The sequence below is a fragment of the Odontesthes bonariensis genome, chromosome 2, assembly GCF_027942865.1.
Source record: "Odontesthes bonariensis isolate fOdoBon6 chromosome 2, fOdoBon6.hap1, whole genome shotgun sequence".
Lineage (NCBI taxonomy): Eukaryota > Metazoa > Chordata > Actinopteri > Atheriniformes > Atherinopsidae > Odontesthes > Odontesthes bonariensis.
Window position 1 is genome coordinate 33,444,056 of NC_134507.1, and position 114,349 is coordinate 33,558,404.

Consider the following 114,349-nt stretch of genomic DNA (forward strand, 5'->3'; position numbering starts at 1 on the left):
CATCTCACCTATTTGGTCATGAACCTTTATTCTTTTTCTTTTCTTCTGTCCTGTTATTTTCCACCTAAAAGAGGTCTTCATTGTCCTTGTCTCCTTCCCCTGTCCCCAGGTGCCGCTTCCCTCACTTTTTACATGTTCTGAAATCAGCATGCTTGCATCCACGTACCTGATCATCCCCAGTTGTATTCAAACTTCCAGCTTTCTATCAGTCCTTTGTGCAGTTTCCTCCTGGCTACCCAGTTTTGTATTGAAATGGAATGGAATGCAATAGAATGAAATAGAATAGAATAAAATGATATTTTATCAACACAAGAGTGAAATTGTAATGTTGTTGTTTCATTGCATGGAATTATTGCTGCTGGCAGGAAACACCGCCCTTATCGTTCCATGTTGCAGCAAAGCTGAAGAAGCCTCTGACAGAACGCACGTCACTCTTTAATTACTATGAAGAGAGCGTGTGGCGTTGTTCTTTATGTTGAGCAGCTTTTGCAACATTCTCCTGTGCACAACCAGCTCCAGGGCAGTACCCAGCACAAAGTCAGTCTTATTTATTAGTTAGTTCAGTTTCTTTGAGCCACTGGCTCGGACATTCAAGAGAAACTAATTGTTTCCATGCCATGTATGGGACGACCAGTTCACAGTACTCAGCCTCTTGTCCATCACCAACACATTCCCATGACTGCAACTTTTTTTGGATTAATGAGCCCTTGACATGATTTCAACGATACATCTAGTATCGTACCTCATCCAGGCATAAATATCTGTCCTCATCGAAATTGAGACTACATTTACCCCTAAGCAGTTTACTCATTATTTCTTCTTCATGTTTCAATCATAAAATCTTTTTCATCCACTTTTCAGTCACCAAAATGAGATAAGCAGACAGTGGTAACCAAGCAGCCTGTGGAAGTGAATGAGAGGACGGCAACTCATGCATCTTGGTCATGCTTCTGTAACTAAGACGCAGAAGCAAACTGGAAAAATGTTTCTTTGTCCACGTTTCTGTTTAGAATGTAACTACTGTTCACTTTGTTGTCACTGCAGTCTGTGGCCGCCAGCATGAACTAGAAATTGACCGCTACTAGGTTTTTTTTGGATGGTTATAAACAAAAAACAGAGAGGATATAACTTTATTCTTTCAGTTAGTGTTGTGTGTATCTTGGGCGCATGAAAGAAGTTAAACTCATGTCTTTATTAGCAAAGGTGGAACTGATTGATATGCTCACAATTCTGTAAGTAGGTGACATTCCTTCTTTATCTATTATATTTGGAATTGATATTCTTCAAAGTATATACATATATGTACTGTTTCTGTATGTTTTCAATTTAGTTCCACAGCTCGTCCGAGGTGTCCATAAATGCGATGTGCTGAATTTGAATGAACTGGAATTTTACAGCAGTGCCTTTACTTCTACGCAGGTAAAATATCAGCAAAGAAAGATACTGCAAGCAGATGGTGGTTCCAGGTTTGACTTCATGGTGACACCTCCTGACGGGAACTGCTTTCAAATAATCAAAGCCTAAGCGATTATTTTACAGTATAATAGGGACACACAAAAGAACGTAGATATGTCAATTTTGTTTGCTTATTTCACCAGGAAGCCCAACTAAGATGTAGTTTGTGCCACAGACTGCAGTACTAAGCGCGCAACAGTAGGTGGCGGCAGAGTACCGCACAATCTGCTGATAAAGAGAAAGAAACTAACTACAGTACTTTCTTGTCAGTGGTTGGATCAGGTCCTGCATTTGGCAGGGATATGGGTACTTGGCCTCTGCCAAGTGTTCAGCAGTCTTATACTTGATCCTTTTACTGACCCATCCAAAAAAAGAGATTAAGTTTATTGCTTACTTGCATCTAAAATGAGTTAAACTTATTTTTACAACTGTAAGTTGAACATTAATAAAACAATAACTGATGAATATATAGAAGTCTTTTACATGAGTTGTACACTTAAACGCCTAAAAGTCATACTTAACATTGGGTTTTATTTTGCATCACTTATCCTAATGTAGCTTTCACTGATACACTGATACATGTCTCACATTCACAGCTCACACATTGCGTCAATCAAACAAAGCCGGCGTTTCATCTTCTGTAGAGCAAAGCAATGCTGGTCGGTCAGTGAATATCCAGAATCACTGTCTTATAATATGAAAAGATGGTAATTATGTTAACAATCAAAATTGTAAGTTGTGTCCCGTAATGGCTTCTGTGTAGCACCAGAGGGCATCACAGACTCAATTATCAAAGCTGTGTCTTCTTGCTGAGGGAGAATTAAGTCTTATTTCTTATGTGTGTGTGTGTGTGTGTGTGTGTGTGTGTGTGTGTGTGTGTGTGTGTGTGTGTGTGTGTGTGTGTGTGTGTGTGTGTGTCAACAGGTGCCAGCCTGGATGGGTTAAAAGCGGAGAACAAATTTTGTGTGTATGCATGACCAATAAATCTGATCTTAAATGTGTTCTCTGACTAATGATCAATGTTTCACTTCATTCATGCAGTTTGAGAGGGAAAAGGTCTGCTGGGCACTGACAGGAAGCTCCACTTCATATGACACAGAGCAGGTAGCAGGAACACAACCATCAAGGAAGTAAATGTTGGTCCTCACCAGTCAGAGCAGGAGCAGGGGTCAGAGTTCAGTTAGTCTAAAGAAAGGAGGAAAAGAGAGTAGTCCAGCTGAGGACACAGCAGCTAAATAAAACACCAGGTAATGACACTGCAACTTTGACTGTGTGTCACTGGGACATGGAGCTGCGGTTGTTGTGGGCTTTTCACACTCAGAGCATGTAGAGAGCTCAGCTGTGCTGCCATTTCAGCTTTATTTCCACAGAAAATAACTGATGAGACAAAGTTAGAAGCAGCACAGTCTCATCTTCTGCCAGCTGCCCTGCAGTGGACATCATGTGCTGAGCTGCTGCTATTGGCTGCTTTACCTGTCAATCACTGAGTGGGGTCACATGGCACTGAAAGGCTCGGATCATTGGCTAAATTACAATCAGACTGAGTTAAAGGCCTACAGAAAGCTGACACCACACCCAATACATAATGATAATACATACACAGAGGAACAATAATGATCATTGGACTCTACACCAAAACATTTCATAAACGCATGAAATTTGCGATTTTGAATTTGCCGCTTGGAAATCCTTCCTGGAATTCCAAACTGGGGGCGGGGCTTCCATGTGACGTCACAGGTGCCATGGGTTTTCCTGGCTGCCGCTATTAGTATGCTTGTTGAGTGGTGAATAGAGTAAGGCAGCCCGACCGAAGCCCGACGGGCCCGGTCGGAACCCGACGGGCCGGGCCGGACTCGGACAAAAAATCAGAATGTCTTGTCGGACTCGGGTCGGGCTCGAAAGCAAGCAGACATCGTGAAAATTATAAACAGCCAGAGGACAGGTTTCAGTTCATTGCAAACGTCAGTTTTTGTGATAAACATAAATAATTGAATATGCATAAATGAAAATGTTGGTAGGCTGTTCGTGCCTCATGCCGTGCAGCATGCAGTGTGCATCTGTGGTCTGTGCATGCTCGGTGCGCACGCACGCATATCGAACATTCGAACAGCTTTACATTAAACACGTGTGATCAGTGCAGCCGAGCTCAGTTGGCTGGAAGCGCTATGAAGGACATTAAAAGAAAAAAAGCTTCTGGAGAACTGAAAGTCGTGGAAAATGAGAGGGGGAATCCACTGTGTGCAAACGCTTTAAGCTATAATGGATTATGGTGGATAATGGTGCGCTGTCACCGATGTGTATTCACTGATTAGGGTGCTCTGTCTTGCGTTGGTCACTTGTCTCGGGCATCCGGCGGGCTCGGACACAAATATTTTAATTAATCTCGGGCTCATGTCGGATTTGAGAACTTTTCCGTCGGTTGAGGGCCGGGCTCGGACAGAAAAATCCGGCCCGAGCCAGGCTCTAGTGGTGAAGGCAATAAAACGTTGGGTTCAGTGCAGTTTTTATTGCGAGTAGATGTACGAAGTGCTGTGGGTGCGTGTGTTGCCCTCAGCAGCAGCAGCTCACACCACCGGGGACAGAGGAAGCAGAGAGACCTGCGGTCTTGTGTCTGTGTCTCCCTGTCCGCCGCCTCCTCTCTGGTGAAATCAGCCGGAGCCATCCCGCCGTGTTCAGCTCCCTGCGGTGCGGACGCTCAGGGGGAATCCACCTGGCGGAGAGCGGACACACCGCGGGATGGTTGCCCTGAAATCAGCGATCATCTTGATGATCGCTCTGCCGAGATTTCCACTCTCCACCTGGCGGAGACCTGGCAGTTTGCCAAATTCGAGTCAAATGTGGTGATAGTTTATTGGGCCTAATCAGGACTATGCAGGGGCCTAAAATTATTTTAAAATCATAAAAAAAATCCATGGTATATAAGGAATCGATCTGCTATTTCAGTTTTGTGCAAAAAAAATCACCTTCCTGTAGGCCTTTAAGTGCATGTAGACACCTTAATCTGACTAAGAATTGGATCGGATCGGATTGAGACCCCGAGATAACTGGGTTGAAAGTCACACTAAACCTGCTTGTAGACGCTGAAGCACGTGGTGAATCAGAGCCTTGGATGCATACATGGGTACAGTGTAGTGCACGGATAACATTAGGGAAGCCTGAGGGAGATGATGAACTTAATGCAAATACTTCAGCCAGTGGGTTGTTTTACATTATCGGCTACTGTAAATGTGGAGCAGCAGCCTGAAAGGACAGAGGTCATATTTTTAATATGGTATGATGTTTTAATTCCTGCGTTTTATCTAATATCTTGTTTGTACAGTCCTTGACTAGACAAGACATGAGTTGCGGGAGCGCAGAGTTTGCGTTCTGCGCATGCTCCAGATGTTTTCCCGGGGTCGTGACCCGGAAGTCAAAGGAGACGATATTCCTGTTGTTGTCGCCGTCAGAAAGAAACAAACAACGCGATGGAGAATGCTCCGTTGGGCATCGAGTTTGTGCAACAAGCAGCTCATCACAGACCAAATGTAGAGGGACGTAGCTTCATCTGGCTCTGCGTTCTCCATCTTTCTCCAACGCCTGAGTTTGTTGTTGTTGGTGGTGGTGCAGAGGTCAACAGGAAGTGGCTCTATTAGCAACAGCTGGAATGGGTTCATCGCCACCTATCATACCGGGGTATGACACGCTTGGTGCCTCTGATACGATTCATTCACCGCCACATATCCAAGGAGAATTACCCTCGCCCAAATAAGGAGCAGAACCCAACTATAGCTGTAATGGAGTTCCTCTCATCATGTAGACCCACTGAGTGACACTGCCCACAGGAACAGGACAGTAAAATGGGGATTTGACAGAAATAAGGAAATACTTTCTCCTGACATGGGACACTCGCTTTAACTGGAAACACTTGAGATATTTCAGTCTGAATGGAAGGTTTGGACTAAAACTGTCAGTAAAACATACATTAATGCACACAGTATAATCATCACCAGTCCACACATTCATTCAGTATTTCCAGGTGACAGTATCTGGGGGGGAGGAGGAGACTGAGTCCTCTCCCTAAAAGTCATAGATTCATAAATTCCTCATTTGGGAAAGACAGAGTTAGACAGCGTCAGACTTACCTTTGCAAACGAAGAAGAGTGAGCCGTTTAATGTTCAGAGACGTTCAGGGGCATGACGAGTATTCCAAATACAAAATTTAGATGTTTCTTTTAATGAAATCATGTTACAGTTGTTCACCTTCAAAAATAATTTAGAAAGAATCATATTCTGACAACTCCTATCAGTTTAAACATTGTTACATATCCATTGTACCTGTTGTACTCTATTCTAACATTCTGTGGATTGAATGTTTTTACACTAACACTGCATTTTATTTTCATTCAGTTGCAGTTAAATACAACTTATGTCATTTATGTAAGCAGCTAAACTTTCATAGTTTATCAAATTGATGACAGACCGGGGTGGGGAGCGTCTCACCTTCTGGGAGAACGCGAATGAAAACCAGATGTTCACAGGGCATTCGGAAAGGTCCAAGAAGTGACGACTGTGTGGCGCAAATGTTTGTAAAAATCTTTAAACTGAAGATGTTTCACTAGCTTTAAGTATCATGTACAATTGTTTTAATAAATACATCAATTTGATATTTCATTGAATTAAATCATGTGACTGATGTGTATCACCATGTCCCCATGCACTGTGGAACTGCTCTTTGCTCTCTCTATCATGCTTTACTGGCTCATTTGAACCTTTTAGCAGAGGTATGTGACTATGAGTAAAAAAATAGCTGAATCCAATACTGAATAAACATTTAATGATGAAAAACAAACAAAATACAAACAAATAAACTAGATTCTTTTACATTTAAAGTTTCTAAATTTGAACAAAAAAAAGAACTGATTGAAAACTAAAATACATTTAATTAAGTGGAGCCTCCACTGCTTTTATTTGCTCCCCTCATTTGGAGGTCCACATATAGCCTCCCCTCGGCGAGGAGCTCCTCCATGGGCTCCCAGAGGGCAGCACTGATGTTAACCTGGGAGTCGTCTCCCAGGATGAGGTCCACCACGCCCTCCGTCTCCCCCTCCAGAACCCCGAGCACCTCAATGGCCAAGGCCGAGGTTGGACTGGCACTAAGCATCTGTGAGGGAGACAACAAATTAGTCTCATCAACATGATAATATGTCACATCAACAAAATGGGGGATACAAGCCCTGTTTACATCTGTGATGTATACACGTTAGTGGTCTTTAGCTTTGTAAACATTTAGTTCTCGACTAGTTTTTCTGGGGTGGCACGGTGGTTAGCACTGTCACCTCACAGCAAGAGGGTTCCATGTTCAGTTTCTTTCTGTATGGTTGTATGTATGTGTGGCTTCTCTCCGGGGACTCTGGCTTCCTCCCATCATCCAAAAACATGCATGGCAGGTTAATTGGTGTCTCTAAAATTGTCCTTAGGGGTGAGTGTGTGTGGTTGTTTGTCTGGTGGGTCTCTGTGTGGCCCTGTGATGGACTGGCGACCTGTCCAGAGTGTACCCTGCCTCTCACCCAATGATGACTGGGATTAGGTGCCAAGCCCCCCATGACCATGAGTTGGATTAAACGGGTGTAGAAAATGGATGGATGGATAGTTTTGCCAGGTTACATTATTTTTTTTATCAGAATTATGGCAGCACAAGTCAGTTTTGGGTGAATTATGAAGTGTTTTGGTGGCTGTAGTGCATTTAAAGATGGCATTTTCACCAAAGAATTAGTAATGTATATTTGGTGTTGACAAAAGTGTTAACGAAACACCTTTGATGCCTCATTATTCATGTTATTCATGTTTATTAGAAAATATATACTATTTACTGTGGTGCCTTTATTGTTATAATTGTTTTATGTTCTCATCATTTAAAAATTTACCTCCAGCACCGAATAATTTGTGCTGTTCAGCTGGTCCTGATACGCTGACTTTCCCCTTTTTAAACGTGTGACCTTGAGGGTGGCCCCGACTTCCACCTTAGCGATGGCCACCTCCCTCCAGAGGGCCACATCGACCTTGGCAGCACCCTGTACATAAAATAGATTGTTGTGGTTATAGTCCTCATAGAGTACTGCTCTGTAATTCTAATACAACTGGCTTAAGTAAACATAGGTGTTTTATTTTTAGATATATGAAAAGAACTTTAGCACATGCCACAATTCCAGGCCGACTGTAGAAAATATTAAACTTGAGTGCATTAAAAAGCAGATCTGACACCATCAGTTTGTTCAGTTGTTCAGAAGTCTGCTTCTCCCACCCAATCCTTGTCCTCTTCACAATGTCTCGTCTTACCTCCTGAAGCTGCAGGGTCCTCATTGGGACCGGCTCTCTCCCCATCACGATCTTCTTTATTGCAGATAACTAAAAAACAAAATGGATGAAAGTGTTAATAAAACCATTCATACTCACAGTAGTCAGTCAATTAGATCATTTTAATAATGATGAATAATTACAGAAGTGTTCTAAAAAGTTGATGGTTATGGTAAAATGACAGATTTTCACTGTTATCTTATCAAATACTCTTCTTCCTAAAATTGCAAGAGGATTAGCAAAGTTGGCTGACAGCAGGTGCTGTTAACTTTGTTATGTTGATTTATCTCTGTGCATTATGATGTGATGTTTCATCTTTACATAGAACTAACTTACTTCCATGACCTGCCCCACAACAGTCATGAGGCCCTTTGCCTGTTGGATTTCTCCAACTTGTGTGTCCTTGGACTCAGGGAAAAGCAGAGCCTGGGCCTGGCTCTTGAGCTCTGGGGATATATCTAATGGGGAGCTCCTAAAAAACTGGGTCTACCTGCTCACCCAAATGGTGCGAGGAGGAGAAACCCCTTTCAGGGTGTACCCTCTCATGAGGTACCCCTTCCCATCATCCACTTTGGAGGAAAATTCCTCCAAAAGTGTCAGAGTAGTGACTTGTTCGTCTTAGTACAGCGGGGGGGTTGCTGACACCTCACTGAAGTCCCAAGCAACCACCCTCGCGTGTACTCTGCTGCACAGCAACTGCACTCGCAGCGTAGGGGGCTTGAAATGTGGCCCCAGGGCCTTTTTGCTCAGCAGCTCTTTTAGTGCCATTCTGCAAAGACAAGAGGAACACAGACAAAGGAATGAGTTCAATATTTACAGATATATAAACACACATCCACATATGTATATATATACAATTTTCTGTTTAAAAAATGACAAATACAAACATTCCCTTGGAATTTCCTTGTACCTAGCTTTACCATTATGTTAGTCACATGTTACAGTTGTGTTCATCACCAGAACAATGAACCATCACTCACTTACCTGTACATGTTTGATATATTTAGTAAATTACTACAATAGCATATACAGTTCTATTGGTGAGGAGTTGTGCATTTCCCATGAGCACCTGAATACCTCCTTAAAATTGCATGGTTGTGGTTTACGGAAGGTCCCGCCTCTGTTTCCCATCATACATTGCTTAACTGAGCAGTTCATTATGTCTAAGGTTAATTTCCTGTGCACTCATTTTCATAGTGCCTGAAGTTAGCTGTCCAAAAATGATACCGAACTGGTTTTGTACTGAATCGGCAATTTATGTAAACTCCATCCATCCATCCATTTTCTACACCCGCTTAATCCGTCGGTCGGGTCGGGGGCTGGAGCCTATCCCAGCGGTAATCGGGCGAGAGAGACAAACGAGACGAACAACCACACACACGCTCACACTCACTCCTCGGGCCAATTTGAGACACAGTAATTAACCTAACATGCATGTTTTTGGACAGGGAAGCCGGAGTACCCGGAGAGAACCCACACGACCGCACCACCGTGCAGCCTTATTGAAAATCAATTTATTTAATTTTCCAAAGCAAAAGCGTACCATTACCATTACCCAGTACCATTTAAAATACACGTGTTTACATATATAAACACAGCGCCGTCGAACACCTCTAGTAATTTACACTACATAATTAGTTTCAACAAGAGCATTCACAACTATTATGGGCGGCCATTTTCTTCAAAGCGGTTAACTGTCGAAGAACATTTATGACCATGACGCCCTCTGGTGTCAAAACTCGTTCGTAGCTTGTGAAATATAATTCTTTCTTCCCCTATAGTTTATGAAACACATTATCCAAATAAAGAAATGTTCGTCTTAATGGACAATTCTTTTCAGCATAATTGGGAACCTGCTTAAGCTAGCCCGGGAAAGTGTCTTTGTCTTGTGTCAAGGCAAAGACATTTTTCCCCAAAAAAACGTTTGTAATGAATTATATTTATATTAAATTGACATAATACTTTCTTAAAGAAGGAGACACATATGGCACTAAACATGTTTTTAAAAAACGAACTTAACCACTCACCTTTCTCGCAGACTGTACTCACTCGCAATAGCGCGCCGAGCCGAAGCGAGCTGGTGGAAAAGCGCCATTAATGAAAGAATGAATGCAGGAGAAAATGAGAATGAATGGAGAAGTGAATGCGGAAGGGAGAAAGTAGGAATGCGAGCTTGAATGATGTGAGGAATGCAGGGGAGAATGCGAAAGACGGCGGCTTCAAAAAGGAGCTGACAGTGATTGTGGAGCTAGCAGGGGACGACAAAGTACTGCGGTCACGCGCCATCTGCGCTTTGGAGAGGCACGCTCGCGCTAGCTACACTTGAAAATCGAGTGCCCGTTTACATCGCATCGTACGGTAAAGCGTGTGAGTGGATTTATGGTGCATTCAAGTGCACCCCATAAATTCAGAAATCTATATCGAAGTTGATTTTTCATTTGTTGGAGTATACACCTGTCATTACTTGGTTGTTTTTTTTTTACTACATTCTTTTTAATGATTAAAACAAAATGATAGAACAAAATTATTGAAGCATATTCAGAATCAAACTCATTTCTGCATATTCAGATTTGAAAACTTCATTTAGAACCAAATCAAAATGTTCTTTCCACCAGATTCTTATTCTACATGTCCCCAGCTACCTCTGTGGTGATTTTCAAGTTATTTCACTGCATCTTTTTGTGATTATTTGATGCTGAAATCATCGGTCACATCCCCCCATCTCTTTATATCACTTTTCTTCTTTCCTTTTTCATAATGTGGTTTCATTTCACCATTTGTGCCTTTTACTTGCTTGGTGTCCTTGTGTGTGTATATGTGTGTGTGTGTGACCATATTCCTTATTGGACATCCAGCCCTACCTGCACCAGCCCAAATCAACTGGTCATCTCTACCCTGTCTGCACCTCTCATCAGTGCACTACAGCCAAACAGGGAAGAGACAGAACCAAACTGAAATTATCACCACAACACCTCACAGTGAGCAGTTTAAAAAATAAGCAAGCTAACTCAAAACTGTGTATGAAGGAGGCCCAGGCATGACCTGATTCTTGACTTGAAATGATGTGACGTTGTGGAGCTTTAGCACCATGGACTGGCAATTCCAGAGCTCAGAGCAACAGTGGATGTGACAAATATATATGCAGCATGTAATCTACAACACATCTCCAGATACTCCTATCCTGGCTTTCATGTTGCTTTACTGCTGCATATTCCTAAATATTGAGATTCAAACACAAGGTTCACGGCTACGTCTGACATAGCTTTTGTTCATGTTGGAATTAAAAAATACACTGTTAAATAAACAAAACAAACAATTTGTCCTTTTTTTTCAGCTGTTGCCCAGATGTTCCTGTGTAATACCATGTATTTTATCGAGATGTGGTTTTATGGGGTTAAATATACCATATCTCTCCATTATTTATCTGCACTCCTTCATTTTTTGACTTATTTCCCTTTTTTAAGTTTCACATCTCCATGTTAAACTTAATTTTCCAGCTTTTTAGAAAAAGTTTGCATTCATATGACACAGCAAATAAACTATTTCTTGATAACAATTTTATGTTGTACACAGCTAGATAGATCACCTATACCCTTAAACCTATAGCCACACTATATCGACAGTTCAGTGTAGGCATTAGGATGGAAAAGAAATTATAGTTTTAGTTGTGTAACGGCTTAACTGTAATGTCCTCATTATGTGATCTTCAATATAGTTCTGTTAAATCATTTCTAAATATGTTAAATCTGATTGCTACATCAGATTTATCAATATTAAGTTTCTTTGGGAATCTGAGAAGACATTTTATTCAAATTCTCAACAAAATCTTCCATGCAAGTGGCCACTATGATAGGGTGTATTTATTAAACTGCTCACTGTGAGGTGTTAGTGCACTGATGAGAGGTGCAGACAAGGTAGAGAAGTTGATTTGGATCTGGTGCTGTCACGCCCATGGACTCATGTTTTAAGTTTTTTGTGTTTCGGGTCATGTCTTGGTTTTTGGTTTTGCCATTGCTCGTCTCATCTCGTCTCGTCTCGTCCCGCCCCACCCCGCCCCGCCCCGCCCTGCCGCGCTTTTTGTTTGTACTTTGTTTTTGTTAATAAACCCAGTATTCTATATTGAAGTCCGCATCCGTGTCCTACCTTCACCTCCCCTACACCCCCCTGACAGGTGCAGGTAGGGCTGGATGTCCAATAAGGAATATGGTCTCACACACACACACACACACACACGCACACATACAAGGATATCAAGCAAGTAAAAGGCAAAAATGGTGAAATGAAACCACATTATGCAAAAGGAAAGAAGAAGAGTGATATAAAGAGATGGGGGGATGTGACCGATGATTTCAGCATCAGTAAACAAAGATGCAGTGAAATAACTTGAAAATCACCACAGAGGTACCTGGGGACATGTAGAACAAGAATCTGGTGGAGTTGGCAGAGAACATTTTGATTTGGTTCTAAATGAAATTTTCAAATCTGACAATGCAGAAATGAGTTGATTCTGAATATGCTTCAATAATTTTGTTCTATCATTTTGTTTTAATCATTAAAAAGAATGTAGTAAAAAAAAACAACCAAGTAATGACAGGTGTATGTATTCCAACAAATGAAAAATCAACTTTGATATAGATTTCTGAGTTTACGGGGTGCACTTGAATGCACCATAAATCCACTCACACGCTTTACCGTACGACGCAATGTAAACGGGCACTCGATTTTCAAGTGTAGCTAGCGCGAGCGTGCCTCTCCGAAGCGCAGATGGCGTGACTGCAGTGGCTGAATGAGGGCGGAGACAGAAAGAAACTCGAGGTTTCTTGAATAAAACCTGGTCCCGACCAGGTTAGGTTCAGAGAGTCTGTTACTCCGGTAACTGACCGAGAGGTTAAGTTACCTCTGTGTGAAACAGGCTAGAGTTACCCCTCTTTCTCGGGGTTGAGTTACCTCCAGTTGTGAAACGGAAAACTCAGCGTTTCCCTTATTTCAGGGTTAACCAACTCAGAGTTTTCACTAAACCTGCTTCGTGAAACGGACCTCTGCTCTTTATTCTTTCATCAGTTTTATGAACCATGTGGCGCTGTGGCTTGTTGGTCAAAGTGCCTGTCTAGTAAACAGGAGATCCTGGGTTCAAATCCCAGCTGTGCCTTATGGTGTTATAATGTACGTCAACATGGTGCCATAACGGTTTACAGCAGTGCTTCAGAGGCCCGTTGCACAAAACTAAGATAAGGGATTAAGCCGGGATACGTTGGCTATCCTGGATCAACTTATCCGTGATCCAGTTGCACAAAAGTGGGATGGAAGTGGGATATGTTCAGACCTAAGTTACCATGGAGATTTATTCTGTGAAGCTAGCCTGCTCCAGACCAGGCTAAGTTCCAGGATCTCCTTAGGCCCCATCCACACGTAGCCGGGTATCTGCTAAAACGAATATATTGAGTGAGATTCTCACATCACCACTGACCAGCGACCGCAAATTGAATTTGCTCCCGGGCTAGTCTAGTCACTTGTGGTCCTTTTGCGAGGCTGAAAATCGAAACTTAATCAGGCCAATCAAATCGTGAGGAGCGGGGTCGAGGGGCCGGGCTACCTAGTGACAACAAAGGTGCTACGTTTCAGTGTGTAGTTCCAGAGAGAGGTAAACAGTGGCTGCGCCCAGCCAACAGGCTTTCGAGTTGGCTTTGGCAGCAACTCTAGAAGATTTAAATATAAAATTTTCTTTGCGAGACGAACAGATAACTGCACTTAAGTTTTTCTTGAAAAAAAAGGACGTTTTCGGAGTTTTGCTCACCGGGTACGGTAAAAGTTTAATTTACCAGCTTGCTCTGTTGGTGGGACGACGCTCTGATTGGTTGTTGCGCCATCCTATTGCGTGGCGTTGAGTGCAGACGCAACTTGACAGACAACCGTTTATCCCGCCCACACTGCTATCCAGCGTCAGTAAAAGCTGTACAGGTCTGGCTGCTAGGCCAGTGAGAAGGAGTTTACGATGGCGACTACATGATCAGTGTTGTCGTTCAGTGCAAAACGGTCATTGTACATTCAGCAAGTGAAAAGCAGAAGATTTCAGCACTTCCCCTCTATCTCAAAGATGCTGGTGCAGCAGGTGCAGCCAACGTTTTAAATGTGTCCAAGTATTGTGACTCTTATCAAGGCTTGGACAGGAGTTTGCTGACAGATTCAGTGACTTTGAGAAACTTGAGCCCTGTGTGACATTTATGGCCAACCCTTTCATGAATGTGGGCATAAGTGAGATTTCAGGACAGATGGCTGAACTTTTCTGAGTCGATCCTGTGGAAATGGAAATGGAGGTTATAAACCTTCAAAACAATGTGCAGTTAAAGTCTCAGCAGCATTCACAGCATTTCTGGAGCTTGGTGGAGCCATATGATTATGAAAATCTTCACCAAGCAGCTCTGAAAATGTCTGCTTTGTTTGGGTCTACATACCTCTGTGAGTCAGCTTTTTCTGACATGAATGTCCTGAAATCAAAGCTCAGAACGAGACTGACTGATGAACATTTAAATGACTCCATAAGAGTGAACTTAAGTGGATACACTCCAGCATACACCTCTCTTGTTGACTCCTTGCAGTGTCAGTCATCTCACTGGCTAAAAAGGCTGAACTTCTGAACATATTCTCACACACACACACACACTCACTCACACACACATCTTCACTGCTCAATATTGAACTAAACTAAATGGTTTTTATTGTGAATGCAATTTTTGTTCTTTATTTTTTATGTTTTAATACAGAATGTGAGATGTGGACAGTAACATATTGCAAATGTTCAGGAAAAGAAGGCTTATTGAGTTTGTTTGTTCAAAATGAGCGATGATGATAAATGTTACAAAACACAAGTAGCTCTCAGCCATTTTTATTTTGTGAAAGTAGTTCTCAGAGGGAAAAAGGTTGGAGACCCCTGCTCCAGAGGGTCTGCAAATGGAGTGAGCAGAAAAGGCTGGCAGGCGTACCCTCTGTCACCCAGCAATACACCCAGGAATTCACCTGTGAATACAAAATGTTACCATCACAACCTCATAAGTAGTGACAGTCTTAACACAGCCATGAAGTTAAAAGTGGTTATCAATAGAGGTTCTGTGGCTCACCTTATGATGGGCGCCGATAGATCTCTGAGTTCCGAAACACTCGGGAGTCGTGGACCGAGCCGGGACACTTTGCCACAACATTACTGATCAAATAGTCAGCATTGCAGACCATCTGAAATGATAAGATGTTAAACCAATTAATGCACATCACAGGCAATGTACAGTGTTCATTAATTAACTTTATCAAAAGTCATGTTCACCTGTACATTAATGCTGTGGAAGTTTTTCCTGTTCACAAAATCCCCCTCATGGCCACCTGAGGAAACCTGTAATACGATGCAATGAGTATCTTACTCTGAATGTTAACATTGTAATTGTAACTGTAATTTTTAAAAAAAAATTTCTTACCTGCAATCCTATAAAACTCCTCCTACAAATATGTTTTCAAATATGTTAATTAACATTTGATTTGGATTGTAGCCTAATTGTGATGGTTTCAGTGGAGTGGTGTGTGTATTTGTGCACTACTTACGCATTCAGGCGGTCAGCAATGGTTTGCCACGCTTGCTCCCTTTGTTTTTTAACTGTGGCAGTATTTCCTTTTTGTTTTATTTTCTCCTTCACCTCTTCATATGCTTCCATTAATAATTATTGCTCCGCTGGGGAGAAATACGCCGCCCTTGTTGCCATGGTGAATCAGTGAATCTATGATCGATCGTGGGGTCTGTTTAAGCAAGCCATGTGCAGCACTTATCCAGGATCGCTTTCACCTGGCTTAATGAATCCGTGTCTGCTCATCCTGGCTTGGCCTTTGTGCAACCAACTAAGCCTGGGCGCCCATGTTTTAGATTCCTTGAACCTGGCTAAGTAACTCATCCTGGATGTCTAAATCCTACTTTTGTGCAACGGGCCCTCGGTTCGGTTCCACATGAACCCAAAACATTTCATCCGGAGCCAAAAGCTTCCATCCAATTTCAATTCAAATTCAAAAATACTTTATTTATCCCAGAGGGATATTAAATGTTGATGTAACTCAATTAAATCAAGGAGTTATTATAAATGCTGACGGCTGTGGGCAGGAAAGATTTCCTGTAGCGGTCCCTTTTGCATCCAAACTGAAGAAGCCTTTGACTGAAGAGTCAAAGGGTTAGGGTTAGGGGTACCATCAATCTAAATTTCTAAACAACTAAAGCTGACATATGAGTTTATTATTTAATTTTTTTTAACTAGAATTATATTACGGTGGAATTCTGCAGTTAAAGAAAGAGGAAAACCTCCATTTAACCATGAGTTACAGCAGATTAAATCTATAAGTTAGTGTAAATATAAATATATATGGTGAGAAACACCAACTTCATGGTCGCACTGGAGGAAACTCAGGTATTCTGCAGAAGCACAGGAGTTCATCCCCTTCAGATCATGAATATCTAACGTTGAATCCTGTTTTTAAAAGAATCTATAGCCCCTTTCACACTGAGACCCACTACCTTAGCGGGTCCAAATTGCCACTTCGACCCGCATCGAGCAATGTGAACGCTTTGCGTATTAGGTGATCCGTGTCACCTGAAGCAGAGTTCAGGGGGCGTTGCCTTGTGGCAGAGCGTCACACGAAACACATAAAATGCTGGGCGTGTACAATGACGTAGGCCCAAGCCATGCGTCGGAGGTAGGGTTAAATACACCTTGAGGACTTGTTTTTGCAATTGTATATGCAGTTCATGGAGATGTTATTTTACGGGGTGTGGATGGTCACAACGTGGGATGCTGCCGAAGAACATATGCGGAGAATACAAGAGCACTATAATCTCCAAGTTAAAGAAATCCAGCGACAATTTGAAGTAGAAGAACGCGAACAGCCAGCCCTTCCAGCAGAGGTCCATCTTTCACCGTCCCGACATGTGGCGGTAAATAACATCCTCTGCTCGGAGGCTGAGGAGCTCATGGACCTCCTTGTCTCCCCAGTTGGCCATCTTCAAAAACGTCTCGAACTTGAAGTAAAACAGAGTGAAACTTGTCCACACCTGTCGCTGTTGCTCTGAATCAGCTGTCCATTCTGTCTTTTAAACTCCTCATGTCACGCCCACGTCCGACCAGCGTCAATTGCTTTCACATCAAACTCGGCTCGGCAAAAAGACTAGGGTCCGACGCGGGTCGAATGGCGAGTCGAGTTGCCACGCCAGCCCGGGTCGTCAGTGTGAAAGGAACAGCAGACACGCTAAATTCACGAATTAAATGCGGGTTCTTCCTCAGTGTGAAAGGGGCTAATGAGAAATCCCCACCAGTGAGACGACACTGCCACCAGGAGGTCAGATTGGAACATTACACTATTGTTTGGATCCAGCACTGTGTTCTTCAACAACCTTCAGTTTTACAGATCATTTCGGAGGTGGAAAAAGTGAACACAAACTACTGAAAAACACTGAAGCACAGAAGCAGCGCTCAGTGTGCTTTGGGAGCAGGAACCCCAGAAAGACTTCTGGGGACTGAGGGTATTTTCCTCATTTTTACGTCCCTTCATTCATTTGCCTTTTTCAAGCACTTGTTATTACTTCTTTGAATTGGCTGATGTGACAATTCTTCATGCTGCTTCCTGATTTTGATTAGTTTCAGGTGTAGTCTGAGTAAGAGGAGAGAATAATGCAAAACAAGAAACTGCAGCACTGATCAGACACGGCTGGATCTCAGCAGGAAACACTCACTGAGAACCAGATCTAACGTGTGACTTCCACTGGGAGTCAGCTCAGTTACAAACTGGGTTTAACTTCTGAGGTTCGTCTCTGACTGAAGGACTGTCTCTGTCACGCTAACAGCCCCCCGGCTGGCTCGCCATGTTTTGCCACATATACACAACATGACGGGGTTCATTCGGGGGAGGTGACTTCACTGATGACCGTCTGCATACAGGAAGACAGTCCTGCGTAACATTCAGTCGCTACAGCGACTGTCTTGCATTTCTGGTGGCTACTTCCTGTTCAGCCAGGACCGTAGCGCCAGTCGCTAACACACAAAAGTCACAGCTGATCACATCTTTAGACCAAAGTGGGATTTGTCGGTGAGATTCTCCCACTGCGAGCGGCACAAAGCGCTTTCTAAGAAACTCTTCAGGACATAATAGCTGTGGGGACGTAGTTACCACAAGAACACAATACAACTCCAAGTCTGTGCTGAACATTTTCCACTGAAATGCTCAGGGTACGCCAAACACAGTCAGCTTAAAACTAAAGGGAACAAAAACAGCCTGAAGCAGGTTTAAATCATCAGCGTTTGAGTTTGTAGATACAATCCAATAAAGTATAAGGGTGTCGTGTGCACACTCTGCCACCGGGTGTTCTGGGTAAGTTGTGTAGCCGTCGGGGCAGAAGAAGAAGAAGAAGAGTTGTGGAATAAAACAATGTGAGCAGCGCGACTGAGAGCATCTGAGATTACAGCAGAATGTCTGTTTGGTAAATCTGCTCAGTACCTGATTGTGTGAGTAACTGAGCAGCTGTAGAAGCAACAAACAGATCAGTTCAGTTTTCTCCTGTTAAACGGTTCAATTCAAAGTACCGTTAGCCTGCTTAGCTGCCTTTTCCCTCAGTGCAGCCATGACGTTTGGACTAAAATGCGTTCACACATCTGATTCCAACACAACAGACATTTGAAAGAGTTTCACAGCTTGAAGTTGAGCCTTGTGCCCTTTTAGTGTTGGAACAGCCTTAACTTTCAGCTTCAGTCATGAGCATCATACAGCTGTCTGGGAAGTACAGGGAACAACTCCAAACCTTTTCCAGACTGCGTTAAAGTTTCTGGGTCTTTGGGGAAGATGATAAGGGTCAACTTTCCCTCGTAACGAAACACACATTGTCTTCAAAAATATTTGTGTAGCAAGAACAGGAAAAGAATGAGAAAAGTTAACATCTGACCTTTAATGAAATGCAGAACAATGAAATACAGACGAGTGTAAAGCTTGACTTCACATCAAACTGAAATGAAATATTGCTTCTTCAGATGTTTACATAAATACCCACAGCTGGTGCAAAGCTACTTTGTGGATCTTAACTTTAAACAAAACAAATATGTTCAGTATAACAGAATAAACATGTTTCTACTTTCAAACAGACTGCATTTTGTTCTGTCCATCAACTCACAATTGATGCCATGTTTGTCTTGAATGTCACGAGATCCGTCCCCAGTTAAAGCAATCCCAACAAATTATAAAGCACTTTCAATGGTTCTTCAAACATGTGCTCCCCACAGAACATTCAGAACTAAAGTCCTGACAAGAGAAGGTGGTAATCCACAAAGAAGATTTTTAATCTGAACAAAGGGGCAAGGCTTTTGATTGGTAGTTCCTGTTGATGCTCTCAGGTGAATGTTTGCTTATCTGCCGTGAAAATTGTTTTTGATTTAAGCCAATCATTTCTCTGCAGTGTGAATACGTTGGTGTCTCTTTAGATGAGATAATTGAGTGAAAGTTGCCCCACACTGACCACAGATGAAAGGTTTCTGTCCTGTGTGAATACGTTGGTGTCTCTTTAGAGTAGATAATTCAGTGAAAGCTGCCCCACACTGACCATAGCTGTGTGGCTTCTCTCCGGTGTGAATGCGTTGGTGTGCCTTTAGATGAGATAATGTAGTGAAAGCTGCCCCACACTGACCACAGCTGTATGGCCTCTCTCCTCTGTGAATACGTTGGTGTGCCTTTAGATGAGATAATTGAGTGAAAGCTGCCCCACACTGACCACAGCTGAAAGGTTTCTCTCCTGTGTGAATACGTTGGTGTGCCTTTAGATTACCTAATTGAGTGAAAGCTGCCCCACACTGACCACAGCTGAAAGGCTTCTCTCCTGTGTGAATACGTTGGTGTGTCTTTAGATTACCTAATTGAGTGAAAGCTGCCCCACACTGACCACAGCTGTAAGGCTTCTCTCCTGTGTGACTACATTGGTGTGCCTTTAGCCTAAATAATGCAGTGAAAGCTGCCCCACACTGACCACAGATGTATGGCTTCTCTCCTGTGTGAATACGTTGGTGTCTCTTTAGATGAGATAATGCAGTGAAAGCTGCCCCACACTGACCACAGCTGTATGGCTTCTCTCCTGTGTGAATACGTTGGTGTGCCTTTAGACTAGATAATGCAGTGAAAGCTGCCCCGCACTGACCACAGCTGAAAGGCTTCTCTCCTGTGTGAATGCGTTGGTGTGTCTTTAGATTACCTAACTGAGTGAAAGCTGCCCCACACTGACCACAGCTGTAAGGCTTCTCTCCAGTATGAATTATCTGATGATACCTCAGACGAGATCGTTTGATAACTTTCCCACAGTCCTTACAGCAGTGCCATCTGGATCCCTCTTGGGCTCTATGTTTCTGCAATGACAGAGAGGAAGAAGACTTAGATCCTTTTGAAGTTGTGTTTTATGATAATCTTCAGACAATCTTAAATCACTGCAACTCGAAAAAGGAAATCATCCTACTCGCTGATTTTAATATCAACTGGGACATCAAGTCAGGGAAAAAATTAAACAGCTGATGGATGAGTACAATTTGACACAAATTATAAAAGGACCGACAAGAATAACTAATACATCAAATACAACAATTGATCTAATATTTACTAATAATCCTGAAAGAATCTCTGAGACTTTTAATCTATTATCAGGCCTTTCAGATCACAACTTGTGCTCATGGAAAATTAAGAGGAAGCATTTAATGGCATCCACCAGAGGTCACCAGTTCTATTTCATACCCAAAAGCCAGCAACAATTCCTGAATGAGGAAATCCAAAATCTAGAAGGTCTAATATTCTGGAAAATAACGACATTGACGCTAGCTCAGATGCTTTATTAAAAAAAGTCAATGATATTATAACGCACTTAAAAAAAAAGGGGTAAATCCAAGCAACATAGAAATAATCTACCTTAATTGAACAATGAAATTATAAAATGAATGAAAAATCGAGATAAAGTCTTAAGGATTACCCGTAAGGTGAAAGCAGATTCTATATTGAGGCCATAAATGGGGCAAATGGCAATTAAAAGCTAATATGGAACAAAATTAATAATATTAAACTAAACTAGAAAAAATAGTAACGTTGAGTCGTTGTATCGTTGTAAAATATAAAGTTGAGTCTACAGTCATAAACTTTGAATGAGGTCTCTGTGACATTGTATGGCTAAGTTATGATGCCTCCAAAATAGGGCAGTTTTTGGCTCGTTAAGCGCTTTTCAATGCATTTTCCCATTGCATTGTGGGTCATTTCAAACTTAACTTAACTATCAGTTTAAAGGAGAAATGCAGATCAGATTTATAACATGAAGCTGTTATAATAGGGCAGCCATCTTGGCTCTGCCCTCATAAGCAGTGTCAGAACAGTGCAGGCTAACAAGGCGTTGCCCCGGTAACAGGAGCAGGTGCGGCTCGTCTTTGTCACTGACATGTACGCTCACTATGGCTTCTTAAAATTGCACTATAATTTTGACTGCAGTCGACTATCTCGACCAAACGGTCACTGTTCGAAAAGCAAAAGTCATATCCGAATAATTCTTGAACCGTCAGCGCCCCAAGAGAAGGCAGAAGCCAGCGGTGTAATTTTAGTTCGGCTACTATGTGTGGCTCGTTTTTTATGGCAGTTTTAAAATCATTTTCACCTGAATTTTCTGATTTTAGGCCTTTATAATGGGTGGAATGTCAGCTGGAGGGCCGACTCTCTGGGCTCAGAGGCAATTTGTGATAAAAATGCCGTTTTGAAGTAAAATTTGTCCAGATCGGGCAGATATTTTGGACATGAGAGACATTTGTTTGAGGAATTGGTGCAGTATTACATTCAGAGTGAGAAACATAGTGGGAGAGACACCTCAGCTGAGATGTAGTCTTCCTAAAACTTAAACCGCCGTTGTGTCAAAGCTGTATAATATATATACAAACCCTTTGATTCAGTTAAAGCCGAGAGTCTCCTGTCACATATAAACTTTGAATGAGGTCTGTGTTATGCTTTATGGCTGAGTTATAAGGCCTCTAAAATAGGCCATAGTACTCGTTAAGTGCTTTTCAATGCATTTTCCCCATTCACAATTTTCCGACTTTTTCCCATTTTGTCGGAATTCCTTTAGACAAATGAGAGCCAAACATAATAGCATACCATTCCCGATCGATAAGCACGCAGGCCGGTCGGACCATCGCTGCTAGACTAGTAGCACGCCGAACTTTAGGGCGGAAACGGGAGAATAAAAAGTCTGGCAACAGATTAAATATGTCTAATGCCTTCGGCTGGCGCCCATAATTATTTATCTCCCCATCTTAGTGGTCTACAGCTCCATGTAAACGATGAGCTAACTGAACAACCTGGAGATTACTGTGAGTTATCAATAGATTTTTCAGTTGAGGAACTTGCGAAGCCCTTTAAATGCTCACATATTTCATCTCTAAAAAGGCCAGAGATTCATTTGGTCTTACTAGTGACCTTTTAAAGACCAATAAACAGGCTCTTGCTGACCCAGCTGCACATCTTGGAAATGTGTCCATAAAACAAGGAACGGTATTATCGACGTCTTTAAGGCCGACAAAATCTATCGACCCATAAGTATTTTACCTGGAATTTCCAAAGTAGCGGAGAAATGGGTTACCACAGAACCGATTGAACACTGAAATAATGGCCATGCCACTCTTCATCCAATGCAGTTTGGATTTAGGAAATTCCATTCAGCAGAGACAGCAACTTGTTATTTCCTAGAAAACTTAAAGAAGCCCAGGAAGAAGGAGGCCTTCAGGGCAGGAGACAAGGCCCAGATGAGGAGCATCCAGCACGACCTGAGGGACAAACTGCGGCAGTGCAAGGACTCCTACAGGAGGAAGCTGGAGGCCAAGCTCCAGCAGAACAACACCAGAGATGTGTGGTCGGGGATGAAAGACATAACCGGCTTGAAGGTGAAAGGCAGACAGACTGTGGGCACCCTGGAGAGGGCTAACGAGCTGAACACCTTCTTCAACAGGTTCAGCTCCCCACCCTCAAGCCTGATTCTTACTCGGCGCAACCGCGCAACTGTTCTGGCTCGAGAACCATTAATGACGTCATCGAAAGCGCCAGCCCCTTCACAGTTCCTTCAGCTTATAAGCGCAGTTTGCGCCGAGTATGCGTTACAGTTCTCTCCAGACCAGCTGGCGTCACTGTTGAGGAAACAAGCTGAAGAACCGGACGAAGAAAAGCATACACAATGCCACCTGTGGTGTCACGTCAGCAGAGGCTGGCACATCTGATGGAATGAATTTACTCTGGGTCTAGAACTGTATATGTATCTCAGAGCTAAGCGGTTGCGGCAAAAACAGAATGCACGGATGCATTTCCATGTTTTCTTCACCTCCACCACCGACTGCCCCAGATGCCTGCCAAATTCCCCCCAGGAATTCGACACTGCCGTGTTGTCCCAGTGTAACTTCATAGACGTGTCGTACAGATGTTTGTAGAGGCGCACCCTCTCGGTCACCGCGGTCTCTGCAGTGTTCATGTTTCCTTTCTCTTGGTCAGCTGTTTCCGGTTGAGCTCGCGTGAAGTCAGAAAAAAAGTTGTGTGCGCGACCTTGCGACGCGCGAGGATTTTTTAGCTTGCGACGGGGGGCGTGGCGGAATTTTGGGTCACGTGACCGTTTGCGCCATTTGCAACCAGCTAGTAAGAATGGGTCAAAGCGAGGTTGCGCCGAGTAAGAATCAGGCTTCAGCTGTCTCCTCCACTTCACACCTCGCCCCCCCACCACACATCCTGCGGACATCAACCCCCGACTGCTCTCAACGCCTTTGTCCTCCACTTCTCAACCCCCCCTGCTGAGTGCATTGGACTTCAACACCTCTCCTCCAGACTGCTTTTACCCCACTGAGGCATCAACCCCCCTCCCCCGCCTGATGTGAGTACTGGCCAGGTGAAGAGACAGCTGGAAAGACTCCACCTAGGCAAGGCTGCAGGACCTGATGGCATCAGCCCCAGAGTTCTGAGGACCTGTGCCAGCCAGCTGTCTGTTTAACCTGAGCCTGTACCTAGAGAGGATCCCAGCACCATGGAAGACGTCCTGCGTGGTTCCTGTCCCGAAGAAGATGACACTATTCTGGACTCAATGATTACCGACCAGTAGCTCTCACATCTCATGTGATGAAGGTGCTGGAGAGACTGGTCATGACGCATCTCAGACCGCAGGTGGCTTCTTCCCTTGACCCTCTACAGTTTGCCTACCAGCCTCACCTGGGGGTGGATGATGCTGTTGTTTACCTGCTGCAGCGTGCTCACTCGTACCTGGATGGATCTGGTTGCACTTTGAGAATCACATTCTTTGATTTTTCGAATGCATTCAACACAATCCGGCCGGGTCTACTGAGTGACAAACTGCAGGTCATGGGGGTAGACACATCCATCATCTCCTGGATTGCTAACTACCTGACAGACAGACCACAGTATGTCCTGCTGGGCAGTGTTCTGTCTGATGTGGTGGTTGGCAGTGCAGGAGCTCCTCAGGGGACTGTGCTGTCTCCTTTCCTGTTTACCTTGTACACCACAGACTTTAAATACAACTCAGAGTCATGCCACTTGCAGAAGTATTCAGATGACTCTGCAGTTGTTGGGTGTATAAGGGATGGACAGGAGGGGGAGTACAGAGCGCTGGTAGAGGATTTTGTGGATTGGTCTGGCAGAAATCACCTGCTTCTGAATGTGGCAAAGACCAGAGAGATGGTCATTGACTTCAGAAGGAGGAGGACGGCTCCAAAACCTGTGCGTTCTGGGAGAGGATGTTGCAGTGGTGGAGGACTACAAGTACCTGGGCGTGCACCTGGACAACGGACTGAACTGGAGGACCAACACCGATGCTGTCTACAAGAAGGGAATGAGCCGACTCTATTTTCTGAGGAAGCTGAGATCCTTCAATGTGTGCAGCAAGATGTTGGAAATAGGGCTGTCGCGATAACCGCAAAATGTAATCACCGCCGTGCTGAGAGGACCTCCGCGTTGCATGTCCAGGCCACCGCCACCACCGCCCACCGCACGCCCCCTTGCGCGCGCAGAACAACTCGAGAAACTAAAAGAGTTTTTAAGAATGCACAGTACATACAAAGCGACTGACAGAACTAGGGGTGCAACGGATCAAAAATCTCACGGTTCGGATCGTTCCTCGGATCAGAGTCACGGATCGGATCATTTTTCGGATCAGCAAAAAAAAAAAAAAAAAAAAAAAAACATGTTTTGTCTTTTTGTTTATCAACACTTTTAAATTATTAAATTGAGATATATAAAATCAACTTAAAGAGCGCAATTAACATCTTCTTTTCAACATAATCAAAGAAAAACAACTTAAAGTGCAACATAAAAACACACCGATAGTGTTTGTGATCGCTTTAGCCCGGTCAGATTGTGAAGGAAGGGGCTGCCTAAATGCCGCGGTTGTTCACCCGCTTTCGGTTTCACTCCTGTCAGTGAAACACCGGGGTGATGTCGCTGCAAAGTCTGCACCGAAGTCTAGCCTACTTTTATTTTCCATGCCCACTGTTCTACATGTTTTACGCTGAGGACAATAAATCACAAACGAGCCATAGGACTGTTTGCTTATTGAAGAGGGAACTGTTGTAGACTTTTACCCAGAGCGTGGAAAGTAGCTCTGTCCCTGGAAACTAGCAGGAATGGTAACAGCTGTGTGAGGACTGAACATGCGCACAATTTTTTTTTTTTCCATAAAGCAATCTGCGGATCATGTGTGTGCCGAACCAAAATAATTGATCCGAACGGATCACGGATCAATGATGATCCGTTGCACCACTAGACAGAACTGATACTTTTTTTAAGCCAGCACAGTAATAATGATAATGAGTGTTTGTAATCTATCTCCGGGTGTTCCCTCAATAAAACACACATGCACCATCATTGCATAAATTGGTCAAGGGCCATGCTTTCCAGTAGGGCTGCAACTAACGACTATTTTAATAGTCGACTAGTCACCGACTATTGAAACGATTAATCGGATAATTACTAATTTTTTCTTAAATTTAGGATGAAGTTGCTTTAATTATGTGGCAAATGATAATAAACACAAGAAAGATGGGTACTTCAATGAAAAATGCATCTTTTATTCAACTTTGCTGCTGATTCATACAAAAAGTAAATAAAAATGTCCTATCTAAAACCAATTAGGCACAGTGCTCGGTCAGTATAGACATAAATCCATAAATAAATAAACCTCTGTCCATTTTTTAAGGACAGGCAAATGTGTTTTATAAAAAATAAATAATTACAATCAAGTAAACATTTTTTTCCTGTAAACCAAGGACAGGCTCGTTAGCAGCAGTAAAACAGTAAATAAAACAAATATTAAAGCTGCGGTCGGCAACTTTTTTTTAGTCATATTAGCTTGAACTGTCATGGGATTCTGGAAGTAGAATATTAAATAGGCTGTTTAGGAAAAATAACGAAATCTGTAGCTCCCTCTGAAGCCTGTAATCATGCTTGCAAAAACCGAGCGCTCCCGGCTGTTTTTAACCAATCAAGTTAGGGTGGAGGAATCCTACCTGTCAATCACAGCTTGTGCACACGCTGCTGAGCATGAGTCTGCCCCAGCTTGTGTGCGCTCACACTGGTGTGAACTCACGTGCACCACCTCGTCCACAGAGGGGGAGGGGTTTGGGGGGCGATTCGGAGCTTGTTAGAGGTTGGGGGAGGGACCTGAAAGTTGTATCAGTTCGAATTTTCCGACTTTAGACTCGCAATTTTGAAAACCTGCCGACTGCAGCTTTAAGTGCATTTTGTGAAGTAAATTCAGTGGTCAACTGCACAGTCTGTTTCAAAAGAACTTTACAATTCTCCGCTTTTAACAACACAGCTGAAAATAAAGCATTCAGAGTTGTCCAAAATCAAGTAAACATGGACTGTGTGATACAACCTGGACACAAACCTGTCATGGTGGGGGGCGGTCGGTGGCATAGTGGGTTAAGCAGCCGCCCCATGTACAGAGGCTTAAGCCTGGTTTATAGTTGGTAACGCAAGACGCAAAGCAAGACGCAAGGAGAAACGCAAGCCCTTGCGCGGTTGCAAGCCCCCCATTGCGAGCTTGCGTGTGTCACCTCATTTTTCTAAACTTTACGCAAGAAAAGACGCAAGCCTACTACTTGAAAACGGCATACTCATCGATCTGACAGTATGCAGAGCATTTACACACAGTGCACTTCACTCCTGCCAGAGTCGAAATCAGCCGGCCTGAAAAGCTGATTTCCCTTGAGCTATAAACTCTGTAAATATATAACTTTAGCAACATTTGAAACATTTTCAGGCAAGAAAGTAGTCGTTTAGACCGCCAAGGTGTTGAAAATCTGACAAAATACCGGCTATTTACAAGAAGAAGAAGCATGACTCCACTTGAAGAGGTCCTGGCGGTGAATTTCCTTTCATCGTAGTAGGCTTGTCATTGAAAAAACCCGCTACTCCACCTACTGTCCTGGCGGTGAATCGCCACGCAGCACACGCAAGCGCCGGCAAAGCTAAATGAAGTATAAACGTCTCGAGCCATTTACATAAACGCAAGAAGAAAGCGCAAGGGCAGTAAAAAGAAGTATAACTCAGCCTTTAGTCCTCGATGCAGCGGGCCCCGGTTCGATTCCCGCACCAAGCGGCCCTTTGCTGCGTGTCTTCCCCATCTCTCTGCCCCCTGCTTCCTGTCTCTCTCACACTGTCCTATCATTAAAGGCATAAAAAGCCCAAAAAAATACTTAAAAAAAAAAAAAAAAACCTGTCATGGTGGACCGACCAGGTTTAAAATCAACATGAGTCTCAGGCTATGTCGTTCAGTTTGTTCATCCTAAGAAAAGTCAGCATATCCACATGCTCTCGTGTGAGGCTTGCTCTCTTCTGGGAGCAGATATTTCCTGCTGCTGAGAAGATTCGCTCTGCCGGGATGGATGTTGCAGGAATGCACAGAAGAGATCTTGCTAGGTTTGACAGTGTGGGAAAATGCCTCTCATTTTCTCTCCACCATTTTCAACTTACCGAGGCGAGTCAGACTCCGTTTCGTTTAACTGCCCAACGTGCTTTCTCTTTAAATGTTTGTGCATCACCGAGGGTCTGCTTTGCAAACCTTGCAAGTTATCTTTTTAGTCGCCGTATCCAGGCTAAAATGCTCCCGAACTTTAGAAGTTTTGGCACGCATTAGCTAATGTGTTGGATGCCGCCATTTCTGTGTACATTACCGCTCGACAGAGACGCATGTGAGAGTGCATGTGCGACTCTCGGAAGAGATTGTAATTAAGTGAGATGCCTCACTCTGTTTGAAAAACACGTCTGGCGACAATAGTCGACAATGGAATTCATTGTCGACTATTTCTATTATCGATTTTTGTCGACAACGTCGACTAATCGTGGCAGCCCTACTTTCCAGGAAACATCGGTGAGTAACTTGATATCAGTCATGTTCCTTAACTTTTAAGTTTTAGGGCCTAGGTCTGTAGGCCTATTTAAAAAAAAAAAAAAAAAAAAAAAATTTAAAAATGTGCCGGGCCAGAAATAAGCTCTAACAACTTCGCGGAAACAGTTAAAGTTCAGCTTGGGTTGGTTGGACGGCGGGAAGTCTGTTAAAAAAAAAACTGTATCCCGGACACGTGAGCTCAACTGCTGCACTGATCTGCTTCGTTTTGCTCCCTCATAACTAAACGAAACGTGCGCAGGTCTGCAACAATGTTGATATTTGCCATGTGGCACTGGCAACAATGCAGAACTGGGGTATGCGCTGCTTGATCTCCGCTATGTTGGTCTGTGAGCGAGTAAATGACAGGCAAAGCAAAGTGAAATGTCAGAATCGCTGGGAAAAAAAGACGGATTATGCGCTCGATTTTCATCTAACATTGCGTGTCGTGGAAAGTAGCCTAATGAACAAAAATGCGATATCACCGCATACCGCGCTGTTGAGCGGCTATGAGTCACCGCGGTGGGAATTTCCTCACCGCGACAGCCCTAGTTGGAGATGTTCTATCAGTCCGTTGTTGCCAGTGCACTCTTCTTCGCTGTGGTCTGCTGGGGGAACAGCATCAGAGCCGGTGACACCAGCAGGCTTAATAAACTCATTAAGAAGGCTGGTTCTGTCATCGGCTGCAAACTGGACTCATTTGAATCGGTGGTGGAGAGGAGGACACTGAACAAACTGTTATCCATCATGGATAACCCCACCCATCCTCTCCACCAGCTGCTGGTTGGACAGCGGAGCTCCTTTTCCAACAGGCTCATCCAGCTCCGCCGTCACAAGGAACGATTCAGGAAATCCTTCCTACCAGCAGCCATCACCATCTACAACACCTCCCCTCTGGCTGGAAGAGAACTTCAAGCTCAATAGGCCTGAAGTCTCTCCTAAAAAACAATAACAAAAAAAAACCTCTTCATACTGTAGATTTGTACATAGCTAATATTTATTCACTATTTTTATTTTATTTTATTCTATTTGCTTGTTTTTACTTTAATTGTTTACATATCTTTTACTGTATGCTGCTGCAACACAACAATTTCCCAAATTGGGATGAATAAAGTACTTATCTATCTATCTATTACAGGATTTCATAAAGACAGAATCCTCTAGAGTAAACACCAGGGGCCTCATGTACAAAGCGTGCGTACGCACAAAATAGTGGCGTACGCACCTTTTCACGTCAACGATCAGATGTACCAAGAACGAAAAGACCGTGGAAACGTGCGGTGCCTCACGGCAGCTTCAGGGCTGGCGTACGCACATTTCTGCAGCCGTTGATTCTTTGGCGACACCTAATGTTGGGTGATGTTGGGAAACTGTTATAATAAATAAATGTGAAAACAATTAGTCCTCAGACAGTGATGTGCACATTTGAGATAGATGAACAATTAATACTGATAAACAATTAATACACCCATGTGTCTCCATTTGCATGAGTGGATATGAAAGCAGCGCAAAGTGGTGCAATGCATACCATTAAAAACAATGGCTGCTTTAGCAAGGCAAGGCAATTTTATTTATAGAGCACAATTCATACCAGTGACGCGCGGAATGTGAACGACGAAAAAAAACATCCCGCAACCGACCGCTTTGTCCACTAACCCGCCCGTTAACTCAGACCGCAAGAAATATTTATGAAAAAATGTTGACCCGACCCGCTTCCCGTCCCGCTTTTAAAAAAAGTAGCAAATGGTCTTAATGAACATCCTAGCGTCATTGGCAACGCACAATGGACCTCATATAGCCTACCTGCATTCATTTTTAAGGTGTTAAAATTGTAAGATTGCATTGCTTATAAGTTTATGTTGACAAACTTGCCCCGCTTCAGCATTCAAAAGTTAAATTAGCGCTCAGCATCTAAAAGAATACAATAGAGGTAGCCTTCCCACAACAATTTGCTATAGGCAACTTCGCCACATGGAAGAATAACATATGCTCTCACATCACATCTTTTGATGATCTCGGCGAATGAGTCCCAAACCTTACTTTTTCTGCGTGTGTGTTTGCGGAGCTTCCACTCTCCCAACTTGACCTTCTCTCTTGCCGTCTCCATACCTACTGTACTTCTGACCACATACGTCATCTCTGCGGAAGTTATTCAGCCGATAAAGTGTATTTATTTAATAGAACATTGTGTCTACTGTTTGAATTACAAACGTTTACCACGTTATTTTTTAATGTTTATCTCAAACGACAAAACGACCCGACCGATTGCAACCCGAATATCATTAAAAATATTTTTTTATGACCCGCAACTGCGGGTGACTGCGGATGCCTGCAGGTGCCCGCTGGCTTCGAGTCAGCCCGCGCATCACTGATTCATAAACAAAGCAATTCAAAGTGCTTCACAGCTATATAAAATCACAAGAAGGCATAAAAAAGAAATAAGAAAATATAAAAATAGATAAAATCAGAGAAATAAAAAGCATTTAAATTGTAAACAAAAAGAAAGAAATAAGAACAATATAAAATCAGTAGTTAAAATGTGATTAAGTTTTGAGCTTTATTCAAACGCAGATGAAAATAGGTGTGTCTTCAACCTGGACTTAAATACACTGAGCGTTTCAGCTGATCTGAGGCTTTTTGAGAGTTTGTTCCAGACATGTGGAGCATAGAAGCTGAATGCAGCTTCTCCATGTCTGGTTCTGACTCTGGGAACTGATAGAAGACCGGATCCAGATGACCTGAGGGGTCTGGAATAGAAACCGACCGATCGATCGGCCAGCCGATTTAATCTTATAAAAAATTAAAAAAATGATTTCATTTTTTTTTTTAAACCGAAGTAATAATGCTTTGCCAGGCTCAGACATTAAAAGACACCCGACGGAACGCTATCCGCGCAAAACCCCTGGTCCCGGCTGACGACTCACCACCTTGACTAAGCAATTTCCTGCGGGAAATACTGTATAGTAACAATAATCTAAGTGGAAATATAACAAAAAAGAGGACGCTAATCTAACATGTGAATGCTTTATAACATTGTCATCCCATGTCCATTTGTTTTCAACTGCATTGGAGTTGAAGAAGAAATGAAAGTTGCTTAGCGTTGTGGTTACAAGTGCGTTGGGAATGCGCCGACTATGCAAGCCCCCTCAACGCTGGCTCTAAATGAACACCAGCCAAATGCTGGTGAAAATTCAGTTTGGCTGGTAGAAAATAAAACTTACTAGCCACTTCGACCCATTAGTGAGTGTGTGTTTGGCTAGAAAGATTAATATCCACTAGCCATTTTGGCTGGAAGTGTAAAGAAAAAAAGTTAATTTAGAGCCCTGCTGGGGACTGCTATGTTACGATCTAAACTGAAGTAACGGACAATCTAAGTGAAATATTAACAAAAAGAGAACGCACAAATAACAAGTGAACGTTTTAAAACATTGTCATCCCATGTCCATTTGTTTTCGCGATGCATACATGTTTGAAGTTTACAAGTGTTGTGCCTTACTAGTATGTTTTATTTGCATGCCAATTAAGGATAATATGATAGCATAAAAAAAAAAGAAAAAAAACGGCAGGTCACATCGGCCATCTGCTGACTCTGACCGCTAAATATCGGTATCGGCTTTAGAAAAACCCATATCGGTCGGTCTCTAGTCTGGAAGGTTCATACTGGGTCAGGAGGTCACTGATGTATTTTGGTCCTAGACCATTCAGAGCTTTATAGAGCAGCATCAGAACTTGAAAGTCTATCCTCTGATGGACAGGCAGCCGGTGTAAAGACCTCAGAGCTGGACTGATGTGGTCCACTTTTTTGGTCTTAGTGAGGACTCGAGCAGCAGAGTTCTGAAAAAGCTGCAGTTGTCTAACAGACTTTTTAGGTAGACCTGTAAAGATGCTGTTACAGTAATCAAGCCTACTAAAGATGAATGCATGGACTAGTTTCTCCAGGTCCTGCTGACACATCAGATCCTTTAACCTTGATATATTCTTAAGGTGATAGTAGGCTGACTTTGTTACTGCCTTAATGTGTTTTTCCAAATTTAGGTCTGAGTCCATCACTACACTGTAATCGTTTCTCTTTGGCTCCAAAGACAATTACCTCAGTTTTGTTTAGCTGGAGAAAAGGTCTCCTGGTGACATTGTAATATATATCTGCGTGTCATCTGCATAGCTATGGTAGTTTATTCTGTTGTTTTTTTATAATCTGTGCCAGTGGGAGCATGTAGATGTTAAACAGAAGAGGTCCCAGGATGGAACCTTGGGGAACTCCACATGTGACTCTTGTCTGCTCAGATGTAAAGTTACCTATTGACACAAAGTACTTCCTGTTCTCCAAGTATGTTTTGAACCAGTTTAGTACAGTTCCGGAAAGACCCAGTTTTCCAGTCGTTTCAGTAATATTTTGTGGTCAACTGTATCAAATGCAGCACTGAGATCTAGTAAAACTAAGACTGACATTTTTCCACCGTCTGTATTCAGACATATGTCGTTAAACACTTTGGTCAGAGCAGTCTCAGTGCTGTGGTTCTGTCTAAAACCTGACTGGAAGGTGTCATAGCAGTTATTTTGTTTAAAAAAGCAATTAAGCTGTTGAAAATCCGCTTTTTAAATGATCTTACTTGAAAATGGGAGATTTGAGATAGGCCTGTAGTTGTTCATTTGTGTCTTGTCAAGATTGTCCTTTTTCAGCAGAGGTTTGATTACAGCTGTTTTTAGTGGCTCTGGAAACACACCCGACATTAAAGACAAGTTCACAATCAGTAACAGGTCTGACTGCAAAATCTTTGAGACCCTTTTGAAAAAAGCTGTTGGCAGGATGTCTAAACAGCAAGAGGAGGAGTTCAGCTGACGTAAGATGTCCTCCAGGTCTTTGCTGTTAATGGGTTGGAACTGTGTCATGGTGTTTAAACGGGTTTTCGGTGGAGACGGTACATATGCTGAACCTGCTGCTGATGTACCAACTGCTTGTCTAATATTTTGGATTTTGTCAGTGAAGAATTTGGCAAAGTCATTGCAGGCCATGGTGGAATGAAGTTCAGTTGCCACTAACACAGGAGGGTTTGTTAGCCTGTCAATTGTAGCAAATAAGGCCCGAGCATTATGAGCATTATGATGTCAGAGAAGTAGGACTTTCTTGCATTCCTCAGTTGTAAATTATAAGAGTGAAGTTTCTCTTTATAGATGTTATAATGAACCTGGAGATTTGTTTTTCTCCATCTCCATCTCTTTCCGACACTCTCTTTTCCCATTTTTCACTAGTGTGGAATTTCGCCATGGAGACTTCTTCCTTCCAGAGATAACCTTCACCTTAATGGGAGCAATAGCATCCATAACATTTAACATTTTAGTATTGAAGCTACTGACGAGCTCATTGACTAAAGCCCCGGACAGGGCAGGTGTTAAAGAGAAGACCTGGTTAAAGATCTCACTACTGTTTTCAGTTATACACCGTTTTGAGATCACAGCTGCAGTATTAGAAGACTTTGCAAATGGTGCAATTCAAAGAGAGCGTGTGTTCAGAGACAGAGAGGATTAGCTGGCATATGATGGCGACTGACTCATTAGCCGTTTTGAGGGAAATCCTCCTAGAACTGTGCGCAGAGCTGCGGCCGGCGTTGGAGCGCAACACAGTGAGGAGCCATGCGCTGCCTGTGCCCACAGGTGATGTGCACACTGGGGTTCCAACCGGGGCATTCCAGAGGTGATGTGCACACTGGGGTTCCTATAGCAACCGGGGCATTCCACAGGTGATGTGCACACTGGGGTTCCTATAGCAACCGGGGCATTCCACAGGTGATGTGCACATTGGGGTTCCTATAGCAACCGGGGCATTCCACAGGTGATGTGCACACTGGGGTTCCTATAGCAACCGGGGCATTCCAGAGGGAGCTGGCCACCCGATTGGGACTGTGCCAGTCTACCCTGAGCCGAGCCATGCCAGTCGTGTGGGACAGAATTATCCGCATCTCAGTCAAATTCCCAACAGGGAATTTAAAGCTCAATTTGAAGCGAGAGCCGATTTTGTAATCGGAGCTATCGACTGCGCACACATTGCTATAAAAGCGCCATCACATGATGAATTTGTATGTTAACAGGAAACATTTCCATTCGATCATGTACAGATCATATGTGATGCGTAAATGCAATTAACCAACATTGTGGTGAGGTGCCCTGGTTCAACGCACGATTCATACATTCTGAGTAACAGCATTGTTGGGAACAGACTTACAGGGCGGAACTGTGCGTGATGGTTGGCTTCTTGGTGAGTAACTTCATTCTTGTAATTGTCCTAATATTATTCCCCGTGACGTGCATTGAGTATGTGCGCCGCAAGTCTTTGTACATGAGGCCCCAGAGCACTAGAGGAGACTGATGTGCAATGATGCAGGACTAAGTTTGGCCAAATGGTGGAGTCCATCAGAGGAACAGTGCTGGAACACACTGCCAACTCGTGTTAGAAACTGGGACAATTCCACCACCTTTAAAAAAGACCCTTAAACAGTGGTTGAAAACAGCCAGAGCTGCTCTCATGGGTCACCTCTTCGTCTTTTCCCTTTTGTGTACGGACTCTTAACTTTGATGTGAATCTTTCAAAATATTTTCTGTTTGTTTGTTCTTTAGTTTTTTGTCATGGTGTATTGTCTGTATGTTTTTATGATACTTGCCTGACGACAACGGATGAAATTTAGCAACTGTGCTAACTCCGGCATATTTACATAGATGCTTTGCTGATATGTTGATTAATGTGCAGTGTCCTAACCAAATAAATAAGAAATAAAATAAAAACCTCCTCCACACTGACCTGTGGCCCGGTGGACCCAGAGGATGAGCGGGCTCGTTTCCTGGTGGAGGGGTTCAGCTCCTGGTTCAGCTCCTGGTTCAGCTCCTGGTTCAGCTCCTGGTTCAGCTCCTGGTTCAGCTCCTGGTTCTCCTCCTGGTTCAGCTCCTGGTTCTCCTCCTGGTTCAGCTCCTGGTTCTCCTCCTGGTTCTCCTCCTGGTTCTCCTCCTGCTTCAGCGCCTGGTTCTGCTCCTGGTTCAGCTCCTGGCTCTCCTCCTGCTTCAGCGCCTGGTTCTGCTCCTGGTTCAGCTCCTGGTTCTCCTCCTGCTTCAGCGCCTGGTTCTGCTCCTGCTTCAGCTCCTGCTTCAGCTCCTGCTTCAGCTCCTGGTTCAGCTGCTCCATTCTGGTCCGACTGATGGACTCTGCAACTGTCAGCACATACGATAAGATCCAGCTGTGGCGTGCAGCGGGTTAAACCACACCCACTTTTCTTCTTCTCTTGATAACCTTTCTGCACAGTTTTTAACCATCCAGTCACATTCCATTAAGGCGAGACACGCCAGGCAAAAACATTGATTTTTCATATACTTACAAAATCTCTCTGCTCACCTTCCACTGCCTGCATGGTAATGCTCCATCTTACTTAAAAGACCTTCTCAACCTTCACTGTCCTTCACGCTCTCTCCGTTCCTCCAACACCAACCTTCTTCACACTCCCAGAACCCGCTACCGCACCATGGGAGACCGGGCCTTTACCTGCGCTGCCCCTCGGCTGTGGAACGCTCTACCTCCACATCTGAGGGCTCCACAGACTGTGGAACACTTTAAAACAGGCCTGAAAACCTTTCTTTTTACCCAATGTTTTAATAATCTCCCTTTGAATGCTCTGTCCTCAATTTATTTCGTTTTTGCATTTAAACGACTCACTACTTTTATTTGTGTATTTTATTTGCATTTTACTGTCCCTGCTTTTGAACCTAATATTTGTCTTTTATCCCACTGTAGCACTCCGAGATTTTATTGTAAATGTAAAGTGCGTTATAAATAAAATTTATTATTATTATTATTATTATATGTGTTCTTTAGACCTGCTATAAAGAAAACGTTGAAAACATAAATTCAAATGTTTATTTTCTTACATTTTGTTAACTAGCACGTTTCGCCCGAATTTACCAAAAAGTTAGCATTCCAACGCGCCATGCCGAGCTTTGTCTATTTACTGAAGTCTGTCATAACCAGTATCGCTGTAAAGCTCTGAGTCTCCTACAAAATTATGTCACCCAAATAACGGCACTTCCTTTCTATCAGTAACCAATCATGGATGTCTAAAGGCGGATTTATAGCTAATGACAGAATCTCATTGGCTGCTGCTTGTTTCTGCTAACGTGATTTGCTCAGACGTAGGGCTGTCACGGTTACCGGTGTACACGGTAACCGCGCTAAAATATTTTGACGGTGAGATAACCTTCTGAACTTCAAAACACGGTGTTATCTCGGTGGGTTACCTTACCGCACACCGTTACACCGGGAGAGCTTTCATTTCCCTAATACTCCCACGGTTACACTGTATTACACTGTTACTGCGCTAAATACTTTGCATTTCAAAACATAATGTTATCTAGGTGCGTTACTAGAGCTCTACACCACACACGTGACACTTTCGAACGTTCGCGGGCGCCACTAGTCCGAGGTTCTTTTCTCACACTCTCTCACTTTAAGCATGGCAGCAGAAGAAGCGATGGTACCATTTTTCCACCTTCTAAGCGCACAAAATCGGAAGTGTGGTCCTACTTTGGATATTTCAAAAACTCTGAGGGGCAACTGGTGGAGGACGGTGCCCCCGTGTGTAGGACATGCCGGCGGAAGGTATCCGCGAAAGGGAGCAACACATCCAATTTGATCACTCACCTACGAGACCATCACCCGCAGCTGCACAGCCAGTGCAAGGTATATTTGTTATATTAACACATAGTTTTAGCTGAAATGCTCGAAATAACTTTTGCCTTCGGGTAAAGGGGAAATGTAACAATTATATCCGACTGTCAATAATGTTAAATCGTGATAATAATCATTTACATTTCATTAGCAATGCACCTGCTCTAGTGTGTTCACCATTCTTAGATGGGCGCTAAACGCCATTCTAAGCTAAGTTGAATAGCTAAACTTTGATATGCCATGAGACAGTGAAAATAGTGCAGTGAAACACATTAATGATTAAGTTACTTCTGACTTTGGGTCAAGGGAAAATGCAACGATATACCCGATTGTCTATAATGTTAAACCTTGATAATAAATGTCAGTGTCGAAGCACGCCCACTGCTAGCATTTAAAAAAGCATCCTACTGCGGTGCCATGCTCTATTCGTTGGTAGCTAGTGCACTACTAAACGCCATTCTAAGGCGCTAAACAGCTTAGTTCTCATACAGTTCTGGCTTCTTGCTTACTCGCTCATGGAACGTTCGCTAAATGTTCCCGCGGGTTTAATTGCCATAGCTTTCAAATGCACTGTTCCTGTGTTTATTACACCACGTGTATTATAAATGATTGCGCAATGTAAGACAACGTTGTTGTTCGAGGTCTTCGGATCGGTACCTGGTCACCTTAATGTTAACACTAAAAAAAAAAAATAATAATTACCGAGATAATATCGTAAACCGTGGTAATTTTGGTCACAATGACCGTGAGCCGAAAATTTCACACCGTGACACCCCTACTCAGACGCATCACGTGGTCGACTCTGACACTTCTGTGTTTAGCTTTCGCTGAATCTCTGAAAATGTCCCGTAACACCGCAACTTTCAAAGAAGAGAAAGCAACAATTGCGCTTTGCAAGATGCAATAAAAGAAAATGACGGAGTTAATGACGGTGCCTGTGCGACACAGCAGTGGCACCGTCATAATTCATACATGTCGCACGTCTCAATGAATTGATATGCCATCTTTTATTGTTTTGAGCATGTATTATTTATTATTATGATTATTTTATTCAATATTAGTATTACTAAGGGCCTGAGCATTTATTCTGTTTTTGAGCAAATACAAATGCATTGAATCCCCCTATTTAAATCTTTAAATGCCGTTTTCTCAAAATCAGTTTTTTGTATTTTTCCAGTATCAATATCTCAGCCTATGGAGCACCTACTAACACCAAACTTTCCAGTGATACACGTAGCAGTATTCTGAAGATATTTACAGAACGATTTGTTGATAAATAATTCCTGGCCTGATTTATATGACATTACAATACAAAAAAATAGGCAAAAATCGATGTTTTTTAGACTATGGACAGTGTATTTTGATTTCCTAGGAAATCAAAGCAGATATCCCGAAATCCCTTTGCACATGGCTTTATCATATGTTCAGATCTATCTTCTGGAAATATATGCAAATGTGCACATATTTAATGAGATAATGACGAATTTGCATAATAAAACATACACATTTCTAAAACTTGTAATACCTTTTTTTTCATACTTGTATAAGTAATCAACTGAGGAAGTTTCATGGTGATATTTAAAATATTACCCTATTCACCTGTAGTGTCTCACCTTAAACTCATTACTGTGTTTTTTATTTAAATCCCTGTGAACTTTAAAATGCTTCTTAAAAGACCCATTAAGGTCACAGTTCAAAATATTTGTAGCTTTTTGATCAAATTTAGAAAAAAATGTAATAATATACTCTGTAGACCGCCACCCACTGTGTGCAATATCCTTGTCAACAACAGATGGTGTCACCCAGGACATGTTACTGTGAAGAGTCGTCTCTGCAGTCCTGACATTGAACTATTGGCAGTAAGTTTTCGTCCATATTATTTGCCAAGAGAGTTCACCAGTGTTGTTTTGGTGGCTGTTTACATTCCACCATCAGCTGTTGTCGACACTGCTTGTGATGTCATCAGTTCCGTTGTTGCTCAGATACAGACACAACACCCCAATTCTTTTGTGGCAATATCTGGTGATTTTAATCATGCCTCACTCTCTGCTACACTGCCAACTTTTCAAAAGTTTGTCAGCTGCTCTACCAGAGAAAACAAGACATTGGATTTGTTTTACACAAATGTCAAGGATTCATACATTTCCAAATCAAGGCCTCCCCTGGGAAAATCAGATCACAACCTTGTTTTTCTCTGTTCAGCATATAAACCCCTTGTCCAGAGACTACCTGTCACAAAAAGGACTGTTAGAAAGTGGTCAGAGGAAGCTGAAGAAGCCTTACAGGGTTGTTTTGATGCAACCAATTGGATTTCTCTTTGTAAGCCACATGGAGAGGACATTAATGCCATGACTGAGTGTGTGACTGACTATATAAACTTCTGTGTGGACAACACCATCCCCACCAGAACAGTGAGATGCTTCCCTAATAACAAACCCTGGATCACCAGTGAGCTAAAGGAACTATTGAACAGGAAAAAAAGAGCCTTTAGGGAGCGAGACAGGGAGTTACTGAGGAGTATACAGAAGCAGCTCAAAGTCAAGATCAGAGAGAGCAAGGAGGTGTATAGAAAGAAGCTTGAGAGTAAAATGCAGAGGAACAATATCAGAGATGTGTGGTCAGGAATGAAGAAGATCACAGGCCTCAAGCAGAGGGAGGATCAGATGGATGGGAGTCTGGACAGAGCAAATGAGCTGAACACATTCTTCAACAGGTTCAGTTCAGGAACAAGCTCACCATCCTCCCCTCCTGTTCCCAGCCAAAGAGACATCCCACCCTCCTCTGACCCACAGCTTTCCTGTAACATCTCCACCTCCACCTCAGTCATGGATTCTTCTGCTTCCACTAGTTTGTCTTCAACCCAATCAGGAGATGCTGCTGTCCCCTTTGCCTCCCCCTCCCACTTTTCTGTTTCTAGAAGTCAGGTGAAGAGGCAGTTGGAAAGACTGAACCGGAACAAGGCTGCAGGTCCAGATGGTATCAGCCCCCGAGTCCTGAAGGCCTGTGCAGAGCAGCTCTGTGGGATTCTGCAACACCTTTTCAACCTTAGCTTGACCCAAGAGAAGGTACCACTGTTGTGGAAGACATCCTGTCTGGTTCCGGTACCAAAGAAAACTCACCCTTCAGACATCAATGACTACAGACCTATTGCACTGACATCCCACATCATGCAGGTCCTGGAGAGACTCCTGTTGACCCACCTGTGTAAGCAAACCAGCACATATCAGGACCCCCCGCAGTTTGCTTATCGCCATGGAGTTGGAGTTGAAGACGCTATCATACACCTGCTTCAACAAACCCACTGTCATCTGGATAAAGCAGGCAGCACTGTGAGGATCATGTTCTTTGATTTCTCCAGTGCATTTAACACAATCCAGCCTGATCTGCTTCGTCTGAAACTCCAGAAGACTCAGGTGGAGGCCTCAACAATCACCTGGATTAATGACTACCTGACAAACAGACCACAGTTTGTCAGACTGAAGAATTGTGTGTCTAACCAGGTGATCAGCAGCACAGGACCACCACAGGGGACTGTACTCTCACCATTCCTTTTCACTCTGTACACTTCAGACTTCCAGTACAAGTCAGACTCCTGTCATCTACAGAAATATTCAGATGACTCTGCAGTAGTCGGGTGTATCAGATGGACAAGAAGCTGAGTACAGAGAGCTGGTGGACCGCTTTGTGGCATGGTGTGGGAACAATCATCTCATCTTGAATGTTAACAAAACAAAGGAGATGATTGTAGATTTCAGGAGAAACAAGGTCAGATCAAACCCTGTTTCCATCATGGGAGAAGAAGTGGAGGTGGTTGAGGAATATAAATAACTTGGTGTTCATGTGGACAACAGACTGGACTGGAGACACAACAGTGAAGCAATCTACAAGAAAGGACAGAGCAGACTGTACTTCTTGAGGAAGCTAAGGTCCTTCAAGGTTTGCAACAAGATGTTGCAGATATTCTACAAGTCTGTTGTTGAGAGCGTCATTTCCTCTTGCGTCATCTGTTGGGGCAGCAGCATCAGAACCAGGGACCTAAAAAGACTCAACAACCTGATAAGGAAGGCTGGTTCTGTTCTGGGGACGACTGTGGAACCTCTGGAGACAATAATGCAAAGACGGATTTTGCATAAAATCAAGAGAATTATGGACAACCCTGAACATCCTCTCCATGAGACTGTTATCAGAAAACAGAGTCTCTTCAGTCAAAGGCTTCTTCAGTTTGGATGCAAAACGGACCGCTACAGGAAATCTTTCCTGCCCACAGCCATCAGCATCTATAATAACTCTTTGATTTAACTGAGCTACATCAACATTTAATTTCCCTCTGGGATAAATAAAGTATTTTTGAATTTTGAATTTTTTGAATAAATCTCATCTGAGTCAGTGGAACACCATCAACTTAAATCATTTTACTACCGTATTTTCCGCACCATAAGGCGCACTTAAAAGCCTATAATTTTCTCAAAAAACAAAAGTGCGCCTTATAACCCGGAGCGCTTTATATATGGATTTATTCTTGTTAGCTTACGGACCCCGAAGCGATTTTGTGTGGTACACGGCGCTCTGTCAAAATGTTTTTGTAAGACTTTGGTAAACTACAAAGCCGCACCGCAGCATTACGGCTACAGTAGTCATGAGCGTAGCGGAGTAATATCTATTGTGATTCACCATAATAATAACAAAATTGAACAGTGGGTTATTGAGCAGAGAGCAGCGGGTAGAAGCGTCTCTACAGTCTCTATTCGACTGAAGGCAACAGCGTTAGCACGGGACATGAATATCAGTGTCAACAGGACGTTCAAAGTTAAACTGCGAGCTGCGTGGGAGCAGGGGATGACAGAAGGCGAACACACATTCACCAAGGGAGGGAGACAGCGCCGGGCGACTTTCGCTACTATCTGCCAATGGATCGTGGATGCCTGGGCTAAGGTATCAGTCTCAACTGTGGTCCGAGCTTTCACGAAGACCGGTGTTCAGTCGATTTGTGCTACTTCTCGAGAATTGCTACTTTGTGGTTTTGCGCATGCGCCGAGACGATTTTATAAGTTTCGTTTTCGAATCATCACTGAACTGCCAGATAACAGCAACGACACTGTTTTGTTTCGCTTAATGCGCCTTATAGCCCGGTGCGCTTTATATGTGAAAATATATTGTTGATTCGTGGATAAAAGAAAATATTGGATATGTAAAGGAAAGTGAATAATGAAGCTTTCATGAGACACTTCTGAAGAGGACATTCAGACTGTCTTTTAATGGGCTGATACTGATACTGATACTGTGGAGAACTGGATTTCTGCTGCTCCTGTGATACTTTCCTGGATCACCCACAAGTCTTTATAATAATGCTATGACTCCTCTTCACACAACTTAAACTCTTCATGTAATTAAAGTATTTATATTGACCATAAGTAAGTCCTATTTTAAGATCTAATCATGAAATATGGCATATTGTGTACGTTAAACACATCAAATCACATGTTTTGGCTGCACATTTCTATCAAAAAGCCAAATGATACTCAGATAAGTCTGGAAAGAACCATTCTACATTTGACATTGATCATCAAACTTTTTAAATCACAAAATATTTCAGCAAAACTACAGAAAGAAGTTAAGAAAACTGCAGCTTTAGTGGAAAATGTGACAGGATGGTCAAAAAGTGCCCCAAAAGGTTAGAAAAGAGGAAGAAAAGGGCCCAGAAGTATGTTTCACCCACAGCTAAAAGGATAAAGCTCCATTTTATTTGGCCATCTGGCCGGCTTATTGAAAGGTTGTGTTTCTGGGATCTGTAACGCTTTAACGGTTAGCGTTAGCATTAGCAGGCCGGGCTAACTGTGAATAGCAGCCAGGTTATCTCACCATTTTACTCTCTGCTGCATGTTCTGACTGCCCGTGTCCAGGAGCAGGAATCAAACCAATGACACAGAGCACTTTGAAGACATTTCTGCTAACGTCTGACCGCTAAATTCATTCTTTTTCTGGACTCACCTGCTTGTAGCTTTCTGTTGCTAACTACCAGATGTTCCGAGATGAGCCGAGATGAGCCGAGGCTTCGCAGTGTGTGTCGGATAATGGGCCGTTTCTCAATGTGCGTATTTTAGGCCGTAAGGTGAACCTCGAAAACTCCTTCAGAACACCAGGCTTGTTCCACGCTCTCCGTACCAAACACGCTTCAGCTCATAAAAAGATTGAGTTATGTTGAGGTTTAAAAAAAAGTTTCGCCGCTCAGAACACAGTACTTTTTTAGTTCGCAACGTTTAAAGGAATAACTAGTGCCTGGCAAGGCGTATGTACATTTTCGGCAGGCGTAATAACAGTTTGGCTCGCGAGAGGTGCCACGGTTGAGACGTCATCAGAATGGACGAATCGGATAGCTGGTACGTCAGCTGAGCTGGTAAACAGAAGCAGCACCGCAGTAGCAGCGCGATCATCCAGCAGTACCGAAGTAGACGAAATTTCGACCGAAAGATTTGTTACATGCACATATCTTCTGTTAAGCATGAGGAAATTTCACTTGCACAAGGTGGAATGGAAGGAATCAGAAGGAACAAATAAAGAAGCACTTGCTGAGTTCTTATACGATGCGTGGCCACATGCTGATCTTACAGCAGTGGGAAGAAACCTCAGCTTGTACATAGCACATCAACACCAATGTCACTGTGTGACTGTACTGGAAGGTGTGCAGTCTGTTCATGCTGTGGAAGACCTGCAGTGTGACCACGAAGAATGTGACACTGGTGTTTTTGCATGCACAACATGATGCACAGGAACATAAGACTGTCATTATTAAGAGCCCTGACACTGATGTAGCAGTCATTGCTGTGAGTCTGCAGAAAGATTTGCCATGCAGCTTGTACTTCTTCACAGGGAAGGGCAACAGAACACGCATAATGGACATTACCAAGGTGTCATCAGCTCTCGGAGCCAGTGTGTGTTCAGCCTGGATTGGGATCCATACATTCACTGGGTGTGACTCCACAAGGTAAAAAGAAGACATTTGCTGTGGCATGCGAGAAAGATGTCTACCTGAAGGCTTTCAGAAATCTGGGGACTGAATTTAACTTGGACCAATCTACATTTGCATTACTTTGCAAATATGTATGCCATTTGTACGATCAGCCAACCGCAGAAAACATCAATGAGGCTAGGTACAAAGCTTTCTGTATGGCATCATCAGCCTTGCCAGAATTATCTATCCCCCCAACAAGTGATGCCCTCCACCAGCACTGCAAAAGGGCAAATTATCAGGCTAAAATAATAAGGTCATGTGTAAAGAAAAAGATTGGCGCTCCATCTCCCACTGGACATGGTTGGCATCTGGAAGATGGAAATCTTGAAGTGACATGGATGACAAGAAATCCAGCCCCTGTTTTACATGTCATACACTGTGGTTGCAGAGGGAGTGTCTGTGAGACAAAGAGATGCTCCTGTTTCTCTGCAGGACTCTGTTGTACAGACTTGTGCAGGTGTTCCAGCTGTTCAAACACCACAAAGGAAACAGAGGATAAAGAAGATGACAGCTGCCCTGACACTGACAGGGGGGAATAGTGTGTGTGTGCGCGCGTGTTTTTTTTAACCTCTATTCTATTCTATTCCATTTGTATCATTCCTTTTATTATTTATTTATTATTCACTGAGTCTGGTCCTTTATTTTATTTTATTTTATTTTTATTTTCTTTAGCACAAGTTTCTTGTGTTTATATTGAATCCAAATCTAGCCTAGCTAGTGACTGTTGTGAATAGGGCAGCTGACAACAAGGGAAAGACCATGTGACAGATTGGAAAGACAGCTGACAGGAGGCAAAGACCCCAAAGGTGCTGCCATGGGCTAGCAACCCATGGTAGCAGTAGCGAGGCCTAGCCGCTTTGTTACAACCAGCATAAGCTACAGAAAGATTAAGGAGAATACCCCTAGAGTCAGCGAGAGCAGGGGCGGAAGATGACTCACTGGCAGACTACATGGCAACTGACATTGGAACGAACATGACTATGAGGTGGATACGCGACTCAGTGAAGGATAGGGGCACGGGCCTATTCTCTAGTGCTAGAATTGACCAGAATAGTTCTCAGAGGAAAGAGAGCGTAAATAAAAGTGGTAGACTAGAGGGAAGTAAGCTTCAGGTTTGTCCTTGTGGCTGGCAGAAAGTAACATCAGTTAGAGGCCTTAAAATGCATCAGGGAAGAAAGAGATGTGTGGTAAAAGAAGGGCAGTGTGGCCGCATCGATCAGTACTTTTTAAGAAGTCAATCGAGTAAGTCGGATGAAGTCCAGCGGCAGGTAGAAAACCACAGTCCGAAGGATATCAATAACACAGCTATGGAGGTGGATGAGGAGGTTCTAAGAAGGGATGTAGCTGATACTGAGGTGAACAGGCCAGTTAGAGAGAGAAATATGGAGCAGAAAGCTAGAGTTAAGTGGCCTAGGGCAAATAGTTACAAAGAATGGGAGGCAGTCAATAAAGATTTGTCAATAATATTGGGTAGGTTAGGAGGAAATGCAAGCGATAGGCTAGAGAAGATGGGAGATATAATTTATTCCTATGGTGTAGAGAGATTTGGGGTGCAAGATAGAAAGAGGATTGAAACAGTACATTTAGGTAAGTCAAGACGGCAAAAAGAGATGGAGAAATTGGTTAAGGAAAGAAGAAATTTAAGAAAGCAGTGGAAAAAAGCTACAGAAGAAGAGAGGGAGGGAATTAATGTTTTGCAGGAAGAACTGAGAGGCAGGCTAGCAATACTTAGAAGGGCTGAATGTCTTAGGAAAAAGAGAAAGAAGAAAGAATATGTTAGGACGGCATTTTATAGGGACCCGTTCAAGTTTGTTAAAGGGTTGTTTAACCAGGAAAAGGGAGGGCAGCTTAAGGCAACAAAGTTAGAGGTGGAAGAGTATCTAAGAAATACATATTCAGATCTTGAGCAGCGTAGAGTAGTAGGCCTTCCACCTGACATGCCACCGTTAGGAGAGATAGCTCATAAGATGGATGTTAGACCACCTAGGTGGAAGGAGGTTGAGGAGGTAGTCAGGCGTGCAAAGGCTTCGTCGGCCCCAGGGCCAAATGGAGTCCCCTACCGGGTTTATAAAAGTGCACCTGATATCCTAAAGTTTTTGTGGAAGCAATTAAGAATAGTTTGGGAGAAACAGGTTATTCCTAGAGCATGGCGTAGGGCAGGAGGCGTTCTTATTCCAAAGGAGAAGGAGTCCTCGAACCTGAGTCAGTTCCGGATGATCTCTCTCCTAAATGTAGAGGGGAAGATTTTCTTTAGTTTGGTTGCACAGAGATTAGCTAGTTATTTAGAAAAGAATAGCTTAATAGATACTACTGTGCAAAAGGCAGGAATACCTGGTTTCGCAGGGTGTTTAGAGCACACTAGCATGATTTGGCATCAGATTCAGACAGCCAAGATTGAGAAAAAAGACTTGCATGTTATATTTCTAGATCTAGCAAATGCATTCGGTTCAGTGCCACATAGCCTTATTTGGGAAGCATTTGAGTATTTTAGAGTGCCTGTAGTAGTGGTTAACTTAGTAAGAGCATATTTTCAAGATATTAGACTGTGCCTAAGTACAGCAGGTTTCACAACAGGTTGGCAGAGGCTAGAAATAGGCATTATGGCAGGGTGTACAATTTCTCCATTAGCATTTACAATGGCCATGGAGATAATTATTAGAGCGTCCAAGTGGGTTGTAGGAGGAGAGAGACGTCAGGATGGCATGCGCCTTACGCCAATTAGAGCATACATGGATGATATGACGTTAGTGACTACAACAGTACCATGTATGAAGAGAATACTTGAGAGACTTGATAAAAATCTAAAGTGGGCTGGGATGAAAATCAAACCTACTAAGTCTAGAAGTATCTCAATAAGGAGAGGGAAATTAAGTGATAGAAAGTTTGTAATAGATGAAGAAAGCATTCCAATAATAAGGGAAAAGGCAGTGAAGAGTTTAGGCAGGTGGTACCAGGCAGACATGAATGATGGAAAGCAGTCAGTGCAGTTTCGTGAAGATGTTATTGAGGGACTGGATAGAATAGATAAATCAGAACTTCCAGGAAAGTTGAAGCTGTGGTGTCTGCAGTTTGGATTGTTTCCTAGGTTGATGTGGCCACTGTCCGTGTATGAGATTACATTATCTGTTGTGGAAAAAATGGAAAGATTAGTTAGCTTTTATATTAGGAAGTGGCTAGGTGTTCCTAGATGTTTAAGTACTGTGGCACTGTATGGGAAAGGCATACTCCAGCTCCCAGTGTCTAGTCTAGTAGAGGAGTTTAAATGTACTAAAGTTAGGACAGAGCTCCTGTTAGCTGGGAGTAAAGATGTGGTAGTTAGTAAGGTGGTTCCAAACCCAACCAAGGGGAGGAAGTGGAAACCAAGAATGGCAGCTCAGGAGGCAGAAGCAACTCTTAGACATACAGAGATTGTGGGCAATGTGCAAATAGGCCGGGGAGGCTTGGGGCTTGGCCCAGGCAAACTAGTGTGGAGTAGAGCAGGTCCTAAGGAGAAGAGAAAGCTAGTTGTTGAGCAGATTCGTAGACAGGAGGAAATGTTAAGGGGTGCAAAGGCAGTGGCTCAGGCTAAGCAGGGACGGTGGGTGAACTGGGAAGGTGTAGAAAAGAAAAAGCTTAGTTGGAAAGAACTGTGGAGTATGGAGGAAAGGAGTATTAGATTTTTGATAGGGGCAACATATGATGTATTGCCTACTCCCCAGAACCTAAAACTCTGGGTAAATGGAGACCCGTTATGTTCGTTATGTTCAGGTACTGCAACTCTAAAGCATATTTTGTCAGGTTGTAAGGTTAGTCTGTCACAAGGCCGGTATACATGGCGACATGACCAAGTATTAAGAAGTTTAGCTGCAGGTATTGAAGATAAACGAAGGCAGGTAAACTTAGGAGGGTCCAAGGCACAGAGAGTTGCAATTCAGTTTGTTCAACAGGGGGAGAAAGTTAAAAAGACGATAAGGAGGCACGGCAGCTTGGAGGATGCTTGTGATTGGGAGATGCAGGCAGATTTAGGAAATAAGCTTGTTGTTCCCCAGGAAATAGCCTCTACAAACTTAAGGCCTGATATAGTCTTGTGGTCTAGGAGTAGAATGAGAGTCTATTTCATAGAGCTGACTGTTCCTTGGGAGGAATTGGTAGAGGAAGCATATGAAAGGAAAAAGCTTAGATATGTGGAGTTGGGGGCAGAAGCAGAGCAGCGAGGATGGAAGGTTAGAATTTGTCCAGTGGAAGTAGGATGTAGAGGATTTGTTGCAAAGTCTGTTGTCTCATTGTTGAGGGAGCTGGGTGTAACTGGACAGAGTGTGAGAAAAATAGTGCAGGAGGTTTCAGATAAAGCATTACAATCCAGTCAGTGGATTTGGATAAGAAGAAGCAATAGCAGCTGGGGGCCCAGCAGGGGGAGCACTTAGGGTAAACAGACTTTTGAAAAAGCAAAGAAGAAGTTCAAGCTATTTAAGTGGTAGGTTTGGCACATGTGATCCTTTTGAAACCAGGCGGCCATTTTGGGTGAGTTGGCTTGGAGTGAGTTGTATGGATTTGTTTTTGCTGGTATTTTAGTGATTATAGGACTATTTAAGTGAGTTTGTCTGCTGAATCTGCTAGTGTGTCTTGTCCTTCCTCCACCTCTGGCACCCTCTATATTTTCACTACCCCTACCCGAACCAGGGTTTGAATCCCATTCCTGCTTTTCTTACCTCTTTTATTTCTTCCCCCTACCCGAACCAGGGTTTGCATCCCCACCCCGCTGTGACTGGTGTGCAGTTGGTGAGAGTGAGTTGTATAGATTTGTTTTTGCTGGTATTTTAGTGATTATAGGACTGTTTAGGTGAGTTTGTCTGCTGAATCTGCTAGTGTGTCTTGTCCTTCCTCCACCTCTGGCACTGTCTATATTTTCATTACCCCCTACCCGAACCAGGGTTTGAATCCAATTCCTGCTTTTCTTACCTCTTTTATTTCTCCCCCTACCCGAACCAGGGTTTGCATCCCCACCCCGCTTTAACTGGTGTGCAGTTGGTGAGAGGCTGAGGTAGATTATGGTCGTTGTGGTGTGAGGGGCAGTGTTGGCTGGCATTAGGGGGGTGACTCTGGGACGCCAGTGGTCATTGTCTAGCCTCCTGGAGGTGTCGTGGGCCCAACTAGACGAAACACTGATGAAAGGAGGTTCCCACCTGATGACCCCAATGATATGTTGGTCAGCACTGCTCATTGATCTATATAATACGGAGTGTAGGGAATTATTCACTGAGTCTGGTCCTTTATTTTATTTTATTTTATTTTTATTTTCTTTAGCACAAGTTTCTTGTGTTTATATTGAATGGTTATGTATATAAGTTTATGCCGGTTGATGTAAATGCCGGTTGATGTGTATGCCCTACTTGTTTTGATTTTGTTATGTGTTGTATAGTTATTAGTGAATACATCAGTAAATGAATACCTGAATGGTCCTTATCATTGATAATTAGAATTATTTCCATTCATTAATAAAAAATGACAACATGAAAAGGTAACCTTATCATCCACTTGCACAATAGTTGTTTGTACTACAAATAAAGCACTGTTTGGAATCAATTTAGCCCACGTTACAAACACGTGGATGGTTATCAATAATTATTGGAATTCCATTAATTGATCAAAATGACAACATGAAAGGTCACTTGCATAATTGTGCTTCGTGCTGTAAATAAAGCACTATTTCGAATTTATTTGGCTCAATTCAGAAATACATGAATGAGCATTATCGTTGATAATTATTATTTTATGTTCACTTTAAAATGATATTTTGCGAGATTCCTTTCTGTAGGTTAGATTTGACAGCACCTGGCAGGTTGTCATTTTTCCAGTTTGTTGTCGTAAATCGGCAACGTGATTGGTCCAGCACGGTCATGTGGTGTCTTGTGACATCAAAATCGTCATTCAGCCCTGCGGAAAATATTTCTTCAGAAAACGTCTCGGTTTAAAAAAAGTACAGGATTCTGTGACGCGAAACTTTTTTTATATGTGCAAAATAACTTTGTCATTTTTATCAGCGAACGGGCATGTAGTTCGGAGAGCACGGAGCGAGCCTAAACGAAAACGGGGTTCACCTTTACGGCCTAATATAAAGGTTCTAATACTTGGCACCAAACCTGGAACCCCAACTCTAGTTTGATGGATTTGAACATGTGTGTTTGATGGATGTAGGACTTAGTTTGTTTCCATAGAAATTATCTCTTCTTCTGTTACTTTACAAAACAAGACGGAGGGTTTGTGATCTTTGCTTATTATTTATGTTCATATACTGTCCTCAGTGTATTTTAAATCTATTTATTAGTTTTAGTTCCAGATATTTAGTTTAAATGGTTTAGATTAAATTCAACATGGGACATTTTGAGGTGATCACTGTGATGGAGTGACCATCACTAGGGTTGTGGGTGTGTTCTGATTGTCATGCCAATGAGCCTGGCTCTTTGGTGTAGTGGTCAGAGCCCCAGTTTTGTACCCAGAAGGCCAGGGTTCGAGTCCTGGCGGGGCAACTCTACTCCCCTTCGCTACAAATGGTGTCAGAAGTGGGATGGCTACCGTGAGGCCATCGGAAGCATACCCATTGTGTGTAAGTTGTAATTCCATGTGAGGGACCCCCAGGATTGGTGACCCCGGTGCGAGGGACCCCAGTGATGGGTGAAGCATTGATGATGGGGCACACTGGATGGGAGAAGCATGATGGGCCTCTGCGTGAGGGACACCATGAGTGTGTGAAGCGCACCGGTGCGCTTCCCGAAGGGGAAGGCAGTGTGATGGAGTGACCATCACTAGGATTCTGTCATGCCAATGAGCCTGGCTCTTTGGTGTAGTGGTCAGTTTAGTACCCAGAAGGCCAGGGTTCGAGTCCTGGCGGCGCAACTCTACTCCCCTTTGCTACAATCACCTTCTGAGTTCTAAACAGGATTGGGTATTTGCTTGTTCAGATATATGAAGTAAACGTTCCTCCTGACTGTGTTTTGGACGCAGTGCAGATTATAATCTATGTTTTTTAATCAGGAGGAAGCTGGAGAGTGCTGAACCTAGCGGGGTCTCCATGAAGAATCCTCCCATATCTGACAGATATGGATACCAACAGGTAGCACAGAGGTAAGAAAGATTATTAAAATCATAACAAAGTGCTGCATGAGATTAATTTAGAGAACTTTCCCCCAAAAGCTCGTTATATGTAAAACCTTCACAACTAAACACATCTGTGCTCACTACAGTTAGTCTTATACAATCAGGCACTGACCAGCTCCACTCCAGGGCCTTTGTTCATGTGTTCTTCAACTGGAAGGAAGATTGATCACTGGTGAGCCTTAAATATGTTGCTGTTAAACAAAGGCTTGTTCTGCCTCCCAGTCAGTCCAGAAAATTGTAAAAGATTTGCATCCTTCAGCATGTTGTCAAAACTCTGAGGTACATATCCTGTCAACAAAGACAGACAGATCAAATCCAATATGGAAGTGTTGGTTAAAGCTGCCGTCGGCAGGTTTTCAAAATTCCGAGTCTAAAGTCGGAAAATTTGAACTGATACAACATTCAGGTCCCTCCCCCAACCTCTACCAAGCTCCGAATCGCCCCCCAAACCCCTACCCCTCTGTGGACGAGGTTGTGCACGTGAGTTCACACCAGTGTGCGCGCACACAAGCTGGGGCAGACTCACGCTCAGCATGGTTGGTGACTGTTCTGCTCAGATAATAGATAAATAATAAACCTAACGTGATTGGTTAAAAACAGCCGGGAGTGCTCAATTTTTGCAAGCATGATTACAGGCTTCAGAGGGAGCTACAGAATTCGGGATTTTTCCTAAACAGCCTATTTAATATTCTACTACCAGAATCCCATGACAGTTCAAGCTAAAGGGAAATCGTGAACAGTCTTGTTGGGATTGGGTCTAAAATTCAAGTTGATGGTTTAGAAGAAGCTATTGTTGTTGTTAGCAGACCTAACAACAAGGGGAACTCAGAACAAACTGGTTGGGATTTTATACCTCATCTGGCCGGGGGACACCTCCAGGATCCCCAGGAGGAGCTGGAGAGAGTGGTTGGAGAGAGGGATGAATGGGTTTTACTGCTGGACCTGTTGTGTCCATCACATGTAAGATATGACAGCATAGTGGGTGTACCCACAGCGACTGTGCTCTTCTACCATATCAGAATATTGTCTAATGCATTAAAATATGGTTATATTAACAATGGTCCTGTGGAATTGTCTATAGCTGGTGACATATTCAAGCTCTGTTTAAAACAAAATAAGAAAGTCATGCACATGTTGAATGACTGATAACAACTTGTGAGAATATCTTGCTTGTCCGCAGCATTAAAAAGGTCAATAAAAGATGGAGGAACTTAATTAGTCAGGCTGATAAACCAACACAATAAAATGGAAGCTACTGAAGCTCCACTGAAATACAAACATAAATTATATTTCACTCTGTTAATAGTTGTGAGAACAATCTTTGATAGAGTTGTAATCAACAGTCTAACTAATAGGACCTTCACCTTGTGTTTGTCTCTGTGTGGACAAACAGAATGTGAGCTCATTCTTCATGATTCCTCCACAGAGTGGACCAGCAGAGCTCACAGGGTCCCAGTGGTCAGTCTGCCCAGCAGCATCAAACACAGCTGGACTCCATATTTATGGTCTGTACATGTACAACAACTACTTTTCCATCTCACCTCCATGCTGCACTGTGTAGACCAGTGGGTTGTCAGTGTGTCCAACATGGATCTGATGTTTGGCTCCATGGTTTCAGTCTGATTGGCTCATTCATATAGTTGTCTGTTCCAGCTGCTGGAGGACAACATGCTCACTTTTGTGAAGGAGGAGCTGAAGAAGATCCAGAAGGTTCTGAGTCCAGATTACCCAGAATGCTTAGAGAGTCAGAGGGAGGGTGAGGATGAAGAGCAGAGGAGCAGCAGAGAGGCATTAGTGAAGATCACAGTTCACCTCCTGAGGAGAATGAAGCAGGAGGAGCTGGCTGACCGTCTGCAGAGCAGTAAGAGGATTCCTCTAAAGATTTAACCTGCTGGATAAATGACACATTTACTGATGTCTCAGCACACAGAACAGCAGATATTCAGATACTCATTCTGTACAGGGTTTAAATGTCTGTTTGCAGATGTTATGTCTTGTCTTCATTCAGATCTTTGTGAACGTAAACTTAAATGTGCTCTGAAGAAGAAGTTCCAGTGTGTGTTTGAGGGGATTGCTAAAGCAGGAAAGCCAACCCTTCTGAATCAGATCTACACAGAGCTCCACATCACAGAGGGAGGGACTGGAGAGGTCTGTGATGAACATGAGGTCAGACAGATTGAAGCAGCATCCAGGAAAGCAGGCAGAGCAGAAACATCCATCAGACAAGAAGACATCTTTAAAGTCCCACCAGGAAGAGATGAACCAATGAGAACAGTGATGACAAAGGGAGTGGCTGGCATTGGGAAAACAGTCTTAACACAGAAGTTCACTCTGGACTGGGCTGAAGGCAAAGCCAACCAGGACATCCAGCTCATGTTTCCATTCACTTTCAGAGAGCTGAATGTGCTGAAAGAGAGAAAGTTCAGCTTGGTGGAACTTGTTCATCACTTCTTTACTGAGACCAAAGCAGCAGGAATCTGCAGCTTTGAAGAGTTCCAGGTTGTGTTCATCTTCGACGGTCTGGATGAGTGTCGACTTCCTCTGGACTTCCACAGCAAAGAGCCCCTGACTGATGCTACAGAGCCCACCTCAGTGGATGTGCTGCTGACAAGCCTCATCAGGGGGAAGCTGCTTCCCTCTGCTCGTCTCTGGATAACCACACGACCTGCAGCAGCCAATCAGATCCCTTCTGACTGTGTTGGCATGGTGACAGAGGTCAGAGGGTTCACTGACCCACAGAAGGAGGAGTACTTCAGGAAGAGATTCAGAGATGAGGAGCAGGCCAGCAGGATCATCTCCCACATCCAGACATCACGAAGCCTCCACATCATGTGCCACATCCCAGTCTTCTGCTGGATAACTGCTACAGTTCTGGAGGATGTGTTGGAAACCAGACAGGGAGCAGAGCTGCCCAGCACCCTGACTGAGATGTACATCCACTTCCTGGTGGTTCAGGCCAAAGTGAAGAAGCTCAAGTATGATGGAGGAGCTGAGACAGATCCACACTGGAGTCCAGAGAGCAGGGAGATGATTGAGTCTCTGGGAAAACTGGCTTTTGAGCAGCTGCAGAAAGGAAACCTGATCTTCTATGAATCAGACCTGACAGAGTGTGGCATCGATATCTCAGCAGCCTCAGTGTACTCAGGAGTGTTCACACAGATCTTTAAAGAGGAGCAAGGGCTGTACCAGGAGAAGGTGTTCTGCTTCATCCATCTGAGTGTTCAGGAGTTTCTGGCTGCTCTTCATGTGCATCTGACCTTCATCAACTCTGGAGTCAACCTGATGGGAGAAGATGAACGACCCAAGAGGCCTTCATTTCTTAAGAAACCAAAACTAATACAGCTCCATCAGAGTGCTGTGAACAAGGCCTTAAAGAGTCCAAATGGACACCTGGACCTGTTCCTCCGCTTCCTCCTGGGTCTTTCACTGCAGACCAATCAGAGACTCCTACGAGGCCTGCTGACACAGACAGGAAGTAGCTCACAGACCAATCAGAGGCTGCTACGAGGCCTGCTGACACAGACAGGAAGTAGCTCACAGACCAATCAGGAAACAGTCGATTACATCAAGAAGAAGATCAGTGAGGATCTGTCTGCAGAGAGAAGCATTAATCTGTTCCACTGTCTGAATGAACTGAATGATCGTTCTCTGGTGGAGGAGATCCAACGTTACCTGAGTTCAGGAAGTCTCTCCACAGATAAACTTTTTCCTGCTCAGTGGTCAGCTCTGGTCTTCATCTTACTGTCATCAGGAAAACATCTGGATGAGTTTGACCTGAAGAAATACTCTGCTTCAGAGGAGGCTCTTCTGAGGCTGCTGCCAGTGGTCAACGCCTCCAACAAAGCCCTGTAAGTTACCATCATTCAAAAACACAGCTATCTTTTTAACAGGAGAAATAAATAATGTATTACTTGTCACTTTGTTATTATTTGTTCAGGCTGAGCGGCTGTAAGCTGTCAGAGAGAAGCTTTAAAACTTTGTCTGCAATTCTCATCTCCCCGTCTTCCAATCTGAAAGAGCTGGACCTGAGTAAGAACGACTGTAGAGATTCAGGAGTGAAGCAGCTGTGCGTTGGATTAAAGAGTCCACGCTGTGAACTGGAATCTCTCAGGTTAGGATGCTTTGCGACTGTCTGATTCTACATTATACCAGCTGATGGTGTTATAAAAGATGTAAATAAAGTTTAAATGAGAAAAATATCCACATAGAATAAAATAGAAACACATTAAACCATTTACCTTTCAGCAGCCTGTCAGTAATTGGGCATTTTAGTGTTGTCTTGGTGTCATTTATGGGTTGAGAAACATTGTCCAGGCATGCTCATAGCTTAGCTAGCATTTCAGCCTCCTCTGACCATTTCTTCACTCTGTGTGTGTGTCAGCTGGATTAAATGGGTAGCAGAGGGGGTTTAAAGCCGACTGTTGTTGAGAAGATTGTTGAGTTGGAGGTGGGGTGGGTTAGATGACAGGAGCTGCAGTATGGTTGATCCTACTGGAGAAGGGGCATGTGACTGATCAAACGTGCTGAATAAATGTTTAAATAATAGCAAATGTTTGGACCATATGTTTACCATTCTCTGATTATGATTGTTTATGCAGACTGAGTGACTGTAACCTCTCAGAGAGAAGCTGTGAAGCTCTGTCCTCAGTTCTCAGCTCCCAGTTCTCCAGTCTGGCAGAACTGGACCTGAGTAACAATGACCTGCAGGATTCAGGAGTGAAGCAGCTGTCTGTTGGACTAAAGAGTACACGTTGTAAACTGGAATCTCTCAGGTCAGAATTCATCATCAAATTGTACAACTTACGAATACTGTAATTTTCATGGTCCTGGGAACTATGTTGTCAGGGGTGTTAGCCCTGGTAGAGCCTCCCATGAGAAATTGGTCCCAGGGGAGGGGTTAGACTAAGTGATTCAAAGACCTCGATGGAGTGGCACCAGAGGAAAACTTGTGGCCGAGCCTTGGCTCCTGGGATTCGGTCGGGCTTAGTCCAAAGAAGAATCAGGAAGCCACCTCCACGTGGACCTACCACTCACAGGGAGGAAATTTGAGGTAAGGTGCAATTTGATCTGGGCAGCAGGCGAAGGCGGGGAACTGGGTGTGCCAATCCCCAGCAAACTGGCTCTAGGGATGTAGAATGTCACCTCATTGGCAGCAAAAGAGCTTGAGCTGGTGTGTGAGATGGAGCACCTCCACACAGAGCTTTGGCTCTGGAACCAAACCCCTGCAGAAGGTCTGGACTCTCTAATAGTCTGGAATTCCCCATGGAGAGAGGCATCAGGCGGCTGTGGGGATACTCACACGCCACCGGCTGAACGCCTATACGCTGGAGTCCCCCCCGGTGAGTGAGAGGGTCGCCTCACTGCGGCTCCAAGACTTTAATCCCCATGTTGGCAATGACATGGCATTAGTTGGAGAGATGTGATTGGGAGGAACGGCCTCCCTGATCTGAACCCCAGTTGTGTCTTGTTTTTGGACTGTGCGAGCCATGGATTGTCCATCACAAACAGTAACTCTTCAGTAACTCTAAACTCCTTTCAATTAATCTTCTTCCATGAATCTAGTGGCAACTGAATAAGTTGGTGTCCTGTACTGGTTCCACTGAGAGGGGCCTGATAACTGAAGGCTCTGCCTCTGATTCTACTTTTAGAGACTCTGAGAGCAAAGTGCTCTGTTGGAAAAATATCCAAATAGATCTTTAAGATGTGATGGAATTCTTCTCCGTAGTCTCTCCAAATTATTTCCACATCCGAGTTTTAGCTTCAGCAACCACCAATGCTGCAGCCCTTTTAGCCACTCAGTACCCCCAGGACAACCAAGCCCGAAAGACTCCCTTCTTCAGCTTGATGGGTGCCCTCAACACTTGCATCCACAGGTCTTCCGGTTACAGCCACAACAGGCACCAACAGCCTTAAGGCCATAGCTCTTGGAAGCTGCATCTGCAATGTAGGTCCTGAACATGCACCATTCTGATTCCATGTCTCAAACCTCTGAATTAACTTTAACTGTTACCGTTCCATTGAGGTCTTTGAATCGCCCTTCGTCTGATCCCTCCCCTGAGACTAATTTGCCATAGGAGACCCTACGAAGGTTAGAAAGGATGGGGTGTACTGTTTAATTTTGTGCAAATATCAAATATATATTGAACCAGGGCTCTGTCTGTCACTTTAACAGCCATATCTGAAATATTCATGAGGAACATGAATATAAAAGTGACCCATGTGTGAATGGTTTAACACTGTCACTTTAACAGATTGATGAAGCTTTTAATGCTGTGTATCTCATGTGAAAACAGCTTCAGAGTTTCAGCCATGTATGTTGTTCTGTGTGTCTGCAGCATGTCAGGCTGTCTGATCACAGAGGAAGGCTGTGCCTCTCTGGCCTCAGCTGTGACCTCCAACCCCTCCCATCTAAGAGATCTGGACCTGAGCTACAACCATCCAGGAGACTCAGGAGTGAAGCTGCTGACAGCTGCAATGAATGATCCACAAAAACCCAAGTATGGAGAGGCCTGCTGCAGCATATTGTTATGTTACTTACTACTAAAACTGTTAACATTAATTTCCCCTGTAAATTGTCCTGAGGTGCCTTTTGTTGAGGATTTGTATGATTCTTAAAGTATTTATATTACTTACTTGAGGATGGATGTGTACAATTACATAACCAAGGTACTCCACCTCAGTCTTGGCGATGTGACATTTGTGTGGATTGATGACTAATCCAAAAATTTGGATCTATTGAGAGACATCAGAGACATTATTAACTTATGACTGCATATTTGTTCTAATCCCACTTAAATGTTTAGATAAAAACTATTATAAAATGCCAACACAAGCATACCTGGGATAGTAAATATGGCAAAGTTACAGTGGCAGTGCTAAACTAAAACAACATGAGCACATGTAAAACAAAGGTTAATGGATAAGATGTGTCAGGGAAAAGTGGTGAGTAGATGAGATCTCACACACTTTGTTACATTCAGTCAAGATTAAATTAAAAGAGTAATTTTCAACTGTGCTCCATCCCAGTGGACGTGTCAAGAAAATAGTCACTGAATTATGCTGAACAAGAAAATACTTGATCAATTGAAGCACTGACGGTCCAGCTGCTGTTTCCACAACCTGCACATCTGTACTGGATCTCTGAGTTTCAAAATAATGCATCAATGAATAAAATGTAGATCTTTTATGATGACTATGTGCATTACACTTTTCAAACTTATTAGAAAAAACTTTTGAATATTTCAGAAATAGCCAAGATTTAGGCTTTATGAAACCAACTCTGTTTATAATTCAAAAATAGAGAGAAAAAAACATCTCCTGCTGAAAAAAATGCTAATATAAAATAAAAAACTAGCCTCCTAGCGATTTACAGTCGTCCAGGATAGGTTACGGAGAGCAACAGAGAGCCCTCTCTGCCGTCGGAAATCCTCCCGGAGACGCTCTCCGTTGCTTTCGTGCGTCAGCCAAAATTCCTAACTATCCATCAAGGAGACGGAGACTCGCAGAGACCGCAAGGGTTGTGATTGGTCGGCTAACAACATAATTTCCTTCATTTTACTGTGTGCCGGTCAACATTTGGTCAAAATTATTTGCATTTCAATATCAATAAGCTCCAACTCCAACAAAAGTCTTTCTCTCTCGGTCGCCATCGTTCACTGTGAGCAGTGGAACGGATCCGGAAGGTAAACAATCAATCACTTTCACGATAGACGTCACGAGATTAGGTCGTCTTGCGTAGCGACGCCTACTGATCGGGAGGTGAATTGCCTTGCGTATCCGACATCCCGATGGAGAACTTCGAAAGGTTTAATAGTCTCTGCGTGACCATGGAGTCGAATTGGCCGAAAGCTACGGAGTAGCATACCGAGGCCTTTACATTTACACCATAACACCTTAATAACACTTTTCCATAGTAGAATGAGTGTTTATGTTAGCCTTGAAGGCTAGCATAGAGTGTGTAGTTAATTACTACTTACTCTAACTTTTAATGTCTCTTTTCTTTTTCGGTGACATTTTCTATTTTTAAAGCAGAAACATGAGCAAAAATTTTGAGACCAAACAAAATATTAATGTGAGGATTTACTTTCATGATTTTGTGGCATCAAGCCTGTTTGCAACAGCCAGTCTGATATTTTACCGTCAATCCAGCGTCTTACAGCAACTCTGCCACACAGCACGTGTCCTTGTTGGGAGCGGTGACGAGAGGGACTGACCTTTAGCCAATGAAATTTTAGGCAGCATATCTAACCTTTGTTGCCATGCAAGTTACACTGAACATTGGGACGAGAGGGCCCGTTGGAAAAGTAGTTTTTTATAAATGCTTAATACTACGAATGACTTTGTGAAAAATATTATATTTAATGCATTATGTAAAAAAATATGTTATATTAGAATATTATTTAAAATATTGGTAGGGACAACTCTGTCTTCCCAAAACTTTTGTTGTGACTTGTCCCTATGGTCCCTTTGCAAACTTATGCCCATGGTGTGTGTGAGAGCCATGTAATTAGACTGTGCTGCTCTGCCCCCCTTTCAGGGTGGAGCCTGCTGGAGAACGATGGCTGACACCAGGTCTGAGGAAGTGTAAGTGTGTTCTTAATCTGATTCATGACATCCAACCATCTTCACACTGTCACATCACTCATTGATCAAAGTGAACAGATGATGGATCAGTAACTGCAGCTGGATTGTGTTTGTTCTCTCCATCAGATTCCTGTCAACTCACAATCGACACAAACACAGTGAGCAGAGGACTGAAACTGTCTGACAACAACAGGAAGGTGACCCATCTGAAGGAGGTTCAGTCATATCCTGATCATCCAGACAGATTTGACTGGTGGCCTCAGCTGCTGTGTAGCAATGGTCTGACTGGTCGCTGTTACTGGGAGGTCGAGTGGAGAGGAGCCGTTTATATATCAGTGAGTTACAGAGGAATCAGAAAGAAAAGAGACAGTGATAACTGTGTGTTTGGATGGAATGATCAGTCCTGGAGTCTGAGCTGCTCTGATGGAGGTTACTCCGTCTGTCACAATAAGAAAGAAACGATCATCTCCTCCTCCTCCTCCTCCTCCTCCTCCACCTGCTCCTCCGTCTCTAACAGAGCAGCAGTGTATGTTGACCGTCCTGCTGGCACTCTGTCCTTCTACAGAGTCTCCTCTGAGACACTGATCCACCTCCACACCTTCAACACCACATTCACTGAAGAACCTCTGCATCCCGGATTTGTTGTCTGGTTCAAGCCTTTTTCCTCAGTGTCTCTATGTTGAACATGTCTGTCTGTCTCTGTACATGTCTGTCATGTCTGTCACATGTTCATGTCTGTGTCTTTCACTCAGAAACAGCTTTTCAGATTCATGGATTTAGTCAGTTTCTGTTTGAAACTCTTCTAAATGATTCCGTGGAAACTTCTTCCACTTCCAGTCCTTGATGGAAGCTGCCATTCTTCCAGGATGTTGGAAAAGAGAACCGAAATTATCCTATACAAACAATGTGGACTTTAAAAGTTGACAACACTTGCTTTGGATTGAAAGTTTGTGATCAAATAAAAATGCTATCAATTATTCAACACAATGATAATAAATAAAGAAAATATAAATTCAAAATGTTTCATTTGATATTATCCATTTTACCATTCTTTTATGTTGTACTGGAGACTCTGGAGAGTTGTATAGTAGTTGGATTGTTCCAGTATTGGAGGATAATTTATGCTTTAAGAACCTGTGACGTAGAATTTGTGAAAGTGATAGATAAATCCAATCATTTAAATAAAGGATCTACACTTTTCAATGACTTTGTAGTCTTTCTGTAATAAATGTCTAGTTTCTCTAGTTCAAGCTCTTGGAGTTGAACACGCCTGAACATGCCTGATCTTGTCCAATCTCAGAAGCTAAGCAGAGTTGGGCCTGGTTAGTACTTGGATGGGAGATCGCCTGAGAATACCTGGTGCTGTAAGCCTTTTGTCATCTCTACAAAAACCAAAGAGGAAGCTGCTGTCTCATCAAACTTCAACGTCTTCAAGATCTAAAAAGTCCAGCTGGCCTTATTCAAGCTCTTATGAATATTTTCTATCATTATATTATATTTATTCTGGCATTCAGATTTTCATAGCACATGCTGACTGTGTTGAAAATGGCATCAGATGGACCGTGATGTTTTCAGAGCACAGTCACGTTGAAGTTCATATATTAAAGCCACTTTTTCTCTCACGTTCATCCATCTGTCCAGATGAAAATGATGCAGTCTGACGGATTTCCTGTTCTGTTCTGTTCCACTGAGCCCAGCGCTTGATATGCTTGACGTGTGACTACCAATGAACATTTTATTTAACTTGAGATTCCTCCGGCTTGTTCTTGAGCTGCCATTGAAAGAATCGATCTAACAATTTGGTGCCATGACCTGGCGTGGCAGATTCTAAGGGGCCCGGACATAAGGTGAGCAGAAACCCTCTTGTATAAATATTAGGGCTGTGACTCGATTAAAATTTTTAATCGTGTTAACTACAGGCTTTGAAATTAATTAATTGAAATGAATCGCATTTTAATCGCATGTACTTTATCCTTTAGAAAATTAACATTTTCAACAATATTTCAACAAACACAGAACATATCCCTATTTGAAATCTGAATGTAGCATGCATGAAAACACAGTATATAGAATCTTGGATGTTAAGCTGCGTTGGGCCCCCGTTAGCTTCCACGCTAGCTGCTACATGTTTAGCGTTGAGGTGATATTTGAGGCTTGATACGCTGCGGTGATACGCAAATTCCTTGTTGCATAATCTGCACAAAACCTCGCTCTTGTTGACGCTTCCATCCGTCTGTATTTAAAAAAACAAAACAAACAAAAAAAATTATAGTGTGCGATTAAAATGCTTTTATTTTTTAACTCGCTAATATGTGTGTAGTTAATTAATCGAAATTAACGCGCTAAAGTCCCAGTCCTAATAAATACATGTGAAATTTCTCCACATTGGTCAAGCTAAAATAAGTTGTCTGAATTAAGATGTCCTCTGATCATTAAATATTCAAGTATGAATTTACTGTCTGTTGGTCACATTGAATGCTGATGTGTAAAGTATAAACACATAGTCTCACATTCAGGGAAAGTAAATAAGTGTCCAGATAGGTTCACTCGAGCAAATAAAAGACAAAATACAAGGTAAGTCAAGCTTTTTAAAAATGCATTTAAAAACAGTGAGCAGAGAGCAGCTTGGTGAGAGACCAAAACAAAATAACTTGGTTTGAAGCTCTCCCTATTATGTTATTTAACCTAATATTTTATATGATATATAATATATGACCTATATATGAATGTTGTCAGGTTGTCCCGCATGAGGCCTGGACGGGGAGAAAATACCCTGTCCACACCCTTTTTTTACGACAGTATGAGGACTTGTGTGAATGTGTGAAACAACTGAATGAAGTTAACAAACGTAATTGGTCCTCTCCTCTGTGGACGGGATCATACAAGGTAGCAGAAGCTACATCGGATTGTGTAAAGGTATGGTTGATAGGAGACAGACTGAGTAACTGGAGCCACCAGACTCACTGTACTCATGCTCCAGATCCCACCGAAAGAACACTGACTGAGGAACCTCACCCACTGACAAAGATTAGATCACTCGGACTAAAACTCTGAACAGACCACTGACGATGAAAACAGTAAGAAAAACACCACTTTGGAGACTAGACAGTAGTACCACAGTGGCAGTAACATTACAATAACTCTGCTAATTTTCATTCTCTGCCTGGGCTGGGAGAGTCAAACATTAAAAGCTCAATAGACAAAGAACTACAACAGTAATCTGGACACAGCCTCTCTTCCCACCACTCCACACCAGGGGCCTCATGTACAAAGGGTGCGTACGCACAAAATAGTGGCGTACGCACCTTTTCACGTCAACGATCAGATGTATCAAGAACGAAAAGACCGTGGAAATGTGCGGTGCCTCACGGCAGCTTCAGGGCTGGCGTACGCACTTTTCTACAGCTGCTGATTCTTTGGCGACACCTAAGGTGATGTTGGGAAACTGTTATAATAAATAAATGTGAAAACAATTTGTCCTCAGACAGTGATGTGCACATTTGAGATAGATGAACATTTAATACTGATAAACAATTAACACACCCATGTGTCTCCATTTACACGAGTGGATATAAAAGCAGCGCAAAGTGGTGCAATGCATACCACTAAAAACAATGGCTGCTTTAGCTGTATTAGAAGACTTTGCAAATGGTGCAATTTGAAGAGAGCGTGTGTTCACTACAACAGAGAGGATTTGATTTGCGGCCGGCGTTGGAGCGCAACACAGCGAGGAGGCATGCGCTGCCTGTGCTCACAGCTGATGTGCACACTGGGGTTCCAACCGGGGCATTCCAGGGGGTACTGGCCAACCGATTGGGACTGTGCCAGTCTACCCTGAGCCGAGCCATGACAGCGTGTGGGACATAATTATCTGCATCTCAGCCACGTATATCAAATTCCCAACAGGCCAACATTAACGCTCAATTTGAAGCGAGAGCCGGTTTTGTAATCGGAGCTATCGACTGCGCACACATTGTTATAAAAGCGCCATCACATGATGAATTTGCATGTTAACAGGGAACATTTTCATTCGATCGATGTACAGATCATATGTGATGCATAAATGCAATTAACCAACATTGTGGCGAGGTGGCCTGGTTCAACGCACGATTCATACATTCTGAGTAACAGCATTGTTGGGAACAGACTACAGGGTGGCACTGTGCGTGATGGGTGGCTTCTTGGTGAGTAACTTCATTCCTGTAATTGTCCTAATGTTATTCTCCGTGATGTGCATTGAGTATGTGCGCCCCCAGTTTCTATCCCGTCTTCACAGCATCATAGTCGGTGGTTAAAGTTAGTTTCTTGCTGTTTTTTGCTGGTTAAACTTCAGTTTAAGATCTTTCTAACAAGCCCCTGATCGTCTCTGTGGGCATATATTAATAACCCCGTGCGTAAAGTGTGAAATGTCTCAATCAGCCTCACCTTTTCCCCGGCGCACTTCTGCACGTTACTGTATGAACACGTTGTTGTGAGTTACACAAAAACATCGGTATTTAGCTTGGGGGTAATCAGTCCCCCACATGAGCTCCCACCACCCCAAAGAGAGCAGTGTCACCCATAGTTGCGCCGACTCTCTGTTCAAACAGAGTCGGTCACCCCCCCACCTGTTTTGGCCACACTGCGGCGGTGGGCAGCCAGTCTCCGCTTCACATCCACCTTAATGTCGGACCACTTCTTCTTCACCTCTGCTTGTGAGGCTTCTCAGACCCCACAGCATTGACACCCTCGCACAGGCTCTCCCACCCACTCCTCTTAGTTTGCTGCTTATGCCAGAGGACAGCGTGCCAAAGAACACTTTTTTTCGGGCCTCCTCTTCAGAAAGTAGCACCGACATCTCGCTTTCCGTGAAGTTCTTCTTTTTCCCGTCTTATTCATTCTTTTTTCTTTATTTTCTGACCGTACGCAGAGGGGAATCGCAGGTGCAGGGCTCATTTAAATATGATTTGAGTATTTAAGTAGGGGCGTGGACAGGGAGGAGTCGTGTAACCCAGAAGAGAAAACGTCTGTCAAAGCACTTGCGCTCTTTTATTTAAAAAACAAGCAAAGCTTTTATTTTGAAAAGAGGAAGTGTAAGCCTCTCCTTCTAGCTTTATTTCCGGTTGAACAGGAAGTGCTGTCTCTTTCTTTTTAACTTTAATGTTATTTCTGTTAAGATATGATTTCACCTAATAATATTTAAGTTATTTTTGTACTATTTTTTTTAGTTGAACCCACTGGTTGATGATGTTAAATGTATCTTTTATTTGTTATCGAAAGGAAGTTTATTTCTGTAATGATAAACCCATTAGCTCGGAACGGGTTTTGCTGATACAAAAGATGACTAAGGGAGAATATTGGAGCTAACCAGACTAAATGCTCCTTGGTAAAGTGATAAGTGATTGGTAATTCATGTTATAATTTACACAAGTTTAATCGATTATTTAATTGGTTAAAAAAATACTAACCATAATTTTATGGTTAAAAGAGAATTTCATTTATTTGTTTCATGTGGTTAAAATTAATTTCATGCACTACAAAGGATATTTTGAGTTAAAAGAAACATGCATGTAAAGTATTACTGTGGTAATATGGAAATTGAAGATAAAAACTAAGCTATAGCTGTGAGAATGGATAAGGAAAAATGATTATTTAGCTGTATACAGTAATATCATTATTGTGTGTAGGCTAGGTTTCTTTTGCTGATTAAAGGGGAACTCCAGGGCATTTGAAGCACAATCCCATTGCTAGAGGTTGTCAAATACTGACAGTAGGACACAGACTGGTGCAAATCGGCGCTCCCTGTGCGGCGATTGCGCTGTTTGCGCAGCCTGTCATGCTAGCCAAATACGTGGTGGCCAATGGGCAAATTCTAAACCTTCCACGTAAAACAACAACTTGCACACTGCAGAAACGTCACACCACTTTATAAACCATCCGACAATAAAGTCACAAGCCTTACCATCAAAACCATATGCATGGTTCTCACATTACTGGCATGGGGACGTTACAAAACAACTTTATAAACAGCATGTCACTTACCGGTTGTCGGTATGCGCGCGCATGTGAAAGCCCAAAAGAGTCGATGGACGATACTCCCGTATACAAAGCAATTATCTTCTCTAGAAAAACTGCGTTCAAGTATTTAAAACTTTACAACAATACATGCCCAGTAATATAATAAAACCAACAGGTAAGTATTGCATTTTACATGGATTGTTTCTATTCCCACTTGACATGTCAATAAGGGCATACAGTAATGCATATGTTGATTTTTTTTGTCCCTCTAAAGAATACAACGTCTTCCTCCCTCTGGGGGAAGAGGAAAGCTCCTCAATAATGATCAAGAGCTTGCCATTGTAGAAATGGTTGTTACAAATAATGCAATAAAACTACATGAAATTCAAACTAGAATTATGGAGGACCATGATATATTTGACAATATCGATAGCATCAGCCTCACAACCGTTACACATACATTGTCCAAACACAGAGTGCGGATGAAGCAGCTCTACACTGTTCCCTTTGAGAGGAACAGTGAGAGAGTCAAGGCGCTACGACAACAATATATCCAGGTATAGTACTGTATATTCAATTCAATGTCCAGTTCTATAAGCTTTGCACTTTGCAAGTAGGTAACCTACACAGTAATAGGTTACAGTACAGTATGGTATACAGTAATGAGATTTACATAAACTTTGTTTCAGAGAGTTTTGGAATTGGAGGTCAACCAGACCCCTCATGAATTCATATACATAGATGAGGCAGGATTCAATCTGGCCAAAAGGCGTCGACGTGGACGAAATGTAAGTGGAAAAAGGGCCACAGTTGATGTGCCAGGTCAGAGAGGGGCAAACATTACCATGTGTGCAGCAATTGCAAATGCAGGATTAGTCCTTCACAGAAGCCAGGTTGGACCCTACAATACCGAGCGCCTCCTGCCTTTCTCAATGATCTCCACCAGCGCCTGGTTCCAGAGCAGGATCAGCAGGGTGAAAACATGAGGACCTTTGTAATCACCTGGGACAATGTGGCTTTCCATCATTCGCAAGCAATAACAATATGGTTTGAAGTCCACCCAAGACTGGTACGTCTCTTCCTTCCACCCTATTCACCTTTCCTCAACCCCATAGAGGAGTTCTTTTCTGCATGGAGGTGGAAGGTTTATGACCATCAGCCACATGACCAGATGTCCCTCCTTGAAGCCATGGATGCTGGCTGCAGGGACATCACAGTTGATGATTGCCAAGGGTGGATCCGACATACCAAGCGGTTTTATCCCAGGTGCATCGCCTTGGATAATATCAAATGCGATGTTGATGAAAACATGTGGCCTAACCCTGAAGATCGCAGAGATTAGATACAGTAATTTTGTGCTTTTTTTAGTTCCCCCCCTTTTTATCTGGGCTTTTTGCTGATGTTTTTTTGTTCAGTATGCTTTTGTGTGTTTCATGGATATTTTGTTCACTGTAAGTGAACTGTTTTCTGTTCTATCATATTGTAAACAGTATTTTTACTGTACCTCCTGTAGTAAGCAGTAAAGGGAAAAAAAACTTATTTGCTTTTTACTGGAATGCCTTTGAATGTGAACATTACATGTGGACATACAGTTCCCAACCAAGAAATTTAGTGAAAAAACGGTGGATTTCATGTTTTGCATGCAAATACCTGTAAAACTGAAACATAAAAGTCTATGCAGTTTTTGTAATGTCAACAATAGCCAGTATTTTGAAACCTGGTGTACTTTGATTGACTGCATGTACCTTGTGAAGTGTAAACAAGTGTTATTCTTTGACAGAATAATTTCATTTTGAGTCAGATTTCCAGTGTTTTGGTAAAGTTAATGTGTGCAGAGAAAGATGTGTTCTATTTTGAAATGAAGAGTTATTATATATTTAACTAAATGTGTTTTTGAGAAGAAAATTGTCCATTTGGCCAATTGTGTTTTGTAGGTGTGAGTCTGTGTTAAGAGTTTAGAAAAAGTATCTGAAGTATGGGTAAGCGCTTGTTAGCCATTGAAAAAAAACTGTAATCTCATTCTCAACAGTGACAGTTAAGGAGTGTCATCAGATGAATGAGAACAGCTCAGTGATGAAAACACAGTTTACACTATATACAGTCTGTGGTTTACACAAGCCTCAGTGAAAATAAATACAATTATTATTCATAATATCTTGGTGGTTTACATTGTTGCACATATTTTACACACAGTCATCATGTGCTATGAAAACCTGACTGTCAGAAATAAACTGTGTTAGCTGAATTCTTTCATTGGAAGCCAAGCTGGAGAAATCCAACTGAAGTTTGGTGGATTAAAGCCTGCTGTTTAAAGCACAGAGCAACGTCACCTCCCAAAGCCAACCCTGTCACTGGCTCTAAAGGAGAGGAGCCTGTTAGCGGAGGGCCCTGCTCAGAGTCCTGCTTTAGTGAACTACAGCAACCAAGTAAACCTGCGAGACTTCTGTTGGGATCAGACTGATCTATGAGGGCTTAAAGATTCAACAAAGAGAAACATGCAGCTGAACCCAAATAAAACTTGAACAGAGAACTTACAGGAGAGGTTTTTAATGCTTTTATGCATCAATCTTTACTTCATTGGCTCCCTCCATGGGATTCAAATTTGGAACATTTTTCTAATAAAAGAAAAAGATGTCAAGGCTCAGAAAGCACCTTTATCATTGTTTTACTGTGTAATATGTAGGATCCATAAACTCATTTATTACCAGCTCTATCAGCATGGAGAGAATCCCCTTTTCTCCCAAAAGATCCCAGGTGCTGCTCCTGAGGTGTTTCTGTGAGTTTATCACACCAGCTGGTGAAATGATATGAGTCCCTCTACAGTTGTTGTAGATATCAGCTGAGATTCAAACTAAAAGACACATTTTGTGTCTGAAACTGTGAGAGACTGTTCAAGTGGGACTGAAAGCAGATTCAGAGGGTTGTGATGTATGTTTTTCCACCCAAATGATCTGATAACTGTCAGAGATGCAGCAGTGCTATGAAATCCACTTTAGAAGCTGCAGTTATTGGACACAATGAAAGCTGACCATCTCTGTGGCTCAGAGGAAAACTGAGCAACAATATATGTTATATAACTTATATATTATTTATATATTTATATAACTTACAAATGAGGATATAACGATGCAGCTAACAATAAGCTACATAGAAGGAAAAGCATCAGCCAGGCTCTGTCAGAGGTGACAGTGCAGAAACAGAGTGCAGGCATAGAGGGAAGTACAGGTTAAGTGGGAGATCACATTTCTACACCTGAACAGGGACTTGAACCCTGGACCCTCAGATTAAAAGTCTGATGCTCTACCATCTGAGCTATCCAGGCCCTATGAAAGTGTGTCTGAGTGATAGCTGACATCTGAAACACTTCCTGAGTCCAAAGCTGTGACGCTGTTTTCTGAACAAACGCCTGGTTGATGTGAACTTGTGTTGCAGCCACTGAGCATAAAGAAGAAGGCCTTCATGGAGGGAAACAGGGAGTTAAGGAGGAGTGTGAAGAAAAAAGGAAGAGAGCAAGTCGGTGGGAAACTATCTGCACCAGAACAGTGTGAGGGCTGTGTGGTCAGGAATGGAAAAGCTCACAGGCTTTGGGATAATGTGGGATCAGACAGATGGAAGAGTTCAGACAAACTCAGCATGCTGCTGCCTCCTGCTACAGACCTCACATCCTCCATGTACCAACAGCTTCCCTGTCACACCTCAGCACATCTACATGAAACTATCACATCTATAGGAAAATAAACTATGGCCTCATCTGGAATACAAACAAAAGAGATGATTGTGGATTTTAGGAGGAGCAGCAGTCAGCTGAACACCGTCTCCATCCTCGGTGAAGAGGTGGTTGAGGATTACAGATACCTGAGGGTTCACCTGGACAGCAGACTGGACTGGAAATGCAACTCTGAGGCTGTCTACAAGATGGGACATTCAGTAAACTATTCCTATAACTGTATATATGCTAACTGAGCTGGCATGGGTTGGTGCACTAAACACATGTTACAGAGTTTAATATTTCTGCATCTTTTAGTAAAAACAGGAAAGAATGAGTGTATATTTCCAGCCAAATTCCCAATAAAGCTGCTCTCATCCACATATTTTTCTGTTTCTTCTGTCAGACGGCTAAACTGAAAATCAGCCCATTAAGACTACGCGTCAACTCGTGGTCACTTAAAGCATGTCCAGACTGTCGCTCTGCTCTAATAAAATCCTGATTTTGTAACCGCAGCCTCATGTGAGAAAATCACCCTTCAGGTGACTTAAAGACAACATGTTGGCAGCGATTTCAGCTGCACTTACATGCAGCGTGATGTCCCACAGAGAAAGTTAGAGGCAGCAGAATGTCAGGAAGGTTTTCTGCACAGTCTATCCCGTGCATGTACGCTGGGACAACATGGTGGTCCAGTTAAATGGACGAGTACACCTGGAGCTGAAGCTGGACTTACCTGTGCATGCAAGCGTTCTGAATGTCCATGATCAAGATAAAAATATGTAACATACAGAACAAAAAGCATCCATCTCCAGCTGAAAACATGAAACCTGTATCCTACAAATAAAATGTTCCACTGGGGAGACCCACCCAAGTTGGTTATTAGGAGGAAATTTCAGAAATATCCTCAAAAGCAGTTTTTCTCAGTGTGCAGACTTCAGCTTTTTGTTTTAAGTTTTGAACAAAGAAAATAGACTCAAATGTAACCTCTCTTCTATGCATATTCAGAACTAATTTAAATCTCTTCCAGAAAAACTCTTGTTTTGATCATTTTCTTTAAAATAAAGATTTTTAAAAAGCTAACTGACCATGTGCTCTGTTTTACATATAACACCAGTTATAGAGGTAAACACGCAAAGTTAACATATTGACAGGTTTCAAATATATGTTTCAGTGGCGGCCGTGCTTTGGCTCACTGGGCCTTCAGTGGGGGTTTACCGTCCATTCAGAGTCGCTATTTAAATCCGTCCTGAGTGCCCACATGGATCTGGATCTCACTAACCGTGCTCTATGCCAATAAACACAGAGAGACAGCTGCTAGAAGACTTTCTTCTGCAGGTTTCCTTCTGATTTATTTATTTTTAAACACATATTCAGCAGCAGGATTTTTATTCATCAATTAGCCTACTAATAATGAACTATGAGAGACATTTCACGTGTTGAGAGCGACTTCCATAGTTATCGTTATTATTATCACGTATATCAGCAGTTCAGAACATTTGATCATTTATATTTATAATTTAATATTTATACATGTTAATAAAATACATGATACTCACAAGAGGTCCTGATTATTATCTATTTATTGACATAACACTGAGATGCTCCATATGTGAGTCCATTGTTGCCAGTTAACTGCAGCCTTGCACCTTTCAGCAGCAGCTGTTACCGCTGAGCAATCAGTTCCCTCTGCACTGAGGAAAATATGAAAGCAGCTCCTGCAGCTTCAGGTTAGTGTCACAGGGCTCTGAACTTTGTGTTAGTGCAGTTTGGCAGGAGCAGGTCCCAGGCAAGCTTTAATTATATTGCAGCAGAATGAGGTGAGTAACTTCTAGTCTATCCCAGTGCTTCTAAGTGGTGGCACTGAACCTCTGCTGCCTTAAATGTCTGAGGCAAGCAGAACCTCATTTGGTCGCAGCAAACACTATGTTTATACAGTTAAGCTCAACAGGACTGGGCATGTTAAGGGGAGGTGGTGGTTGGACCCCACTGGTCTCTAAATGTACTCAGAACTTCATATGAGATGTCCCTGTTTCTGCAGGGTTTTGTGGATTTCTTGTGTGCTGATTGGAAGCATCGCCTGCATTCCTGCACAAAGCGGTAAGCTGATCCCAATCACAGCTCAGCAACTAAAAACAGATTAAATTGACTTGAGGTGTAAATGGAAGGCTGATCTTAATTCTGTTTCCTCACCCATGTATTCAGTTTATGGACAAGATCTATCTAAGCCAAGATATCAGAAACAAACTGGAACCAGTGGTTCTGGAGCACAGCAGCATGGTGCTCAGGGAGGTCAGTCTGGAGCTCCTGGCAGCAATTACCAGTTTGAAGATGGGAGCTGGAGCCTTTCATCTGACACCAGCGGCGAGGACGAGCCAGTCTTCACTCCTGTGACCGACGAGGATCAAGTCTACGCTTACAAATCTCGGTCCCGCTACAACAAGAAGCGTGTGCTGTTCAGCCAGTTCCGCTACACCCCAACAGAATCTGAGCCAGACCACGGCAAAACATCTCAGCACAAGGTTCAAGTTCAGAGCGGCTTCTGAGGATCTTTCTGGTGAGGCTCATTTTACTCTGCATGTGTGCTCTCTGTAGCTGCTGGTAGGTGACTGACTTTCTTTGTCTTGCAGATCTGCATATTCTAGAGGCATCGCTGCTGCTACCGCTTGAATAAATGGCTTTAACTTGAATACCTTGTTGCTCCATCAAATGGCTCCTAGCTGTCTCTGGGTCATCCAGTTGTGGGTTGGAGGGGATAGTTGAGGGCCTGACAGGTTGACATGACTTAATCCTATAAATAAGGTGTTGGCATTAACTTAAGGACAGTTTCTGCTCAAAGGTGAGCTTGTGAAGGTCTTGACGGCTTCAGCTTGGAATGCATTCCCAACTAAAAATGGCTGAAAAGCCAACTGCAGCTCTCTGACAGCAGTGGGTAAAGGTGTGGCCTTGAGCTCTATCAGAAGATTCCACTGCTGCATATTGTGCTGAGGGGGAAACCTTTCCACTCTGTAGCAGTCCTCACCCTACAGCTCTGGGTAAGGGCAGACCCATCAGATGCTGGGGCCATGTGAAACCTGGACAGTAGTTTCTGCAAGTCCATGACCGAGGATGGCTTCATAATATCGTCTGTGGTTGCAAAGGTCTTGTACTCTGAATACTTGTGATGAAGCTTGTGCTACACAAATCAAAAGATGTGGCAGCTACTTTTAGTGAAGTGGCTTGAACAAAATTTATTGGCTCAATGTTGTCACTTACTCACTACCTGGAAGTAAGTTGGATCAGGTGGTGGGGGCAAACATCTAGTGGACCCTGTTCATGACATCTTAAACACAAAGCTGAGTATTTTTATTAAATCTATACATTACCATTGAGGTTGGGTCATGGACACTGAAAGGAGCCTCTCAGCCTCAATTGCAGAGGTGTGGCCAGAAGGTCATCATTGCCTATCAGGACAGTAGCATAGGACCTGCTCGTGAATATTAGCATGTAGGGAAAAATTCAAACTGTAGAAAAAGGCCTTTAGTGTTGGGTTGTTCAGGAGGTTGACCTGAAGCGGGTACCAGGTGGCCAAAAGGGCTGCATCATCAGTAGCTGCTCAAGCTAAAATTCAGGGATGGGAAGAATTTCTCATCTGGCTGCCTATAAGGTTCAGGATCCAGTTTAAAATTCTTATCACATACAAAGCCTTTAATCATCAGGCACCTGGTTACATCTGTGACCTGATCCACCCCTATTACACAACCAGGTCTCTTAGGTCCTCAGACCAGAGCTCATTGACTGTCCCCCGCTCTTGTCTAAAGACAAAGGGTGATCGTGCCTTTGAGGTATTGGCTCCAACTCTTTGGAACTCTCTTCCCCTATGTCTACGGTCTGCAACTTCTTTAGACATTTTCAAAAAGAATCTGAAGACCCACCTATTTAAAATAGCTTTTATCCGTTCTTAAAGTGCCCATCTGCTCTGTAGCCTCATGCTTTTCTGCTATTACTGTTTTCTTATGTGTGTGTATATGAAACGTTGACTTGCATCGTATTGTGAAGCACTTTGTGAATTTTATTTTCTGAACGGTGCTATACAAATAAATTTATTATCTGTTCCCATTTCTTTGTATCTATAAAATAAGTTTGACATGCATGAAATGGCATTTTTGCAGAAACCAGGTAATTCCCTGAGAGATGCATCTGTACCTTCAGCTGATCAATGAAGCCTCATCAGAAATGGGCTCCATGGAAGGGTGGCTGTCAAGAAGCCGTTCTTAAGGAGGGGAAACAGGGAGAAAAGGCTGAGCTATGAAAAATGGCACAAGAAGACTGAAAATCAGGCCTGATGGAGGGACGAATCCTCCCCAGAGCCCGGGGAGGGTTAGAATAAATGTGTTAAATAAATTAATAAATCCAACAACTCTCATTGATTCTGTCCATTACATAAGATTTTACAGATCAAACATCTATTTTGTTCTACATTTGGATGCAAGAAGGCGAGCCAGGTGTTGGAATATATTCAGTTAAGTCGTGAGCTGTACAACCACACAGTGGACTGTGCACAAAAGCATTCACTATCCTGTCTGGAACATGAACAAACATGTCTGATTAATACTGGGCATTATGCAACAGCAAATGGTCCATCTATATGTGAGAATCAGATGTCTTACCTGGTCGTCCCTGCAGCAAGGACACTGCCTGTGGGGACTACTTGCAGATAGTTGACATATATTGACTAATAATTAAAAGAAAAACTTCTGTGGACTTGTTTCCACACTTTAAGTCACTCACATTGTAAACCTGCAGGTTGCAGTTTAAATATAAACATGATAAAGTTTGGTCTTTGTTGGATTTTATGAAAGTAATTATGAGGACAGATGATGTGAACTACTGTAACAAATGTTAGTTTTCAGAATTAAAACAATCTGGGCATATAAATATTCTCATTTTCATAAATAAATATGAAGTTCAGGTGTGCCAGCCAACATTTTACAGTAAAAAAAGAATTTCTCAGAAACTTAGACCCATATTAAAAAAGAGCATTATTCAAATAGACGCAAAATGTAACTTTAACTTCAGTGTATTTTCAGTACAGTTCCACCTCACTGATGGCTGGTAAAGCCTCCACAGTACAAAGAACAGAAAACAGTCGCCTACAGACTATAAAGTGCTCAAATGTCACATTTCCCATGTTGGAAGTTTGCTGTGTCACAGGGAGTCTGTGGAAGTCTGTGGTTGTTCTCACAAGGCAACAAGTTTTCAGGAGGAATGATGGAAATCCACAGAAATCGTCAAGACAAATTTGAGAAACACTTCCAGATATGAACAAAATGAAGGCACAAGGTGCTTTAAACATTTAACCTCCGTTATGTCCTGTTTAATCAAGTTCATCTGAAATAAATCTAAGATCTCCTCCATATCACTTAATAAAAGAGCAGCTCTGCATCATGTTGTCTCACGTTTCTACATCTCAGCTCAGATATTAATCTGAGCTTTAAAGGAGCCATGGCATGAAATTTTCACTTTTTAAGGTTGTTTAACATTAATATGAGTTCCTCTAGCCTGCCTGCGGTCCCCCAGTGGCTAAAAATGACGATAGACCTAAACTATGCAATGGAAATTATTTTCCGCCATTGGAAATGTGACCATGCAGATGGCCTGATCGGGAAAGCTGCCTCTTATGACGTGGAGCCTCATATGATGTCGAGGTTATTTCCACCCAGAGCCCATATATGGCTATGCCAAAACTGCCTTTCCCCGCCCACAGCTCTTTGGCCAGCTCATTGCGCTGTATATGGATGTAAATAATCTGTTTAGAGCTCCTGCATCAGAACCTCTAAAGAGCCAGTGGACAGATTTAGTTTTTTCTGGGAAAGTGACGGCAGAACCGAAGAGATTTGTGTATGTGTGCGCCAAACATTTCACCAACGAATGTTTCCACCCCCACCCTCCACTTTGCCCCGCCTTTCTCCCCCTAATTTGCATTTAAAGCTGCAGACCCTAAACAGCTCATTCTGAGGATCCTTAGGAAAGCTCATTTTCGGGACTGGCTGTAATTCTGCACCAAGGCAGAATTTTTGGGAAAAAAACTCAGATACAGTATAAGGGGACCACTAAAGCCTTTAAAAATATATAAAAACCTCCATTTATTTTCATGCCATGGCACCTTTAAACATCTCAGAGGGCGCATAAGGCAGTTAGCGTGACTTTAGTAAGAATCCACCCTCTGCTATGTTCCAAACACATCCATGCTTCTAGATCCTCTGCATGAGAGAGCTGCAGTGCTCCTTATTCCTGCCAAGGAGTCAACATTATTTTAGAGTTATTTCCAGAACTCAGCAGGCTAACTTACTAAGACTCCAGTCTTATGTCACGCTGAGCTCACTTTTTTCCCTTTGAAACCCAACTAGCAGCTCCCACTAGTGAAGTGGACATGTGATGTGTTGGACCCCAATTTCATGACTGTGACGTGTTTGTGACGTATTAGAACCGAGGTTATAACCTGGAGTCCTTCAGACCAAATCTCTGTCACTCCCCTCACACTCCCCAGCCAGAGATTAGGGGCCCACAGTGATCTGCAGGACTTTGGTCCAGATGTTTAACACCGTATCTGACCAAGCGGAATTCACCTTCTTTAAAACATCCCATGTTCATTCCTCACATGTTGCAACAAACCTTTTTAAATGGGATGTCAGAAGTGTTCATTATCTGAGCTGAATTGAATGCAGCACGATCTGACTGGGTCCCAGGTGAGGTTTATGAGTGTAATCAGAGCAGGTAGAGCACCAATATAAAGTCAGCTGCAGCCTCAGATGAGTTACAGCACAAATCTTCTCTCAACAGCAGTCACTAGATTGCTGTTTTTGACCAGTTTTATCTGAATTGTGTTGCTGCTGTTTTGTCTTGTTCAACATGTTGTTTAAGGTTTTCTTCAGGTGAGTCTTCATGTTTAATGGTTTAGGTTTTTGTTCTCCTATATACTAAAGTTTCTTTCTTTTCTTTTGAAATCCAAACAGGATTTCCTGGCTTTGTGTCCTGCTCTTCAGCATTGGAACATGTTATCCCCCCCAGAAAAGCAAGTATATCAACATTTAGGTGCAGTTTATATAAAGGCAGCCAACATGGGAAGTTGTTTAGGAATGAGAGAGAAGAGGGTCTGCAACTATATTAATCATGCAGCACCTAATCTTCCAATATATTAGACTTCAGGTTTAATGACCCACTTGAACTGCAGATACTCCTTTAGCTTTGTTTCTTGTTACTAAACATATTGGCAGTGATACAGAGGCTACTGACAGCACGGCTAACCATGCTGTCATACTTTGCTTCAACTAATTTCTTTGCTCAGGTCAAAACAGTGGATCCTCTGGCTCTGGTAGTAGCACGTCTGGCTACGGCAGCGGCGTCTCCTCTGGCTCTGGCTACGGCAGCGGTGGCTCCTCTGGCTCTGGCTACGGCAGCGGCGTCTCCTCTGGGTCTGGCTACGGCAGCGGCGTCTCCTCTGGGTCTGGCTACGGCAGCGGCGTCTCCTCTGGGTCTGGCTACGGCAGCGGCGTCTCCTCTGGGTCTAATGCTGGCTTTACTGCGCAGGACGCAGACTTTGCCCGTTTCCTTGCTGCCCTAATGAACTTGAAGATCGACCGTTCTTTCCCACAGTCTGCCTGGACCTCCGACCAGGTCCCTAAGGACACATCTGAGATGCGCGCTGTATACCCTTCATCCCACGTCGTCCAGTCCAGCAGTGGCTACCAACGAGCCCGCGACTCCAGTTCGTACGCCAAATACTCCCAGGATGCTTTTGACCACTTTGATGCCAAGACTGGGTCTAAAGGGCAGAAGTTGTAGTAAGGTAAAGCTGGACTAGTGTCTGAAGTATTGAGACTCCTGTATCAATACTGACCCCTTCTGTTTTCTGCAGGTGACTCTCATGGACACTTCCATGGAGATTCCAACATGTGGCTGAGCTCTGGCAAAATAAACTTGACCAATAATACGTGGTCTGTGTATTGAATACTTGATCTCAAGGTTTGTTTTCACTTCATAGAAGATTTGAGTCTTCACCACACCCACTGAGGCTGACTCTGCTTTTGAAGGGCAAACTGAATACTTCTGCTTTAAATTCTACCACTACATGTTTCCTTCTCCTCATGGTTGAATTGCATTACACAAACCCAGACCAAAATAACTTGAAGCTCAATACAGTGGCCCTGCTTGCCCTTGTACCACGAAGGTGCCTCGGTTAAATCTGCACTCGCTGGGCTTTTCCAAGCTTTAATTGCATGTGACTCATTAGCCTCTGCTACGTAGCTTTGCCCCTCCTCTGCTTGGTGTCTTCTGTGTGCCTCCACAGAGCCATACATCCCTTTTAACCAACTTTGTCTCGACTTGCTCTCTGTGTGTGCGGCCTTTATTCATCTCACCTGGGACACCAGCTGGAGGGCTCATGACCCTGTACATATTGCTTGAAATACTCTTCACACCCCCATTGCAACCAATTAAATTTTAGTGGCCTCTTGGCACAAACAATCCAGGAAAAAAACTATCCAATCATATTGAACGGACTGTTAACGATGATTGCGTTCTGATGCGTCCAAACTGCAATCTGCTCCTCCTTCCCCTTGTGCGCGTACCCTTCGTGAACAAATTACGTATGCCCGGAAGCTAAACTAGAGCCAGCTTGGCTAGCATTATTAAACATAGTTAGCATACTAAATACAGCAACGATCGACGCTTGTCAGAACAGCGCTTGTGCACCTTCGTGCTCATGTACTCTAGAGCAGGGGTTCTCAACCTTTTGCAAGCGGGGCCCCCCCTAAGATGGTTCATTGCAGTTGAGGGCCCCCCCCCTTCACAGCCCCACCCCCACGACACGTGACGTGATGTTGCAGGCTAAAAATACTACCCCCTGTTAAATTTGAAATGAAACTAGTCAAACAATAGTCCAACTTCTTGCATTTTTGAGGAGGGAATTTTCGTGATTTTTTTTAAATTTTTTTTTTCCCTCATCCTGTAGTCTACTCGCGCCCCCCTGTGAGTGTGTCCGCGCCCCCACCGGTTGAGAACCACTGCTCTAGAGGCGTGCCTTCGGGGGGAAAGTCTGAAGAAAGGGGTTGGGACTTTTGACCTGTGTATTTTCAAAATGCAGCTTCACTGGACTCAAAATCCAGGATCTCCTACCCTACCTTTAATACAGGCTCGGTCCTGAATATGACATCATTGCATCTTCCCATGTTGGGATTTTCATCGTACACAAGACTTAAAGGAGACATATTTTACCTCTTTAAACAAGTTAGAATTGGTCTATGGGCTATACAAAACATGTTCATGAAGTTCTTTGCACAAAATCACTCTAACAAAGAGATTTCACCAGCTCTATTCTTGCCATTTTCAGTCTCTCCCAAATTGAGCCGTTTAAAGGGCTCTGTCACTTTTATGCAAATAAGCTGTTGCTGGCCACGCCCCGCCCCTCTCATGAGTAGCCTCTGGCTGCGTGTACTGTTTACCCTTTTGTTTTGAGGGTCCAAAAGGTACATATATGTACACTGTAAACCCGGATTTTGTTTTCAATTAAACGTTTTAGTGTTCATTACTTATTCTATTATGTTTTGTAAAAATCTATGTAATTACTAAATCAAATTAGTTCTTTGGATTAGAAATTTGAAAATATACACTGCAATGATCATGTTAGGCAGAGATTACATATAAAGTTACGTTCTGAGGGAAAGGCGGAGCCTATTTGAAGTTCGACAGAGTCAAGACCTGTCCTGTGTGAGAGCGTGACCTGCTCGATTTTTGGAGAAAACTGAATTGTGTATTTAAAAATAAACTGTGGATGTTTTAAAGTAGTTTTAACTACACTAAGTAGACGGAAGAGCGTGTAAAGCAATTATTAAGATCGGTTTGGTTGCTAAACGTTTGCTAAAGGTTAGCTTAAGACTGCACCAGTCTTAATTCATTATTGCTGCAGTGAATTATTTGTGTTAATTGTTAATTTCAGTGTTTTCTGAAATAAAAGAACTTGAACAATTTAAATGTATTTTTTAATTTCTTCCTTCCCATACAATTTTCTTTTTAAACAATATATTGTGGCGTGCTGTGGGTGTGTTGCCGCATTGCATTATGGGTGCTCTCTGTTCCCCGTTATGTGCTGTATTTAGTGCTGTGGTAGAGTTTGTATGGGTTTATGTTTATGTTCTGTACGCAGTGACGGTGTAGTACAAGGTTTTTGTTCGTGTTGCATTTTAACTAAATCTGCACCATAACTGAAAGTGGTGAGACAGAAAGTTACCACCACTTGTTCGAACATATGTGAGGTGATTGTAATTTACTATTTATCTTGTGAATTGTTTGTCAAGATAAATGCGCTTGCTGCACAAGAAAGTCTGGACTGAGACTTTTCCTGTCTCCACCTCTACCATTGCTACAATATTTTATACAATCTCTAAATCAAAACAGTATCATTCATTAGTTAAATTGGAAGACAATACATTACTTATATTAACAAATGATGTTAAGTGTTGCTTTTATACATATTTATGTGCATTTGACTTAAAATGATTGGCTAGACTTCAGAAAAGAGATAAGTTATGTGAACTAATGGTTTTGAGTAAAGACTACTAGTGTAAACTTGAATATGTCTAAGTTATCTATGCCAATACAACTTAAAAGGTTTAGTTTCATGTTTTGTAAAAACTTAAACGGGATAAGGCAACGGGTTTCCACGCGATTTTCTAGTAAACTCAACTAGTTCGGGTTAAGAAGTGGTAAAAGGTACACATATGTACCCTTTTTTCTACATGCTGGGGTATAATAGACAGTCTGTGTTAAAAACGTAGTTTTATGTGACTTGGGAGTCAATGTGTTAACATTATGTCCCCTTTAAGATTTTCTCTGAGCATCTCAGGGATTTGCAGGGCTTGTGACTTTATAGAGCATTTTTCAAGCAAAATGTAAAACAATGTTTGATATAGCAATTAAAAAGGACAAACATGGAATGAAACAAAATACAAGGATTGTAAAATGACCACACGAATAAAAGCATTTGCAGAAAACAGTAAAATATTAACTCAGCAATAAAAACAAACCGTGTACAAGACATGAAAAGAGCACATTAAAACAAGGCAAACAGGCCAATTGAGGAATCTATGGAGGATTAAAATTCAAAAGATAGTTTTCATAGACAAACCAGTCTTCAAATCAACTTTATTTTTCTTAAATGGCATCAGCAACACATCCTCTCGCTTAGAGTTGCTCCAACATCTTTCCTGGACCACTTATGAGCACAAACTGCTGGATAGAAATTTGAAAGCTGGATGAGGAGCTGGGTACTGGGAGAGCACCATTAGTTCTACCAATACTTTGCTCAGTGAGTTAGAGCAGAATAGCAAATGAAAGATTTCACGTTTACTCAGTAAACCATGTACACTTCCAACTGTACAAGGACTGGATAAAGCTTACCCAGGATACCAACTAGGAAATCTGACTTCCCATCTAGAAGTTGTAAATTCAGAGGATCAATAGGCATGTTCTGGCATAACTGCAGAACCTGCCATTACAGAGTGGAAAGGCAACAAGTTGCCTATTAAAGCACAATAGTAGAGTGGTACAGGGTAGGGTTGTCAAAGAATATTCTAAATTTGAATAGGTTTTACAGACAAAGGTGAAAATTAATAGTCAAATGTGGAAAAACATCTGTGCAGCCGCTGTCTGCATTGAGTCGGCACACTGCATGACGGGGTCAGGGACAGGTCACAGGAGTCACTGCTGAAAGTTGACTTATGTAAAAAGCTACGGTTAGCTCATCATTTGACCACCATTAACATGAGGTTACATCTTGAAAATGTGCACCCAAATGAACATGGCATAATATTAAACTCAAATATGTTTAAACTGTCATTAGCCACTGGCTTGCGATTACTTTAGCATTCCATCTGCAGGGAATGGGGGAAAAACCCATCACATGACACTGCTAAAGACAGCACTGGCTGTGGTTTAATTGCAGAATATTTAAGGAGTAACCAGCCAGGTATTTCAAGCAAAATGTTTGTTTGGCAAGCCTTCAGGTTGGCTACCGTGCACTCAGCAATCTTTGCCCGGAGTTACGTGGTGGCACAAAGTTGTACCAATTTGAAGCATGCACTGCATAGAAGGGGTTGTGTCTGGCTGCCATGTACAGGTGTAGAGAAATGGCTGCAAAGGATGCTGTAGCTGATCACTATAGTCAATTGAGCAAAGGGTGCAACTATTTAACACCTTCATAGCAATTCCTCTCAAGATGCAGAGCTTTGAGAAGCCATGTTTGAAACCAAAAGCAGAACGTCCTAGTCAAATATGACAGGTGATGCCTGCCATTTGCCTTGAACCCAGATGGTGTACATAGGACATCATTTCCCTTAGTCAATCATTCTGAAGCTAGATCATTTGACAAGACTTTATTCAAAGACTAAAAAGAATCTTCTTATAACGTTGGTTTCAGCTTTTCAATCTGAAACAGAACCAGATTAGTTAGAGCATTGAGATAAAGACATTTGCAGGTACCACTTTCAACATACCCTCTGCACATCATGTTCAGCTCTAGCGGGCACTTGGGATGAACTTTTTCTGCTGCCCAGAACCATGGCTGTCAGTAATATGCTCCTTCAAGTAGTGGACATCCTGAAAGTAGTCTTTGCCCTTCTCATGCTGCTGGCTGAAGGTGCTGTAGGTTCCAGAGGGGTACAAGCCGTACAAAAGCCTGTAGTCAAAGTCAGGAGATCCACCCACACCAAAGCGTGGCACCAGTACGGTTGCGGATCCCGGTCCAGACCCTTGGCGTTCATCCGGGTAGCCGAATTCCTCCGTCTGCTGCTGGTAATTCCCGAGTTCAGCTTCCTTCGTGACACTGGAGGTCTCCCCTGACTGGAGGACAGGGCCAGGTGGTGACAGGGGGGCTGCAGGGAGAACGTCAGTGAGGCTGAGGGCTTGGGCTGACGCATCCTCAAAGACTGAGGGAGCAATAGCCCACTGGGTTTCTGTGTGGAGACATTTCACAATTAGTCCTTTTCACAGCAGAAGCTCTGATAGCACAGAGTGTTGACATCGCAGTTTCCTAGGATGTAAACTTAAAAGCTCCACTCCAAACATATTTTGGGCCATCTACACTCCAAGCAGAAGATTTACCTTGTGGTCCAGGTTGGGCAGCTCCAGGTTGCAGAGCGCCAGATCCTACGTCAACAGGCACATAAGTGACAGTAGAGTATCCTGTTGCAGGCAGGCCAGAGCTCAAGCTGCTCAATGCTGGACCCGTCTGAACAGCCTGTGGGACACCAGAAGCTTGCACAGCCATTTGCACGGGCACAACGGAGCCAGAGCTGCTGAATCTTGGGTCTGCCTGAAGAGCACCTTGGACAAGGCCAGGAGCTTGGACAAAACCGGGAGCTTGGACAACCAATTGCGTTGGCACAAATGAGCCATAGCCGCTGAGTCTTGGGTCAGCCTGAAGAACAGGTTGACTTTGACCAGAGACCAGCACAGGTGTCGCCATATAAGTGTTACTGGAAGCAGTGTTGGGCACGGTCACCGGGCGGCCAGCGGTTGCTCCCTGGTAAGAGCCAAAATGACCTGCAGCTCTTGTGCCGCTGCTGCTCTGGCCTGCTGATTTTGAACCTGGGTGCATGAGAACAAGTTTAGCAGAAGCTGATTCAAGCAAGCATGTAATATTTTACCACAACAGATGATAGCATACCTTTAGTGGGAAAACCCCATGTAGCAGCAGTCAACAAGGCAAAGAGGGAAATCCTGAAATTATGTACAACAAAGAGTAAGAATGCAGTATTAACCAATGTTTCCAATCAAACAAAAACTGTAAAAGGCAGCTTGTGCTTATACCTCAGGAAGAACCCAGCAGCTGTCATGGTGAAAACAAGCTATGAGAGGAAACAGCAAGGGTGAAGGTTTATAAATAATGCCACAGAGCAGCCCAGACCAATCAAAGCTTAACGAGCTAACAACAGACAGCTGCTTGTGAGGGACTATCAGGACAGGTGGACGCTGGAGGCTCATCTGGTTGTTCTGGTATCAGCCTCATTAAGTGAGGTTACATGGCACTGAAAGAATCGGATTAAGGGCTAAATTAAAATAAGACTGATTTATTAAGTTCATGTGTACACCTTAATCTGACAAAAAATTGGATCGGATCGGGTTACTCGCGATCGGATTAAGACCCCGAGATAACTCGGTTGTGCGTCGCGTTTGTGCAATAAGCAGCTCATCACAAACAAAATGTAGAGGGACGTAGCATCATCTTGCCCTTCGTTCGCCATCTTTCTCGAATGCCTGAGTTTGTTGTTGTTGTTGGTTGTGGTGAAGAGGTCAACCGGAGGTGGCTCTATTAGCAATAGTTGAAACGGGTACAGCGCCACCTATCGTACCGGGCGGGGTATGACGTGCTTTGTGCCTATGATTCGATTCATTCACCGCCATATAGCCAAGGATAATTACCCTTGCTCAAATAAGGAGCATAACCCAACCATAGCTATAATCGAACTAATCTCATCATATAGACCCACTGAATATCACCTCTCAGCTCCACCCTCCTGTCTGTGCTAAAGGCACTTAGTCACTGCCAAACATTGTACTGTCTATTGCTGTGCACTTATTCTGAGTTTCTCTCGGAATTTCAGTTACATGTAGGAGCTGGAAATAACAGCCTAGATGTTGAGTTTTCACACCGACCCACTCACACATTCAACAAGTAAACTGAGGCCTGTAGAGTCTGAGATGTAGCTCTTATTGATCCTTTAAAGGAGACATGTTTTGCCCTTTTTGGTACAATTTCCCGAGGTCTTACTGAAATGTGTGAGACAGGCTTTGGTCAAAATTCTTGAGAAAGCCAGATTCTCGTTACCATGGTAACTGCCGAGCAAGCTGCGGGGGAGGAAGAAAGTTGGTGAAAAGAACGTTACTCTGGTAGAATGGAACAACAATATCAGTCTGAACTGGAGTCAAACCCTGAACAAGAAGGAGCTCCCAGAGGTTCCACCATAAAGCTGCAACAGGATGCTGGGGAAGCGTTAGTTTATGCTTCTTTGTACGTTGGCTAAAGACACACTGTTATGCTGGCTGTTGCTGACACGAGTTTGTATCAAATATTGTATTTACATGAGTCACCCGCATAAGCGTAGGAACTGGCATAGACGTAGACGTGCCTCTACGTGTAGACGTGTTTTCTTTGTTGGGTGTATTGGAAGCAGCAGACACCTGGGATTGATGGTTTCCTGAGCTCGCTGTTACAGCTTCTGGCCTGTTGGCGGGTTCCTCACAACCTTCCTCTTTGCCACTTTCAAAGGGAAATATATAGAAACCCTCACACATACTTTATGCTTTACTGAAGAAAGGGATGATATGTATTAGTTCAAGGTGCTCTGTATTTAGTCTGACCCACAACTGGTCACAACAGGACGATCATCTTCAACATCAGTGCTCAGTGACAGCTGCAGAAGTATGTGTAGAAACCTGATCTGTATTTAGACTGTTTCTGTCCAGTCCAGCTCTCTGAGCCGACAACAAAACTCCCTCTGAGTGCTGCCCACAGAGGGAGTGGGACAGCTTCCTGAATCTGTAACCTTCCTCTTGGCGTGTTGAGCTGCAGAGGCCTGGGGATGATTTTGCAGGAGCTGGACATCCTCTAAGTGAGGAGTCCCAGCAGCAGCAGAGACCTCTGACTGCTCCTCTAACAACAGCAGATTTTCTGTGTTGGCTGTGTTGGAAGCAGCAGAGACCTGGGATTGATGGTTTCCTGAGCTCGCTGTTACAGCTTCTGGCCTGTTGGCGGGTTCCTCACAACTTTCCTCTTTGCCACTTTCAAAGGGAAATATGTAGAAACCCTCCGACTCATTTTCCAGAATCTCTTCATCTACTATGTCACCCCACAGAAGTGCAGGAGAGGATATTCTGCTTTGACTCGTTTTGCTTGTTGTTTTTTAGCGTTTGTCTAAATGACTTTTTAAGTACGTGTTGTTTTTCAGGCGCTTTGTCTTTCAGGCTTTTAGAAACTACAGTGATGTCATGTCCTCTGATGACATGTTTCCACTTTGATGTCATGCAAAACTGTGAGGATACCCTCTCTTTTTCAGCTTTATGATCTGAACTGTAAATAATATGCAGCACATGTTCATAGAGCCCAGGCAATAGTGGTAAACATGGGTTGTATGAATGGTGTTTGAGATGTAAATGAAAACAGAAGCAGTGATCCTTTTTATATATGTGATTAAAAATGGGACAACAGTAACTGAACCTGAATGCATCATTGTCCAGGTCAGTAATAATGTATTTATTGTATGCAAGGGCGGACTGGTCATCGGGAGTACCGGGACTTTTCCCGGTGGACCGGTGCGAAATAGAGTTTTAATGTAATTGGGCTGGCCTTTGATGTGATAACCAATGTTAACAGATCCTCTAGTGTCTGGCTAATCAACATTGGAGGGCCCAGGGTATAGGCCCCTCCTCCACTACATCTGTCAATTCATCAATTGGAAGCTCGGCTCTTTACTGTTGAAAATCAACCGATAGCGAGCCAGGTCCCTTTTGCCAGTGTGGAGCCACCTAGCGTGGCTAGCTCAATTAGCCTACCCATAGCAGAGTAAAAAAATGCTCCAGAAAAAGAAGCCCTACCCCACCTTTAAGCCTTAATTAATACTTAGTACTGTGCAGTGTTCGCCGTATGTTATTTGAAAAAATTGGTTATTGTTACCATATTGTCATAAGCTACTATGCGAGTGCGAGCCGCCAATTAAAGGTTGAGGAGCCGCATAATGAGTAGCTCTGCTTTAACCTATCCCTGCTGCCAATTGAAAGAGTCAGGGTACACCCTGGACAGCTCTCCAGTCCACTCAGGAAAAGGTCTAATAATTTCCACACTTCCATTCACTGGGACTCTGCTAGAACTGTTTGGAGACCTTTGAGAGCCGTATCAGAGCCTAGTGTGGGAGAGTACTTTGAAAGTGATCTTAAACTAAGTTAGAAAATATTTTGGAAATGATCATGTAGCTTTGAGCTTGAGGGAATTCAAAAATGCATCTTCCACATGTGGTAGAAGATCAGGAAAACAGAAGCAGAGGAGATATTCAAGTCTTGTGTAAGATGAAAACCAACATGGGAAGATGTGCAATGCCACGTTAAGGACCGAGTCTGTATGAAGCAGTGGCCTCACACACAGAAGGCAAGTCGAGACAAAGTTGGTTAAGAGGGATGTATGGCTCTGTTGAGGCACACAGAAGACACCAAGCAGAGGAGGGGCAAAGATACATAGCATAAGCTTATGAGTCACATGCAATTAAAGCTTGGAAAAGGCCAGCGAGTGCAGATTTAACTGAGGCACCTTCATTGTGCAAGGGCAAGCAGGGCCACTGTATTGAGCTTCATCAAGTTATTTTGGTCTGGGTTTGTGTAATGCAATTCAACCATGAGGAGAAGGAAACATGTAGTGGTGGAATTTAAAGCAGAAGTATTCAGTTTGCCCTTCAAAAGCAGAGTCAGCCTCAGTGGGTGTGGTGAAGACTCAAATCTTCTATGAAGTGAAGACAAACCTTGAGATCAAGTATTCAATACACAGACCACGTATTATTGGTCAAGTTTATTTTGCCAGAGCTCAGCCACATGTTGGAATCTCCATGGAAGTGTCCATGAGAGTCACCTGCAGAAAACACAAGGAGTCAGTATTGATACAGGAGTCTCAATACTTCAGACACTAGTCCAGCTTTACCTTAGTACAACTTCTGCCCTTTAGACCCAGTCTTGGCATCAAAGTGGTCAAAAGCATCCTGGGAGTATTTGGCGTGCGAACTGGAGTCGCGGGCTCGTTGGTAGCCACTGCTGGACTGGACGACGTGGGATGAAGGGTATACAGCGCGCATCTCAGATGTGTCCTTAGGGACCTGGTCGGAGGTCCAGGCAGACTGTGGGAAAGAACGGTCGATCTTCAAGTTCATTAGGGCAGCAAGGAAACGGGCAAAGTCTGCGTCCTGCGCAGTAAAGCCAGCATTAGACCCAGAGGAGACGCCGCTGCCGTAGCCAGACCCAGAGGAGACGCCGCTGCCGTAGCCAGACCCAGAGGAGACGCCGCTGCCGTAGCCAGACCCAGAGGAGACGCCGCTGCCGTAGCCAGACCCAGAGGAGACGCCGCTGCCGTAGCCAGACCCAGAGGAGACGCCGCTGCCGTAGCCAGACGTGCTACTACCAGAGCCAGAGGATCCACTGTTTTGACCTGAGCCCAGAAATTAGTTGAAGCAAAGTATGACAGCATGGTTAGTCATGCTCTCAGTAGCCTCTGTATCACTGCCAATATGTTTAGTAACAAAAACAAAGCTAAAGGAGCATCTGCAGTTCAAGTGGGTCATTAAACCTGAAGTAAGTAAGTAAGTAATTTATTTATACAGCGCCTTTCGCAGACCAGGGTCACAAAGCGCTTTATAGGTACAATAGAAACACACAGTTAAGAAGTACATATAAGTATTAGTTTAAAAAAGGCCAAAGCAACTCAGTCACAATCAAGTCTAATATATTGGAAGATTTGAGGCTGCATGATTAATATAGTTGCAGACCCTCTTCTCTCTCATTCCTAAACAACTTCCCATGTTGGCTGCCTTAATATAAACTGCACCTAAATGTTGATATACTTGCTTTTCTGGGGGGGATAACATGTTCCAATGCTGAAGAGCAGGACACAAAGCCAGGAAATCCTGTTTGGATTTCAAAAGAAAAGAAAGAAACTTTAGTATATAGGAGAACAAAAACCTAAACCATTAAACATGAAGACTCACCTGAAGAAAACCTTAAACAACATGTTGAACAAGACAAAACAGCAGCAACACAATTCAGATAAAACTGGTCAAAAACAGCAATCTAGTGACTGCTGTTGAGAGAAGATTTGTGCTGTAACTCATCTGAGGCTGCAGCTGACTTTATATTGGTGCTCTACCTGCTCTAATTACACTCATAAACCTCACCTGGGACCCAGTCAGATCGTGCTGCATTCAATTCAGCTCGGAAAATGAACACTTCTGACATCCCATTAAAAAGGTTTGTTGCAACATGTGAGGAATGAACATGGGATGTTTTAAAGAAGGTGAATTCCGCTTGGTCAGATACGGTGTTAAACATCTGGACCAAAGTCCTGCAGATCACTGTGGGCCCCTAATCTCTGGCTGGGGAGTGTGAGGGGAGTGACAGAGATTTGGTCTGAAGGACTCCAGGTTATAACCTCGGTTCTAATACGTCACAAACACGTCACAGTCACGAAATTGGGGTCCAACACATCACTTGTCCACTTCACTAGTGGGAGCTGCTAGTTGGGTTTCAAGGGGAAAAAAGTGAGCTCAGCGTGACATAAGACTGTAGTCTTAGTAAGTTAACATGCTGAGTTCTGGAAATAACTCTAAAATAAGGTTGACTCCTTGGCAGGAATAAGGAGCTCTGCAGCTCTCTCATCCAGAGGATCTAGAAGCATGGACGTGTTTGGAACATAGCAGAGGGTGGATTCTTACTAAAGTCACGCTAACTGCCTTTTGCACACTCTGAGATGTTTAAAGCTCAGGTTAATATCTGAGCTGAGATGTAGAAACGTGAGACAACATGATGCAGAGCTGCTCTTTTATTAAGTGATATGGAGGAGATCTTAGATTTATTTCAGATGAACTTGATTAAACAGGACATAACGGAGGTTAAATGTTTAAAGCACCTTGTGCCTTCATTTTGTTCATATCTGGAAGTGTTTCTCAAATTTGTCTTGACGATTTCTGTGGATTTCCATCATTCCTCCTGAAAACTTGTTGCCTTGTGAGAACAACCACAGACTCCCACAGACTCCCTGTGACACAGCAAACTTCCAACATGGGAAATGTGACATTTGAGCACTTTATAGTCTGTTGGCGACTGTTTTCTGTTCTTTGTACTGTGGAGGCTTTAGCAGCCATCAGTGAGGTGGAACTGTACTGAAAATACACTGAAGTTAAAGTTACATTTTTAACTCATTTAAAGGGAAAATGCATCTATTTGAATAATGCTCTTTTTTAATATGGGTCTAAGTTTCTGAGAAAGTCTTTTTTACTGTAAAATGTTGACTGTCACACCTGAACTTCATATTTATTCATGAAAATGAGAATATTTATATCCCCAGGTTGTTTTAATTCTGAAAACTAACATTTGTTACAGTAGTTCACATCATCTGTCCTCAGAATTACTTTCATAAAATCCAACAAAGACCAGACTTTATCATGTTCATATTTAAACTGCAACCTGCAGGTTGACAATGTGAATGACTTAAAGTGTGGAAACAAGTCCACAGAAGTTTTTTCTTTTAATTATATGTCAATAAATATCAACTATGTGCAAGTAGTCCCCACAGGCAGTGTCCTTGCTGTAGGGACGACCAGGTAAGACATCTGATTCTCACATATAGATGGACCATTTGCTGTTGCATTATGCCAAGTATTAATCAGACATGTTTGTTCATGTTCCAGACAGGATAGTGAATGCTTTTGTGCACAGTCCATTGTGTGGTTGTACAGCTCACGACTTCAGGTGGGGTATGAGATGTTTTCTGGAGCATTTTTTAATCATAGACTGAAAACCTCCTCACGATCCCATTGCACCCACCAAAATAGAATGTATGGGAAAAAGAATATATTTTAGTCCATTGCAGAGGGTGTAGCAAGAGGAAATGTCTGACCAACAGAAGTAATGATGAGTTACTTCTATTGGATTCTGACATGCCAATCAACCGTCAGCCCCCCCTCACGTTCACAGACTCCTTCATGTGTTTTAAAGGCGTGGGCTGAAGGGAGAGGCAAGGTTGTGTATTTTCAAAAATATAGCATGCAGGAACCGTTTTTCCAAGATCTCATACCTCACCTTTTACTGAATATATTCCAACACCTGGCTCGCCTTCTTGCATCCAAATGTAGAACAAAATAGATCTTTGCCCCACCACCTGATCCAACTTACTTCCAGGTAGTGAGTAAGTGACAACATTGAGCCTATAAATTTTGTTGCCAAGCCACTTCACTAAAAGTAGCTGCCACATCTTTTGATTTGTGTAGCACAAGCTTCATTACAAGTATTCAGAGTACAAGACCTTTGCAACCACAGACGATATTATGAAGCCATCCTTGGTCATGGACTTGCAGCAGTGGAATCTTCTGATAGAGCTCAAGGCCACACCTTTACCCACTGCTGTCAGAGAGCTGCAGTTGGCTTTTCAGCCATTTTTAGTTGGGAATGCATTCCAAGCTGAAGCCGTCAAGACCTTCACAAGCTCACCTTTGAGCAGATACTGTCCTTAAGTTAATGCCAACACCTTATTTATAGGATTAAGTCATGTCAACCTGTCAGGCCCTCAACTATCCCCTCCAACCCACAACTGGATGACCCAGAGACAGCTAGGAGCCATTTGATGGTGCAACAAGGTATTCAAGTTAAAGCCATTTATTCAAGCGGTAGCAGCAGCGATGCCTCTAGAATATGCAGATCTGCAACACAAAGAAAGTCAGTCACCTACCAGCAGCTACAGAGAGCACACATGCAGAGTAAAGTGAGCCTCACCAGAAAGATCCTCAGAAGCCGCTCTGAACTTGAACCTTGTGCTGAGATGTTTTGCCGTGGTCTGGCTCAGATTCTGTTGGGGTGTAGCGGAACTGGCTGAACAGCACACGCTTCTTGTTGTAGCGGGACCGAGATTTGTAAGCGTAGACTTGATCCTCGTCGGCCACAGGAGTGAAGACTGGCTCGTCCTCGCCGCTGGTGTCAGATGAAAGGCTCCAGCTCCCATCTTCAAACTGGTAATTGCTGCCAGGAGCTCCATACTGACCTCCCTGAGCACCATGCTGCTGTGCTCCAGAACCACTGGTTCCAGTTTGTTTCTGATACGTTGGCTTAGATAGATCTTGTCCATAAACTGAATACATGGGTGAGGAAACAGAGAATTAAGATCAGCCTTCCATTTACAACCCGAGTCAATTTAAACTGCTTTTAGTTGCTGAGCTTTGATTGGGATCAGCTTACCGCTTTGTGCAGGAATGCAGGCGATGCTTCCAATCAGCACACAAGAAATCCACAAAAGCCTGCAGAAACAGGGACATCTCATATGAAGTTCTGAGTACATTTAGAGACCAGTGGGGTCCAACTACCACCTCCCCTTAACATGCCCAGTCCTGTTGAGCTTAACTGTATATTCATAGTGTAATGCTGTGACCAAATGAGGTTCTGCTTGCCTCAGACATTTAAGGCAGCAGAGGTTCAGTGCCACCACTTAGAAGCACTGGGATAGACTAGAAGTTACACACCTCATTCTGCTGCAATATAATTAAAGCTTGCCTGGGACCTGCTCCTGCCAAACTGCACTAACACAAAGTTCAGAGCCCTGTGACACTAACCTGAAGCTGCAGGAGCTGCTTTCATATGATCCTCAGTGCAGAGGGAACTGATTGCTCAGCGGTAACAGCTGCTGCTGAAAGGTGCAAGGCTGCAGTTAACTGGCAACAATGGACTCACATATGGAGCATCTCAGTGTTATGTCAATAAATAGATAATAATCAGGAACTCTCGTGAGTATTATGTATTTTATTTACATGTATAAATATTAAATTATAAATATAAATGATCAAATATTCTGAACTGCTGATATACGTGATAATAATAACAATAACTATGGAAGTCGCTCTCAACACGTGAAATGCCTCTCATAGTTCATTATTAGTAGGCTAATTGATGAATAAACATCCTGCTGCTGAATATGTGTTTAAAAATAAATCAATCAGAAGGAAACCTGCAGAAGAAAGTCTTCTAGCAGCTGTCTCTCTGTGTTTATTGGCATACAGCACGCTTAGTGAGATCCAGATCCATGTAGGCACTCAGGACGGATTTAAATAGCGACTCTGAATGGACGGTAAACCCCCACTGAAGGCCCAGTGAGCCAAAGCACGGCCGCCACTGAAACATATATTTGAAACCTGTCAATATGTTAACTTTGCGTGTTTACCTCTATAACTGGTGTTATATGTAAAACAGAGCACATGATCAGTTAGCTTTTTAAAAATGTTTATTTTAAAGAAAACGATCAAAACAAGAGTTTTTCTGGAAGAGATTTAAATAAGTTCTGAATATGCATAGAAGAGAGGTTACATTTGAGTCTATTTTCTTTGTATGTAATGTACATAGATAATCCATGAGCCTAGTCAAGCGGTGAAGTTGTAAAGCCATGAGATGAAAAAAGTGATCAGAGCTTCATCCTCTGTGGCTGGTTGACTGTTAGAGCTTCCAGCTGCCTCTAACTCCCACACCTCAAAATACAAATGTCCCTCACAGGGTAGACATCTCAGGTGATGGTCTGACTAGGATGGTTTATAAAATCAATATGTAGAAGTGTTTGTGTCCTGCACTGTGTACCTGAAACATACAATTATTGATCCATCACCTACTAACACTCTCATGCTCTCTCCTTCACAGTGACGGTGCTGCTGTCAACACAACTCATGATTAACTTCCGTCACAGAAATGGATGTTAATGACATGATCTTTATCCACAAGGACAATTCTTTCCGAATCTTAAAAGAATACAGTTATATTTACTTCTGCGCCCTGCATTTCTTTTGTTGAAACATCTGACGATCACCCTGTGACACACACACACACACACACACACACACACACACACAGACACGAGGAAGTTAACCAGCTTGGGCTGCTGCTGATTGGTTGGCAGACACCTCTGTTTGGTTTTGGCTCTCAGTCTCCATGTTGCTGATCCTGGACCTGCTGAGATGTCCCAGGCCATTGTTGGCTTTGATCCTCATACATTTAACTTTGTCCTGAGAAAGGACAAGTTCCAAAAAGTCAAACAGGGACTGCTTTTGCATTTGACGTAGTCAAACTGCATGCACCTGGAGAAGCCAGAAGGCTTACAGCACCTGGTATTCCCAGGCAGTCTCCCATCCAAGTATTAACCAGGCCCGACTCTGCTTAGCTTCTGAGAAATATTCAAAGTTTGCTTTGTTAGAAGATCCAGAGAGCAAAGATATCAGAATATTTGATGTAGCTAAACGCACTATAATTAACAGGAATGTTTCACTCTGACACTGGGACCTTACTGCAGCATTTTTCAGAGTGTGGTTGAAGATGTGAGGACCTACAGACTCAGTTGGACCATCTCTGAATTCTTCAGACTTTAATTGGAGTTTGGGTTGAAAAACTGCTGGAACTGGGATGGAGAGCCATCTGTCCTTGTTCACAAACTGCTGCAAAGTCTGTTGATCAGTTCACAGTCATCGTCTTAATATTAATCTCGCAGTGCAGAGTCTCTGTATGTTTCAGATTCCTTCCAGGTCACCCAGATAAAGGAAGAAATAAAGTCAGAGTTTCAGCTTGTGCTGCCTCTCAGGTGGAGTTTAGGTGTGTGGACAGAGCACAAAGAGGCTTGAAGTCAGAGAGCTTCTCAGTTTGGGACAGGAGGAGGAGATGCTGGTGAACATGGAGGATGAAGAAGCATCTCTGAGCTCCCGCTGAAATCAATTCCCTCGCTGAGCTGATCGATCAGCAAGTCTGTGAAGTCAGAGAAAACCTCAGAAGGAAACAAAGGAAGTGCTATGCTAAAATACCATCAGTTAAAGTTCTGTTTTAAATGATCCTCCTGCAGTCAGAGGCAGGATTATTCATATTCAGATCAACACCAAAATGTGAAAAATCAGAGGTCTTTCCACTCATTCACATATTTTAATATAATCTGAGATATTCTGATTAGAGCTGTGACTCGATTAAAATTTTTAATCGTGTTAACTACAGGCTTTGAAATTAATGAATCGATATTAATCGCATTTTAATCGCATATACTTTATCCTTTAGAAAATTAACATTTTCAACAATATTTCAACAAACACAGAACATATCCCTATTTGAAATCTGAATGTAGCATGCATGAAAACACAGTATATAGAATCTTGGATGTTAAGCTGCGTTGGGCCCCCATTAGCTTCCACGCTAGCTGCTACATGTTTAGCGTTGAGGTGATATTTGAGGCTTGATACGCTGCGGTGATACGCAAATTCTATGTTGCATAATCTGCACACAACCACGCTCTTGTCGATGCTTCCATCCGTCTGTATTAAAAAAAAAAAAAATGAAATTAAAAAAAATAATAATAATTATAGTGTGCAATTAAAATGCGTTATTTTTTTTAACTCGCTAATATGTGTGTAGTTAATTAATCGAAATTAACACGCTAAAGTCCCAGCCCTAATTCTGATATATAACAGCACTGCTCAGAGCACTAAAAACTGTCAAAATCATCTAAAATTATTAACAATAATTCAACTCCACCAGTCTGGTCGCTTGTTTCTCTCTTCTGATTTTGCTGAAGACGGACACAGGATTTAGAGGATGTTTAAGGAATCTTTGAATCTAATCATTCCTTTTGTTTAAACATATGAATTTGAGCAAAACTGAGAAACTTATAAAATGAATACAAAGTATGTAGTTGTGGTTAGGTATGATCACTGATGAGCTGAAAGAAGAAGACAGGAAACTGTGGGAATTTGGTCAAATAGTTAAGTGTCCTTTACTTTCCCTTAAATATGTTTGGGCATGTGGAAACACATGGCACCCCATTAAACTCATTGGCACGTGTCCTCTGGAGCAGCTTCTTTGAATGAGTCTGTGAAGCTGCAGTGAGTGATGGTCATTGGTCGTGTTGTCCAGGTGGAGGCGCTGCAGGAGCAAGAAACAGCTGTGCTTTGTAAGGGAAAGAGAAGCCAGAGAAGCAGCGAGGAAGCTGCTAAAAGATGTCAAAGCGTGTCGTTGTAGCGCGCGTGCAGTGTGTTGTGTGTGTGGAAGAGCAGAAAGAGTGTAAAAAGACTGAGTCCCGCTGTATTACTCAGGCTGCACTACAGCATCTATTCACAGGTGCGATCCCACTACTGAGCGGCACGGGGGCTTTGCCCTGCTCCGTTTCCCACCTGGGCCGTTGCCCCCCTCCTTAGACAACCTGGTGTTCCCGGGCTACCCCAGGCGCACCATATCCATACCCAACTTAGTGCGGACACCCGATGGACATAGTCCTCTGCAGCTCAGAACTCCTGAGTTCAAGCGATCCACCAGCCTCAGCCTCCCGGTAGCTTGGATTACAGGCGCGCGCCCCCGCTCCCGGCGACAGGTGCTCTCATTCAAGCAGGTTTTGGGCTTTTTGATCCTGACGTCATCAGCGAGCTAATTTGCTGTCGAGGAACGAAATAAAGCATCTTTTAAACGTTAAAGGGATACAAGGTAGTTTAGCGGCAGTATAGCGATCTCTATTGGTCAAACTGAAATTCTACACTGTCGTAAAAATGCCCACCTGTACACACCCACTAACTAACCATCGTAGCGAATGCTGCCGTTGTGTTATTTAGTCAGTGCAGTTAGGTCATCTAATTCATAAGTGTAGACTGCCCACGTAAGATACTATAATCAGAGATTTTCTGAAGACAGAACTCAAGATAATACGCTATAATCCTGTTGCTGGAGGAAGTGGCCGGGGACAGCTCGTCTGGGTTTCTCTGCTCAGGCTGCTGCCCCCGCGACCCGATCCCCGGACAAGCGGCAGATAATGGATGTATGGATGGACTGTTGCTGATCTTGAATGGGATTCTTCCCTCATCATGGTGTATTCGTGGAGTGATTCCTTTGTATTAGCAGACACTTACAAAAGTTACATCTTAGACAGATGTGCGCAGGCACTACCAACACACACGCCGCAATAAACGCAGACTAGCTCTACACTATTCCGATTACAATCACAAATGAATCCATTTTCATTTGTAGATAACAATTCTTGTTCGGATCAAAACGCTATTCTTATTCTAATCAGGTCAGTCCGTGTATTTCTGAAGCTAGGCTACGTCTCGAACTCAGGGGGGAATTAGAGCACCGTCATCACCTGTCTCTTTGCGATCTAAAACGCAGATCACTATGGTAGATGAACAAGATCACGCTTGGAGAAATTTCACAAAGATGGGAAGTGCCAACATCGAACGCTTCATATTAAGTCTATGAAAGACAGAATAGGAAACGCTTGGTGTTGGCTCTTCAACGCAAGCGAACACATAGCTACAACTACAGCTAGCATACAGTACCTAGCTAAGTGCCGTAAACACAAACGACTCTTCTCGCGCATCACGACACTTCAGAAGCGGGTCGCTCCTGCCGAAGTTACATATGGGATTTTCAGCATACAGACCCCTGTTGGGAGCGAGACAGGCTTCATTCGCTTTCCATTGACTTGCTTAACCTTTGTTAAACTCCTGAAGGCTATAATTTTAGGTGAAAATGCTACCTAGTGCTCCTTTAAAGGCTGATCAGTGATGAAACATTTTGACAAAATGTGACTGACTGGTTAAAGGTAGGGTAGGAGATCCTGGATTTTGAGTCCAGCGAAGCTGCATTTTGAAAATACACAGGTCAAAAGTCCCAACCCCTTTCTTCAGACTTCCCCCCGAACCCACGCCTCTAGAGTACATGAACGCGCAATGCTTGTTCACGAGCGTTCACACGTTGCCGTATTTAGTATTTAGTATATGCTAACTATACGTTTAATAATGCTAGGTGCTAGCCAAGCCGGCTCTAGTTTAGCTTCCTGCCAAGCTTCTGGACGCGTAATTCGTTCACGGAGCAGGGTACCCACACAGGGGGAAGGAGGGGGAGGGAGGAGCAGATTGCAGTTTGATAGACGCATCAGAATCCAATCATCGTTAACAGTCCGTTCAGTATGATTGGATAGTGTTTTTCCTGGATTGTTCGTTCTAGAGGCCACTAAAACTTTTCATTCTTGTGTCAAAACTTTTAATTAATTGGTTGCAATGGGGGTGTGAAGAGTATTTCAAGCAATATGTAAAAAAATGCTCCAGAAAAAGAAGCCCTACCCCACCTATAAGTTTGACGTTTGATATTGATTAAACATTTTTCTTTGGTGCTCCGTAAAACCTCAATTTCTGATCAACTTCAGAGGAGTTTCTCATTTCTGCTTCTTTAACACCGACAGATCAGCTCAGCAAACTCCTCCCGTCGATGCTTTCCACTTCCGTTCTGGCGGGCTCCGGTTTGTTTTGCTAGCTAGCTCCGATATCGACGCAGTGAGAAAAAGGATGGAAAACCTTAAGAGGAAAAGTGGTTCGGGAACGACGTGCAGTAGTTGGCTGCACTTGAACGAGTGGTTAGATAGAGAGTGCTTTGACAAATGTCCGCATACATGTGGAAAGAGCAATCCAGAGACTGAAGATCTTTAAGATTTTATCCCAGACTGTTCCCATCATGGCACGTAAACTGGACAACATCTTGACCATCTGTGCTGGCCTAGTTAACCTGAGAAGTGATGATCACTTCTCACTGATCAGAATGCCTCATGAGGTTTAGAATCTTGCCTGTGTCCCTGTTAGTATATGTTTAACAGTTAATATTGTAAATTATTATTATAGTGATATAATTGTGTGGGGTCGTTTTGTATTTCACTTTTTAATACCTGTTAGGATTAAATACATGATCTTTCAAGTTGAAGCCATTTGTTTAATTTCCTCAAAACAATGAATTAATCCAGTGTTATTGATGTAAAGTATGAGTTTACTATGAATGAACTGTGTTAAAAGAAATTGTAACACTCTAAGGAAGATAGGGCACTCATGATCGTAGTTCAGTGCAATAATGAAATGAAATTACATCAACCTTTATTTTCAATTTTGTACAACAATATATTCCACATTATATTACATTATGTAAACAACAGACATCTGTTGGCACCCTTGGGCACCTACATAGGGCATTTTACTTTGGTTTTAAAATGCTGAGATATTTACTGCAGAGCTGTAACCTTCCCTCAACAAAATCCTCAACGATTTTCGGGAGCATGTGGGAAAAGTAAAATGTACGCAGCCTTGTGATATGCTCCTGAACAAAGCCTTGGTCGTAGGGTACTTCTATTTCTAGGTGCTCAGTTTTGTTTGTTATGTTGGGCCACGTCGTCACGTTATCCTCCCAGTCCTGCACCGAATTCGGGCGGGGGATAGTAACTCCATCTCCAGTTAACGTATTTTAAACTCTGTTCCCATTGTAAGGACATTATTAGCTATACGATCTGCGAGTGGGCTGTCAAAGCTAGCATCATCTGTTTACATTGGCAAACGCTGCGCAAACTACTTCCGGCGGAAATGAAGTGCATTTGTGGAGGGTAATGGCGCCGCCCAGGGTTTGTCGCGTAAAGCCGGAGTTATAGTTGACGCGTCTGTCACGGCGGTGGCGGACCGTGACGTCAAAATGACGTTCCAGGCCTGGCGGTTGCCTTGAAAAGACGGCGCTGCGCGTTGTCGTGCACCAGTCGATTTTTGTAACTTGGCTGCGCCGAGAATGACAAATCGGATGGACCGATGTGAGACCGGCTCAGTGAGGAGGTGCGTTTGTACAGCAGCTATACGAAACTGCAGGGAAACAGCACAGGGAGCACGTAAACTCCCAAAACTGGTGGACAGAGATTGGCAGAACTTTGGGGAAAGAGGGAGAGTTCTGTAAGAATGTGTGGAAGAAGCTACAGGGCAGATACGTGAAGGCAAAGAAGAGGGCAGAGACTCTGTTGGTGCCGGGGGCTTCAGACCTTCACCTTTTAACTGAATTAAAAAATTAAAATGATCCGAATACTGCAGCAATATCATTAATGTCAGTGTTCCTGCTCTTCATTGTTTTCTTCTCCACTTTCGTGGTTGTAGCGTAGCGGTAACCTTCACGTAGCAGCGCCTCCTCTGTGACGGAGAAAATTGCAACTACTGGCGCATCGACTTGCGCCACTATATATAGCCGGCACGAACTCGTGACGTCATCAACACCGCTCGCGCGAGCAGACGCAGCAACCATGCTAGAGCCTTAAAGTTGCCTATAGAGTAATACAGAGTTGCGACACGCTTTGATGTCGCCGCAAGGGCTGTCAGGTGGTCCATGTGAGCCTCCGTAGTTCCAAACGTCACAGCGCTGTCAGTCAGCTTGAACGGGTCTAAGCGGGACGGAGCACAAAAACTACAACTTTAACTTTTACCATGCAATTTTCAGTAAATAGTGACCAATAATGTGCATTGATCACTTCACTGAGGATGTGTTTTATCAACCTTTTTCTTTTTTGGAGCAGCAGAGACACATTTATCAGCGTTTTAAATGGTAGAGGGTGCCCCTACCTCGTCCTCCTTCATACTGAATCATGCCAGTGGTCCAGCTTACTTCAGATCTACATCCTCCAACAGAGCATGATGTCACTGTCTGTTCCTCCTGTTGTCCCAAACACTCCATCTGTAGAGATGTCCTTCAGTCTGTCTGTTCTCTCTGGTGTCAGATGGACAATGAGCTGAATGGCAAAGCTGGGCTGAATAAATCATTTTAAAGAAGCTTTAAATGATTTGGAGGGAAATATGTAGCTGTAGATGCTTTGACTGATGAGCCGGGATCAATTCTTCTTTTCTGTAGAAGACCTAATTATTCTGTATATCTCATGTGAACTGAATACATGTGAAACAAACATCTGTAACCCTGTTTATTGGGCTTCAAGCAAGAAAACTATTGTAAAATATGAATTAATTGATTAAAATATGAATTTGATCACTTTTTTCTGGTTAAAACCAAAGTAAATTAAAAAATAAATGTGTCAGATGTGCAAAAAAAAAAGAACAAACAAAAAAAAAACAGATCTAAACCAAACATTTCATTATAAAATGTCATCATGGAAAATGTAAAACAAGCCTTAATAAAGAAGTTCTTTTACTGCTACTTATACTGTTGGGTAGATCAATCTGCAGCACTGAACTGTATTTGATTAAATTTAAGGGTTTGGACATTCTAGAAAAGTTCTGAAGTCCTAATGAAGGTTGATCCATGGCAGCAGCGACCACCACATCTGCTGACCTCCCTGACAACAACAGAGAAATTCCTACATTCAGTTTGATGAACTTGATGAAGCGTCCCCAGCTTCTCAGGCCAGTGGGGTTTGTGTCCATGTTCTGGGTCGCAGTTGGGTGACCAATAAGCCGCCAACTAAAGATCGACTGACTTTTACAGCATCTTTCAGGAAGTTTTCTGTGTTCAGAGCTTCTAACTAAGGTCATTCATCTGGACCAGCTTGGCTTTATGACTTTACTGCAGTAACTCACCCAAGTAAGAAGCTAAAGCTGAAGTGGCCTTGCTTGGCCGTTAATCCCACTTTGTGGTACATCCGGCTCAGATCAGCAGAACTCTCATGAAGGCGTGATGGAATGAATAAAGTGGGCTGCTTCAGTGCATGGAACACAGGAGAACTCCTCACTCCTCCTGCTGTCGCTACAGAAAAAGCAGCAATTAGACATGAACAGTGACTTCCTGCATGATCTGAGCTCTTTAACCTCTCTGCTCTGTGTTGTTTCCTCTCCTGCAGAACACAGAACCATCACAGCTGAACCTGGACAGGATGGGATTCTGCCATGTCGGGTTCCACATTTCAGCATCTCTCAGGAGGTCACACACTGCTTTAGAACGGATCCAGACATATTCTTTGTGTCCGGATATGAAACTTCTGCTCCATGAGAGCCATTAAAGCATCATCCAGGTTTAAAGAAGCGGGTGGATCTGCAGGACAGACAGATGAAGGATGGAGACCTGTCGCTGATTCTGAGAAATGTGACGACTGATGACAGAGGAACATATGAGTGTCCAGTCGTCCATTTGTTCTTAACTCGTGCGTACCAGCTAAGATTCCCATAAATGTCAGTCTGCTGTAGTTCCCCTACAATCCAGCAGAGGGTGCTGTGACTAAGAGGAGCTGAATGAGTGGAATCTGTGAGGTGCAGTTTTATCTAAGAAGCAGATGATGTTCTGGTAGAGGAGACATTTCCATGTTACTAACATGGCTGCGGGTGATAAAGTCAGAGGGTGGGACATGGTGGAAGATGGTTGTTCTGGGAACTACCAAGAAGCTGAAGATGTAAAAATCTACTTTTATGGAGGAGACTAAGAATGACAAAGAGTTGTGTTCCTGAAACTGAGTTTTCAGTGACTCAGACCTGATCCCACTCACTGGTGATTGATGGAAATGATCAACATGACGGTGTAACCCAACTCCAGCAGAGTCTGGGTCTTCTATGACATGAGAGCTAACAGCATCACAGTGTGAACAAAAAGCAATCAGCCAATCAGCTCAGAGAAGAATCTACTCAATATTTAAACATGTGGGTTGAAAAACACTGTCGGCAACAACTCTGAGACACCTTCTGATTCACATGAGAGCTGTACGAAACTGTAGTGAAACAGCACAGGGAGCGAAACAAGTCAAATATTCTCTCTGCCTTCTGCTTCTGCACAAGAGAAACAACAAAGAAAGCAGAGTGCTGCTGACATAACAGCAGCTGAGTCCAGAAGTCATTAATACAACATGAATAACAGGAAAGTCTCTGAGGACATTAAACAGCTTTGGCTTGTTGTCAGATTCTGATCAATTCCTGAATTATTAAATATAAATTTCCCTGCCCTAAGAAACAGAGCCCTGAAGGAAAGATATGTGAACACAGGAAGAAGAATGCAGTCATCTCTCATTTCATATCAGCTGCAGGAAGCTTGTTTCTGTCATGAAGTCACTGAGGATGTTTTATTCATTGTGTGAAGCTTCTGCTCCTCAAGCTAAAAAAAAAACCCCATTGTTTTAAAGACTTTTTTAAAATCTTTTTTATCCTTTTTTCATGTTTTTCAGGCTTGTTGCTCCATCAGTGTTAAAACAAGAATAAGTGTTTCATGTAAAATCTACTGATCATTGTATGGTCTTTATGCTGAGTTGTAAATAAACAGTTGGAATCATAATTCACTGTATCCTGTATATATTTGTTGGGAGAGACTTTAGTCAAGTTTAGATTACAGCAGATTATCAGAAAATATGCAGCTGAACTCAACACAAACAGCTCTGATGGCTGCAGAAGATGCAGTCTGAGGACAGAAGATTTATTTCAGTTCTATACCGATTTATTTATGCTTTACATGCAGGTTTTATCATAATTGTGTGAGTAACTGAGCAGTTGTAGAAGCAACAAACAGATCAGTTCAGTTTTCTCGTGTTAAACGGTTCAATTCAAAGTACCGTTAGCCTGCTTAGCTGCCTTTTCCCTCAGTGCAGCCATGACGTTTGGACTAAAATCCGTTCACACATCTGATTCCAACACAACAGACATTTGAAAGAGTTTCACAGCTTGAAGTTGAGCCTCGTGCCCTTTTAGTGTTGGAACAGCCTTAACTTTCAGCTTCAGTCATAAGCATCATACAGCTGTCTGGGAAGTACAGGGAACAACTCCAAACCTTTTTCAGACTGCGTTAAAGATTTCTGGGTCTTTGGGGAAGATGATAAGGGTCAACTTTCCCTCGTAACCAAACACACATTTTCTTCAAAAATATCAGTGTAGCAAGAACAGGAAAAGCATGAGAAAAGTTAACATCTGACCTTTAATGAAATGGAGAACAATGAAATACAGACGAGTGTAAAGCTCGACTTCACATCAAACTGTGTGAATACGTTGGTGCGTCTTTAGACTACCTAACTGAGTGAAAGCTGCCCCACACTGACCACAGCTGAAAGGCTTCTCTCCTGTGTGTATACGTTGGTGTCTCTTTAGATTACCTAATCCGGTGAAAGCTGCCCCACACTGACCACAGCTGAATGGCTTCTCTCCTGTGTGACTACGTTGGTGTGTCTTTAGATCAGATAATTGAGTGAAAGCTGCCCCACACTGACCACAGCTGTATGGCTTCTCTCCTGTGTGAATACGTTGGTGTGTCTTTAGATTACCTAATGTAGTGAAAGCTGCCCCACACTGACCACAGCTGAATGGCTTCTCTCCTGAGTGAATACGTTGGTGTGTCTTTAGATCAGATAATCTAGTGAAAGCTGCCCCACACTGACCACAGCTGTATGGCTTCTCTCCTGTGTGACTACGTTGGTGTGTCTTTAGATCAGATAATTGAGTGAAAGCTGCCCCACATTGACCACAGCTGTATGGCTTCTCTCCTGTATGAAGCCTCCGATGATACCTCAGATTTGATCGTTTGATAACTTTCCCACAGTCCTTACAGCAGTGCCATCTGGATCCCTCTTGGGCTCCATGTTTCTGCAATGACAGAGAGGAAGAAGACTTAGATCCTTTTGAAGTTCACACAAAAGATTTATCTAAGCTAACCTACGCTAACCAACATATTCTAACTGGACCTGGACAGGCCGAGCCACACAGGTCTCAATATCTCATATCAAACGTGAACGCTGAGGGTGCGTTTATAAGTGCCCTCAGCTATCAGCACTGTGCTCTGATGTGTTCTGCACACGTTCAGCTTTTTAAGCAGTAAACTCTTGCTTTTTGTTTTATTAATCTTCCGTGGACTTAAGTTCACTTCATCAGAGAAGCAACGGACCAACTCTGACACTCGGAGGATTCGATCATCTAACCACAGTCCTCAGCACCATCGTTCCCGTTTCCCGGTGAAAAGAAGCAACTGAGAAGTCCGCTAAAGTCAGCCACCACAACCAGGAAGGCCCAGAGAGCGGAAGAGAAATCCCCTCGGACCCCCGTGGCCGCTGCCGTGTTCCGAGCTGACTAAGCAGAACTTCAGCACAGTAAGACCGACCCGTTTTCACCTTAAAGTGGGTTTGATGGATGTCTCGAGGCTTTCACAGAATGATAAATTAATCCGAAATGTCAGTATTCAGCGTCAAATAGTCAGCCAACCTATTTGAATACATCCAGTATCTCTCCATTCCCCATATTTTATTTTCCATTCACTAAGTGTTTTATATAATCACCCATATTCCATGCATCTCCTGTTTGTTTAAAGGTTCATGTCTAAGATCATATCATTGTAATAAACAGTTCATATATCTATATATATGTTATAATCACAGATTGTGTCGTATGCTACCTTTTCGTAATGTCTGTCCAACCAAACGAGAACTTTCACAAAAGTAGCGAGATATGAGACTTATTATTAATTGATTATTAATTGATTATTAAATTGATTATTAAGTTAACATACCAGGATCGTAAGATTTTAACAGTCGTCCTCCCTAAACTGTAACTTAAAGCAAGTTAAAATATCAGCGAGGTGGTGCCCTAAATTCGAGGTTTAAGGTTTATTTGAGACAGTGAGAACGTCTTATAAATCCTTATATTTGATTCATATATAAATGCCCAATAACGCTACAACCGTTATATCCCTACCTGACAGGCAGCGTACCTTTTGTGATGGATACTCCCACAGGAGTCTATTTGGTGTTGCTAATGTTTAGATTTTATGATAGATAGGCTACATCTGTATATTTTTGGAGTTCATAAATTGCACAGAATGTATTATACACTTGCTTATGGGGGGAGGTATAAATGGTAACCTCTTCAATTCCTCTTTGGCAGGACGTGATGGTGGGCAGGCATATTCTGGGCAGGCATATTCTGGACCGACTGCAGTCCAGGTTGGAGCAGGCATTGCAGCGACTGCCCTTGGACCTGGACTATCTCGAGTTCATATGCATGAGTGAAATGACTCTGATTATGTCACTCTCTGCTCACGTAGACTTCACACAGGAGGTAAGTTAAATGGTGTTTGTGCGATGTGGCTTGGTTATTCTGCAGGGTTCCTAGGTTTTGATAAAACCTGTAATAGTCATGGAAAGCCCCCAGGTTGGTCTAATATTTACAGCCAATTCAGACATTTATGTATCTTGTTCACATGTTCCAATCAGTCCACAGACATAAGTTAAATGCCAAAGATAAAAAAAAAAACTATTGTATTCTTGGATTTAATGTTACACCACTTTGATAAATAAGGTCCACTGACTCCAGTGACAAATGAAAATGTTCTTCTTTCTTTCTTTTAGGTATTTGAAGGTCTTCTCCAGCTGCACACCCTCATCAGCACTGAATTAGATGGGAGAAGAAAAGCAGTTGTAGTGGACAGGACTGCTGGAGAAAGGAGGTGTCCAAAGTTGGTTATTTCCAAAGACCACCTCCAGCATTTGATTGAAATCGACCTGTCTGTCCCCTGTATTTCCAAACTGCTGGGTGTATCAGTGAGCACACTCAAACGCAGAATGCGACAGTGGGGCCTCTCAAAAAGGGAAGGCTACAGTAAAATGACAGATGATGAACTTGACAGCTTGGTCTCTGCCATCAAGCAAGACTCCCCGAATTTGGGTTGGTGCTTTTTACAGAAAGATTTTCTTTGAATCATCATGATCATGCACTTGTCCATAGCATTAAAAAAATGTGTGCCATAATAGTAACTTTTGAAATGACAGGGTTTTCCACAAGCGCCAGCTGCCGGCCATATAGGAAAACAATTAAGTCTAGCCGGCTACTTTAATGACTTATTTTTATTGCCTATAGGCTATAAATATTAGTTTTCGATTTTTAATAAAATTAAATGTTTTTCTAACAGACTAACAATAATGCCAAACTGAACCGCACTCCATTAAAGTTGTGATTCGCTCTGCTTACACTGATAATAACCACAAATTACTCTGATCACCGCCGACTTCATTGCTCACAAGTAAGAAAAACTTTTTGCGGCGTTGTTCTGTGAGTTTTTTCCATTTCTCACCTTTATGGGCAATTACCTTAGGTACTCGATAGTAACCCTTTCCGTTCTCTCGGTTAGACCGATTGCTACATCCACAAAACTGAGGCATTTTGGGCAAAAAAGTGGCAGGCAAAACAATGTTTTCAATGGGCTCCAGCTCAGGTTGCCCACCACTTAGGTTCGCGCGCTTAGAAAATATGGAATACAGTATAGATAATATATGGATTTAAAAAATGGTCTATGGCATACATTCTCCAGATTTCTGGATTCTACACTGCACGAAAAGAGGGATTTGTGTCACTGTGGACGGCAGTGAACTTCCGCGAATTCACCTAATTTTCGGACGCACCTGGGCGCTTGCGGGCAGACAAACTTTAAGTTTGTTGAGCGAGAAAATCGTCGGAAACGAACCCGACTCGCGGCGGGCTCTCACAGCGGGGTGCTAATGGCCCAGCGATTAGCACCCCGCTGTGAGAGCGCCTGGACCTCTCACTGGCCTCGCTGGTATTGGACGAAAAAGGCACGTGATTACATAAAAAAGCTCCTGTAAAGCTGTCCGCCCATTGGCCAATAAGGTTAATATATGCATACTTTATATGGGCATATCATTCAGTAATTATGATTAATAATTGTGATTATGATTACTAATATTCCTGGGATGTTTGTGTACTTCATATATTCACGTCATTCTTATAAGCTGCACTATGACTAGGCTAATGCAGGCATGAATGACGTGAATCTATTGAGGAAATGAAACAGGAAACTTTTCTTTTTTAAAGCGCTTTTATTGCCACACCACACAATGTACATAGCTTACATTGTAATAAGAACCATATTGATAATAAAGAATTGAAAACTATATACACACACTGCTGTAGCCTACAATATACACAATAAGCCTAAACGCCGCCGTTTGGAATCCGCATTCTTCGCATTACTCCGGTCCCTGCAGAGTCTGCGGAGTTGTCAGACGTCCTCATCCTGGATCAGAAGCTGGCTTCTGGGAGCTGTTGGAATAACCAATAAATAATCCATGCACAGCATATTGACAACTTGTCTATAAAGTAACGAAAGTCATATTGACAGCGTATATGTTCTTACTCCCTTTCACTCTTCTGTGGTGAGACTGTGAGTATTTCGGGTTGGCTTCGAGACGCGCCTGTAGCACAGCACAGGTCCGTCACGCAGCTGAAAAAAAAACAAACAATAGGAATGAATAAAATGACCAGTGCTTAAAAGTGTCAGTGCCAGCCGTGGTAAAAGTCAGCGCCGCTCACCCTCGATAGTGTCCCCGTCTGCCTCTCTGAAGTTCGGACTGTTTGCCACCGCCTCCTTCAAGCGACTCGTTACATCCATATTGTGAGGTGACCGTAGCCTGTAAAAACAATAGTCCTACGGTTAATAAAAAAAACTGCATTGACGTAACGTAACATCGGGTCCAACTCAACTAGATATTGGGAGAACATTCACTTATTCTTACCCTTGACCTGGATTATAATGCCACGGTGAGTTATGCAGGCGGCGAACTGCTTCCTATAAATTGAAAACACGAAATTCATTTTTTTAAATAAAGCAACTCACACTGGTTTTCACGTGATGGACACAATTAAGTTGAGTTTAGCCTAAAGCCACAGTCAATAACCTACTCTTACCGCGATTTTCGGATTCTGTATCCGCCTTCTCTTGGGGGTGCGCTCTTCAACTTCTCTGGAATGTAACTTCAGTCTGTTCTCGACAGCCATCTTGCCTCCAACCTAGCGAATCTCTGGTCGATTCCCTCCAGAACCCTCTCCACGACCGTATCCACAGTGCTGGCCACCATACGAGACATCCCGGTCATAGCATTCAACAGGACTTTCATTTTATCTGCCTGTAAGCAAGTGAGTAAGTAAGTTTAATATACAGCACATTTAAAATCAGCGAGAACTGTCCCAAGTGCTGTACAGTGTCAACAAGACTAAAATTAAACAATCAAATGGTCATGTGCAAGTAGAAAAAAACACACAAACCTGTAGACCCGCAGAGAGTTGCTGGGGAGTTGAAAGCTAGTCGTCTTCCAGCCCATTGTATTCCACAAACCAGGGCAGTTTTCACAGCACGGGACTCTGTCTGCCTTTCTGCCGCCAGATCTGCTCCTTAAACTTTTTGTTTACACTGCACGACACAATGTTTCTCATACGTGATTGAACGAGAGCTTATGCGAGCCGTTAAGCTCCATCAATCATATGCGTATACGTCATTACACGGAATACTCGCGAGACAACCTCCCATCCTTTTGCTATTTAATGTTGTCTGACCACAGCTGGCAATTTGCACTGTTTTGACACAAAAATGGACTCTGCAAGGACAAAGAAAAGACCTCGGCGATATTGTGACCATTGTGACACCGAATTAAGCCATACACAATAAAACACTGAGCGCACTACTGCACATTATGTATACAGGCCAGATTTCTATATTTTTATTTCTATTTTATTTAAGAAACATTTTTAGAATATTGCTGTAGCATGCTTATTTTATCTTTATCTTATCTTTATTATTATACATTTGGACATCCAGTGCGGGCAACAAAGAAAATAATTTCTTTGTTCAGGGAAACACGTTTCTAACTGCACATATGACAATAAACCTTTGAAACCTTGAATCCTTGAATTTTGCCCACAAAAAGCGGTTAGAAAAGAGGTGTTTGGGAGAAAAAAAACAGATATGCATCACCTGTCACCAGCAGACAGCGTGCACCTCTTCTTTTTCAAGACAACACAGCAACAAACTTGGCTGGAGTTGGAGGTGATGAACGTGTAGAAACAGGCCTGCCCACCCCCCACCTCACCCCACCCCACTTGAAAATGACTGTGGCAGCTCCTGACCTGATCACTGGCATTTACATATTAAAGGCTCTCCTAAGTAGGGGAGGGGATGGGGGCATGGGGGAGCAGTTGCCAGGTCAATTTGCGACAATTTGGGCATACACCCACAAATCCCTCTTTTCATGCAGTGCTACTGGTGTAATGGACCACGATGTACAGTAGCTGCATTAAACAATTGATACATTTTTATTTTGAAGATATGGTGTGGTAATGTTTGGTGGAATAGATGGCTTTTCAAGAAAGGTCAGTGTCCCCATGGAGATTAAAGTGTGTGATATAATATTCAATGTAATTTCCTTAAAGCTATACTTACCTTTCTGGCATTTTTACACTTTTCTTTTGTAATCTTAAAATGCTCCTAATAAGCTTATGGCACACTAAAATGTAAAAGCAATCCACCATATGTTCAATTCTCATATATTTCTGATAGAAGTCTGACCAATCATTTTATTCGGACCGATTAAATGATTTGCAGAGCTTCCTGCCTGTCATCCGTCCCCACCAGTGATGCGCGGGCTGACCCAAAGCCAGCGGGCGCCTGCAGGCATCCGCGGTCACCCGCAGTTGCGGGTCATAAAAAAATATTTTTAATGATGTTCGGGTTGCAATCGGTCGGGTCGTTTTGTCGTTTGAGATAAACATTAAAAAATAACGTGGTAAACGTTTGTAATTCAAACAGTAGACACAATGTTCTATTAAATAAATACACTTTATCGGCTGAATAACTTCCGCAGAGATGACGTACGTGGTCAGAAGTACAGTAGGTATGGAGACGGCAAGAGAGAAGGTCAAGTTGGGAGAGTGGAAGCTCCGCAAACACACACGCAGAAAAAGTAAGGTTTGGGACTCATTCGCCGAGATCATCAAAGATGATGAGCAAAGTGCAGGCTTTGTCATGTGCACCTCCTGTGAAGTTGCCTATAGCCAATTGTTGTGGGAAGGCTACCTCTATTTTTAGATGCTGAGTGCTAATTTAACTTGAATGCTGAAGCAGGGAAAGTTTGTCAACATAAACTTACAAGCAATGCCATCTTACAATTTTAACACCTTAAAAATGAATGCAGGTAGGCTATATGAGGTCCGTTGTGCGTTGCCAATGACACTAGGATGTTCATTAAGACCATTGGCTACTTTTTTTAAAAGCGGGTCGGGTCAACATTTTTTCAGAAATATTTCTTGCGGTCTGAGTTAACGGGCGGGTTAGTGCACAAAGCGGTCGGTTGCGGGATGTTTTTTCGTCGACCCGCGCGTCACTGGTCCCCACGTCCCTCCCCGTTTCACTCCCTCTGCTCATGGTGTGTTCAAGTTGTACTCGGGAGCCGGGTACACGCAAACTACAAAGCAGGCCGTGCTAACATTAGCCTGGTAGATCACAAGTTGTTTATATTCGGACAAGGCGAGCGCAAGAATAGCTTTGGTGGACGCGGTAACTGGAACGCTGATAACTCGGCTGTGACGTCATTCCCAGCTTCCCAACATTTCATTCATTTATTGTTTTTATAAATTATTGTATTTAATGTTTAATAATGTAATTCTGTGGTGTTTATGTTTTCCAAATCCTCACAAAGATCATGTACCTACATGCTGCCAATAACAATGAGCATACATGAATAAAGTACTAGTGATTCAGACTTGAGTAGAAGTACAAGTACTCTATCAAAAAAGTGACTTGAGTAGAAGTAGAAGTGCTCTTTAAAAACCGTACTTAAGTGGAAGTACTAAAGTCTTAAACATGTTTTGTATTTAAGTATTGCAAGTAGTTTATTTTTAAAATTACTTCTCAGAACTGAAAGTAAAAGTATTGTGTAGTTATTAAAGAAATCAGTCGAAAGTTTGAAAATCAAATTGTTTATATTATTCAAAATGTTTGGCTGTAACAGCAGTACAGCGGAATGTACAAGAGCACCTTGAAACACTGGGCTTAACTCTTTGTGAACAAACAGATCAAGCATGTCCCCTCTCCATTTAAAGCATCCCTCCCCTCTCTTTCCTGCTTGTGCTTTTTTTTCTCTACAACTTTTCCCCTTCTTAAACTGTGTGTATGCTTGTGTGTCTCTCTGTGTGTGTTTTTATATGTATGTTTGCGTGTTTGTATGCGTGCGGGTGTGTTTGTGCATGAATGAGTGTACGTTTTTATGTATGTGTGTGTGTGTGTGTGTGTGTGTGTGTGTTTATAATAACGAGTAACGATGCAGCACATAAAAAATGTATCGGAGTAAAAGTACTAAACTCATTGAAAATATGTACTGAAGTAAAAGTGGAAGTAGGAGAAAAAAATAATACTCCAGTAGAGTACAGATACAGCATTTTAGTACTTAAGTAGAGTAGTGAAGTAGTTCTACTTCGTTACTATACATCTCTGACAACAAGGCATCAACAACCCAAGATTTCTTCCTTCAGGCTGTAGAGACACATGGTTTTCCATCCAGGTAACATGCTATGTCTTGTTTTCAGGTTGCTCTTTATGTTTAGATTAGATTTTTTGAAATTTTAAAAGAAATGTAAAGTTGCCTTTACAAAATTGTTGTCCCACTGACATAATCACAATATTATATGTATGTTTTTACAGTGGTCTGCTATTCAAGGATGTTTCAGTCTTATAATATAAGCATCTTTATGTATTAATAAAATCTTTTACAACTAGTGTCCCCTCCAGGATGCTCTTGCTCTCTTCTCCCCCCCCCCTCCCCCCAGTCAGGCCATCCTCCATGATAGGATAGAGAGGACAGCTGATTTTCCTTTGTCTGCCTTTTGTGTTGAAGGAGTGACACAGTTTTGTCAACTACTAAATTAAGTCTTTATTCCGTCATTGTTTGAAGTCAACCACGGAGAATATTTCTGTTTATGCAAATGAATTCAAACCTTTTGTTGAACCTGGAAACATATCTGCAAGTGCTCATTATTTAGTGAGTTGTAGACTTCCTCCTCAGAAGACTACCCAGATAGCAAATAGTCATTGAAACGATGTTAAATCAACATCCCGCTGTCAACAATAAAGCCATTGAATCAACGTCGAACTCTGATGTTGATTCAACAACATTTTGCTCCCTCCATTATCATTGAAACAACATTGAAATCATACCTAGAGATCAACAAGATTTCAATGATATTTCGATTACAATGGATATTGAAACAATGTTGAAATCCCAGCACATCAACAAAACTTCAATGGTATTTTAGTAACCTATGCCTATACCACAGGTTTAATCTAAAAAGGTCTAAATTAATATATTAAAAACATTATTATTAGACTATTAACATTAATATCTTGTAAAGCGACCTTGAGTACCATGAAAGGCGCTATATAAAACAAATTTATTATTATTAATCCTGCTATCTACAGCCTGGATGGGCTATGAGCAAAATATAGAAACTACAGCAGATTAAGCATGTAGGCTATATCGCCTAGCACAACTAACACCCCATGCATTTTTTAAACAATCAAACAATCGTTTTTATTGCATTTTTCTTTTAATGCGCGAGGCTATCTCCTGCAGTGGCCGTCGTCCAGACCCCCCCGCCCGGTCTGGAGCGTAGCGCAGCCACTTCTGCACAGCTTGTGCAAATTCATGTATTTGCAGTACAGTGAACCCTCGCTATAACGCGGTTCATCTTTCACGGTCTCGCTGCTTCACGGATTTTCATCGTGCATTGTGTTCTGCATTCTGATTGGCTAAACAGTCTCTCGCTTCTTCTCTACCTGTGTGTCAATAACGTTGCGGTTTAATATGTACACGTACACGTTCATTACAGTTCTCAAACATAATCGATGGTGGCATGTCGGCATATATAAATCTTTTTGCCCTGAAGAAAAAAGAGCGACAACAACTACCGATAACGATGTCCTTCTCTCGAAAAAACACACCTGCACCGCGGGCTTTAGAAGAAAAAAACGCTACAGAGCGGGGTCAGGATGCAGCGGCTCAGTCAGAAGAGCAGTGAAATACACGTGAGACACTATTTGTCCCACTGTACTTTGTATTTTTTTTCAAAATCATTTTTCATTTTCTCCCGTTCTAATCCAATGACTCGGGTCGCGGTGAGGCGGCGCTGATCTCCGCAATTTGAAGCCTTCAGTTCGTATTGATGATGAAAATGATTATTTTACAGTAGGCTACAGTATAGTTATTTGTAAAAAAAAAAAAAAAAAACCTTTATACAGTACTTTTATTTGTTAAACAAATGCTTGGGCCTGTAAAAAGGTTTTGTTATTTGGTTTCAATGCATTATGCAGTATTTCATTGTAAAAAAATTGTAAAAAAAAAAAGGTTTCTACTTCACGGATTTCGCCTATCACGGGTTCTTTTTGGAACGTAACCCCCGCGAAAAACGAGGGTTCACTGTACTCAGTCGTTGAGTCAGGGCATCTAAAATAAAAAAAAACAAGCAAAAAATACATTTCAGTTTAGCATAGCAGACTTCTGCCTGTGAAGGATATAAGCATAGGCCATGTAGACAGAAACATTATGTGTGTGTGGTAGCTATCTTTCCCTCAAACATAGACATAGAATATCCTATCCATATTTTAAGATGAAGCTTATTAAACTGAGGACTTGCTTACTTGACGATGTGGATTAATGATCTGAAAAAAGAGAAAAAGTAAATCACAGTGTCAGTAAACAGCAATTTAAAACCACTAATTAATAAAAAAACGACGAGAAGATAGTGACAGCCACTATCCAGGCATCACGCAAGCTGACGTGTTGCTAGCGCATGCTAACTTATTCATCCAGACAACGTTGAATTCACGTCAATCTTCTGATAGTTGTGTAGCCTATTCAATCGTTTTTTTAGACACCTTGCCTCTTTGATCGCTGGTCCTAGCTAAAGGTAGGGCAAGGATATGCAGATATACTGTAACACCCCTTGCTGGGAAATAAACCGGTGAATAAAGCATTGCTAGCTAACTGACTATTTCGTCAGGGTGTTTATGAAGCCTGCAGTTAACTTGCTTTTGACAACTTGCAGTGTTGTTGATCGGAGGAATTCTGCTTGATTTATAACAGAATGCTATGACAGTATCTAGCCTATGCACCATGTAAACTATACATTTAACTGTGTAGTGCAGTTCAGCATTCAAAGATTAAATCAAAGTGCTTTCTTACCTGAAATTGATTCCGAAATGAATGGGATGGGGTGCAGTACCGCCGGTCTACCACATGATGGTCTCCCGGTCAACTATAAATCCATGACTTTTCGATCATCTTTCCCGATCAACTCAAAATCAATGACTTTTCAACATTACCATTATCACCCGGTAAACCAAATATCAATGATGCATCAATCATACTAAGGATAACTATGTATCAATGTTGTTTCAATATCACTGAGGTCAACATTATGTTGTGTCGGGTTTTCATCAGTTTGCCAGTAGTGATTCAACATTTATTTTGCATCAAGATTTCAATGTCAACCATTCTGATGATTCAGATGGAAAAACAATATCATTTCAATGTCAGCTTGCTATCTGGGTTATCAATTTATGGTCAGACTATGTGCATACAATGTGTAATTAACACAAGTGTAGTGCAAT

The 114,349-nt window shown here is 42.7% G+C and overlaps 2 protein-coding genes and 2 non-coding genes across 4 annotated transcripts; 2 read left to right on the forward strand and 2 right to left on the reverse strand.

Annotated features, from left to right (window-relative positions):
- Positions 1-12,864: 12,864 nt before the first annotated feature.
- Positions 12,865-12,937, forward strand: trnat-agu (transfer RNA threonine (anticodon AGU)). The gene has a single exon. It is a non-coding gene; the product is annotated as a tRNA-Thr (tRNA).
- A 6,028-nt stretch (positions 12,938-18,965) lies between these two features.
- On the reverse strand, positions 18,966-22,326 carry LOC142387784 (uncharacterized). The gene is made up of 2 exons (XM_075472658.1): positions 22,315-22,326; positions 18,966-20,189 (listed from the first exon to the last, which is right to left on the reverse strand). The coding sequence occupies exons 1-2, from the start codon at positions 22,324-22,326 to the stop codon at positions 19,239-19,241; spliced, it is 963 nt and encodes a 320-aa protein (XP_075328773.1). The 3' UTR covers positions 18,966-19,238.
- Positions 22,327-41,720: 19,394 nt separating this feature from the next.
- On the forward strand, positions 41,721-60,353 carry LOC142387815 (NLR family CARD domain-containing protein 3-like). The gene is made up of 12 exons (XM_075472659.1): positions 41,721-41,876; positions 50,403-50,506; positions 50,965-51,054; positions 52,514-52,592; positions 52,741-52,948; positions 53,072-54,541; positions 54,596-54,935; positions 55,686-55,859; positions 57,423-57,575; positions 57,770-57,783; positions 59,617-59,670; positions 59,797-60,353. Exons 1-12 carry the CDS (start codon positions 41,721-41,723, stop codon positions 60,351-60,353), a joined length of 3,399 nt encoding a protein of 1,132 aa, XP_075328774.1.
- Positions 60,354-68,916: 8,563 nt separating this feature from the next.
- trnak-uuu (transfer RNA lysine (anticodon UUU)) lies at positions 68,917-68,989 on the reverse strand. Its single transcript has one exon. It is a non-coding gene; the product is annotated as a tRNA-Lys (tRNA).
- Positions 68,990-114,349: the final 45,360 nt, after the last annotated feature.

Bases quoted from the DNA above. Each gene is read 5' to 3' on its own strand.
- LOC142387815 (XM_075472659.1), top strand. From the start codon at position 41,721: ATGAATATCAGTGTCAACAGGACGTTCAAAGTTAAACTGCGAGCTGCG. The intron at 54,936-55,685 runs GTAAGTTACCAT...TTGTTTATGCAG, and splicing joins AACGCCTCCAACAAAGCCCT to ACTGAGTGACTGTAACCTCT. The intron at 55,860-57,422 runs GTCAGAATTCAT...GTGTGTCTGCAG, and splicing joins TGTAAACTGGAATCTCTCAG to CATGTCAGGCTGTCTGATCA.